This window comes from Heterodontus francisci, chromosome 14 (assembly GCF_036365525.1).
Source record: "Heterodontus francisci isolate sHetFra1 chromosome 14, sHetFra1.hap1, whole genome shotgun sequence".
NCBI classification, from domain to species: domain Eukaryota; kingdom Metazoa; phylum Chordata; class Chondrichthyes; order Heterodontiformes; family Heterodontidae; genus Heterodontus; species Heterodontus francisci.
The window spans coordinates 23,186,051-23,330,229 of NC_090384.1; the positions used below are offsets into that span (position 1 = coordinate 23,186,051).

Below are 144,179 nucleotides of genomic sequence, written 5' to 3' on the forward strand. Positions count from 1 at the left end.
CTAACGGTCTCTCTTTGTCTTTGCAGGTTCCTGTAAATGCTGTTAGCAACTCTGGTGGGATGCTTCCAGTGTCTTCATTTACATAGGAGGATGTGGGGTCTAACTTTTCACATTTTTCAGGGTTGGCTGACCGGAGAGTAGGGGTTTTATTCCGGGATTCCTCCCAGACTTCCTTTAACCTGCCTTCTTGGTCACTTCTTCCCCTTCTCTTTCCAAACTTTTGCCAGCTATGTACTTGCCTGTCACCTTTTGTTCTTTGCGGGGGTCCCTTACAGTTCACCAGCCCTCTGCTGGAGGGTCCTCCTAACACCGGTACAGGACTTAGGGGTGCGGTTTCACTGTAGGTTGGGGTTTCCCCTCAACCTGGCACAGGTGGCAACTTCTGCAGTACTCCATCATGTCTTTGTGGAGCTTTGGCCAGTCAAAATGCTGTCTTATGCGGGCTTTGGTCTTTCGTATACTGGCATCTACAGCCACTGTAGTCTTGTGGGTCCTCCTTAATATTTCTCCTGGGTACCTCTGTGGCACCACTAACTGGTGAACTACTGTTCACTCCTTGCTATCAGGTCTGTGAGGAGAACTCCATTTCCTCATCAGTACCTCATTCTTTAAATAGTAGCAATCAGGGACTCCCTCTGCTTCACTTTCAGACTGGGCAGCCTGTGCTTACACATGCAATACTGGGTCGGCTCGCTGAGCCTCAGCTAGGGAAAATCCATTTAATTCATTCCCTGGATCTCCTAACTTTCCAAAGAAAGTCTCAGAGAGGCAGAGCTCATGGTCATCTGCCTGCAGTGCCAATGCTGTCTCCTCTGGGGAAGCTGGTTTGATCATGGCCTAACCCACTACACATTCAGGGACACTGCAGGGAGCCGTCTCCTGCCACTGCCCTGTCTCTCTGACCTCCTGCGGTCTTTCTTTCACTGCTGGGGGGTCTACCACCTTCACCCCTGCCAGATCAATACCTCGGAGCAAGTCAACCCCATCCACAGGCAAACTAGGGACAATCCCTACGGTCACTGGTCCCGAAACTAGTTTGCACTCCAGGTGCACCAGGTGTACAGGTACAGGCATACACTACCCTCCAATACCATTCAGCACCCTTTAGGTGTTCACTGCACTCTCTGGGGGAAAGGTCAGGCCTTTTCCCCGTAAAAGGGATCTAGTGGCCCCTGTAGCCCTGAGAATCACTATGGGCTTGTTTGCCCTACTCGAGGGGTATGGGGATACTTTCCCTTCAGACACAAAACTCTGATAACTTTCAGGTATCCGATTAACTTTTCTGGCACTGGCCGTAGTAGCTTCCTGGGTTGCACTCTTACTGCAGTTAAAGCCACAGCTTGCTCTGTGCTGTCCATCAGGGTCCCGTCTTCACTGAGCGGGTGTGCCCTGATTAACCCTACCGGTTTTCCCCTTTGTTTCCAGCAGTCCACTTTTAAATGCCCCGCTTTATTACAACAAAGTAATTCATGACAACGCTACTTCATCGGACAACGTCATCAGGATGCGCCGCGGTGCGCACATGCGCAGACGGTCTCATGCCCCCTGCGCATGCGCTGCGGTCCGGCTTACCAGGACCGCTTTGCGCATGCGCAGACGACACGGTACGCGCATGCGCACACAGTCTCCGCATCTCTGCGCATGCGCTGCGGTCCGACCTGCCGGTATGGTTGTGCGCATGCGCAGATGACGTCATTGCGTTATTTCGTCTTCCTCGCCGACGCGCCAGTTTGGCCTCTGCGCATGCGTCAAAGCTTCGGCGCGACTTTTTGAAAGTGGAAGGAGGGGAGGTTTCGTCGGGCATTTTATCGCATTTTATCTGAATTATTTATTCGTTTTGGAGACTTGCTTCATTTTTATTTGACACAGGAGATTGTTCCAAGGTAAGTTGCTCTGCCTTTGTAAGTTGCTCTGAAAACATTTCCATTGTCTGGGCCACTGCATGTTCTCCAGTCCCTGTTGTGAGTTGCTCTGAAAACATTTCCATTGGCTGGGCCACCGCATGTTCTCCAGTCCCTGTTGTGAGTTGCTCTGAAAACATTTCCATTGTCTGGGCCACCGCATGTTCTCCAGTCCCTGTTGTGAGTTGCTCTGAAAACATTTCCATTGTCTGGGCCACCGCATGTTCTCCAGTCCCTGTTGTGAGTTGCTCTGAAAACATTTCCATTGTCTGGGCCACCGCATGTTCTCCAGTCCCTGTTGTGAGTTGCTCTGAAAACATTTCCATTGTCTGGGCCACCGCATGTTCTCCAGTCCCTGTTGTGAGTTGCTCTGAAAACATTTCCATTGGCTGGGCCACCGCATGTTCTCCAGTCCCTGTTGTGAGTTGCTCTGAAAACATTTCCATTGTCTGGGCCACCGCATGTAGCAGGATGAAGGCACAGTGACTGTGATTTCTGGCGCCAAACAGTACACACTGCAGATACATGATGGCCAGGCTACCTGCAGCTGCATCTTCTCCATTCAGACTTTGTTGCCCTGCAAACATGCTGTTGTTGTGCAGAGGCATCTGGGTCTGCCTTTGGACAGGCTCGCCCCCAATTGTCGCTGGCGTGCATCTCAGACACCAACGACGACAGGCATGGCTGCTGCCATTGTGATTACAGAGGAACAGCCAAGGCCCCTCAGCCACAATGAAAAATACCGCTTGCTTTCAGATCAATTGTACCAGCTACAACAGGCCGTTCTGCAGAGTGGAACGGCAGCATTCATGAGGAGACTGGACTGGCTGCGGCAACAGACTCTCCGCTGGCAGCAAGGACTGGCAGATGAGATGGAGCCATTTACTATACCCAACAATTGCCCGGAAGCACCTTCGGATGGAGGTGGCCGCGCGCTGGACATCAGTCACGTGTCACAAACCCTGGATCCTGAGCGTCTCACCCCCTGGCCTAATGATCTGATGGACCATACATATGCCTACCTGTTCAAATCTCCACTTCCCCTACCTGCGGTACCCTCTGCTTGCTGCTCAGTTACACAGTCACCTGCTCCTACATCCATCAGGGCAGTGCTCATGGACACACAGTTACCTGCTCCTACACCCATCAGGGCAGTGCACATGGACACACAGTTACCTGCTCCTACACCCATCAGGGCAGTGCTCATGGACACACAGCCACCTGTTACCCCATCCGACGTTGAAACAACCATGCAGAGCCTTGTGAGACTCCGCAATTGCCAGTTGCTGCCTGTCAAGCAGAGAGGGCGTCCAAAGGGGTCAAGCACTTGGGGAACATTCAGCAAGAAGAGACTGAGCACTAAAAGAAACAAGCATGCCGTGTCCAGTGGTAGCAGAAATGTGAATGCTCTTGCTGTGAACACAACTGGTGATTGTAGTAGGCAGGATTAAATGGGAATGGATGGAAAGACGCACGAGTAACATAACCACTGGCAGGGAACTGCTGGGCTAAATGGCCAGCTTTATGTTCATAGCCCAAAAGAAATGTGCTTCTTTTCCAGCACCCTCACATCATTCATGTTTTCCCTGAGAGCAGCATTGAACCATCACGAGATTGGGGCAGTAACATCATCCTGCCTCCTACAGCTGAGGTGGGTACTAAGTGATTCATTGGCGGTGTTATCAGTACATGCCTTTACCGCAGAACACAAAGCATTCTCAACAGTAATTTCATTGGAGGGAGGGAAGCTCTGACACTGATGTTCTTTCCTTATTTTCTTTCATGTAAAACGTGCCCTTGAGAAAACAATCCTTGAGACTTAAGGTCAGCATTCAAGCAACGAAGGCAACTAGATCATGCTGCGGAGCTCATCACGATGTGGAAAGGAACATTGCATTTATGGATGAATTGGGAATGCACATTGGGATGCGCTTGGGGAACATTCACCAAGAATAGACTGAGCTCAGACTCTTGTGACTTTGCCTTCTTCACATGGACAATACAGTAGTGGAATAGAGAGCCAAGATTTTATTCACCACAAGGCTCTCCAGGAACAATCTCTTTAGCTGTGCATAGCAGAGACTCGGCCTGTCTGTCTAACGGGAATGCTGGACACAACACTCATGTATCCATGCACAGCAGTTCCTCGGATACTTAATGAACTTAATAAAACTTTTCAATAATTAAACCCAGAATTGTTGAGGTTTTGTTTTGCATGCTATTTCCCCGACTTTGCAACTGCACTTCAGATATTCAACTATGGTGGGGGGGTAGAAGGAGGGGTGGGTGAAGAGGGGGAAGGGTGGGGAGTGCGGGGAGGGGTGGGGAGAGGGAGCATGCAAAATGCAGGGACCAAACAGTTGCAATGCCTGAAGTACGGAGGAGAAGTAGAGAAAGCAACTGGGTAGGGGAGAAAGCAACTGGATTGGGCATCCGCAGCTGGAGGGAACGGCTGAATGGAGAGGGCCGGAAGCGAGAGGCCGTAGAGAGCCGCGGGGAGCGAGCGTGCGAAGACCTTGGTGTCACCGGGTCCAGGGACTGGCCAGTAAGTCTTTTGCTGTTGTGTTTATGGCGCATGCACAGAAAAAGGCACTCCTCTTCCGTTCCGCTGCTCCCCCCCCACTCTCTCCCCTTCCTCCCTCTCCCCCCAGCTCTCCCCCTCCCCCCTTCCTTACCCCTCCCTCCCCCCTTCCTTACCCCTCCCTCTCCCTCTTTCACCCCCCCCTTTCTCTCCCTCTTTCTCCCCCTCTCCCTCTTTCTCCCCTCTCCCTCTTTCTCCCCCCCTCCCTCTCTCTCCCCCCTCCCTCTCCCTCTTTCTCCCCCCCTCCCTCTCCCTCTTTCTCCCCCCTCTCTCTCCCTCTTTCTCCCCCTCCCCCCTTCCTTACCTCTCCCTCTTTCTACCCCTCTCCCCTCCCTCTTTCTCCCCCTCTCCCCTCCCTCTTTCTCCCCTTCTCCCCTCCCTCTTTCTCTCCCTCTTTCTCCTCCCCTCCCTCTTTCTCCCCCCCATCCCCGGCACCGCTACCGCTGGTCTCCCCGCGCTGCTCTCCCCGGCCCCCGCGCTGCTGTCCCCGGCCCTCGCGCTGATCTCCCCAGCCCCCGCGCTGATCTCCCTGGCCCCCGCGCTGATCTCCACGGCCCCCCGCGCTGATCACCCCGGCCCCCGCGCTGCTCTCCCCGCCCCCCGCGCTGCTCTCCCCGGCCCGCTCCACTCTCTCACTCCGGCCATTGTATTCTGCCACATGTTTGTTAGGTTTCATCTCTGTGATTTTTTTGAGCAGTGCCATCTTTAGTCCTGGCAGCTGCAACAGTCGCAGGCTGTGACGTTTTCGTAGCACATGCTGTATCTGCGCATGTGCCAAAACAGCGCCACCTACCGATCGCGTTGTCAACAATTGCGGTCTTATTACAAAGGAAGCACACAGGTCTCCGGGTCTCACTCTTGCACACAGCACCTTCCTTTTTGGCTGGAAGAGGGCCCCTTGTGTTGTCTGCTTTCCTTTCTCTCCCAGGACTGCCTGAGCTCCTATCACCTTCCGACCCCTTGTCCTTTTCGGATTTATAGGGGTGATTAGGAAAGGTTTCACCCGGGAAACTGACTTATACATTAAAGTAAACTCACCAGTCAGAATGGCCGCTTGCTGGGCTCTTGGAACCCACTGCTCCTTTACATGGGTCTTTATTGAGAGTGGGAGAGAGCTTTTAAATTCCTCTAATAGGTCTACTTCTCTGAGAGTCTCATAGCTGAGCTGTATTTTAAGAGCCCTCAGCCACTGGTCAAAAGCCAGCTGATTACTCCTTTCAAGCTCCAGATAAGATTGATTAGCTTGCTTTTTGAGGATTCTAAACTTTTGGCGGTAGGCTTCGGGTACTAATTCATATGCCCCAAGGATAGCATTTTTGGTCAGTTCATAATTTGATGAACTCTCATCTGGCAACAAGGAATAAACCTCATGAACTTTTCCAGTTAGCTTGCTTGTATTAAAAGAGACCAGGTCTCAGCTGGCCATTTTAGCTGCTTTGCCAGTTTCTCAAAAGACACAAAAAATTCTTCCACGTCTTCTTCATTGAATTTTGGGACTAGTTGAGTGAGTTTCAGCAATCTTGTACCCAGCCCTGAGTTCTGCTCCTCCATATTGGCCATGCTTTCACTGGGGTCACTTGGTCACCACCTAGTTAATGCAAGCTGCTTCAGTTCTCTTTCTTCAGATTCTTTCTGGAATATTCTCTCTCTCTCCTGCCTCTCTCTTTCTTTCTCCTGTCTTTCTGTTTCTTCACGTTCCTTCTGGAAGGCTCTCTCTTTCTCCCTCTCCTACCGCTCTCTCTCTTTTTCCTCTAATTCAAGTTTTCTTTGTTCCAATTGTATTTTGGCTAGCAGTACCCTGTCTGGGTCTACTTTGAACACTGCTTCTGCATCTTCAGATTCAAAGGAAAAATAGTTGGCCAGTAGCCTTAGGAGTTCAGACTTCCTATCCTTGCCACGTACAGTGATCCCACACTGCTCAGCCATTTTTCTCAACTCCTCCAAAGACAGTGCTCTTACCTTATCCCAAGTTGCTTCACCCTGGCTTGGAGAGCTACTCACTTCAGTTGCAGACATGTGAGTATTCAATCACACACAACCACAAGAAAACCTGTATTAATCTTGCTCTTTTTTGATTGGGAACAATTTGGCTTCCCACTTCCAATTTCTCTCTTTTGTCTGTGGGTAAAATCCTGGGACGCTAACACCCAAATTTCTGTTACGACCAGGTGAGAAAGGTGTCTCGGGGTTCCTTTCAACCTTCATCTCGTCTTACTGTAAAAGGATTTAATTTTTAAACACACTGTGTTTTGACCTCCCCTTTGGTGAATCCTTGTTCATCGCTTTCCAATTATAAGGCAAAGAAATGAGCATAAACAGGCTTTCTTAGGTTTAAAAAAGAAAAGTGAAATTTATTAAAACTGAAATTTAAACTCTAATTTGGTTAATGCCTACGGATACACACCATGCCCCACTCTAGCATGCATACCCGATACGCATATGCAAATCGATACAGAAAAGAGCAGAAGAAAAATAAAGTAGAGATGTTTGAGGCAATCTCTGAAGAGGGGTTTTTGTTACTGTGCTTCAAGTTCGCTGTCGTCCTTGCTTTTCATTGGGGCCCTGTATTCTTCTAAACGTTGGTCACGGTAGGAGACTTTTCATGTCTTCAATGTCTGGTAATCAAAAGTCCATTGTGGATTAAATGGAGCAGGGAGTGGCCCCTTTGTCCTTTCCAAGTACTGTCTGTTACTATGCAAAAATATCTCTCCAGCAATAGATCCATTGTGGGTTTTTTCTTTAAACAAGTTCTTCCTTTACTCTAGTAACAGTTTACAAATTATTGTTCATGTGGCAAAATTAATATGCCTCATTCTTGGCAGGTAGGGGCCTGCATGACACTGTAATTCTGCCTTTGAAGCCAAAGCTAAACTTTTCTGGAAGATACACACATATTTTAAATTATGACAGTAAAAGTAGTCCGAGGGACCTTTACAGAACTTTATATACGATCCAGTTTCTTTCATTGCCATTCTATTACCAGATACATTGGGCTGAATTTTACTGGCCCCTTGACACTGCGAATGCCGGTAAAATTCTATGGGAGAGGCCCGCCTCGACCTGCGATGTCGAGAAGGGCCTGCCACATATTATCGGCGGCTGGGGGGCCTCGGTGTGGCCACCCCTCCGCCTGGTGGTGGGCCCTTCACCAACATATGCAAATTAACGTAAAGAGATTCAACCTACCTGCAGGCGGCAACCGTCCCACGCCAATTTTACCCCCGCCGTTCATACTCCGCGCGCCTTCAGAACTCTGTGTCGAGTACTGAGGCAAGAACCTGGTGGGAGGGGGGGGAGTAAAATTTGCAGGGCAGGAGGGGTGGCAGAGCGGGGAAAACAATTTTGATTGGACGTGGGGATGGTGGGAAGGGGTTGAAGGGCAAAATATTGAAGGTTGGGGGATGTTTGGGTACGGAAAAAAGCCAATTCCTGGTCATTTTAGGCAATGAAATGACCATTGGGGTGGTTGGAGAAGGGCCTGCACATCTTTATTATTTCTTATTAAAAAATTACACTTATGTACCTTTAAATATTGAAAATAATTGTAAGGACTTAAAGCCCTTTAAAAATGGCACCATGCCTGCACGGTGGCGCCGGACACTGTTGCTGGGGTTGTGGCGGCTGCCCCGCTACATCATCGTGGTGGACACAACACCCCCCTCTATTTAAATGAGCCCCAGCACGTAACATCGCGGGGGCTCCTCGGTGCCGAGTTAAGCTCATCATGCTACTTCTGTAAAGCATATCTATAATAATTCCAAATATTTGTACATCCTACATTCAAAAGAGTGACTCACTTGCATCTGTCCTTGTTCCAGATTCCAGGCAGCCTGGAGGCAAGTGGGAATTAGCTAGATTGAGGATATGCTGATTTAACTACTTTAAATAAAGATTTTTAATTTAAGCAAAAACTGTTGCATGGTGCACTCATTTTAAAACACTCTTAAAAAAATCTTCACAAAGATATGTAGTATCTGGTGCAGCAGTGGGAGTAAGGAGGCTGAAGTTTGCATTTTCAGATGGACCTGGCTGACTGCTTCCAGTCTAGGCTTTAAAATCTTTCATATTTTGAATGTCATTCCTCATATTTACACATGGATGTTTGCTGCTGTAATCCAGATAATACAGACTGCCTCCTAAGTTAGTGCATACCAGCAAAAGTCCATTATAACCATTTAAACAAACAGAAACATCTGAGAATGCAACCAGGCACTGTAACTCAACCACAAACAGGCCAACTGTTTGCATCACACATTACAATAATACTGTGTTAATAAAACTAAATACGAGATTTTTAAATTTAAATTTTAAATATCTAAATTTAAAATTACCTCACCATTCACCCTATTTCACTTTCAAACTCTGGAAATTCTGTAAATGTAGTAATAAGGACAAAGCCTTCACACCATTCACACCAAGCAATTTTCTCCTTATCACAAAATAGTAGCCAATTTTGAAGTAAGTCGCCTTCAAGCAACTTGCCTCCAATAGTGGGAGCATTTTAGCTCAAGTTCAAGCTGCAAGTTTAAAGCTATATCCTACAATGCTACTTGCGCTTTGTCTTCACTGAGCTCTTTTAAATGGCTCGAGCTCTGCTCAAATTTGACCTCCCAAATCATGAATTCGACTGCCATCAGGATGTCGCTATTCTTCTGGACAACACTGTAAAACTCAACTGCTGTAGCTACTTTGCTCTGCTACTCAGTTGCTTCAAGTTTCAAGGTAACTTTTCCGAACTACAGCCAATCTACATTAACTGCTGTTACCTGCTGAGCTTCTCACGGTTCTTTTATGCACTGTTAGTTTCTAAGCTTTAATTTGCTGCTGTTTAGGTCCTGGATGGAATTGGATTTTCCTGACTTGAAGTCCATTTCTCCACTGATGCTGGACCATACAGTGGCCTCCAATGTGACTGCCATTTTCCATGGAGATTGTATTCTCTGCTGGATCATCTCAATTGTATCTTTGGGCTTCCTACTGCGTTGTCAGTTTTCTGATCCTCTACCAGAGATTTTTCACTCGACAATGAGGTTGCTGTTTCTGCTTGTTCCCAACCTTCTCTGGAATCTTCTCCATTGTTGCTGAATTATCTTTGCTCTAATGTTTTCTGTCTGCTTCCCTTTGCCGCTGACTCCATTTATTCCTTCGATGGCTCATGTTCTGAATCAACCTAACAAACATGCAAAACATTGTTTTTATTTGTTCAGGGGATGTGGGCGTTGCTGGCTATGCCAGCATTTATTGCCCATCCCTAATTGCCCTTGAGAAGGTGGTGATGAGCTGCCTTCTTGAACCGCTGCAGTCCTTGGGGTGCAGGTACACCAACTATGCTGTTAGAAAGGGAGTTCCAGGGTTTTGACACAGCAACAGTGAAGGAACAGCGATTTAGTTCCAAGTCAGGATGGTTGTGGCTTGGAGGGGAACTTGCAGGTTGTGGTGTTCCCATGCATCTGCTGCCTTGCTATTCTAGGTGGTAGAGGTCGTGGCTTTGGAAGGCACTGTTAAAGGAGCCTTGGTGTGTTGCTGTTACACACTGCTGCCACTGTACTTCGGTGGTGCAAGGAGTGAAAGTTGAAGTTTGTGGATGGGGTGCCAATCAAGCGGGCTGCTTTGTCCTGGATTGTATCGAGCTTCTTGAGTATGGTTGGAGCTGCACCCAAATAGGCAAGTGGAGAGTATTCCATCACATTCCTGACTTGTGCCCTGTAGATGGTGGACAGGCATTGGGGAGACCGGAGGTGACTTCCTCACAGCAGAATACCCAGCCTCTGACCTGCTCTTGCAGCCACAACATACATGTGGCTGGTCCAGTTCAGTTTCTGATCAATGGTACCCCCCCAGGAGGTTGATAGTGGGGGTATTCAGCGATGGTAATGCCATTGAATGTCAAGGGGAGGTGGTTAGATTCTCTCTTGTTTGAGATGGTCATTGTCTGGCACTTGTGCGGCACAAATTTTACTTGCCATTCATCAGCCCACGCCTGGATGTTGTCCAGGCCTTGCTGCATATGGACATGGGCTGCTTCAGTATCTGAGAAGTCACAAATGTTTCTGAACATTATGCAATCATCAGCGAACATCCCCACTTTTGACCTTATGATGGAGAGAAGGTCATTGATGAAGCATCTGAAGATGGTTGGGCCTAGGACACTACCCTAAGGATTTCCTGCAGTGATGTCCTGGGACTGAGATGATTGACCTCCAACAACTACAACCATCTTCCTTTGTGGTAGATATGACTCCAACCAGCAGAGATTTTCCCCCCCTGATTTCCATTAACTTCAGTTTTGCTAGGGCTCCTTGATGCCATACTCGGTCAAATGCTGCCTTGACGTCAAGGTCAGTCACTCTCACCACATCTCTGCAGTTCAGCTCTTTTGTCCATGTTTGGACCAAGGCTGTAATGTGGTCAGGAGCTGACTGGCCCTGGCGAAACCCAAACTGAGTGTCACTGAGCAGGTTATTGCTAAGCAAGTGCCACTTGATAGTACTGTCAATGACACCTTCCATCACTTTACTGATGATCGAGAGTAGACTGATGGGGTGATAATTGGCCAGGTTGGATTTGTCCTGCTTTTTGTGTACAGGACATACTTGGGCAATTTTCCACATTGCCGTGTAGATGCTAGTGTTGTAGCCATAATGGAACAGCTTGGCTAGAGGTGTGGCAAGCTCTGGAGCACAGGCCTTCAGTACTATTGCTGGAATGTTGTCATGGCCCATAGCCTTCGCAGTATCCAGTGCCTTCAGTCGAAACTGTTCAAAATCTATGCCATTTAGCATGGTGGTAGAGCTACGCAACACAATGGTGGGTACCCTCAATGTGAAGACAGGACTTTGTCTCCACAAGGACTGTGCGGTGGTCACTCCTACCAATACTGTCATGGACAGATGCATCTGCAAAAGGTAGATTGGTGAGAATGAGATCAAGTAGGTTTTTCCCTCTTGTTGGTTCCCTCATCACCAGCTACAGACTCAGTGTAGCAGCTATGTCTTTTAGGACTCAGCCAGCTCGGCCAGTAATGGTGCTACCGAGCCACTCTTGGTGATGGACATTGAAATCCCCCACTGAGTACATTTTGTGCCCTTGTTGCCCTCAGTGCTTCTTCCAATTGGTGTTCAACATGGAGAAACACTGATGTATTAGCTGGAGGGGTGGGGGTGGTGGGCTGGTGGGGGGGTGCGGTAGGTGCTAATCAACCTTGCCCATGTCTGACCTGATGCCATGAGACCTCATGGGGTCTGGAGTCAATGCTGAGGACTCCCAGGGCAACTCCCTCCTGACTATATACCACTGTGCCACCACCTCTGGTGGTTTTGTCCTTCCAGTGGGAAAGAACATACCAAGGGATGGTGATAGTGGAGTCTGGGACATTGTCTGCAAGGTATGGTTCCGTAAGTAAGTCTATGTCAGGCTGTTGCTTAACTAGTATGTGGGACAGCTCTTCCAATTTTGACATAAGCCCCCAGATGTTAATAAGGAGGACTTTGCAGGGTCAACAGGGCTGTGTTTGCCATTGATGTTTCCAATGCCTAGGTCAGTGGTGGGTGGTCCGTCCAGTTTCATTCCTTTTCTTGGACTTTGTAGCAACTTGATATAACTGAGTGGCCTGCTAGGCCATTTCAGAAGGCATTTAAGAGTCAACCACATTGCTGTGGGTCTGGAGTCACATGTAGGCCAGACCAGGTAAGGATGGCAGATTTCCTTCCCTAAAGGACATTAGGATAATAGTCAATGCCCGTAGAACATGTTCAACCGAGGTTAGTGGTCAATGTGAGTGTGGACATGATAAGCGGAGTGTAGTAACAAATTTCAGTGTGGAACCTGCTAAGCCATGGATAGTATTCAATGTGAGTGTGAATCCTGCTAAATCGAGAGTAGCAGAAAAAGTTAGCCTAGAACCCGCTAAACCAAGAGGACACATCTTCCATGTGTTTCATTTTGTTGTTAAAAAGTTGCCATTTATATTCTGCATCAGTTTTGACCTCACCCAGTAGAATTGACCAATTGACTTGTTCCAAACCCTCCACCATTTTAGTAGAGTTAGCCCTTCTGAAATCAGGAAATGATTGTAGATTTTCAGTACCTTTGTTTCTACCAGCCAGTTGAAACAACATGCCTCATTCAACCTAATAATAGTGATCACTGCGACCCAGATGTTCTCCCATATGGAGGTATGATACCAAGTTAGGCTCATTATGAATCACTAGATTTAGTATATGATTACCATTGGTTTCCTCTTTGATAGGCTGTCAGGAAAAACAGTAGTATAATTTCAACAAATCTTCCACATTACACATTCCCACCGATAACGGAACACGTACAAATTCTGGGTACATCAATCACACAATGTGGTAGACTTTACAAATTAGCACCATTGGGGCAGATTTTCCCACACTGAGTGCAGATTCGGGGCTGGATTTCATAGAGGCCGTGAAGTGGGAACCGTGGTTGGGGGGGGGTGGGGGGCATGAAGATTGCTCCAGATGAGGCCTGCCACCGACTCTGACGCCAGCACGGACTGTCCCGATCTCAACGGAGGTGGAGAGGCCTCATGGCTGCCCCCCGCTGCTTGGTGATGGGACCACGATTTACATATTTAAATAAATTAACTTACCTGCATTAATTAAGTTCCTATCGCCTCCCGATTGCCCGCCACGATCTTCATCCTGACAGCTGGCACCGCCGCACCTTCGAATCCCCATCTGGGGAAACAAGGTGCGACCCCTGTGGCGGCGGCCACATAAAATCCAGCCCTAGGAATTCAAGCAGAGAGCTCAACGCCTCTTACAAAATTATCCATCATCTAAGCTCTGCAGGCACAAGTGTTAGTTTGTTAAATCTATCTCAGTGTCACCAAAGGGAAGCACCACAGCACTAAACACTAGCTCGTCTCCTGTAATAAAAATTTGTTATACTGAAGGTCTACTGTGACCAGAAAGATTTTTTCAAGCGAGAACCAGGCCAAATACAATAAATTGAGAGGGGATGTAAAGAGGCAAGTAAGACTGGCAAAGTGAGAATATGAGAATAGAATTGCAATTAGCATAAAAGAGAACCCAAAAATCTTCTACTGGCATTTAAATAGTAAATGGGCAGTGTTACGCCTGAGACAGGGAGAGTGCACTGTTTACTCTAGTCCCATTTCTCCACAGGTCACAACATATTATTTTAAATTTTCCTACTTATCGATATGGTCAATCATTTGCTCTATTTTTCCCAGAATAGAACACACTAACCAGGTTTCTTTAATGAACAACAACATTATCAGTTTACTATAAAACAAGTCTTAACTAGTAATGAAGTAAAACATAAACGCACAGATTTTAAATTTTAAAGTTCCCTTTTTACCTTAGCCCCTTCACACTCACACATATATACTGGTTAACTAAAAAAGGGATTTTTATAAATTCAGAGCTCTGTTACAGACAAAAATCCTGGGCCGATTACTTGCTAATTTTTGAAGAAAACAGCAGATGAGCTATGTCGTTCCAAAAAACTGGCATACAGTTTAACTTCTTAGTACACGTAGACATGCCACTGAGATCTTTTAGAACAGTTCTTTTTCAGGTGGCATTGAAAAATAATTTAGCAGGCTTTCTTCAGAGACAGGAAACGAGATGAATTGACACAGTGGACTTCTCAGGATCCTTCCTTGGGTGCTTCTGGAAAGCGAGCTGGGTTGTGGTCTTCTTTCCTTCCTTGACACTTCAGCAACAGACTTGACTTTACCTCACTCCAGAAGGTAAAACACACACTGACCCACAACCTGAGTTTTTCTGCCCATCCCAAGTGTTCTCTGCTGCTACTGGGCTTTTCCGCTTATCGTTTCTCTTGTTACCTGGGTTTCTGTTCTATCTTTAACTTGAGTCTGAGACAACCAGTAAGATTGTTGCCAAACCGGTTCCCTCAGTGTCCTCTTGATGGCTCTCTTTTAAAAAAAAACTGGTCCAACATTTATTCAGTTTAACTATAAATTCCTTTAAAAAATATTTTAACAAAAAACAGAATCACGTTCATAACAGTAGTAAGAGATGGGGTGGGACCTATTCAGGACAAGGAGGGTGATATATGCTTAGAGGTGAAGGGCAATTTTAGAATACTTAATGAGTACTTTGTATCGGTGTGTATTATGGAAGAGAATGCTGACAAAATATCAATAGAAGTAGAGATGGTAGAGGTAATGGATGAGGTGAAAACTGATAGGCAGGATGTACTGAATAGGCTGACTATGCTTAGTGTGGATAAGTTGCCTGGTGCAGATGGCTTGCATCCCACATTGCTAAAGAAAGTGTGAGTGGAGGTAGTGGAAGGGCTTGCCAAAAATCTTCCAATCTTCCTTAGATATAGGGAGGTGCCAGAGGATTGGAGAGTGGCAAATTTGACACCTTATTCAACAAAGGAGTGTAAGAACATTCCTAGTAACTATAGGCCATTCAGTTTAACATCAGTGGTGGGTAAGATTTCAGAAACAATAATCAGGGAAAAATAATCAACAGGCGCTTGGAGAGGTTTGAGTGAATTAGGGAGAGCCAGCATGGATTTGTAAAAGGCAGATCATGCTTGACTAATCAAACTGATTTTTTGATGAAGTAACAGAGACGGTGGAGGAAGGGAAAGCAATGGATGTTGTCCATATGAATTTTAAGGAAGTGTTTGACAAAGTACCACATAAAAAGAAAGTTGAGGTTTATGGAATAGGAGGGTCTGTGTCAGCTTGGATAAAAAAAATGGCTTAAGGACAGAGAATAGTGAGTCATGGTAAGTGGCTGTTTTTCAGACTGGAAGCTGGTAGACAGTGGTGTTCCTCAAAGTTCAGTGCTAGGGCCACTGCTTTTTTTGATATATATAAATGACTTGGATATTGAAATACAGAATAAAATTACAAAATTTGCTGGTGACACCAAACTTGGATGTGTGACAGTGAGGATAATACCAATCAATTATTTATGATCTATATTAATGACTTGGATGAAGGGGATGACTGTATTGTAACCAAATTTGCTGACGATACAAAGATAGGTAGGAAAGCAAGTTGTGAAGGGAATACAAAGAGTCTACAAAGAGATATAGATAGGTTAAGTGAGTGGGCAAATATTTGGTAGATGGAGTATAATGTGGGAAAATGTGACGTCCATTTTGGCAGGAAGAATAGAAAAGCAGATTATATAAATGCAGAGAGACTGCAGAATGCTGTGGTATAAAGGGATCTGGGTGTCCTTGCACATGAATCACAAAAAATCAGCCAGCAAGTACAGCAAGTAATTAGGAAGGCAAATGGAATGTTGGCATTTATTGCAGGGGGGTGGAGTATAAAAGTAGAGAAATCTTGCTAAAACTGTACAGGGCATTGGTGAGACTGCACCTAGAGTACGTGAGGAGTACATAGAATGTTTTTGGGATACTTTCTTGGAACAGTACGTTCTAGAGCCAACCAGACAGCAGGTTATACTAGACCTGGTATTGTGCAACGAGTTAGGATTAATTAATGACCTCATAGTTAAGGCGCCCCTAGGTAGCAGCAATCATAATATGATTGAATTTTACATTCAGTTTGAGGGAGAGAAGAGTGGGTCCAAGACCAGTACTTTAAACTTAAATAAGGGCAATATGAGAGCATGAAAGCAGAGCAAGCTAAGGTAAACGGACAAATTAGGCTAAGGGATAGGTCAACAGAGATGCAGTGGCAGACATTTAAGGGGATATTTCAGAATACACAGAATAGATACATTCAAATGAGAAAGAAAAATTCAAAGGGGGGGACACGCCATCTGTGGTAAACTAAAACAGTTAAAGATAGTATCAAACTTAAAGAAAAAGCATATAATTGCGCAAAGATGGGTTGCAGGTCAGAAGATTGGATAGAATATAAAAAACAGCAAAGATTGATAAGGAAGGTAAAATTAGAGTATGAGAGGAAGATAGCTCGAAATATAAAGACAGTTAGTAAGTTTCTATAGATATTTTAAAAAAGAAAAGAGTTAACAAAGTGAATGTTGGACCTATAGAAAGTGAGCCTGGAGAATTAATAATGGATAATAAGGGGATGGCAGATGAATTGAACAGATATTTTGCATCAGTCTTCACTAAAGACGATACTAGTAACATCCCAGAATTTGCTGTAAGTCAGGAAATAGAAGGGATGGAGGAACTCAAGAAAATTACAATAACTAGGGAAGTGGTCCTGAACAAATTGTTGGAGCTGTGGGCTAACAAGACCCCGGGTCCTGATGGACTTCATCCTAGGATCATAAAAGGAGTGGCTAGTGAAATAGTTGATGTGTTAGTTTTAATTTTCCAAAATTCCCTAGATTCAGGGTAGGTTCCGCTAGACTGAAAAATAGCGACTGTAACTCCTTTATTCAAAAAGAGAGGGAGACAGAAAGCAGGAAACTACAGGCCAGTTAGCTTAACATCTGTCTTAGGGAAAATGCTAGAAGCTATTATTAAAGATGTTATGGCAGGGCACTTAGAAAAATTGAAGGTAATCAGGCAGAGCCAACATGGTTTCGCTAAAGGGAAATCATGTTTAACAAGTTTTTTGGAGTTCTTTGAGGGAGTTACATGTGCTGTGGATGAAGGGGAACCGGTGGATGTATTGTACATCCAGAAGGCATTTGATAAGGTGCTACATCAAAGGTTATTGCAAAAAATAAAAGCTCATGGTATAGGGGGTAACATATTGGCATGGATAGAAGATTGGCTAGCTAACAGGAAACAGAAAGTAGGCATAAATGGGTTGTTTTCTGGTTGGCAAGATGTAACGAGTGATGTGCCACAGGGATCTGTGCCGGTCCTCAACTTTTTACAATTTATATAAATGACTTAGATGAAGGGACCAAAGTTTTGGTTGCTAAATTTGCTGATGACACAAAGATAGGTAAGAAAGTAGGTTATGAGGAGGACATAAGGAGGCTACAAAGGGATATAGATAGGTTAAGTCAGTTGGCAAAAATCTGGCAGATGGAGTATAATATGGGAAAATGCAAAGTTGTCCATTTTGGCAGGAAGAATAACAAAGAAGCATAATATCTAAATGGTGAGAGATTGCAGAGTTCTGAGATGCAGAGGGATCTGGGTGTCCTAGTGCATGAATCACAAAAGGTTAGTATGCAGGTACAACATGTAATTAGGAAAGCTAATAGAATGTTATCGTTTATCACGAGGGGAATTGAATGCTTCAACTATGCAGGGCATTGATGAGACCACATCTGGAGTACTGGTTACAGTATTGTTTCCTTATTTAAGAAAGGATGTAAATGTGTTGGAAGCAGTTCAAAGAAGGTTTACTAGACTATTACCTGGAATGGGTGGGCTACCTTATGAGGAAGGATTGGCAGGCTAGGCTTGTATCATTGGAATTTAGAAGAGTAGGAGGCGACTTGATTGAAACATAAGATCCTGAGGGGTCTTGACAGGGTGGATGTGGAAAGGATGCTTCCCTTTGTGGGAGTATCTGGAACCATAAACCCTGTTTAAAAATAAGGGGTCGCTCATTTAAGACAGAGATGAGGAGAAATTCATTCTCGCAGAGGGTTGTGAGTCTTTGGAACTCTCTTCCTCAAAAGATGGTGGAAGCAGAGTCTTTGAATATGTTTTAAGGCAGAGGTAAATAGATTCTTGATAAGCAAGAGGTGGAAGGTTATCGGGGTAGGTGGTAATGTGGAGAAATCAGTTCAGCCATGAACTTACTGAATGGTGGAGCAGGCTCGAGTGGCTGAGTGGCCTACTCCTAATTCATATGTTCGTAACAGTTTTGGTCACCTTACTTAAGGAGGGAAATACTTGCATTGGAAGCAGTTCAGAGAAGGTTCACTAAGCTGATTCCTGGGATCAGAGGTTTTATTTATTTATTTAGAGATACAGCACAGAAACAGGCCCTTCGGCCCACTGAGTCTGTGCCGACCAACAACCACCCATTTATACTAACCGTACAGTAATCCCATATTCCCTACCACCTACCTACACTAGGAGCAATTTACAATGGCCAATTTACCTATCACCTGCAAGTCTTTCGCTGTGGGAGGAAACCGGAGCACCCGGCGAAAACCCACGCGATCACGAGGAGAACTTGCAAACTCCACACAGGCAGTACCCAGAATCAAACCCGGGTCCTTGGAGCTGTGAGGCTGCGGTGCTAACCGCTGCGCCACTGTGCCGCCCCAAAATAAGGAACGCCCAACATGGGGCTCAAACCCACGACCCTGGGATTAAGAGTCCCATGCTCTACCGACTGAGCTAGCCGGGCTGATCAACTGAGCTTATGAGGAAAGGTTGAGCAGGGTAGGCCTATAGTCACTGGAGTTTAGAAGATTGAGATGTGATTTTATTGAAATGTGTAAGATTCTTACAGGGCTTGGCAGGGTAGATCCTTGTGGGGGAATCCAGAACTAGGGGGCACAGTTTCAAATTAAGGGGTCTCCCATTTAAGATGGAGATGCGAAGGAATTTCTTCTCACAGAAGGTTGTTAGTCTTTGGCATTCTCTTCCCCAGCAAGCAGTGGAGGCTGACTCATTGGACTTTATTCAAGGCTAAGGGAGTCAAAGGGTTTGGGGAAGGTGGTGAGGGCAGGCAGGAAAATGGAGTTAAGGCCACAATCAGATCAGCCATGATCTTATTGAATGGTGTAGCAGGCTCAAGGGGCCAAATGGCCTATTCCTGCTCCTATTTCTTATGTTAAACTGACTGCAACAGGACATAAATAGGCTTGCAGAATGGACAAACAAGTGTTAGATGGAACAAAAACAAGAAATGCTGGATTCACTCAGCAGGTCTGGCAGCATCTGTGGAAAGAGAAGCAGAGTTAACGTTTCGGGTCAGTGACCCTTCTTCGGAACTCTTCGGAAGTGTTAGATGGAGTTTAATTCAGAGAAGTGTGATTCATAGAGTCATTTATGGCATAGAAGGAGGCCATTCAGCCCATCACATCCATGCAGGCTCTCTGCGGAGCAATCCAGTTAGTCCCACTCCCTCACTCAATCCCCATAACCCTACAAGTTTATTTCCTTCAAGTGTCCATCTAATTTCATTTTGAAATTATTGATTGTCACTGCTTCTGCTACACTGCATCTCTTGCCCAAAACTCTCAATCTGTGTCCCCTAGTCCTTGTACCATTATTTAACGGGAACAGTTTTTCCTTGTCTAACTTATCGAAACCCGTCATAATCTTGCATACCTGTATCAAATCTTTCCTTAATCTCCTTTGCTCCAGGGAGAACAACCCAACTTTTCCAACCTAACCTTGCAATTAAAATCCCCCAACCCTGGAACCATTCTGGTAAATCTCCTCTGCACCCTCTCAAGGACCCTCACATTCTGAGATGATGGATTTTGGCAGAAGGGATAGTCAGAGGCAATATAGACTAATGGCATAGTTCTAAAGAGTATACCGGGACAGAGGAACCTGAGGGTTCATGTGCCCAGATCTTTGAAGGTGTTAGGATATATTGAGATAGTAGTTAGCAAAGCATATGAGATCTTGGGATTCATAAATAGAGGCATTGAGTACAAAAGCAGGGAAGTTATACTGAACCGTTATAAAGACCTGGTTCTGGTCACCACACTTTAGCAAGGATGTGAGGGTCCTTCAGTGGTGCAGAGGAGATTTACCAGAATGGTTCCAGGGATGAGGGATTTTAGCTATGAGGTTAGGTTGGTGAAGTTGGGGTTGTTTGCCTTGGAGCAAAGGAGATTGAGGTATAAAAGATTATGTCAGGTTTAGATCAGGTACAGAAAGGAAAGCTGTTCCCATTAGCTGATGGTCCAAGGACTAGGGGATACAGATTTAAGGTTTTAGGCAAGAGCTGCGAAGAAGAATCTTTTTAAGCAGCGAGTGGTAATGACCTGGCACTCGCTGCTGATGAGGGCAGTGGAAGTAGAGAGAAATAATGATTTCAAAATTAAATTGGATGGGCACTTGAGGGAAATAAACACAGGGCAATGGGGCTAGAACAGGGGAATGGGACTGATTGGATTGCTCTACAGAGAGTTTTCATGGGCTCAATGGGCAGAAAGGCCTCCTTCTGTGCCATTATGACTTTGTGAGCTGAATTTTATTAGGGACACACTGGTCCCACTGTCTGGACTGGAACTGGGCGCAAGTCTAATTGGGGGCCGGAGTGACTGGCCGCATGTGATTCAGCGGCAGCTGGCCAATTAAGCCAAATGAGCCGTGAAACCCGACCTATTGCATGGTAAGGGTCAGGCCCAGATGTGGGTAGAATGCCTCAGCAGATGCTGGCGCCATTTTTAAAGAACTGCCAGCTCTGCATTGAACTCTGCATTCTGAAGGCCTGGGAGAGAAGGAGGTGATTGATGATTGCAGAAACTAAGGAGATGGCTGAAAGGAGATGCTGGGTGGTCCCATGCTTCCCTGATGCCTCCTTCCGGGTGCTTTTACAGGCTGCAAGGGAGAGGAGCGACATCTTGTTCCCGAGGGACGGGAGGAGGAAACCTTGAAGCTAAACCAAGCAGACATGACTCCAGATTACAGAGGAGGCCAGCAGCCATGGGGTCATGCTGCGCACATGGATTCAGTGCCACAAGTGGCTCAATGACCTCATCTGGCTGCGAAAGTGAGTACTTTTTAATACCTTCATCCACTTGGGTCTTGCATCTGGCAAAGCAGGACTGTGCATTGGGAGGGCAGGGATCAAGCTCCAGATGTGGGCAAAGGGCGAGGGGATGCAAGTTGACTAACAGCAGCATGGTGAGGTGGCCCTGAAAGGTGGACCCCTATCATAACACGATATCATGTGGTCCCTGGAAAGGGCACATACGCAGGAGGCATCTGTGTCTCCTCATCAGTAGCAACTAGACTGCCAGTGGCCTATGTGTTGGGATTGATCTCACATGGGGACCAACATCTCCGTTCCCTCTGCCTGCCGGAGAAGATAGCATATAATCAGAGAAATTGGGCCAAGACTGGGGTTGGGCTGCCCATTCTGCACATTTTCGCACTAATGGAGGAAGAAGACATGGAGCTGGCTGGACCGCAAGACAGCTGGACTGTGGCAGATGAAGAGGCAGAGGCACCTTCCCAAGCCAGTAAATAAGGTTGCCATGAGGCACAAGGCTGCATCTGTAGCGATGGAGCCAAGCTGCTCATCAGGCATCCAGGGCCCACAGGGGTCTGCATTGTTGGGCTGTGTGCTATGGAGGGAGAGCAGGCCATTGGCCCTTACAAGTCTCTGTTTTCTCATGCAGGTCAAGCGGTGCCTTCGAGTCCAAGGGGGAGACTGCCAGCTCTGAGGAGGAGGAGGAAGGATCCTCAAAGGGTCCATCAGCACTTCATACTCCTGCATCCTCCACCAGTGCTGATACTTGAACCTCGGTGGATTTGCGATCCGGTTTAGATCTGGACACACAAGCTGGTGAGCACAGCACGCATGCAGCTGACGGAGGCTGTGACAGCTCAAGCTTCTGACAATCAGAGGACAGGCCCATGCTGAGCCCCAGGTTCATGACATGCCTCTGGTGTCACCAACATCACAGGAATTGCTGCAGCTGTAGCGAGAGGTGCAGACATGCCAGAAACTGTGCATGACCAAGCACGGACAATGCAGCAGTCCATCCAGGCCTTGAGCGCCACATTGTCTCTGACTGGTGCACAAGTGGAGTCCTCCATGGAGAGATTAGCGGCTCTGTTGGAGAGCCACATCCAGCAGAGCATTCAGTGTCTGCGGAACATTCGTGCAGACCTCCATGTTAGGTACTTGCCGGTTTGCTGGATTTTTTATATATATGATTTATCTCAGAGCAATGTAGAGATGGCACTAGTTCTAAGTCAACAACAGGTTTATCTACAGTATTTTTAAAATATCTTAACACTTACAAAGTTTCAGCACATTGTCTTGACTGAACTCAGGTCCCTTTATCCAGAACCTTCTCAATGGTTTCCATTCATTAACTCTCAAACTCCACCCATAGGCTTAAGCAATTAAGCATAGTGAACATTGATCAGTGAGCAGACTAACACAATCAAACACAGATCAATTAACCCATTATACGCAACATCTTTTCCAACTTCTGATTAAAGACATTACTTTTTGACAAAGTATGCTGAACAAAAAAACCTATATCCATCAAGTCATTTTTTAGTGTTCAACTTGTCTGTTTTCACTAAGTACAGAAATAGTCTTTGAGATAGGAAGATCTCTTAGGTCGGCGATTAGATTTACAAATTTGAGATTGTGATCCTGTGTGATCAACTTGATGAGACGGATGATCAACATTATTCATAGGAAAAGGAAATGTATCTTCATAAACGCTATCCTCAAAATATCCTGTTCTGCTTGCTAATAGACATCTTGCATTCCACTTGGTGTTGTCATCCAACAGATAAGCATTGGTACCCAGCAACTGCTTGATCTGCTTTGGACCTGATATTGATGAAGCAAATCTGTGGTTGCAATTTGGTCATTTGATTCGAACCCAATCTCCAACTTTAAGTTGTGGCTCCCTTGCACCTGTATGTTTTTCAAAGTATACTTTTGCTTTACCTTGTTGCTTTTCAACTTCATCTACTTTCGCTTTGACATTCTTGTTAACTGGTAGTGATGGCTTAAGAATGGACAGTGGCATGCAAAACTTATGACCTATCATAAGTTTGGCTGGTGTCTTTCTGGTCAGAGAGTGTGCGGTGGATCGATATGTGTGGAATAGGATGTGAATGGATTATTTGAATGTTTTCCCCTCCGACATTCTAGTTTTCAGACTTTCCTTTATCATCCTGTTGAATTGTTCAACGCCACCATTCGACTGCAGATTGTGGAGTGATGTCAGATGGTGATGAATTCTGTAACTTGCTAGGAACTCCATGAACTGACTGGAAACAAACTGCGGTCCATTGCCTGTAGCGATAGTCTCCGGCAAACGTCATTTTGTAAACAACTTGTCCAGAATGTCAATGACTGAAGTGGTTGTTGTGGAAATTGTTGTCACGATTTCTGGCCATTTGCTACGTAGATTGTGAACAACAAGCAAAAAAAGTTGATTCCTCGGGGCTGCTTGCACTTCTCCAAAAATATCAACTTGGAGTTGTTACCATGGTTTTGTTGGCTATGGGGTCAGTAAGAGGTGCAGGACACAGTTGAACAGATTTTTCACTGAGTGTACAAGCCACTCAGTTTTGAGGTACTGACTTACTTGCTGCAATATGCTATCTGCTGATGACTCTGCCTCCAACTCCTCTTGCGTAACAAGATTCGATGTCGCGCACAAAGTCACTGTGATCACATAGTCTTCAATGTCGCAAGTTGCTTTGCTATCGCTAATGCTGTCCATGATAATAGTACGGCTAAGCATAACAGCTACTTGGCTGCATGAACCTGCAACATACTCACCTAAAAGTTATACTGTTGAAGACGATCTGACAGCTGTAAATATGTAGAGGTTGATGACCTGATCCTGACATAGCTAACAATGTAGTCAATGCTTAGTGATCAGTGCGGAGAGTGAATTTTCTACCATAAAGATACATGTGCCAAAGTTTATATGCACAGATACAGGCTAGTGCTTCCCACTCTCCAGTAAAGTATTTGCATACACTTTCTGCATAAGTTATTGGTTGTTCACATCCATCAACGGACTGTGAGAGTACACCTCCAATTGCAGTTTCCGATGCATCTGTTGTGACAAACATTTCTGTACGTGGGTTGAAATGCGTGAGGACTGGCGAAGATGCTATCTTCACCTTTAATATTTCAAATGCTGATTGCTGTGCGATTGTCTATTCCCATTGAGCATCTTTACGCAGTAGGTTCCGAAGAGGCTCCGCAATTTCTGTGTACTTAGAAACAAATTTGTGATAAAAGTGGATAGTACCGAGAAACAATGCCAACTCTTTCACGTTAGACAGAATTGGAAGTGCATGAAGGGCTTTGACATTGTCATGTGTCGGCTTTACTTCAGCTGCTGTCACTCTGTACACTAGAAAGTCAAACTCGGGTACCACAAAAGTGCATTTGTCCTTGTTAAGCGTCAAATTGTGTTTTGCAAGTTGAGTGAGCACTGCTGATAATTGTTGATCTTGTTCTGCTTTGTCCCTTCAGTGGACAACAAAGTCATCAAGTAGGTTGAGCAACCCCTCAACATCCAACAAGACTGAAGAAACGATCTTCAGGAATGCAATAGGTGCTGAACTTAGTCCATAAGGCATTCTGCAGTACTGAAACACACCTTCATGAGTAACAAAAGCTGTCAGATATCGGCTTTGTTTTTCTGGAGGTATCTGAAGATAACTCCGTCACATATCAAGCTTTGTGAAGGCACTGGAGTCATGAAATGATGCTGACAGTTCTGGGATTGTAGGAAGTGGATACTTGTCTGGTATGATAGCTTTGTTGATTCCCTCAAGATCAACACATAGTCTAAGCTCTCCATTTTTTTGTCGTGCAATGACTAGATTTGATATCCACGGCGATGAGCCAATTCGCTCAATGATACCATCCACTTCTAGTTGTTTCAGCTCCTGTGACACTTTGGCACAGATTGAAAATGGCAACCATCTCAAATTTTATGAAACTGGTTGAATTGATGTGTCAACACGAGGAGCATGACAGTACCCTTTGAACTCCCCAAATCCAGTAAATAAGGAAGGATACAGGCTTGTATAATCTGCATCATCAATCACGTTAATGTATGCTCCAGTGGGGTCTTCAAGTTTGAATCCAAGCCTGTCATAAAGATTTACCCCCATAAGGCCTTGGCCTTTGGCTGCATAGAAAGTGAACCTGGCTAGGGTGACTTTTTATAACGTACGAGCACTGTGATCATCCCCAAAACTGGAATGGTAGAGTCGCCATAAGCTTGAAGAGTGTCTGTTGCAGGAGTGAGAAAGAATTGCGAAAAATAGTGATGGTAGAGTTTGTCACTCAAAACAGATATTTCTGGGCCAACATCAATAAGAAGTAACACTGAGATGCCTGCGATCCCAACAGAGCACTCTTTAAAATGACCTGGTGCTTTACTTTTTGTGATGGTATACACATGTTGTAGCCCACTCTCAGGAAGAGACTCCCCCATATGTCCCCCCACGTGTCGAACCGATGAAGTCTTTTTCTTCGACAACCTGCACATCTTTGCAAATTGGTTCCATTATAAGCATGAGTTACACTTATTCCCTCAAGCTGGACCTGGCGTTGTGACTTGATAAGCATTTCCACAATTTAGGCACAATTTTAAACTTTGATAGGGCAAGTTTTGATGAGGTTGCTGAGGTCTTCCTGTCTTTAACCCTTGCACTGAAGCTAGTTGGGCAAGCTGTGTCTACAACTCTGAGTCTAAAGCTGCATGTGTGTGTAACCTCTTTGAATCTAACATGGCAGATTCGATTTGGACTGCAAAGGTCATGGCTTTTTCTAAGGTTAAATCATCATCCTCCATGAGGAGATGTTCCCTAATTCATGGAATTGAAGTCTTTTCAATTAATTGGTCACAAATTAGTTCGTTGGTTAGTGTGCTAAATTTATGTGTAGAAGCCAATTGCCACAACGCTGTCATGTATTGTTTAATGGGTTCACCATGTCCCTGGGATCTCTGGCAGAATGTGTATCATTCGATCGTCACACTTTTTTTTGGCCCGAAATATTTTTTGAGAGCAATTACTGCTGTATCAAACATAGACGTATCTTCTGTGAGTTCAAATATTCTCTGGCCTTCTGCTCCGAGACAATGTACAAGTATCGCTTTCTTGTGAATTGCTCCTACATCCAGACTGTCCATCCCCGCTGCAAGCAAGTAGGTTTTGAACCCCAAAATCCAACGCTCCCAGGACATGGAAGGATCCCCTGGCGATGAAAGAAATTGTTCTGGAGCTGATAAAGGTAAACTTTGCTCAACCATTCTCGTTGCCAGTTATTGTTATGTATTCACCAGTTTGCTGGATATTTTATATATCTGATTTATCTTAGAGCAATGCAGAGGTGACACTAGTTCTAAGTTAACAACAGGTTTATTTACAGTGCTCAGCACTTACAAGATTTCAGCATATTGTCTTGACAGAACTCAGGTCTCTTCTCAATGGTTTCCATTCATTAACTCTCAAACTCCACCCACAGGCTTTATCAATTAAGCACAGCGAATATTGATCAGCGAACAGACTAACACAAGCAAACACAGATCAATTAACCCATTGAATCCTACACTCCATACCCTCATCCTGCCCATGGATTCAAGGCAGCAGTGGCAAGACAAAAGGGGGACAGGGGGCCATGAGTCAGGTCCTCTGCACTCAGGTCAGCAGTCTGTCTTGCTAGGGAGGAGGAGCAGCTGCCTCCTGCAGCTATGGGCTCCTCACAGGGTGTCCCTAGTGCGGGCAGCTGCTCCTCTGCCCCTCTGCTGTGTCACCAGTTCCTCCAACATCCTCACTGACAGAGAGTGGTCCTGGTTCTGTATAGGAGGTCCTCAAGGTCATTCCTAGCTATGGGCCAGAAAGGTCAGCAGCCAGCCTCCACCTCAGCTGATAGCACAGGGGGAGCACCGCATAGGAGTTCACAAAAGAGAATAAAGAAGTGCACATAGAATCATGGGGTTATCATGGGTATGTTTCAGATGCAAATGGCAAACTGTAGTCTGAAAGTAAATAAATCGTTTCTGTGAAGCATAGACCCCCTCTTTTTTCCCTGTGTCAAGGAATTGGCCCTCCTCTGCCTTCCAGCCTCTATGAAGATGCTGGATGTGAAAGAACATACTGTGAAGGGTCAACTCTGGAGCCTCACGAGATCTGCTCTGTGCGAATATTCAATAAGCCAATGCATCCTTAAGGAAGGAAAGAAACAACGTGGCTGCATAAAGTTAGGTCTTTATTGTTCAAGGTACAAGGGGCAGTAAGGATCAAAGAAAATGAGAATGTATCAGGGCATCGCAAGCCTTCCTTGCACATATCTCATGGCCACTCTCCTGTTGCCCCTCGGATTCTTCATCTGGCCTGGCTTGCTCATCTTCTCCTTCTGCATCCTCATCGTCCAAGGAGGTAGTCCACTCCACACTTTTCTCATTGCTCATCAGCGTCCCCCTCTGCAGTGCCAAGTTGTGCAGTGCACAGCAGACCACAATGATATGTGAGACGCTGGTCAGGGCATACTGAAGGGCTCAACGGACTGATCTAGACACCTGAATCTCATCTTCAGCAGACCAATGGCCTGCTCTATTGGCCTGTGGTAGGCATTGTTTCTCTTGTCTGCATCTGTGTGTGGGCTCCACACAGGCATCAGTAGCCATGTTCTCAGTGGGTATCCCTTGTCCCCAAGTATCCATTCCTGAAAGCTGGAGGGAGGCTGGAAGGCTGGAAAAGTTCACCTGGGACTGCCTCAAACTGTAAAATGCCTCATGGTAACTTCCTGGGAAGTGCGTACAATGCTGAAGGATCCATTTACGGTAGTTGCAGACCAGTTGTACATTGAGGGAGTGGAAATCCTTCCTTTGATGAAGGCCGCTAGCTGGCATTCAGGAGCCTTGATGGTCACATGCTTGCAGTTGATGTCCCTTTGCACCTGGGGGAATCCAGCGATGGCCCCGAATCAGATGGCCCTACCAGTTTGTGAGTTGGAATCCGTGCAGAAGTGCATGTAGTCTCTGGCCCTTCTGAACAGGGCATTGGTGACATCCTTGATGCATCGATGAGCCACTGACTGTGTGATCCCACACACATCCCCTGTGGATCCCTGAAATTATCTGGTGGTGTAGAAGTTCAGCGCCAAGGTGACCTTCAGGGCAACAGGCATTGGATTCCCGACAAGTCCCCTGGGCACAGCTCATCCTGCATCATGGCACATAGGTCTGTAACAGCCTCCCTGGAGAGACAGAGTTTTCATTGACACTACCCCTCCGACATCTGCAGGCAGTTGACCCTCAAACTGTAGACACTTTCTCTGCAGCGTACCTCCTTCTGCATGGAGCTGTCCCCTCTCTCTCTCCTCTGTGTTGTGTTTGAGGGCTCAGTGATTGATTGATCTGTACTGTGTTTGTAAGACTGTTCACTATGCTATCAGTCACCCATAAGGGAGCGTGGTTCCAAAAGATCCAGGCAGCCATCTTGAATAAAGACTACACATTTAGAAATCGTGAGTCTAGTTTCATCGTGGTTTGGGTCCGAGGCATAACACTGCGCCCTTTTCCAGCATCCGGAGGCCACTGCTGACCCTCCTGTGGCCCCACAGTCCGTTGCGGTGCTGCTGCAAGTGCCTGGCCTTCCCTCCGTCTCTGCTACATCTAGTCTTCGATGGCGTCCCTGAAGCCTGAATGAATGAGGCTCATGATAGGTGGCCTCTCCCTGAAAGGCAGTCCTGCCCTACCAGTGACCCCCTCTTGTTGCCTCCACTCGTGAGCCTTATCCATTGCCCTCCTTGTAATGGCACCCCCTACAGCTCAACCAACCTTCCACTATCTCCTGGCACAATGCACACAGCCCTTTCTTCATTACCCTGCCCTCCTGATGGCGTCCCCTTGCAGTCAGCCATATTCTGCTGCCTCCATTTTGCCTTTGTCGTGAAGACCCCCACCTGCCAAAAATGATGCATATTAATTTTGTCATATGAACATTAATTTTAAACTGTTGCTGGAGTGAAGAAATGATTTGCTTGAAGAGATCACCAGACATTTGGCTGGAGGACATTTGCATACTAAGAGACAGTGCTTGGAGAGACAAAGCAACTACTCCCTGGTCCAATTAACCTAAATGGATTTTGATCACCAGACATTGAAGGTGTAATAAAGCTCGCATTCCAGTGTCTGCTAAGATGGAGAATCCACAAACGCAGGACTGGTTGAACCAGTGGGCACGTGACTAACCTGTTGGCCCAGGCTTTTCCCCTTTATTCTTTCTACTTTTTCTGTCTCTATCTGTGTGTGTGTTTATCACGTATGCATGGTAGCGTGGTCGCGTTGCATATTCGTGAACTGGATTCGAGTTTAAGATTAATAAACTGCCAACTTTCTTGTTTAAATCTAAGAAAACCAGTCTGATTGATTTCTTTGCATTACAATTGGAAAACAGTGAACAAGGATTCACTGAGGGGAAGCTAAAAACACAGTGTTTTTTTTAATTAAACGTTGCTACGGTTAAATCAGGCAAAGGCTGAGAGGGTACCCCTAGACCCCTTTCTCACCAAGTCGTAACACCTTCTTGAAGGAGGCAAGCCTCTGAAGCCCCGTGAGACCCATGCGCTGTTTATAAAATTCAATCCGCTCCATAAATTTGCATTCAATTGTACTCTAAAGTATCTTAATTACATACCTGTCATGTCACCATCGGATCTCCGCTCTCCATGTTTGCTATCATGGAATAAATCAGGATGGGACATCAAGGTGCCGGACTTCCTGTCTGACATGTCCCATCCTGATTTTATGTCTCCCCATGCCTCCGTTCCCTTCCACTTCATTCTCTTAAAATTCAGCCCTGTGACTCTTTAGGCGGAATTTTATGGGCCTTCAGGTGACAGGATGGGAGGCTGGGGTGCCCGTTAAATATCTACAGAAGGCGGGGGTGGAGTGCCTGAAGATGGCCTTCCCACCCAGAGGCGATGTAGGCCCTTTAATGGCCAATTAATAGCCACTTAAGGGCCTCTTCCTGCCACTGCTGTAATTAAACCAGCAGTGGTCGGGGGGGAGGTGGGGTGGTGGGTGGGGTTCCTCTGCCATGTGGAGAGGTCACCCAGTAAAAGAAGGCAGCCTCTCTGTGGGCTTGGTGGGGGAGCATCATCTGTGGGTAATCTGTGGTCCATGGAGGGCTCATGGTGGCAAAGGGTGCCCTTCTGCTAACCACCCCCACCCTCAAAGACCGCCCTCCCCCTCGCCAGGGCCTAATGGAGTGGCCCCGGCGACCCTGGCTCACTTGGGTCCGGGGCTCCATGGCTCCTCCTGGTCCCAGGCCTAGTGTAGTACTGGCAGTGTCCACCACTTCCAGTGGCGCTGGCCGGAGAGCTGAGGTGGGGTTCCCTTTGCCTGTTTGGCCTGCTGTCAGGATCCCCACAGCTTGAATAAGTACAGCCCATAAGACTCTAATGTTAGACATTGCATCAAAACCTGACAGGAATGCAAGAGCCTATTTAGTGATCTCAGTGGAAAATATACTGGGACTGCTGCACTTATGTAAAGCTATGTGTTGTGTGCTGATAAAGTGGGCAGTTAAACTCACCAAATTCAGAAAATTTAAGCAGAAGTTAATTTATATATGCTATTAGTGCATTTTCATAAGCATCGTGAACACTAAACTATGGAATCCAGAGGGTAACAGTTCTTATAGGGCTGCTACTCCAAGTTGCAGCAAATTTATTTTGTAGCCTGCTCAAAATCTGGAAGGCAAGGAATGGGAGATAGGCATGTGCGGTTATTCCTAGAACTAAGCTGCTTCATAAAGATATTCTTCTGGAAGAATTCCAGTAGAAAGTAGCCATATTCATGATTGAGGAGAATCCTCTGAACTCCCTGTAAATTCAAATCTACAATGTGCAGCAAGCATGGTAGCAGATGATGCACCAGGTAAACACTGCGCATTGTGTTTAGTCCCAGAGGAACAAAATAAATTCTCTCACCTGAGGAAGAATGCCATAAAGAGGGCTGCTATAACTCTGAACTGAGTTATATTATACTGAAATGAACCGAGCTAATACTATTTTATAGTAATTCCAAAACCAAATTATTATTCTGTTTTTGCTGATAATCATGTTACCCTAACTATATAGAAGCAATGAAATAACATAGCTACTAGTAGCACATCAAATTGTGTTTTGTGCATAGTTTCTACTAGTGTTTAAGCTGTAGGGTCATAGAGAGATACAGCACTGAAACAGGCCCTTTGGCCTACCGAGTCTGTGCTGACCAACAACCACCCATTTATACTACTCCTACATTAATCCCATATCCCCTACCACATCCCCACCATTCTCCTACCACCTACCTACACTACGGGCAATTTACAATGGCCAATTTACTTAGCAACCTGCAAGTCTCTAGCTGTGGGAGGAAACCGGAGCACCTGGCAGAAACCCACATGGTCACAGGGAGAACTTGCAAACTCCACACAGGCAGTACCCAGAACTGAACCCAGGTCACTGCAGCCATGAGGCTATGGAGCTAACCACTGCACCACTGTGCCACCTGTAGTTGGCTAATGAATAATGGCTAATTCAATGGTAAATTGGGCAGCATAAATATAAACTGTAACATTAAAGCCTAAATTCCTGTTCTGTACTTCTACATGGCCTTGAATAAGATCAACAATTCACTGAGTGGGAAATTCTGGTAACAACTTATGTATTGTCATTCTATACCACAGTACGTTAATTTGCTATTTACGAGGATCAATTTATTTTATTTTATGATTAGGCACAAAATTCTGTCTGTGGTTCAACATGTTCATGAAATTCACTCAAATTGAGCACATATTTTACACTTACTGCAATTATACAACCGGTTAATCTTCAAAACATCTAGGGTAGACATCCCAAAACGTTGCCCAATATGTATGTTTGGATTTGGTTTGGGCACAATGGTAATGCTTGTGCCATCTTTAGAAAAAGCAAATCTGAAATGAGAAAAATAGATATTTAAACTCCTGCTCAGGATACAACTTTCAGATTTATCACTTAACTACTAAATTCTGTATTTGTTTGGGGAACAGACAATTAGATTTTCAACTTGGCAGAGCCTTGCAAAAAACAAATAAATTCCAATCTAATTAACCTCAACCAGCCTAATAGACATTGAAATAGAAACAAGAAATGCTGGAAATACTCAGCAGGTCTGGCAGCAACTGTGGAGAAAGAAGCAGAGTAAACGTTTCAGGTCAGCGACCCTTCTTCAGAACTGCGGATGTCGGAGAGAAGAGCAGAACTTCTTCAAGGTAGGCATTCCTGGAAGAGAAGTGGCAGTGAATTAAACACTAAAATAAAAGCAAAATACTGCGGATACTTCTTCAAGGTAGGCGGGAGTTCTGAAGAAGGGTCGCTGCCCTGAAACGTTAACTCTGCTTCTCTCTCCACAGAAGCTGCCAGACCTGCTGAGTATTTCCAGCATTTCTTGTTTTTATTTCAGATTTCCAGCATCCGCAGTATTTTGCTTTTATTCCAATAGACATTGATCCTGATTCTAGGCAAACTTAAGGAAATTTCTTTCTTACTTGTTGAATAGGTAGATTGGCACCTACAAAACAGGAACAATTTATGGAGAGGATCTCAAAAAAACTGAGCTATTTTCATTGGTCACAGTCAATTGGAAATGGATGGGTGGGGGTACAGAGTTTCTTTTTTACAGCAGTGTAATTAACTGAGGAATTATTTCAAGTTGAATAGAGGTAGAATAAGGGAACATAGGTGCAAAAGGCAATTTCTGGACTGATGTCAGGAATGATTTCTTCACACAGAATGATTATTATCACAATGGTCTTCAATGGTAGAATAGTGGAGGAAAAACTCTGGAACTGCTCTGGAACAGTTATATACTGTCATTGCCAGATGGTTGGATGATATTCATAATCTGTATATTGTGATCTCCCTAAATTCAATTCTACTACCATTGTACCAATGCTCTATTTCTCATTTTCAGTTTGGCAATAAATCTGGCAGCAGTAAATTTGAGTAATAAATCAAGTTGAAGATGAAAAAGAAGCTAGATAGTTAGCTTATTTTCAGGTTGGGGGTTTGATTTGATGCTCAAACTTACTGTTGGAAGTAAATTTTGCATCATTTCTAAATAATTTCACCAATGGAAACAGCTGGCAGGGGAAGGGTGCAGCAGAATAAAAGGCAAATTTCAGATGAACTAAAGTTGATTTGAAATAAAAACAAGAAATGCTGGAACCACTCAGCAGGTCTGGCAGCATCTGTGAAAAGAGAAGCAGTGTTAACGTTTCGGGTCAGTGACCCTTCTTCGGAATCCTTCAGAATGAACGGTCACTGACCTGAAACTTTAACTCTGCTTCTCTCTCCACAGATGCTGCCAGACCTGTTGAGTATTGACAGCATTTCTTGAACATATAAAGAATGTCTGATTCTTCTCATACATTGAATTTTCACTCAGAGTAGAATGTATCTCATCACCCCAAAAGAAGAAAATCATCTTCTGTTGCACTTAATAAATAAAGGTAGTGAAAATTGACTGCAGGAATCACTAACTAAATAAAACAAATTGACCTTTTGGCCTTAAATGACCAGTTAAACTCACCAAATAAATATATTGAAAATCACCTCGTAGATAGACTCACTGCAACAACAACAACTGGCATTCATTTAGTGCCTTTAATGTAGTAAAATGTCCCAAAGTGCTTTACATGAATGTTATCAAACAAAGTTTGACACCAAACCACATAAGGAGGTATTAGGACATGTGACCAAAAGCTTGGTCAAAGAAGCAAGTTTTCTTTTCTTTTTTTTCTTTCTTTTGGGCCCCCTTATCTCTAGAGACAATGGATACGCGCCTGGAGGTGGTCAGTGGTTTGTGAAGCAGCGCCTGGAGTGGCTAAAAAGGCCAATTCTAGAGTGACAGGCTTTTCCACAGGTGCTGCAGAGAAATTTGTTTGTCGGGGCTGTTGCACAGTTGGCTCTCCCCTTGCGCCTCTGTCTTTTTTCCTGCCAACTACTAAGTCTTTTCGACTCGCCACATTTTAGCCCCGTCTTTATGGCTGCCCACCAGCTCTGGCGAATGCTGGCAACTGACTCCCACGACTTGTGATCAATGTCACAGGATTTCATGTCGCGTTTGCAGACGTCTTTATAGCGGAGACATGGACGGCCGGTGGGTCTGATACCAGTGGCGAGCTCGCTGTACAATGTGTCTTTGGGGATCCTGCCATCTTCCATGCGGCTCACATGGCCAAGCCATCTCAAGCGCCGCTGACTCAGTAGTGTGTACAAGCTGGGGATGTTGGCCGCCTCGAGGACTTCTGTGTTGAAGATACGGTCCTGCCACCTGATGCCAAGTATTCTCCGGAGGCAGCGAAGATGGAATGAATTGAGACGTCGCTCTTGGCTGACATACGTTGTCCAGGCCTCGCTGCCATAGAGCAAGGTACTGAGGACACAGGCCTGATACACTCGGACCTTTGTGTTCCGTGTCAGTGTGCCATTTTCCCACACTCACTTGGCCAGTCTGGACATAGCAGTGGAAGCCTTTCCCATGCGCTTGTTGATTTCTGCATCTAGAGACAGGTTACTGGTGATAGTTGAGCCTAGGTAGGTGAACTCTTGAACCACTTCCAGAGCGTGGTCGCCAATATTGATGGATGGAGCATTTCTGACGTCCTGCCCCATGATGTTTGTTTTCTTGAGGCTGATGGTTAGGCCAAATTCATTGCAGGCAGCCGCAAACCTGTCGATGAGACTCTGCAGGCACTCTTCAGTGTGAGATGTTAAAGTAGCATCGTCAGCAAAGAGGAGTTCCCTGATGAGGACTTTCCGTACTTTGGACTTCGCTCTTCGACGGGCAAGGTTGAACAACCTGCCCCCTGATCTTGTGTGGAGGAAAATTCCTTCTTCAGAGGACTTGAACGCATGTGAAAGCAGCAGGGAGAAGAAAATCCCAAAAAGTGTGGGTGCGAGAACACAGCCCTGTTTCACGCCACTCAGGATAGGAAAGGGCTCTGAGGAGGAGCCACCATGTTGAATTGTGCCTTTCATATTGTCATGGAATGAGGTGATGATACTTAGTAGCTTTGGTGGGCATCCAATCTTTTCTAGTAGTCTGAAGAGACCACGTCTGCTGACGAGGTCAAAGGCTTTGGTGAGATCAATGAAAGCAATGTAGAGGGGCATCTGTTGTTCACGGCATTTCTTCTGTATCTGACGAAGGGAGAACAGCATGTCAACGGTCGATCTCTGCACGAAAGCCACACTGTGCCTCAGGGTAGACGCGCTCCGCCAGCTTCTGGAGCCTGTTCAGAGCGACTCGAGCAAGGGCTTTCCCCACTCTGCTGAGCAGGGAGATTCCACGGTAGTTGTTGCAGTCACCGCGGTCACCTTTGTTTTTATAGAGGGTGATGATATTGGCATCGCGCATGTCCTGGGGTGCTGCTCCCTCGTCCCAGCACAGGCATAGCAGTTCATGTAGTGCTGAGAGTATAGCAGGCTTGGCACTCTTGATTAGTTCAGGGGTAATGCTGTCCTTCCCAGGGGCTTTTCCACTGGCGAGAGAATCAATGGCATCACTGAGTTCTGATTTGGTTGGCTGTATGTCCAGCTCATCCATGACTGGTAGAGGCTGGGCTGCATTGAGGGCAGTCTCAGTGACAGCATTCTCCCTGGAGTACAGTTCTAGGTAGTGCTCAACCCAGCGGTCCATTTGTTTGTGTTGGTCAGTGATTATGTCCCCTGATTTAGATTTGAGGGGGGCGATCTTCTTGATGGTTGGCCCAAGAGCTCACTTCATGTCATCATACATTCCTCTGATGTTTCCAGTGTCTGAGGCCAGCTGAATATGGCTGCATAGGTGTTGCCAGTAGTCGTTTGCGCAGCGCCTGGCTGTTCTTTGTGCAGTGCTTCTGGCTGCTTTAAGTGCTGCGGATGTTAAATCGCTGGGGGCTTTCTTGTAGTTCAACAGTGCAATGCGCTTAGCGGCTATGACAGGTTCCAGCTCTTCATTATGAGATTGAAACCAGTCTGCATTTCTCTTCGCACTTTTGCCGTAGGTGGTCAAAGCTGACTCATAGATGGCGTCTCTGATGTGGTCCCACTTGGTCTCAGCATCCCCTGTGGGAGTGTTTTGAAGGGCTGTTACAAGTGAATTTAGAAATTTTTGTAACAGCTGTGGGTGAGAAATTCTGCTCGTGTTGATGCGCGGGTGGCCCTTCTGCTTGGAATGATGCAACTTCTTTGGTCTAAGTCTAACCTTGCTGCACACCAGGGAGTGGTCGGTGTCGCAGTCCGCACTGTGGAAGCTGCGTGTGATTTGAACACTGTTTAAGGCGGCTCGCCTTGTGACAATGAGGTCTAGCTGGTGCCAACAACGTGATCTTGGGTGCCTCCATGAAACCTGGTGACAGGGTTTAGTGTGAAAGAACGAGTTGGTGATGCAGAGGTTATGATAGGTACACAACTCAAGCAGTCTCTGCCCGTTCTCATTCATCCTTCCAACGCCATAGCGCCCAAGGCAGGAGGGCCATGAGTCATGGTCGGCCCCAACCCTGGCGCAACTCAATTTAAGGCGCATCTTAAAAGAGGAGAGAGAGAGAGAGAGAGGTAAAGAGGTAGAGAAGTTTAAGGTGGGAATTAGAGAGCTTAGAGTCTGGGCAGCTGAAGTCACAGCTGCCAATGGTGGAGTAATGAAAAGCAGGGGTGCAAAAGAGGCTAGAATTGAAAGAGCGCAAAGATTTCTGTGTTGCAGGGGTGGAGAATTCTGCAGAGAGAGGAAGGGGCAAGACCATGGAGGGATTTGGAAACAAGGATTACAATTTTTAAAACAAGGCGTTGCTAGGGTGGGAGCTAATGTCAGTCAGCGAGCACAGGGGTGATGGGTAACAGGACTTGATGAGAGTTAGCATACAGGTAGCAGACTTTAAAAGCTCATGTTTATAAAGGTTGGAAGATGTGAGGCCTTGGAATAGTTGAGCCTAGAGATAACAAGGCATGGATGAATGGTTCAGCTAACTAAACAGATATTAAAAACCATCTGTTGGCTTCACGAAGAACATGTGCAAACATAGGAACATGAGGAATTGGAGTAGGCCATTCAGCCCTTTGAGTCCTGCTCTGTCTTTTAATTGGATTACGGCTGATCTGTATCGCAACTCAATTTTCCCAGCTTCGCTCCACATCCCTTGGTATTTTTACCTAAGATAATTTTTTTTTCTTTATTCTTTCATGGGATCTGAGCGTCGCTGGCAAAGCCAGCATTTGTTGCCCATTCCTCATTGCTCTTGAGAAGGGGTGGTGAGTTGCCTTCTTGAACCGCTGCAGTCCATTTGGTCTAGGTACACCCACAGTGCTGTTAGGAAGGAAGTTCCAGGTTTTTGACTCAGCAATGATGAAGGAATAGCAATATAGGCTCAAGTCAGGATGATGTGTGACTTGGAGGGGAACTTGCAGGTGGTGATGTTTTCATGCGCTTGCTGCCCTTCTCCTTCTAGTTGTTAGAAGTCAGTGGTTGGAAGGTGTCAAAGGAGGCTTGGCGAGTTGCTGCAGTGCATCTTGTAGATGGTACACACTGCTGCCGCTTGCGTCGGTGGTGGAGGAAGTGAATGTTTAAGGTAATCAAGCGGGCTGCTTTGTCCTGGATGGTGTCCAGCTTCTTAAGTATTGGTGGAGCTGCACTCATCCAGGCAAGTGGACAGTATTCCATCACACTCCTGACTTATGCCTTGTAAATGGTGGACAAACTTTGGGGAGTCAGGAAGTGAGTCACTCGCTGCAGTGTTCCCATCCTTTGACCTGCTCTTGCAGCCATGGTATTGATATGGCTGGCCCAGTTAAGCTTTGGATCAATGGTAACCCCCAGGATGTTGATGGTGGGGGATTCAGCGATGGTAATGCTGTTGATGATTAGAGTCTCTCTTGTTGGTGATGGTCATTGCTTGGCACTTGTGTGGCGTGAATGTAACTTACCACTTATCAGCCCAAGCCTGAATGTTATCCACATCTTGCTGCATGTGGACATGGACTGCTTCAGTATCTGAGGAGTCGTGAATGGTACTGAACACTGCAATCATCAGCAAATATCCCCACTTCTGACCTTATGAGGGAGGGAAAGCCAGTGATGAAGCATCTGAAGATGGCTGGGCCGAGGACACTACCCTGTGGAACACCTACAGCCTTGTCCTGGGGCTTAGATGTTTGGCCTTCAATAACCACAACCATCTTCCTTTGTACTAGATATGACTCCAACCAGTGAGGAGTTTTCATCCCGATTCCCATTGACTTCAATTTTTCTCGGGCTCCTTGATGCCTGACGAAATGCTGCCTTGATGTCAAGGGCAGTCCCTCTCACCTCACCTCTTGAATTCAGCTCTTTTGTCCATGTTTGGAAAAAGGCTGTAATGTCTGGAGCTGAATGGCCCTAGCAGAACCCAAGTTGAGCATCAGTGAGCAGGTTATTGCTGTGTAAGTGCCGCTTGATAGCACTGTTGATGACACCTTCCATCACTTTGCTGATGATCGAAAGTTGACTGATGGGACTGTAATTTCCAGATTGGATTTTTCTTGTTTTTAATGGGCAGAACATGCTTGGACAATTTTACACATTGTCAGGTAGATGCCAGTGTAGTAGTTGTACTGGAACAGCTTGGCTAGGGGCACGGCTAGTTCTGGAGCACATGTCTTCAGTACTATAGCCGGGATGTTGTCAGGCCCCATAGCCTTTTCTGTATCCAGCACCTTCATCCGTTTCTTGATATCACATGGAGTGAATCGAATTGGCTGAAGACTGGCATCTGTGATGTTGGGGACCTCAGGAGGAGGTCAAGATGGTTCATCTACTCGGCACTTCTGGCTGAAGATAGTTGCAAATGCTTCAGCCTTGTATTGTGCACCGAAGTGCTGGGCTCCCCCATCATTGAGGATGAGGATATTTGTGGAGCACCCTCATCCAGTCAGTTGTTTAATTGTCCATCACCATTCATGACTGGATGTAACATGACTGCAGAGCTTAGATCTTATCCGTTGGTTGTGGGATCGCTTTGCTGTCTATCACATGCTGCTTCTGCTGTTCAAAGTGCATGTAGTCCTGTCTTGTAGGTTCACCAGGTTGGCACAACATCTGGTGCTGCTTCTGGTCCTGCATTCCTCATTGAACAGGGTTAATCTCCTGGCTTGAAGGCAATGGTAGAGTGAGGAAATGCCGGGCCATGAGGTTACAGATTGTGGTTAAATACAATCCTGATGCTTAGGACCCTTAGGACCAAGCTGATGGTTTATAAGGCCTGAGTTCTCAGCACCAGGTTGGAGTCATACCTAGCACAAAGGAAACTTTCTCACCATTCCTCCACCATCGCTGGGTCAAAATCCTTTCCTAACAGCACTGTGGGTGTACCTACACCACATGGACTGTAGCGGTTCAAGAAGGCGGCTCACCACCACCTTCTCAAGGGCAATTAGGGATGGGCAATAAATGCTGTCCTAGTCATCGATGCCTACATCCCATGAAATAATAAAAAAAACCTTGCTGTATGGCTGTGAAACCTGGGTAACTTACAGCTACCATGTGTCTGCCATGCAGTATGGGTATATCCTGACAGGACAAAATCACAAATGTGGCAGTCCTCTCAAAGGCAGAGCTCCCAAGTGTACTGGCACTAATCAAACAGAGGTGGCTTTGGTGGATCGGACACGTTCGCAGGATGGAAGACCGTCGCATACCCAAGGACCTGCTGTATCCTGAGGTGGCCGGGGCCAGATGACCAGTGGGCACCCAAAGGTCCGCTTCAAGGATGCTTGCAAGCGTGACATAAAGGTCATAAATGTTGACCTTTGCACCTGGGAGTCACTAGCTAGCAAAGGTGGGAAATGGCGACGCATCCTATGTACTCATGTGCACTACCACGACGACCAGTTGCTACAGCAGCTTGACAACAGGCACCAACATCAAAAACAACACTTCACAGTGTCACTTGGCAGCTTCACGTGCAGCACTTGTGGCAGAACCTGCCTCTCAAGGATTGACCTTCATAGTCATCAGCAAAGGTGAACCAAGGGAAGACACCCCACATAAATGGATTGTTTGCTGCATGTCCATCATCTTTTATACATGGAAGGATACCAACCAACAATTCTGCTGCTGCTAATGGTCCACAGTGCCTCATGGATCCCCAGTTTTGAGCTGCTAGATCTATTCTGAATCTATCCCATTTAGCAAGGTGCTGATGCCATACAACCTGATGGATGGTACCCTTCAGTTTGAAGTTTGGTCTTCATCTTCACAGGGACTGTAAGAGTCCTGAAAGTTCCAATCATCCTAGTGTCCACAGCCTTTTGACAGAGAGAATTCAAACTATCTACTTCCCTTTTTGTGAAATAGTGCTTTCACTCCCAAATGGCCTGCCTCTAATTTTAAGATCATACCTCCTTGTTCTTGATTCTACCACCAAACGAAATAGTTTATCTGCATCTATCCTATCAAATCATCTTAACATTTTAAACACCTCGATCAGATCACCCCTCAATCTTCCATGCCCAAGGGAATACAAGCCATTTTTTGCAACTTGTCCTTATAATTTAACCCTTAGAATTAAATGATTTTAATAATAAAACTAATAATAGTATTAAACTGGTTGAGCACATTGTTTTAGAAAGAACTAAGAATTTGAAAAAATATAAAGCAGCCAGACTAGATGATATCCATCTGAGGGGCCGCAGGGCGATGGGGAGGCATGCTGTGTGGACCCCTAGCCTGTAATTTTAATATCTCACTGCAGTCTGGAATAGTTCTTGTGGGCTGGAAAAGGGCTAATGCAGTTTCCATGGCAAGATGGACCGCCATAACTATTGGCCCATTAGTTTGACATCAGAAATAGAAAAGATACTTGAGGGAATCATTATAGATCCAATATTTGGGTGCTTGGGTAGAAAGGGACACCCAACATAGTTTCATAACAAGGTGTAACTGTATTTTTTGAAAAATTTATGAGGCTGGTGAATGAGGGAAACCTAAAAGACATAGGGGCGGCACAGTGGCGCAGTGGTTAGCACCGCAGCCTCACAGCTCCAGTGACCCGGGTTCAATTCTGGGTACTGCCTGTGTGGAGTTTGCAAGTTCTCCCTGTGTCTGCGTGGGTTTTCTCTGGGTGCTCCAGTTTCCTCCCACAAGCCAAAAGACTTGCAGGTTGGTAGGTAAATTGGCCATTATAAATTGCTCCTGGTATAGGTAGGTGGTAGGGAAATATAGGAACAGGTGGGGATGTGGTAGGAATATGGGATTAGTGTAGGATTAGTATAAATGGGTGGTTGATGGTCGGCACAGACTCGAAGGGCCTGTTTCAGTGCTGTATCTCTAAACTAAACATTGTCCACTTAGACTTTCAAAATGCTTTTGATAAGGTAACACACATGAGGTATAAGATATTGCCTCTGATATTAGTGGGAGCATATTGAGCTGGATTGAGAACTGGCTGGCAGTAGCTAGAGGTGAATTTGGATCTGTTTGAAGACCAGTGGTGTTTCTCAGGGATCGTGCTGGGACCATTGTACGTTTCTATTTTTATTAATGATTTAGATGTAGATGCTGGGGGCATGATCTGCAAATTTGCAGATGATACTAAAACCCAAGTGAATGTTAGTATTGTAGATAATGCTTGTCTGCTTTAGGCAGATTTTAATGTGTTGGTAAATTGGGCTTATTGGCAAATGATATATAAATTGGATAAGTGCAGTGTTATGCATATGGGTGGGGCAAATGCTCAACATTCATACACCCTTCAGGGAAAAGCATTAATGAAGGTGGAGAAAGAAAGATTTGAGTATTCTAAAGCACGGATCTCTAAAGGTACATGAGCAATGCCGTGAAGCGATGGCTAGAGCATATAGGGAGTTGAGGTGCATTTATACGACAATTGAGTATAAAACAAGGCATTCTATTTTGTCCTTGTGCAAGGCCTTGGTCAGTCAGAATTTGGAATACTGTGTCAAGTTTTGGTCTCCTCACATAGTGGGTGATATTGAGGCTTTGGAAAGGGTCAGAGGAGGGCCACTGGACAAATTCCCAGTATAAAGCATCTGAGTTATCAAGATAGGCTGGAAGAGTTGCGACTCTACACTTCAGACAAGCGCAGATTTAGGGGTGATCAGATTGAGATTTATATGATAATGAAGGGAATAGATTCTATTACAGTTGAGAGTTTGTTCCATTTTTAAATTGTATGTCCAGATATAGGCTAGATGTCAGGAGGTGGTCTTTTCCCAGAGAACAGTGGACCTCTGGAACAAGCTGCCTTCTTGTGCAGTGGATGCTGATTCGCAGAATTCCTTCAAGCAAGAACTGGACCTGTGTCAGGTTGGGGTGGACATCACCTCTTGCAAAAGGTAGATAATTCAGGGAATTCATGGCCAGAGTGATCTCCAGGACTAGACTGGATCCCCTATATTGGTTGGAGAGGAATTTCCCAGATTTTCTTTCCTCCAAATTGGCCTGGATTTTTTTCTGCTTACCCCCATTTCCAGGAGATCACATGGTCTCTGGTGGGGTAGAGAGTGTATATATTGTGATGCACAAAGTATTGCTTCTGTGTGTGACAGGCTGGATGGAATAAATGGTCTTTACCTCCGTGTCATTGTTCGTAAGTCCGGTACCATCATGGTAATCTGCGCTGCATGCTCTCCAGGGCCAATATATCCTTCTTGAGGTGCAGTGCCCAAAACGGATTGCAGTACTTCAGATGGAATCTGACCAAGACTGTACACACTTTTAGAATCATAGGCCAGGATTTTACCGGGCACAACCAAGTCCCAATGTCGGGACCAAAAGCAGTTGGCGTGACTGCTCGGGTGGGGGCCAGAGTTGCGAACGTTATATTCTCAGGGTCGGCCAATTAACGGCCATCAGGCAGGGGAGCCAGCCAGTTAGGTGATGCTGATGGGCTGTGGAAGTTCTGGCTCAGCTTGCCAGTACTTGTACAAGAAGCAGCCCCAGAGGGAACAGCAGGAAAGCCCTGCCAATTGCACAAATTGCTGAAATGTCTGAAATGATCAAGGGTCGCTCCACGATTCACTGATATCTCTCTGGAGGTGCTCCTCCAGGTTGCATGGGCTCAGAGGAAAGTCTTGTTCTCTGTAGTTCATCAAACAGGCCTGGAAGGAAATAACAGAAGAGGTGAGCAACTACAGGGTTGTTCCACGTAACTGGCTGCAGCGCCGAAAGAGGGTCAATGACCTGATGCACCCTGGCAAGCACAGTGCATAATATTAAGCTTGCAGCCTTAAATGTGACTGAAGATGAATATGAGATTGGAGAAGGGGTTGCCAACCCAGTTAGTGGAAATGCCCAGCCATCAGCATTGGCTGTCTGATGCATATTAGCCTCTCTGTTCTAGACACCAATCAGGCAGAGGTAAATCCTGCATAGCCAGCACTTATTGACCGCATGCAGGAGGCATGCTAGTGACACCATGATGGACAGTTAGGCTGCCATCAATATAGCCATTGTGTGTGTGTTTAATGGGCGAGTAACCATTGGAATATATGTACTTGCAGGAGAAGAGAGCTCACAAGTAAGGGAAGGATCAAGAACCGGAGACAGTGTGCCCTACATGGGAATCTTCATGCCTATGCAGGAAGAGGCTTTGGACCGGGGAGGCAACGAGACAGGGGAGGCAATCGCTGATGGTGAGATGGGTGTGGAGCCCCAGATGTGTGAGTGGCCTAATGGATGGGTGCATGAGACCCTCTGGCGAGCACAACGCATGGTCATGTGTACACTACTGGTCACATAGAGCTCCAGATGATGAGTAGTCAGAAGGATCTGTTGGAAAATGTTTGCCCTCTCATCATTCTTTTGCATGTCATGGACAAAAGCAGCCAGCTGCTGAGCATGCGCGACAGCCTTCCACTTCTAAGAAGGAGGAGACCTCAGAGGGTGCACAGTCACATCATTTTCCCGCACCCTCCACCAGTGCAGATACTCTCACATTGGTGGGCAGTTGCGCACAGATAGTAACAGGGTCACTATCTGGAGGGCACAGTACAGACCCAGCCGAGCAGCTGACCGAGGCAGTAATGGTTGAGGCCACTAACATTCGGAGGACTGTGGGAGGGCATGGTGATGCTGAGCATCAGGTTGATGACATGCCTCTGGAGTTAACGACAACGCGGCAGAAGTTGGAGCTGCAGTGTGAAGTGTGTGAACATCTGGCGGAGTTTCCAGAGGCTAGTCATATCCATGTGCAGACAATGGAGGAGTCCATCCAGGCCATGAGTGCAGCCATAACTCTGGTGTGTGCTGCATGGCAGCCTCTATTGAGAGGTTGCCAATGCTTATGAAGAGCCACATCCAGCATACCACCCAGTAGATGCCGGAGAAGCGTGCAACTCTGCATGCCATTGCTACCTCCGTAAGCTCTATGGAGCAATGGCTGGATGAGAGGAGGGCGAGATGCCTGGAGGCTTCCCCAGATCCTCGCACTCCTCAGATGAGCAGGGAGGGCCAAATGTGTGCACTGAAAAGGTAGAGGAGCGGCTGTCTGCAGCATCTGGAGGCTCCTTTTCGGGCGCTCCTGGTGTGGCTGGTGCTTCTTCCTTCCCTCTGATGGGACACCAGTGCCTCACAAAGCCGCAGATATAGATGCAGCTCCTGCACCTGTGCAGGAGGTCCTCAATATGCCGGGGCCACAAAGTCTCAGATAACAAGAGAACAACCACCACAAAAATATTATCAGACAACGAACCACAGTTTGCAAATGAATGTTTCACACAGTTTGCGACAAGAATGAGATTTCAACATCTCACAAGTTCACCATGGTATCCACAGTTGAAAGTTGAAGCAGAAAGGTGCAAGAACCATAAAGTCATTTCTGAAGAAGAATGAAGATCTTCCAACTTCACGGACGTATGAAAAGGAAATCACGTTTGACACGAGTTAAATACAGTTTTAAAAAAGGTTAAAAAATTTAAGATAGTGTTACGACCAGGTTAGCAATGTGTCTAAGGGTCTTGTGCTGTCTTTACCTGGTCTTATTGTAACAGGGTTTAATTTTAAACACACTGTGTTTTGAGCTCCCCTTTTTGTGAATCCTTGTTCACAGTTTCCAATTATAAGGCAAAGAAATGAGCACAAACAGGCTATCTTTGGTTTAAAGCAGAAGAGGAAATTTATTAAACCTTAAACTTAAACTCTAATACAGTTCACGCCTACGGATATGCGACGCGCTCACGCTAGCATGCACACATGATATAAACATGCAGATAGGAACAGAAAAGAGCAAAAGAAAAGATAAGTAGAACAGTTTGAGGCAATATCTTGTTACTGTTTCTCGAGCTTGCTGCAGTCTTTGATTGAAGATATGGTCTTGCATTTCGTTGGGGCCCAGTATTCGTCTTAAAAAAACCTTGTGCATGTAGGAAACTGTTTTCTCTTGAGTTTCACGTGTTTTCACAAGATTCAGTTCCGTGGGAAGAGATGAAGGCAGGCAATAGGAGAGGAGATGTTCTCAATCCCAGGAGAAGGTCTTTACTCCATGAGCACAGGGCTTTGTCTGATATAATCCTTTGTTGGAAGTTCAACTTCAAAACTCCAGCCAGCTAGTCATGTGACTAAAACTGATTTAACCACTTCTGTGTATTGGGGAAGCAACTGCTGGGAACCCATTGTTTCAACATTGTCTGGTATTATGCAAATATCCTTCCAGTAAGGGCTTGCAATTTTAAGTTTTATTGTTCATGTAGCGAAGTAATGTGTGCCTCAGCCTTGGCAGGTGGGTTTGCCTGACAGTAATATAAAACTTAAAGAAAAAGCACATAATTGCGCAAAGATGGGTGGCAGGTCAGAAGATTGGACAGAATATAAAAAGCAGTAAAGAATGACTAAAAGATTCATAAGGAGGGAAAAATTAAAGTATGTGAGAAAGCTGATGATAAATATAAAGACAGATAGTAACAATTTCTATAGATATTCAAAAAAGAAAAGAGTTAACAAATTGAACGTTGGTCCTATAGAAAGTAAGTCTGGGGATTTAATAAGGGAAAATAAGGATATGGCAGATGAATTGAACAGGTAGTTTGCATTGGTCTTGACCACAGAGGATACAAGTAATGTCCCAGAAATAGCTGTAAATCAGGAAATGGAAGGGAGGGAGGAACTCAAGAAAGTTACAAATACCAGGGAAGTGGTACTGAGCAAATTGTTGGAGCTGTGGGCTGACAAATCCCTGGGTCCTGATGGACTTCATCCTAGGGTTGCAAAAGAAGTGGCAAGTGAGCTAGTTGATGCGTTGGTTTTGATTTTCCAAAATTCCCTCAATTTGGGGAATGTTCCATCAGATTGGAAAATAGCCAATGTAGCTCCTTTATTCAAAAAAGGAGGGAGACAGAAAGCAGGAAACTGCAGAAAAGTAGGCCAGTTAGCTTAACATCTGTCATAGGGAAAATGTTAGAAGCTACTATTAAAGATGACACTTCAAAAAATTTAAGGTAATCAGGCAGAGTCAACATGGTTTTGTGGAAGGGAACTCATGTTTAACTAATTTATTGGAGTTATTTGAAGAAGTAACATGTTCTGTGGATAAAAGGGAACTGGTGGATGTATTGTATTATATTTCCAGAAGGCATTTGATAAGGTGTCACATCAAAAGGTTATTGCAGAAAATAAAAGTTCATGGTGTAGGGAGTAACATTTTGGCATGGATAGAAAATTGGCTAGCTAACAGGAAAAAGAAAGTAGGCATAAATGGGTCATTTTCTGGTTGGCAAGATGTAATGAGCAGTGTGTTGCAGGGATCAGTGCTGGGGCCTCAACTTTTTACAATTTATGCAAAAGACTTGGATGAAGGGACCAAAGGTATGTTTGCTAAATTTGCTGATGACACAAAGATAGATAAGAAAATAAGTTGTGAAGAGGACATAAGGAGGCTACAAAGGGATAGGTTAAGTGAAAGGGCAAAGATATGGCAAATGGAGTATAAGATGGAAAAATGTGAAGTTGTCCATTTTGGCAGGAAGAATATAAAAGAAGCATATAATCTAAATGGTGAGAGACTGTAGAGTTCTGAGATGCAGAGGGATCTGGGTGTCCTAGTGCATAAATTGCAAAAGGTTAGTATGTAGGTAGAGCAAGTAATAAGGAAAGCTAATAGAATAGAATAGGGCGGCACAGTGGCACAGTGGTTAGCACCGCAGCCTCACAGCTCCAGCGACCCGGGTTCAATTCTGGGTACTGCCTGTGTGGAGTTTGCAAGTTCTCCCTGTGTCTGCGTGGGTTTCCTCCGGTTGCTCCGGTTTCCTCCCACAGCCAAAAGACTTGCAGGTTGATAGGTAAATTGGCCATTATAAATTGCCCCTAGTATAGGTAGGTGGTAGGGAAATATAGGGACAGGTGGGGATGTGGTAGGAATATGGGATTAGTGTAGGATTAGTATAAATGGGTGGTTAATGGTCGGCACAGACTCGGTGGGCCGAAGGGCCTGTTTCAGTGCTGTATCTCTAAATCTAAAAATTTAAATGTTATTATTTATTGCGAGAGGAATTGAATACAAAAGTAGGGAGGTTATGCCTCAGTTATACAGGGCATTGGTGAGACCAAGTCTGAAGTACTGTGTACAGTATTGGTCCCCTTATTTACATTGGAAGCAGTACAGAGAAGGTTTACTAGACTAATACCTGGAATGGGCGGGCTGTCTTACGAAGAAAGGTTGGACAGGCTAAGCTTGTATCCGCTAGAGTTTAGAAGAGTAAAAGGCGACTTGATTGAAACATATAAGATTCTGAGGGGTCTTGACAGGGTGGATGTGGAAAGGATGTTTCCTCTTGTAGGAGAATCTAGAACTAGGGGGTCACTGTTTAAATATAAGGGGTCACCCATTTAAGACGGAGCTGAAGAGAATTTTTGTTCTCTCAGAGGATCATGAGTCTTTGGAACTCTCTTCCTCAAAAGGCAGTGGACACAGAGTCTTTGAATATTTTTTAGGCAGAGGTAGACAGATTCTTGATAAGCAAGGGGGTGAAAGGTTATCTGAGGTAGGCAGAAATGTGGAGTTGAGGTTACTATCAGATCAGCCATGAGCTTATTGAATGGTGGAGCACGCTCGAAGGGCCAAGTGGCCTATTCCTGCTCCTAATTTGTATGTTCGTATGACAAATCTGTTCGGGTTATTTAATGTTGTAACTAGCAAGGTAGATAAGGAGGAACCAGTGAATATAATGTCTTTGGATTTTCAAAAAGCATTTGATAAGGTGCCATACAAGAAATTATCACATGAAATTAGGGTTCAAATAATTTGGGGCAATATATTCGCATGGATTAAGGATCAGTTAACATACAGAACAGAAAGTATGAATAAACAGGTTATTTTCGGGTTGGCAGGCTGTAACCAGCGGGGTACTGCAAGGATCAGTGCTTGGGCCTCGGCTAATTACAATCTACCCCAATAACATAGATGATGGGGCTGAGTGTAATGTATCCAAGTTTTCTGATGATACAAAGTTAGGTAGGAAAATAAGCTGTAAGGAGGCCATAAAGAAGCTACAAAAGGAAATAGACAGGCTAAATGAGTGGGCAAGAACATAGCAGATGGAATATAATGTAGTAAAGCATGAAGTTATCCACTTTGGAAGGAAAAGTAAAAAAGCAGATTTTTTTAAATGATGAGAGACTGGAAAATGTTGATGTTCAGAGGGACTTGGATGTCCTTGTACATGAATCACAGGAAGTTAAACTGCAAGTATGGTAAGCAATTAGGAAAGCAAATGGTATGTTAACCTTTATTACAAAGGGTTTGGAATATAAGAGTGAAGAGTCTTACTACAATTTTATAGGGCCTTGGCAACCTCACACCTGGAGTACTGCATTTGGTTTAGGTCTCCTTACCTAAGGAAGGATATACTGGCCTGGAGGGATTGCAACAAAGGGTCATCAAACTGATTCTTAGGATGAGGAGATTTTCCTATGAGGATAAATTGAGTAGAATGGGCCTAGATTCCCGAGAATTTAGAAGAATGAGAGGTGATCGCATTCAAACATATAAAATTCTGAAGGGGCTTGACAGGGTAGATGAAGCTAGTTACAAGCTAGCTAAAGTGAACTGGCAAATCAGGTTAAGGGATAGGTCAATAGAAATGCAGTGGCAGACATTTAAGGGGATATTTCAGAATACACAGAATGATACATTACAATGAGAAAAGAAAAATTCCAAGGGTGCAACCCACCATCTGTGGTTAACTAAAACAGTTAAAGATAGAATCGATATTAAAGAAAAAGCCTATAATTGCGCTGGGAGCCAGGTCAGAAGATTGGTCAGAATATAAAAAACAGCAAAGAATGACTAAAAGATTGATAAGGAAGGTAAAATTATAGTTAGAGAGAGAGCTGGCTTGAAATATAAAGACAGATAGTAAGAGTTTCTATAGATATTTAAAAAAGAAAAGTTAGCAAAGTGAGCGTGGTCCTTTAGAAAGTGAGTCTGGGAATAATAATGGATAATAAGGAGATGGCAGATGAATTGAACAGATATTTTGCATCTGTCTTCACCACTGAGGACACAAGTAACATCCCAGAATTAGCTGTAAGTCAGGAAATGGAAGGGAATGGGGTGGCACAGTGGCGCAGTGGTTAGCACCGGAGCTCCAGGGACCCGGGTTCGATTCTGGGTACTGCCTGTGCTGAGTTTGCAAGTTCTCCCTGTGACCGTGTGGGTTTTCGCTGGGTGCTCCGGTTTTCTCCCGCCGCCAAAGACTTGCAGGTGATAGGTAAATTGGCTGTTGTAAATTTCCCCTAGTGTAGGTAGGTGGTAGGGAATATGAGAGTACTGCAGGGTTAGTATAAATGGGTGGTTGTTGATCAGCACAGACTCGGTGGGCCGAAGGGCCTGTTTCAGTGCTGTATCTCTAAATAAACTCAAGAAAATTACAATCATCAGGGAAGTGGTACTGGACAAATTGTTAGAGATGTGGGCTGACAAGTCCCTGGGTCCTGATGGACTTCATCCTAAAAGAAGTGTTAAAAGAAGTGGATAGTGAGATAGTTGATGCGTTAGTTTTAATTTTCCAAAATTCCATAGATTTGGGGAAGGTTCCGTTAGATTGGAAAATAGCAAATGTAACTCCTTTATTCAAAAAGGGAGGGAGACAGAAAACAGGAAACTACAGGCCTATTAGCTTAACATCTGCCTTAGGGAAAATGTTAGAAGCTATTATTAAAGATAATATAGCAAGGCATTTAGAAAAATTCAAGCTAATCAGGCAGAGTCAACATGGTTTTGTGAAAGGGAAATCGTGTTTAACCCATTTATTGGAGTTCTTTGAGGGAGTTACATGTGCTTTGGATAAAGGGGAACTGGTGGATGTATTGTACTTAGATTTCCAGAAGGCATTTGATAAGGTGCCACATCAAAGGTTATTGTGGAAAATAAAAGCTCATGGTGTAGGGAGTAACATATTGGCATGGATAGAAGATTGGCTAGCTTACAGGAAACAGAGAGTAGGCATAAATGGGTCATTTTCTGGTTGGCAAGATGTAATGAGTGGTGTGCCACAGGGATCTGTGCTGGGGCCTTCACTTTTTACAGTTTACATAAATGACTTAGATGAAGGGACTGAAGATATGGTTGCTAAATTTGCTGATGACACAAAGATATGTAGGAAACTAACTTGTGAAGAGAACATAAGGGGGTTACAAAGGGATATAGATAGGTTAAGTGAGGGGCAAAGACCTGGCAAATGGAATATAATGTGGGAAAGTGGGAAATTGTCCACCTTGGCAGGAAGTATAAAAAGGATGCATATTATCTTAATGGTGAGAGATTGCAGAAGGATCAGGGTGTCCTAGTGCATGAATCGCAAAAGGTTCATGTGCAGGTACAGCATGTAATTAGGAAAGCTAATAGAATGTTGTCGTTTATCGCGAGGGGAATTGAATACAAAAATAGGGAAGTTATGCTTCAGCTATACAGGGCGTTGGTGAGACCACATCTGAAGTACTGTGTATAGTACTGGTCTCCTTATTTAAGGAAGGATGTAGATGCGTTGGAGGCAATACAGAGAAGGGTTACTAGACTAATACCTGGAATGGGCAGGCTGTCTTACAAGGAAAAATCGTGCAGTCTAGGCTCGTATCTGCTGGAAATTTGAAGAGTAAGAGGCGACTTGATTGAAACATATAAGATCCTGAGGGGTCTTGACAGGGCGGATGTGGAAAGGATGTTTCCCCTTGTGGGAGAATATAGAACTAGGGGTCACTGTTTAAAAATAAGGGGTTGCCCATTTAAGACAGAGATGAAGAGAAATATTTTCTCTCAGAGGGTCACGAGTCTTTGGAATTCTCTTCCTCAAAAGGGGGTGGAAGCAGAGTCTTTGAATATTTTTAAGGCAGAGGTAGATAGGGGTTGATAATTTTTGACTGAGATAAGGAGACATATCTTCACTTAGAGGGTTGTGAATCTTTGGAATTGACTTGCCCAGAGGGTTGCGGATGTTCCATCAATGAGTACATTCAATGCTCAGATAGACAAATTTCGGGGCTGGATTTTCGTTACAGAGGCAGAAAATAGGAACCGGGTCTGATTCTGAGTCAGAAACCTGTCTCCAGTGGTACTATTACTGAGACTAGCTGTCAAATCCAGAGTATTTTTTATTAATTAATTGAACTTATAATTAATTGAATTTAAATTCCACCAGTTGCTATGGTGGGATTTGAACCTTTGTCCCTAGGACATTGGCCTGGGCCTCTGGATTACTAGTTCAGTGACATTACCAGTACGCCGCCATCTCTCCAACTGGTTGTGACAGGATTGCAGAGCTTAGATCTGATCCGTTGGTTGTGGGATCACTTAGCCTTGTCTATTACATGCTGCTTCCGCTTTTTGGCATGTAAGTAGTCTTGTGTTGCAGCTTCACCAGGCTGACACCTCATTTTTAGGTATGGCTGGTGCTGCTCCTGGCATGCCCTCCTGCACTCTTCATTGAACCAGGGTTGTTCTCCCGACTTGATCGTAATCATAGAGTGGGGGATATGCGATGCCATGAGTTTACAGATTGCGGTTGAATACAATTCTGCTGCTGCTGATGGCCCACAGCACCTCATGGGTGCCCAGTTTTGAGTTGCTGGATCTGTTCGAAATCTATCCCATTTAGCATGGTGGTAGTGCCACACAACATGATGGTGGGTATCCTCAATGTGAAGACAGGACTTCGTCTCCACAAGGACTATGCAGCGGTCACTCCTACCAATACTGTCATCGACAGTTGCATCTGCAACAGGTCAAGTATGTTTTTCCGTCTTGACCCAGTCCAGCAGCAATGTCCTTTAGGATCTGGCCAGCAGTGGTGCTATCAAGCCACTCTTGGTGACAGACATTGAAGTCCTGTACCCAGAGTACATTATGTGCCCTTGCTACCATTAGTGCTTTTTCCAATTGGTGTTCACCATGGAGAAGCATTGATTCATCAGCCGAGGAGTTTGGATGGTAATCAGCAGGAGGTTTCCTTGCCCATGTTTGATCTGATACCATGAGACATAATGGAGTCTGGAGTCAATGCTGAGAACTCCGAGGGAAGCTCCCACCCGACTGTATAGCACTGTGCCACCACCTCTGGTGGGTTGGGACATACCCAGGGATGGGGATACCCATACCCAGGGATATTGTCTGTAAGGTATGATTCTGTGAGTATGACTGTGTCAGGCTGTTGCTTGACTAGTCTGTGGGACAGCTCTCCCAATTTTGGCACAAGCCCCCAGATGTTAGAAAGAAGGACTTTGCAGGGTCAACAGATTTGCCGTTTCCACGGCCGAGGTCGATGCTGGGTGGTCCATCCGGTTTCATTCCCTTTCTTACACTTTGAAGTGGTTTAAAAGAAATCTGAGTGGCTTGCTTGCTAGGCCATTTAAGAGTGTGGGTCTGGAGTCACATGTAGGCCAGACCAGGTCAGAACATCAGTGAACCAGATGGGATTTTACAACAATCAACAACGGTTTCATGGTCACCATTATCATTTAATTTGAGATTTTTTATTATTGGAATTCAAATTTCACCTTTCACCACGGTGGCATTCTTTTCTTTTATTCATTCATGGGATGTGGGTGTCGCTGGCTGGGCCAGCATTTATTGCCCATCCCTAGTTGCCCTTGAGAAGGTGGAGGTGAGCTGCCTTCTTGAACCGCTGCAGTCCATGTGGTGTAGGTACACCCACAGTGCTGTTAGGAAGGGAGTTCCAGGATTTTGACCCAGCGACAGTGAAGGAACGGTGATATAGTTCCAAGTCAGGATGGTGTTTGACTTGGAGGGGAACTTGCAGGTGGTGGTGTTCCCATGCATCTGCTGCCCTTGTCCTTCTAGTTGGTAGAGGTCGCGGGTTTGGAAGGTGCTGTCTAAGGAGCCTTGGTGCGTTGCTGCAGTGCATCTTGTAGATGGTACACACTGTGCGTCGGTGGTGGAGGGAGTGAATGTTTGTGGATGCGGTGCCAATCAAGCGGGCGGCTTTGTCCTGGATGGTGTCGAGCTTCTTGATGGTCATGACGGATTGGGAAACGTTACTTAAAGGGATGACGGTGGATAGGCAATGGCAAACATTTAAAGAGCGCATGGATGAACTGCAACAATTGTTTATCCCTGTCTGGCACAAAAGTAAAACGGGAAAGGTAGCCAAACCATGGCTTACAAGGGAAATTAGAGATAGCATTAGATCCAAGGAAGAGGCGTATAAATTTGACAGGAAAAACAACAGACCTGAGGATTGGGAGCTGTTTAGAATTCAGCAAAGGAGGACCAAGGGATTGATTAAGAAGGGGAAAATAGAGTACGAGAGCAAGCTTGTCGGGAACATAAAAACTGACTGTAAAAGTTTCTATAGGTATGTGAAGAGAAAAAGATTGGTGAAGACAAATGTACGTCCCTTACAATCAGAAACGGGGAATTTATTATGGGGAATAAAGAGATGGCTGACCAACTAAATGCATACTTTGGTTCTGTCTTCACAAAGGAGGACACAAATATCATACCGGAAAAGTTGGGGAACACAGGGCTTAGTGAAAGAGAGGAACTGAAAGAAATCAGTATTAGGAGAGAAATATGTTGGGGAAATTGATGGGATTGAAGGCTGATAAATCCCCAGGGCCTGATGGTATGCATCCCAGAGTACTTAAGGAAGTGGCCCTAGAAATAGTGGATGCATGGTAGTCATCTTCCAAGATTCTCTAGACTCTGGAACAGTTCCTGCAGATTGGAGGGTAGCTAATGTAACCCCACTATTTAAAAAGGGAGGTAGAGAGAAAGCAGGGAATTATAGACCAGTCAGCCTAATGTTGGTCGTGGGGAAAATTCTAGAGTCCATTATCAAAGATTTTATAGCAGAGCACTTGGAGAACAGTGGTCGAATCGGACAGAGTCAGCATGGATTTACAAAAGCGAAATCATGCTTGACAAATCTACTAGAATTCTTCGAGGATGTAACCAGTAGAGTTGATGAAGTGGAGCCAGTGGATGTGGTTTATTTGGACTTTCAGAAGGCTTTCGACAAAGTCCCACATAAGAGATTAGCATGTAAAATTAAAGCACATGGGATTGGGGGTAGTGTATTGCGATGGACAGAAAATTGGTTAGCGGACAGAAATGGGTGTTTTTCCGAATGGCAGGCAGTGACTAGTGGGGTACCGCAGGGAGCGGTGCTAGGACCCCAGCTATTCAAAATATACATTAATGATTTAGATAAGGGAACTAAATGTAATATATCCAAATTTGCAGATGACACAAAACTGGGTGGGAGGATGTGTTGTGAGGAGGATGCAGAGAGGCTTCAGGGTGATTCAGACAAGTTGAGTGAGTGGACTAATGCATGGCAGATGCAATGCAATGTGGGTAAATGTGAGGTTATCCACTTTGGTAGCAAAAACAGGAAGGCAGATTATTATCTGAATGGCTATAAACTGAGAGAGGGGAATATGCAGCGAGACCTGGATGTTCACATACACCAGTCACTGAAGGTAAGCATGCAGGTGCAACAGGCGGTAAAAAAGGCAAATGGTATGTTGGCCTTCATAGCGAGAGGATTCGAGTACAGAAGCAGGGATGTCTTGCTGCAATTATACAGGGCCTTGGTGAGGCCACACCTGGAATATTGTGTGCAGTTTTGGTCTCCTTATCTGAGGAAGGATGTTCTTGCTATAGAGGGAGTGCAGCGAAGGTTTACCAGACTGATTCCTGGGATGGCATATGAGGAGAGATTGAGTCGGTTAGGATTATATTCGCTGGAGTTCAGAAGAGTGAAGGGGGATCTCATAGAAACCTATAAAATTCTAACAGGACTTGACAGGGTAGATGCAGGAAGGATGCTCCTGATGGTGGGGGAGTCCAGAACCAGGGCTCATAGTCTAAGGATATGGGGTGAACCTTTCAGAACTGAGATGAGGAGAAATATCTTCACCCAGAGAGTGGTGAGCCTGTGGAATTTGCTACCACAGGAGGCAGTTGAGGCCAAAACATTGAATGTTTTCAAAAAGGAGTTAGATATAGCTCTTGAGTCTAAAGGGATCAAAGGGTATGGGGCGAAAGCCAGAACAGGCTACTGAGTTGGATGATCAGCCATGATCATAATGAATGGCGGAGCAGGCTCAAAGGGCCAAATGGCCTACTCCTGCTTCTATTTTCTATGTTTCTTGAGTGTTGTTGGAGCTGCACACATCCAGACAAATGGAGAGTATTCCACCATACTCCTGACTTGTGCCTTGTAGATGGTGGACAGGTTTTGGGGAGTCAGGAGATGAGTTACTCGCAGCAGGATTTCTAGCCTCTGACCTGCTCTTATAGCCACGGTATTTATATGGCTACTCCAGTTCAGTTTCTGGTCAATGGTAGCTCCAGTGAAGTTGATAGTGGGGGATTCAGCGATGGTAATGCCATTGAATGTCAAGGGGAGATGGTTAGATTCTCTCTTGTTGGAAATGGTCATTGCCTGGCACTTGTGTGGCGTGAATATTGCTTGCCACTTATCAGCCCAAGCCTGGATATTGTTCGGGTCTTGCTGAACTTCTACATGGACTGCTTCAGTATCTGAGGAGTCGCGAATGGTCCTGAACATTGTGTAATCATTAGCGAACATCCCCACTTCTGACCTAATGATTGAAGGAAGGTCATTGATGAAGCAGCTGAAGATGGTTGGGCCTAGGACACTACCCTGAGCAACTGCTGCAGTGATGTGCTGGAGCTCAGATGATTGACCTCCAACAACCACAACCATCTTCCTTTGCATTAGGTATGACTCCAAACAGCAGAGAGTTTTTCCCTGATTCCCATTGACTTCAGTTTTGCTAGGGCTCCTTGATGCCATACTGGGCTTTGATGTCAAGGGCAGTCCTCTCACTTCAGCTCTTTTATCTATGTCTGAACCAAGGCTGTAATGAGGTCAGGAGCTGAGTGGCCCTGGCGGAAGCCAAACTGAGCATCACCGAGGAGGTTATTTCTAAACAAGTGCTGCTTGATGGCACTTTTGATGACACTTTCCATCACTTTACTGATGATTGAGAGTCGACTGATGGGGCGGTAATTGGCTGGGTTGGACTTGTCCTGCTTTTTGTGTACAGGACATACCTGGACAATTTTCCACATTGCCAGGTTGATACCAGTGTTGTAGTTGTACTGGAACAGCTTGGCTAGGGGTGCGGCAAGTTCTGGAGCACAGGTCTTTAGTACTATGCCTTCAAATCTATGTCTCCAGTGTCATGGTCCTGTATTTTTTCTTTCTGGGAATATGCAGTGTACCTTCAAGGCTTGCAAAGGATCTGTACTGCTTTAAGAACCAGCAGGCCTCCGGAGTTACAGAGAAGGTGCACTTTCGTTGCCTTGGATACAGCCATTCGGAGACTACGATTCAAAGAGTGCGTTCTTGTTACCATGGATACAGCTACTTGGATTGAGCATCATGCGACGCATTTATTACAATTTAATTTTGAACTGGTTTTTGGGAAGACAGTTTGTTCTAAGAGAGAACACAGACGGACAGCTGGTGTTAGCACCCGAAAAAAGAGCTCTCAGCTCTTTTTAAACTGAAGGAAGGGAATTTAGTTTGCTTAATTATTATTATCTCTCAAAATTCTCAAAAAGTCAAGCCAAAACAGAGATCTCTGATAATTTAAACTGAAGGATGGGAAGTTAGATTGTGACAATCTTTAATCTCTCAACATTTCTAAAGTCAGATTGATTCTATGGAAAGTGTTTGCAAGTTGTTAATTGTTGAAAAGGAGAAGGAAAGCATCACTTACTGCTGGAATTAGACTACGGATTGTTCTACTGTTGAAGAACCTTTTTTCCCTATCGAATGGCTGTGAGGATTTCAAGCAACATTGGACTGTAAATTTGCAAGGACTCTAATTTTTTCTATTTTAAATGTTGTTTATATCTTCATAGTGTTTAAGAATTTAGTTTTTCAAATTAGACAGTTAATTTGTTGATTTAAAGACACCTGGTTTGGTTAGCCTTATATGGGTGTGAAAAGGTGGTACAATTTGGCTATGTCTTTAATTTGCAAAGTTTAAAATGATATGTTAGGTGATCTGTGGAGGGACTGAATTGAATTAACTGTGTGTTTCTCCCACCACAATTAGAATGATATATTTTGATTGGGCCTTGACTGAAGTGGTTGGTTGTAACACAAGAGCATTTGCCTAGGAATTTGGATTACCAGTCTAGTGGAATTACCACTATGCCGCCACTTCCCCAATGGGTATGGAGATGGGTTTCCTGTCCACTTAGAGCCAGTGGGGCCAGGAATGGACGTGAGTCAGATCAAATGTGTGAGTCAAGTGGACTCCCACAGCAGCCATCACTGAGGCTGTTGGTTGTCCTGAGAGAGAGCTGAGGATCAAGATGACTGGCAACAGCAGCAGCATCAGTAGTAGTATGCTGGTCACAGTTCTGTACCAGCACAGGAGAGAGGGGTGCAGTGGAGAGGGGAGGGGAAGCAGCAGAGATGAGAGGGGGAGCAGCAGAGAGGACAGCAGCAGAAAGGTGCAGCTCGCAGGAGGCACTACACGTGACACAGTTTATCAGCACAGGATCAACTTCCTTGGCTTCTCAGAACGTGTCTCAGGAGGCTCAAGTTGTCACGTAAGGTGGTGGCAGACATCTGCAGCCACGTGGACCTAATACCATGCTTTACCAGTGGCTGTCAAAGTAACCACTGCCATCTTTTGTTTCTGGATCCAACCAGGGCTCTGTGGTAGACATTTTCAGGATTTCCCAGTCAGCAGCCCACAGTACTTAGGACAGGTCACTGATGGCTTGTTCACCAGGGATGCAAATTATGTCAACTTTGCCTGTGAGTATGCCACACAAAATGAGCTCAGGTTTGTATCTCTGGCTGACTTCCCACAGGTGCAGGAGATCATCAACTGCACACACGGCAATTAGATTACTCAGGAGTATGCATCAACCGCATTTCCATTCCATCAATGCACAGCTGGGGCAGGATTTAGTGGAGCTGGTGGTGCTCCCAGCGCTGAGCTGAAAAAGCAGTGGAAACCCTGCCTTGGCCATTCAGAGCATCACCACCCACTCACAGTCCAACCCCCACCTCCCATCCCCGGCTCTATTTAACAGTGCCAGGCCAATTAACAGCCCGGCACCGGGATCCCTGTTCCTTTAAAGACGGGGACCCTGCCTCCCAGAGCTGACGGCCAATCAGAGGGCTGATAGATAAGTGGTATCGGCAGTGCCACCGGCAGCGGTGGTCACTGCCCGTACTACATTATGCCTAGGAACCAGACCCAGCACTGGAGACCCAGATCAGAGGTAAATGAGGAAGTGTCGCTGGGGCTGGTCTGGCAGGCCCCAGTGACAGGGTAGGCGTTGAGTGCAGGGGAGGGGAGTTCAAGGAGGTGGATGGCTTTCTGCCAGGGCTCTCCGTGGGCAATCTGTAGCCCACAGAGGAAGCCCCTCCCAAGCGGCAGATAGGTCACCTCATTTTACTGGGCGACCACTCCGTGTGGCGAAATTCCAGCGGCAGAGGGAAAAGACCCTTAAGTGGCTGATAATAGGCCTCTTAGGGCCTCAATTGGCCTCTGCATGAGAAGGCCATCTTCAGCCTATCCCGCCCCAACTAAATTCCGGTGTGATGGGCCCTCTCCACTACCACCCCCGCCCCCATCTCCCGTCGCAATTCTATAGGCATCCTGTGCCTCCTCGCCCATCTTTGGGGGGGCCCATTAAATTCAGCCTGTAGTCGGCAACTGCAAAAAGATGATTATACAAGATTCCCAGAGGATTGCTTCTAACTACAAACTCCTGAAAATGTCATATTTGGATTGACCCTTTAAATACTGGAGTTGAGATTGAGTCATGTGTGTCCTTATTACGCCTTTTGCCACTTAGTGGACAGGAAGCTTAGAAGTAAAATGGTAATGAGGTGGTTGCATTAAAAAACCACAGACGAGATACACTGAACATACTTCCAGGTTTCCCATGAGATTCCGGACCAGCACCTACCCTCACCCCTGTCCTCCCACTACCATGCAGGCCCCACCCCTCAGTCAATATCAGGACCAGTAAATTAATATGGGAAAAATGGAATATTGGGCTCACTGAGTAAACAGAATGAAAATTACCCTTTGGATTCACTAACTAAATAATAACAAAAAAGCCTGTTAGACTCACTAAAAAATGACATCCAAAATTGCCTGTTGGATTCACTAACGAAATACAATGACTATGACCATTTGGAATCACCAAATAAATAAAAATATTATAAAAAATGTTGTAAATATCATCTCATAATTAAACCTATCAAGTTAAATATAGTGAAAATCATCCATTAGACGCACTAAAGAAATGTGTACAAATCAGCATTACAGATATCACTGGGGAAAACATTTGGCTGGGTCTGTTTTTGAGCACAGACTTGACACTGCACAGGCAGCATGCACCCTGACTGAGATGCCTACAGACAGCCTGAAACTGGACCTTGGGTATCATTAACATTTTATGTGCAGGCTGCTGGTGCCTGTCAAGACTCCACAGGCCGCTTGAGCATTTAGACAGGGCTGGGCGATTCCACAACCTACGCATCAGATATAAGCTCTGCAGTCCTGCCACATCCAGTCATGAATGGTGGCGGACAATTAAATAACTGACAGGAGGAGGAGGCTCCACAAATAACTCCATCCTCAATGATGTGGGAACGTAGCACATCAGTGCAAAAGACAAGGCTGAAGCATTTGCAACAAACTTTAGCCATAAGTGCCGAGTGGATGATCCATCTTGGTCTGCTCCTGAAGTCCCCAGCATCACAGCTGCCAGTCTTCAGCCAATCCAATTCACTCCACATGATATCAAGAAACGACTGAAGGCAGACTGAACGACTGGATACTGCAAAGGCTATGGGCCCTGACAACATTCTGGCAATAATACTGACGACTTGTGCTCCAGAACTAGCCGTGCCCCTAGCCAAGTTGTTCCAGTATAGCTACAACACTGGCATCTACCCATCAATGTGGAAAATTGGCCAGGTATGTTCTGTGCACAAAAAGCAGGACAAATCCAACCCGCCAATTACCGCCCTATCGGTCTACTCTCAATCTCAGCAAAGTGATGGAAGGGGTCGTCGACAGTGCTATCAAGTGCCAATTGCTCAGCAATAACCTGCACACTGACACTCAGTTTGGGTTCTGCCAGGGCCACTCAGTTCCTGACCTCATTACAACCTTTTTCCAAACATGGAGAAAAGAGCTGAACTCCAAAGGTGAGGCTTTGACATCAAGGCAGCATTTGACCGAGTATGGCATCAAGGAGCCTTAGCAAAACTGGAGTCATTAGGAATCAAGGGAAAACTCTCTGTTGGTTAAAATCATACCTAGCACAAAGGAAGATTGTTGTGGTTGCTGAAAACTTAAGATTGTCAGTATGGCTCGCAGTGTGGCGCATTTGCGCATACTGGAAACTACATATATTAATACACACGGCCCTGTTCTTTGCAGACAGAAAGAACACGTACAAACATTGCACCTGTTTCAGCTAAACAAAATATGAACAGCTATTCGTTGGTTCAATCCTCAGGGCAATGCCTTGACCAATCAAAGTCATCTCCCCTCTAATTTTTCTACCAATCACTTTAAATCTATGCCTCTTAGTCACTGACCTCTCTGCTAAAGTCAATAGTCCCTTCACCTCCACTCTGTCCAGGCCCTCAAAATTTTGTACATTTCAATCAGATCTCCTTTCAGCCTTCTCTATTTCAAGAAGAACAACCCCAGCCTATCCAATCTATCCTCATAGCTGTATTTTTCCAGTCCTGGCAACATCCTTGTAAATTTTCACTGTATGCTCTCTAGTGCAATAACATCCTTTCTGTAATGAGATGACCAGAACTGCAACAGTACTCAAATTGTGGCCGAACCAATGAGTTACACAGTTCCAGCATGACCTCCCTGCTCTTATATTCTATACCTCAGCTAATAAAGGAAAGGATTCCATATGCTTTCTTAACCATCTTATCAACCTGTCCTGCTACCTTCAGGGATCTGTGGACATTCACTCCAAGGTCCTTCACCTCCTCTACACTTCTCAGTATTTTCCCATTAATCATGCATTCCTTTGCCTTGTTTGACCTCCCCAAATGCATCACCTCACACTTCTCCGGGTTGAATTCCATTTGCAGTTTTTCTGCCCATCTGACCAGACCATTAATATCTTCCTGCAGCCTACAGCTATCTTCTTCGCTATCTACCACATGGCCAATCTTTGTGTCATCTGCAAACTTCTTGATCATGCCCCCTACATTTACATTCAAATTGTTAATGTATACCACAAAAAGTAGGGGACCCAGTACTGAGCCCTGCGGAACGCCACTGAAAACAGCCGTCCAGTCACAGGAACATCCGTCAACAATTACCCTTTGTTTCCTGCCACTGAGACAATTTTGTATCTATCTTGCGGCATTTCCCTGGATCCCGTAGGATTTTATTTTTTTAACCAGTCTGCCATATGGGACATTGTCAAAAGCCTTGTTAAAATTCATGTAGACCACATCAACTGCACTACCCTCATCTATCTTACTTGATACTTCTTCAAAAAATTCGATCAAGTTGGTCACAAAGATCTTCCCTTAACAAATCCATGCTGATTATCCTTGATTAACCTGTGCCTTTAATAAAATAATTAAATAGTTAATTAAAACACATTATGGATGCAGGACAGGTGATGTGTCACAGCTGCAGCATGTGGGAGCTCCTGGATGCCAGTGTGATCCAGGGCAAACATGTCTACAGTAAGTGTTTGTAGCTCAAAGAGCTTCGGTTCAGAGTCATTGAACTAGAGTCCGAGCTGCAGACACTGCAGGGAGGGGGAAAGTTACCTGGACATTTTGTACCAGGAGGCGGTCACACCTCTTAGGATAGAGTCTTCTGATTTGGCTGCAGTTGAGGCAGGTAAGGGGACCCAGAGGGCGGGAGTGCAGGTGCCTCAGACTTTGCAATTATCCAACAGGTTTGAGGTTCTTTCAGCTTGTTTGGATGAGAGTGGGGGCTGCAGGGTGGATGAGCAACCTGACCATGGCACCACAGTACAGGAAGCCATTCAAGTGGAGGGAGAAAAAAGGACTGTAGTGGTAGTAGGGGACAGTATAGTTAGGAGTATTGACACTGTTCTCTGCAGCAAAGAGCGAGAGCTCAGACGGCTGTGTTGCCTGCCCGGTGCCAAGGTTCAGGACATCTGCTCAGGGCTGGACAGGAACTTACAGTGGAAGGGGGAGGATCCAGTCGTGTTGGTCCATGTAGGTACCAATGACATAGGGAGGATAAGGAAAGAGTTTCTGCATAGTCAGTATGAGGAACTAGGCACAAAATTAACAAGCAGAACCTCAAAGGTAATAATCTCTGGATTATTACCTGAGCCATGTGCAAATTGGCATAGGACAAACAAGATTAGAGAAATTAATGCATGACTCAAAGACTGGTGTGGTAGAAGTGGGTTCTGATTCGTGGGGCACTGGCACCAGTACTGGGGAAAGTGGTGGCTGTACTGCTGGGGCTGGTGTTCTAGCGAGCTGCATACCTAGGGAAGTAGAGAGGGTTTTAAACTGAATAGTGCGGGCAAGGGGTCAAATTTGGGAAGACACGGTAAATCAAGGAGTAGAGAGACAAGACAAGAGAGAAAGGTATTAATATTGGAAATGATAAACAGACTGTGACAGGAAGGGACAGAGCATACAAATCTAAGAGTAAATCAACAGATAAGGCTAGAGGTTACAAAAATAATAAAAGGACAAAACTAAAGGCTCTGTATCTGAATGCACGTAACATTCAAAACAAAACAGATGAACTGAGAGCGCAAATAGAAATGAATAAGTACAATCTGATATCCATTACAGAGACATGGCTGAAGGATGACATAGATTGGGACCTGAATATTGAAGGGTACATGGAATTTAGGAAGGACAGGAAGCTTGGAAAAGGTGGAGGGGTAGGTCTGTTAATTAATGATGATATTAGCGCAATAGAGAGGGATGACCTAAGTTCAGGAGATCAAGATGTAGAAGCAGTTTGGGTAGAGATGAGAAATCATAAAGGCAAGAAGTCACTTGTGGGAGTGGTGTACAGGCCACCTAACATTAACCACACTGTAGGACAGGGTATAAAGGAAGAAATAATGGCAGTTTGTCAGAAAGGTAATTATGGGGGAATTTAACCTACATATAGACTGGAAAAATCAGATGGGCAGAAGTAGCCTAGAAGAGGAGTACATAGAATGTTTTTGGGATAATTTCTTGGAACAGTACATTCTGGAGCCAACCAGAGAGCAGGCTGTACCAGCCCTGGCATTGTGCAGTGAGATAGGATTAATTAATGACCTCATAGCGAAGGCACCCCGAGGTAGCAGCGATCATAATATGATTGAATTTTACATTCAGTTTGAGGGAGAGAAGAGTGGGTCCAAGACCAGTGTTTTAAACTTAAATAAGGGCAATTATGAGGGCATGAAAGCAGAACTAACTGAAGTGAACTGGCAAATCAGGTTAAGGGATAGGTTAATAGAGATGCAGTAGCAGACATTTAAGGGGATATTTCAGAATGCACAGAATAGATACATTTCAATGAGAAAGAAAAATTCCAAGGTTGGGACCCTCCATCCGTGGTTAACTAAAACAGTTAAAGATAGTATCAGACTTAAAGAAAAAGCCTATGATTGTGCAAAGATGGGAGGCATGTCAGAAGATTGGACAGAATATAAAAAACAGCAAAGAATGACTGAAAGATTGATAAGGAAGGTGAAATTAGAGTACGGGATAAAGCTAGCTAGAAATATAAAGACAGATAGTAAGCGTTTCTGTAGATATTTTAAAAAGAAGCGAGTTAACAAAGTGAGCGTTGGTACTGTAGAAAGTGAGTCTGGGGAATTAATAATGGATAATAAGGAGATGTCAGATGAATTGAACAGATATTTTGCATCGGTCTTCACTATTGAGGGTACAAGTAACATCCCAGTGTTAGCTATAAGTCAGGAAATGGAAGGGAGGGAGGAACTCAAGAAAATTACCATCATCAGGGAAGTGTCACTGAACAAATTGTTGGAGCTGTAGGCTGACATGTCCCCGGATCCTGATGGTCTTCATCGTAGGGTGTTAAAAGAAGTGGCTAGTAAGATACTTGATGTATTAGTTTTAATTTTCCAAACTTCCCTAGATTTGGGGAAGGTTCTGTTAGATTGAAAAATAGCAAATGTAACTCCTTTATTCAAAAAGGGAGACAGAAAACAGGAAACTACAGGCCAGTTAGCTTAACATCTGTCTTAGAGAAAATGTTAGAAGCTATTAATAAAGATGTTATAGCAGAGCATTTAGAAAAAATCAAGGTAGTCAGGCAGAGTCAACATGGTTTTGTGAAAGGGAAATCATGTTTAACCAATTTATTGGAGTACTTTGAGGGAGTTACATATGCTGTGGATAAAGGGGAACTGGTGGATGTATTGTACTTAGATTTCCAGAAGGCATTTGATAAGGTGCCACATCAAAGGTTATTGCAGAAAATAAAAGCTCATGGTGTAGGCGGCAACATATTGGCATGGATTGAAGATTGGCCAGCTAATAGGAAACAGAAAGTTGGCATAAACAGGTCATTTTCAGGTTGGCAAGATGTAATGAGTGGTGTGCCACAGGGATCTTTGCTGGGGCCTCAACCTTTTACAATTTATACAAATAACTTATCAAGAATCTGCAAGGTATGGTTGCTAAATTTTCTGATGACACAAAGATAGGTAGGAAAGTAACTTGTGAACAGGACGTAAGGGGTTCACAAAGGGATATAGATAGGTTAAGTGTGTGGGCAAAGACCTGGCAAATGAAGTATAATGTGGGAAAGTGGGAAATTGTCCACTTTGGCAGGAAGAATAAACATGAAGCATATTATCTTAATGGTGAGAGATTGCAGAGCTCTGAGATGCAGAGGGATCTGGGTGTCCCACTGCATGAATTGCAAAAGGTTAATGTGCAGGTACAGCACGTAATTAGGAAAGCTCATAGAATGTTATCGTTTATCGCGAGGGGAATTGAATATAAAAGGAGGTTATGCTTCAGCTATACAGGGCATTGGTGAGACCACATCTGAAGTACTGTGTACAGTACTGGTCTCCTTATTCAATGAAGGATGTAGATGTGTTGGAGGCAGTCCAGAAAAGGTTTACTAGACTAATACCTGGAAAGGGCAGGCTGTCTTACGAGGAAAGATTAGACAGGCTAGGCTTGTATCTGCTGGAATTTAGAAGAGTAAGAGGTGACTTGATTGAAACATATAAAATCCTGAGGGGTCCTGACAGGGTGGATGTGGAAAGGATGTTTTCCCTTGTGGAGAATCTAGAACTAGGGGTCACTGTTTAAAAATAAGGGGTCGCCCATTTAAGACAGAGATGAAGAGAATTTTTTTCTCTCAGAGGGTCATGAGTCTTTGGAATTCTCTTCTTCAAAAAGCGGTGGAAGCAGAGTCTTTGAATATGTTTGAAAGCAGATTCTTGATAAGCAAGGGGGTGGAAGGATATCGGGTGGAAGTGGAAATGTGGAGTCATCAGTCCAGCCATGAACTTATTAAATGGCGGAGCAGGCTTGAAAGGCCGGGTGGCCTACTCCTGCTCCTAATTTGTATGTTCGTATGCCTTTCTAAGTGACAGTTTATCCTGTCCCTCAGAATAGATTCCAATAATCTTCCCACTGCTGAGGTTAGACTGACTGGTAATCCCTTGCTTCCTTTTTAAACAGAGGTACAACGCTAGCAGTTCTCCAATCCTCTTGCACCACACCTGCATCCAGTGAGGACTGGAAAATGATGGTCAGACCTTCTGTTATTTCCTCTCTTGCTTCTTTTAACAGCCTTGGGTACAATTCATCTGGTCCTGGTGATTTATCAACTTTCAAGGATGCTAATCCCATTCACACTTCCTCTCTCCCTATGTTTATCACATCCAGTACTTCACACTCCTCCTCCTTAACTACAATATCTGCATCATTCCCCTCTTTTGTGAAGATAGACGCAAAGTATTCATTAAGAACCATACCAACGTCTTCTGCCCCTACAAATAGGATACCTTTTTGGTCTTTTATGGGCTCTACTTTCTCCTTAGTTATCCTCTTACTCTTACTGTATTGATAAAACATCTCTGGGTTTACCTTGATTTTACTTGCCAATATTCTTTCATGCTCTCTCTTTGCTTTCCTAATTTCATTTTTGATTTCAATCCTCCACATTTCTATACTCCTCTCGGCTTTCTGTAGTATTGAGTTCTCGGTGTCGGACATAAGCTTTCCTTTTCTGCCTTATCTTACCCTGTAAGCTCTCTTGACATCCATGGGCCTCTAGATTTGGCTGACTCACTCTTTTTCTTTGTGGGAACATATTTACTCTGAACCTCTTGAATCTCCCCTTTGAATACCTCCCACTACTGTGACACTGATTTACCTTCAAGTAGCTGTTTCCAGTCCAATTTCACTAAATCACTCCTCACTATACGAAAATTGGCCTTGCCCCAATTGAGAACTCTAACTCCTGTTCTATCTCTGTCCTTTTCCATAATTATGTTAAAACTGACTGAATTATGATCACAACAAACAAAATACTCTCCCATTGCCCCTCCTTCCACCTACCAATCTTCATTTCCTAAAACTGTCTAAAACTGCACCCTCTCTTGTTGGACTTGCTACATACTGGCCAAAAAACTTCTCCTGAATGCACCTCAAGAATTCTGCTCCCTCAATTCCTTTCACACTAAAACTATCCCAGTTAATATTGGGGTAGTTAAAATCCCCTACGGTTACTGCCCTATTGTTCTTGCACTTCTCAGAGATTTCCCTACATATCTGCTCTTCTATCTCCCTCTGACTGCAGGGGGGGGGGGGGGTCTACATTTCTAGCAGTGTGATTGCCCCTTTTTTGTTCCTTAGCTTGATCCATATGGTCTCATTTGATGAACCTTCCAACATATCATCCCTCCTCACAGCTGTAATAGTTTCCTTGATCAAGATTGCCACTTCCCCTCCTTTCTTATCTCCCTCTCTATCACGTGTGAAAACCCTGTAACCAGGAATGTTGAGCTGCCATTTCTGTCCCTCCTTAAGCCATGTTTCTGTAATAGCTATAATAACATACTGCCACATGTCTATTTGTGCCCTCAGCTCATCTGCCTTACTTATAATACTCCTTGCATTGAAATAGATCCCCTTGAGCACTGCCAAGCTCTTTTTTCAAATTTCTAACCTTTGTTTTCTCTGTCTTCCAGTCTCATCCATTAATTTTTTGCCTTCCATTTTCATTTCTGATTTTGTCCCAACTGAGTCTTCCCTCAGGTCCCCATCCCCCTGCCAAGCTAGTTTAAACCTTCCCCAACAGCACTGGCAAGGAACTCAGTCCCGGCTCTGTTCAGATGCAACCTGTCTGGCCTGTACAGGTCCCATCTCCCCCAGAGCCAGTTGCAATGTCCCAGGAATTTCAAGCCCTCCCTCCTGCACCATCTTTCCAACCATGCATTAATCTATCTTATCCTTCTATTTCCACACTCACTTCCGCATGACACTGGGTGTAATCTGGAGATTACTATTTTTGAGGTCCTGATTGCTAATTTCTTACCGAGCTCCCTAAATTCTGACTGCAGGACCACATCCCTCTTTCTACCTATGTCTTTGGTTCTGATGTAGACCACGACTGCTGGATGTTCACTCTCCCCCTTCAGGATGCTCTTCAGCCGCTCTGTGACATCCTTGATCCTGGCCCAGGGAGGCAACACACCATCCTGGATTCATGTCTGTGGCCACAGAAACGTCTGTCTGTTTCCCTGACTATTCAATCACCTATCACTGGACTTGGCTCTGGCTGCACTGTCCAGGTGAAGCATCACTTTCCTCAGTATTCAGAACTGAATACCTGTCGGAGTGTGACATGCATTCAGGGGTCTCCTGCACTACCTGCCTGATTCTTTTTGACTGCCTGTTGGTCACCCATTTCCTCTCTCCCTGCACACTCTTAAGCTGTAGGGCGACCACGTCTATAAACGTGCTAGCCACGTAGCTTCATCCTCATGAATGCACCACAGTGTCACCAGCTGCTGCTCAAGTTCCAAAACCCGGAGCTCAAGCTGCTGCAATTAACACTTCCTGCACATATGCTTGTCCAGGATATGGGAAGCATCCTGGAGCTCCCACATAGCATAGGAAGTGCACTCTCGAGGTTGAAGCACCCCTGCCATTCCTTTATTTATTTTATGACTCTTTGCTACTGCTAAAAAAGAAAGCTTACCAATACTACAACACCTTAGAAGTATTTATAAAACCTTACTAGTACTGATAAATCCACTAAAAATCAATATCGTTCACGAGTTAAAATAAACCTTACTCAAAAAAAGACTCACCAGCTACTCACTTGTTCCTTATTATTAATACTTAATTTTTTACTTGTTTTTAGTCTGACAATTGTCGAGACGCTATAACCCAGCTATTTACACAGGCACCCCAACAGTAGTGTACTAACCCAGCTATTTACAGATACTCCCTAACAGCAGTTACTCACCAACCAATCACCATGCATATTTCCCGTGATGTCACTGTTCACTTGTTTTTTCAAACTCAGGCATGCCTGGACTCCTCTCCGCTGCTCTTCCGGAAGATAAGTGCTGTAGGCCATGATCCTCGGCCTTTATTTAACTGCTCCCTGCTCCGTGTTCCTCCAGCTGGTCCATTCCTCTCCGCTGCTCTCCTGGAAGGTAAGTTAATATACAGATCCCCTAAGTCAGAATACATTTGGGTCTAGTAACTCTTACAGGCTAAGGAGAGACAGCAGGGATGCAGATGAAGCAGAAATGGACTTGAGAGAAAAGGAGAGTAGGGAAGGAAAACCAGATCAGTCTCCAACTTTTAAAAGAAGGAACCCAGGTGATAAACCAGTAGGGGCATGCCTGATGTGTTTCCAGTGTGGAATATCTGAGCATGTCAAGGCAGATTGTTGGTATTCCAAAAAACAACAGTGGGTGCTGCAGTCCATAGCTATGAAAGTAGTGAGCTTGTGCTCCAACACAACCCAAGAACAGAATACATACAAAAACTTTTTTCAAAAAGGAAAATTGACCCGTTTTGTTACCAGGCACCAGGCAAAGAGATAACCATCCTCAGGGATACTGGTTGTTTTCAAACACTACTTGCAGCAAAGTTTACAGAAATGCACCTGAAAGCAGAACAAATACCCAAATACCACAGCAGTGGTAAAAGGGCTTACTGGCAAATGCCTTAAGGTTGCCTTAGTTAAAGTTTACCTACAGAGTAAGTTGGTCACTGGAGTAGTGACAGTGGGGTCAGTCCAAACTTACCAATGTAGGGGGTTGATCCATTGCTGTGCAATGACATGGTAAGAAGCACAGAATTATATCCAGTGGGTCCAGAGCAGTCCATGGAAACTGGAGAAACTGAGGGGAACAAACAAAACTCTGCACAGCTGCAGTATGCTGTGTAAGTCCCAAAAACCCCACAGGGGAAGACAGGGCCAATAAAGATTAAAGAGGCTAAAGGAAAGCCAGTAAAGATTAAAGAGGCCATGATGGAGCCAGTAGAATTTAAAAAGGCCAAGATAGAGCAAGAGGAATTGAAAGGAGTTGAGAAAAAAAGCAGTAGAGGTTGAAGGAAAAGCACCGGAGATATAATTGTGCAATCAGCGAACATCCCCACTTCTGATCTTATGATTGAAGGAAGGACATTGATGAAGCAGCTGAAGATGGTTGGGCCTAGGACACTACCCTGAGGAACACCTGCAGTGATGTCCTGGAGCTCAGATGATTGACCTCCAACAACCACAACCATCTTTCTTTGCGCTAGGTTTGACTCCAACCAGCAGAGGGTTTTCCCCCTGATTCCCATTGATATCAGTTTTGCTTGGGCTCCTTGATGCCCTACTCGGTCAAATGCTGCCTTGATGTCAAGGGCAGTCATTCTCACCTCACCTCTTGAGTTCATTCTTTTGCCCATGTTTGAACCAAGGCTGTAATGAGGTCAGGAGCTGAGTGGCCCTGGCAGAACCTAAACTGAGCGTCACTGAGCAGGTTATTGCTAAGCAAGTGCCGCTTGATGGTACTGTTGATGACACCTTCCACTGTAGTTGGAGAATGGAGTGCTTTGCTACAGAGGATTTAAATAGAAACAATTGTATTTTTAAGACAAAATTGGATAAATATTTGAAGCGGAGGAAGATGCAAGGTCATAAGGAGAGAATGGAGCAGTAGGATTAGTTTTGGATTGATCTGGTGAAGAGTCAACACCGACCTAATGAGATAAAAAATTCTATGGCTTTATGTTCATGTCATACTATGTCCTCAAGGATTGTGCTTAAGAACTGTAAGAAGTAACTACAGTGGTTATATGTGTTCTGTTTCCTGAAAGTATGATATCAATAGTTGCAACACTTAAGTTCTTGATCTGCAGTTGAGACATCCATCAATATTTAATGTCATGCCCAGTAAAGGCATATCATATTCCTAAATTTTAACATATGAACTTTATTCATTGTGCACGCCTTAAAATTGACTTTTCCGTTCAAAAAGGGACAATGTGCTGCAAAGATGTCCACCAAAGGTCAGAAAATCTGGACTGTGTATTCAAAAACTGCCTCACTGTCTCTAAAGGACAAAAAGATACATTCCAGACTAAGCGGTGTTAACTACACCCATCTTGAAACCATCAAGAGACATTCCTGAATTGAATGGTTTTCTTCTGAGACACCAAAGGTGTTAAGTAGTCACATCATAACAGAATAATACCCATGATGCAGAAATGCAGCAAGACCTGGACAATATCCAGGCTTGGGCTGATAAGTGGCAAGTAACATTCGCGCCACACAAGTGCCAGGCAATGACCATCTCCAACAAGAGAGAATCTAACCATCTCCCCTTGAAATTCAACAGCATTACCATCGCTGAATCCCCCACTATCAACATCCTAGGGATTACCATTGACCAGAAACTGAACAGGAGTAGCCATATAAATACCGTGCCTACAAGAGCAGGTCAGAGGCTAGGAATCCTGCGGAGAGTAACTCACCTCCTGACTCCCCAAAGCCTGTCCACCATCTACAAGGCACAAGTCAGGAGTGTGATGCAATACTCTCCACTTGCCTGGATGGGTGCAGCTCCAACAACACTCAAGAAGCTCGACACCATCCAGGACAAAGCAGCCCACTTGATTGGCACCCCATCAACAAACATTCACTCCCTCCACCACCGATGCACAGTGGCAGCAGTGTGTACCATCTACAAGATGCACCGCAGCAATGCACCAAGGCTCCTTAGACAGCACCTTCCAAACCCGCGACCTCTACCAACTAGAAGGACAAGGGCAGCAAATACATGGGAACACCACCATCTGCAAGTTCCCCTCCAAGTCACACACCATCCTGACTTGGAACTATATCGCCGTTCCTTCACTGTCACGGGGTCAAAATCCTGGAACTCCCTTCCTAACAGCACTGTGGGTATACCTACCCCACATGGATGCAACGGTTCAAGAAGGCAGCTCACCTCCACCTTCTCTGGGGCAATTAGGGATGGGCAATAAATGCTGACCTGGCCAGCGTCGCCCACATCCCATGAATGAATTTAAAAAAATCCAGACATCCAAATATCAACATGGATTCCACATCCTGGTCCATAATGTGATCACACCAGGGGAGAAGACCATGTGCCAAATAACAGAATGTGATGATTTTTTACCTTAAAAGGCAATCCTCTGGAGAGAGAGGGAGCGAACACAACAACAGCACAAAAAAGCAGTTCAGCCAGTGGCTGTCGAAAGAAGTCCAGCCACGCAAAGAAGGAGCCCTGCTGCTCATTCTACACTTCAACTTGTTGCAGCAGAGAACTGAAAGTGATCACCACTCCAGTCTGAAGCCTTAGCCACCAGAAATCTACAACACCCCAAAAAGTTCAAGACTACAAACACACAGGCCTGCACATTTAAAAGAGACTGTCCTTCTGAGAAGATTCAACAGGTTTACTGCAAACCATGGACACTTACCTCACTACGTACCCATTTCCCTCTTTAGCTATCCATTCTTTTGTTTGCATGTGTGCATGAGTGAGGTTGCGAACATTTTGGGAATGTTGTTGAATAAATAGTTAATCTTTCTTAAACCTATGAGAAAACCTGTCATTGTTTTGGTTTATTTGACCTTAAAAACACTCAGGGGCTAAATCATCACTTAATCAAAATAGAATTGCAGTCAGTTGGGAGGTAAACAGTAGGTACCACCCGCACTCATAACATTAAAGACCCTAAAATGTCATGGCACTAATATTCTCAATAATTTCATTGACACGTCCTGTTCCATTCATTTTGCCTTGTTTACTGATTTTCTACACTGATTGTTTCCGGCATACTTAGAGAGCCTTCATATTCCTTGTATCCTTATTTTTTATCCTTATTTAAACAATAATGTTATTGTTAAATTTCTGAATTTAACAACAATTTGCTAAAGGTTCTTTTATGTTGTTATGTATGATGTGTTCCAGTGCATGCTTGAACTGAGAAACACGAGGCAAGCCTGAAATTGAGCTTTGGGTCACATATTAATAATTGACCTAAGCTGCTGGAGCCATTGTGTCTCCAGTGGCAGCTTGGCCCTCTGGCCTTATGCAATTTGGACTGCTTGCCTCACCAGCAACAACCTAGCTAAGTCCTGCAAGTTACAAGGTAAAAAAGAAAGGAGGGCTTGATCGCTTATTGGCAGTGGTGCTCAGGAGTTTACTGGAGCTGGGAGGAGCTTGGCTCTATAGGACGGTAAATAAAAAAATGTTTTATAATGGCGGTCACTCATTAGGCCACAGCAATCCCATCAAAATCTGAGTGGACCTGCTGATGGATTTTGCCAATGGGTTCTTCAACAGATGTTGGGCCCATCATTAAGATATGAAAGGTACGAGCTCCAGTGGCTGTCCATAATACATGAAAATCATCTGATGCCAATAAAGCATTGGAAATATTTTAGATATCTTGCACAGGGAACAACCCTTCAACACTCCCATTTTTTCTCCCATTTTCCATCGAGAAAATAGGCACAACAAAGACTAATTTCTACCCTAGCTAGTCCAGTGGACAACTTTAATACATTTGTGTTGTATAAATAGGCCTTTGGGCCTAAAGGGAGCACTACAAAGCCCGGCATTCTGTGCATTAAGGACACCTGAAGATCATTTGATTTGAAATTGAGTCCTACCATTTTTCAGGTGTCAGCCCTGCTCCACACAGGATTTATAAGCATCTGTGAACTGAAGATAAGGTTAAAAAATGTATTTATTGTGTTATGGCCGGGTGGTAAGGGGTTCAGGTGGTTCCCACTGTACAACTCCGAACTGACTGCAGCAAGTTTTTGTACTACTATGGTTTTAACCCTTTTTTCTTTTATTTGTCAAATAAACAGACAGCGACAGGTTTTCTTGTGGGTTTAAAACAGAACATTACTATATATTGAGCAATATTCATTCCTAAAATGGTCACCACCACACCCACACATGCATTTACTTGGGCGCATGCACACATGGACAGACACACACACACAGAGGAAGAGGTAGATAAAAAGGAAAGGGAGTAAGTGGTGGTGTAGTGGTATTGTCACTGGACTAATACCCAGAGACCCAGGGTATTGCTCTGGGGACATGGGTTCAAATCCCACCACAGCAGAAGGTGGAATTTGAATTCAATTAATAAATCTGGAATTTAAAGCTAGCCTAATGATGGCCATGAAACCATTGTCGATTGTCGTAAAAACCCATCTGGTTCACTAATGTCCTTCAGGGAAGGAAATCTGCTGTCATTACTTGGTCTGGCCTATATGTGACTCCAGACCCACAGCAAAGTGGTTCACTCTTACATGCCCTCTGAAATGGCCTAGAAAGCCACTCAGTTGTATCTAACCGCTACAAAGTCAATAAAAAGGAATGAAACCGGACGGACCACCCGACATCGACCGAGGCACTGGAAACGACAATGGCAAACCCAGCCCAATTGACACTGCAAAGTCCTCCTTACTAACATCTGGGGGCTTGTGCCAAAGTTGGGAGAGCTGTCCCACAGACTAGTCAAGCAACAGCCTGACATAGTCATACTCACGGAATCATACCTGACAGACGATGTCCCAGACACTACCATCACCATGTATGTCCTGTCCCATCGGCAGGACAGACCCAGCAGAGGTGGCAGCACAGTGGTATACAGTCAGGAGGGAGTTGCCCTGGGAGTCCTCAACAGCAACTCTGGATCCCATGAAGTCTCATGGTATCAGGTCAAACATGGACAAGGAAATCTCCTGCTGATTATCACCTACCGCCCTCCCGCAGCTGATGAGTCAGTACTCCTCCATGTTGAACAGCACTTGGAGGAAGCACTGAGGGTGGCAAGTGCACAAAATGTACTCTGGGTGGGGGACTTCAATGTCCATCACCAAGAGTGGCTCAGTAGCACCACTACTGACCGAGCTGGCCGAGTCCGAAAGGACATACCTGCTAGACTGGGTATGCAGCAGGTGGTGAGGGAACCAGTAGGAGGGGAAAACATACTTGACCTCGTCCTCATAAATCTGCCTGCCGCAGATGCATCTGTCCATGACAGTATTGGTAGGAGTGACCACCACACAGTCCTTGTGGAGATGAAGTCCCGCCTTCACATTGAGGATACCCTCCTCTGTGTTGTGTGGCACTACCACCGTGATAACTGGGATAGATTTCGAACAGATCTAGCAAGCAGAACTGGGCATCCATGAGGCGCTGTGGGCCATCAGCAGCAGCAAAATTGTCCTCAACCACAATCTGTAACCTCATGGCCCGGCATGTCCCCCACTCTACCATTACCATCAAGCCAGAGGACCAGCCCTGGTTCAATGAAGAGTGCAAGAGGACATGCCAGGAGCACACCAGGCATACCTCAAAATGAGGTGTCAACCTGGTGAAGCTACAACACAGGACTATCTGCGTGCCAAACTGCATAAGCAGCATGCAATAGACAGAGCTAAGAGATCCCTAACCAACGGATCAGATCTAAGCTCTGCAGTCCTACCACATCCAGCCTGAATGGTGGTGGACAATTAAACAAATAGCTGGAGGAGGTGGCTCCACGAATATCCCCATCCTCAATGATGGGGGAGCCCAGCACATCAGTGCGAAAGTTAAGGCTGAAGCATTTGCAACAATTTTCAGCCAGAAGAGCCGAGTTGATGATCCATCTCGGCCTCCTCTTGAAGTCCCCAGCATCACCGATGCCAGACCTCAGCCAATTTGATTCACTCCGCATGATATCAAGAAACGACTGAAGGCATTGGATACTGCAAAGGCTATGGGCCCTGACAATAGTCCGGCAATAATACTGAAGACCTGTGCCCCAGAGCTTGCCGCACCCCTAGCCAAGCTGTTCCAGTACAGCTACAACACTGGCATCTACCCTGCAATGTGGAAAGTTGCCCAGGTATGTCCTGTACACAAAAAGCAGGACAAGGCCAACCCGGCCAACTACTGCCCCATCAGCCTACTCTCAAACATCTGTAAAGTGAAGTAAATGAAGGTCAAACCTGTTAGAATAACACAAAGTTTGAATGTGGCATGAACCAAAGCAGACAATTAGACAATTTAAAACATGGGCATGTGCAGGAAACATTACACAACATATGAACCAGCAAAAGGAAAATTCAGATGACTGTTGGATGTGTGCCCTTTTTTGTATTGCAGGAAAACAAAAGTACATAGATGTTATTCTTCAAGTCATGACATCAAAATAGTTTATGGAAAATTATTCCTACATGATTTTCTTTAGGAAATTAGTTGGCCCAATCTAATAGTACGTGCAAGGGGTGTGAGAATGAAGGTGAATAAAAAGTTTTTGGCTGCTTTTAAAAAGGGTGAGGCACAAAAGTGATGTTATTTTCCATACACCACAGATATGTTTAATTCTTTACATTCTGAAAATAGGCTTTAATTTTGTGTTTCAACCCAATCTTCCTATACTACATATCTCTATTCTTGCAATACAATATGCTAATCTCACACTTACTTTCCATAATGCATGACTGAATTATAATCGTATGGTGTGTCCAGGTTATTGGTGTCCATTTTCATAAAATTGTATTCTGTTCCTGTAAAATAACATGTGGGAATAACTGAATAAACTCTTGCTTTGACCAGTTTAATGCACTTATTCACTCCCTTTATCTTCAGGCAAGTCATCAACAAGTTTTGTCTTTTACTTAAGCCACCGAGGGTAATTTTAACTTTTGCCAACGTTGTAAAACAGGTGACGATGGATTGGCCATCCATTATTCAACCCTCTTGTCTTTCCTTTCCATTAGATTGTGCGTATAACGGGCATCCAATTTGCTACCAACTATTTTGCACCTCCATCAACGTTGAATTTCACTGTCAACTATTTTAAACCAAAGGGATGATTTTCCTTAGTCTTTATGTAGTTTTTACAGTGTTGGAACAGAGTAGGATTGTCACTCAGTGATGCTGTTGATTTGACTATCTTATTTTAAAGCCCCTATTGCACTCCTGAGTAACCTACAGCCAGGTAAAAGAGGGCCAGCAGTTTCCCTGCCAAATGATCCAAGCAGAAATAAGAGCTTTAAAACTTTCCTTATTGATTATTTTCTTATTGGAAATGTTTTTTCTCCCTTTTAGTGTTTTCCCAAAAATATACTTTATTCATAAAAATCTATAAAAAATACATTACAAAACAGTACCTAGTTGACATTCCAGAAAGTGCAAAGGAAATCAGTTTTCTTCAATACAGGAGTGAGTTGCCTCACAAGCCTTCCATTCCATTTTATCTGCCATGTACATTTTACAGCAAATCCATATTTGATGTGTACGGCCTGAGGGGTTTCCCATGGGTCCAGCCCCTCAGTTCACTATGGCGGGAGGACCTTACACAGTGGTATTTCCCCATTGAGTCTTTGCGGTGGCTGCCCCAAGCTCTAGTGCGTCCCTCAGCACATAGACCTGAACCTTGGAATGTGCCACTCTGCAACACTCGGTCATGGACAACTCTTTGCACTGGAAGACCAGCAAGCTTCGGGCAGACCAAAGCGTGTCCTTCACCAAATTGATGGCCCTCCACCAGCAGTTGATGTTTATCTCGGTGTGCGTCCCTTGGAACAGCACGTAAAGCATAGACTCCTGTGTTACCGAGTTGCTTGGGATGAACCTCAACAAAAACCACTGCATCTCTTTCCACACCTGCTTTGCATAGGCACATTCCAGCAGGAGGTGGGCAACAGTCTCTTCCCCACCACAGCCACCTCGGGGGCAGCGTGCTAAGACGGTGAGATTCCGGGCATGCAGGAAGGATCTGACGGGGAGGGCCCTTCTCACCACCAGCCAAGCTACGTCTTGGTTTTTTTTTCCCCAAAATATATTTTATTCATAAAATTCTGTAAAAAATACATTACAAAGCAGTTCAAAACTGCACCAAGCTGACAATCCAAAAAGTGCAAAGGAAGTCAGTTTTCTTCAATGCAGGAGTGAGTTGCCTCACAACCCTTCCATTCCATTTTACATGCCATGTACATTTTACAGCAAACACATATTTGGTGTATACAGCCTGAGGGGTTTACCGTGGGTTCAGCCCCTCAGTTCACTATGGCAGGAGGACCTTACACAGTGGTATTTCCCCATTGAGCCTTTGGCTGCCCCAAGCTTTACTGCGTCCCTCAGCACATAGTCCTGAACCTTGGAACGTGCCAGTCTGCAACACTTGGTCGTGGACAACTCTTTGCGCTGGAAGACCAGCAAATTTCGGGCAGACCAAATAGCATCTTTCACCGAGTTGATGTTAATCTCGGTGTGCGTACCTGGGAACGGTCCATAGAGCACAAACTTTGTGTTACAGAGCTGCTTGGGATGAACCTCGACAAAAACCACTGCATCTCTTTCCACACCTGCTTTGCATAGGCACATTCCAGGAGCAGGTGGGCAACAGTCTCTTCCCCACCACAGCCCCTCGAGGGCAGCGTGTGGAGTGGGTGAGACTCTGGGCGTGCAGGAAGGATCTGACGGGGAGGGCCCTTCTCACCATCAGCCAAGCTATGTCTTGGTGCTTGTTTGAAAGTTCTAGTGATGAGGCATTCTGCCAAATGATCCACCATCTCCTTTTCCCATCAGGCCTTAAGGACATTCCGTGCAGACCACTGCCTGATGGATTGGTGATCAAAGGTGTTTTACCGCAGAAACTTTTCCACAAAGGATATTTGGTACGGCATGGTCCAACTGGATGGAGCGTTCCATGGCAATGTGACTGGACCCATCCTTCGCAACACTGGGGACAGACAGAACCTCAGCACGTAGTGCCACTTGGTGTTCGCGTACTGGGGCTCTACGCACAGCTTGATGCAGCAGCACACAAAGGTGGTCATCAGGATGAGAACGACATTGGGTACATTTTTCCCGCCCTTATCCAGAGGTTTGAACATCGTGTCCCTCTGGACCCGGTCCATTTTGCACCTCCAGATAAAGCGGAAAATGGCTTGGGTGACCGTCACGGTGCAGGAGTGGGGTATGGGCCAGACTGCGCCACATACAGCAACAACGTGATCGCCTCGCACCTGATGACCAGGTTCTTACCCACAATGGAGAGAGAACGCAGCTCCCACATGCTCAGTTTACGGTGTAGTATGGCTACTCGCTCCTTCCAGGTTTTAGCGCACGGCCCGGCCATTCCAAACCATTTCCCTAGCACCTTCAGGTAGTCTGACCTGATGGTGAAGGGGCCAAAGGATCGGTCTGCCCAGTTGCCAAAGAACATGGCCTCACTCTTGCGTGGTTAACTTTGGCTCCCGAGGCCAGTTCGAACTGGTCACAGATGCTCATCAGTCTGCGAACGGACAGCGGATCCGAGCAGAAGACAGCGACGTCGTTCATGTACACGGAGGCTTTGACCTGAGTGCTTCCGCTGCCAGGGATTGTCACTCCTCTTATGCCCGCATTCTTCCTAATGGACTCAGCAAAAGGTTCAATACAGCAAACAAGCAAGACAGGAGAGAGAACAGCCCTGTCTGACTCCAGATCGGATAGGGAAACCTTCCGATTCCCACCCATTGATTGAGACTGCGCTACTGATGTTTGTGTAGAACAGTTTGATCCAATTGCGTATTCCCTCCCCAAACCCCATTTTGGAGAGCACGTCCATCATGTTTTTGTGTTATATCCTGTCAAAAGCCTTCTCCTGGTCCAAGCTTATGAGGCAGGTGTCCACCCTCCTGTCCTGTACATAGGCGATCATATCCCTGAGTAGAGCGAGGCCATCAGAGATTTTCCTGCCGGGTACAGTACAGGTCTGGTCAGGGTAAATCATCGACTACAGAGCAGACTTGACCCGACTGGCGATGACTTTGGCCAGAACCTTGTAATCAACATTAAGCAGAGAGAAGGGCGCCAATTTCTGATTTCTGCCCTCTCCCCCTGCCGCTTGTAGATGAGGGTGATGATGCCTTTCCTCATGGATTCTGACATGATGCCGTACAGAAGCATACTCTCGTATAGTTCCAGCAGATCTGGGCCAATCCAGTCCCACAGAGCCGAATACAACTCAACCGGGTAAGCCATCACATCTGGGAGTTTTACTCGTCTCGAAGGACCTGACAGCGTTTGTCAGCTCATCCAAAGTTAGCGGTTTGTCCAGTCTGTCTCGCGTGCTGTCATCTAAGATCTCCGTGATAGATGACAGGAAGGACTGGGAGGCCGTGCTGTCCGTGGGCTTTATGTTGTACAGCCCAGCATAAAAGGATTTGTGGATCCTTAGTACGTCAGACTGCGGAGACGTTCCCCAAGCCATCCTCTTCCTTCAGGCTGCTGATCACAGAGCTCTCTGTGTGTACCTTTTGGAAGAAGAAACGCAAGCACATCTCATCCTGCTCAACGCAGCGGACTCTGGACCAGAAGATGATCTTGGAGGCCTCCGTGGCAAAGAGTGAGGCCTGCTGGCTCTTCACCTCTTGGAGATCCTCCTTGACTTCGACCCCCATCGACTGCAGCCAGAGCAGATTTTGCATTGTTTTCTGGAGTCGGGACATTTCTCTCTATCTGTCTCTCGCCTTCTGAACAGCTTTCAAGATAAAGAACCTCTTGATGTTCTCCTTGATCGCCTCCCGCCAATGCACTGGAGACTCAAAGAGGGGTTTCACGGTTCTTCAACCTTTGTAATCCCTTTTCAGTTCCTCAACGTTCTCTGGGGTTAGCAGTATAGCATGAGCTTCCATGTCCCCCTGCCAACCCGCTGGTCGTCCTGTAAGTGACAGTCCGCCAGTAAGACGCAGTGATCAGAGAAGAACACCGGCTTGACATCGGTGGATCTGACCGTGACAGCATGGGACACAAACAGGAAGTCAATCCTGGAATGGGCAGACTCGTCCAATCTTGACCAGGTGTATCTACACCGCACTCTGTCTGCAGGTTTGCTGAAGACGTTGTGCAGCTTGGCATATTTTACTGTTTCCATTAGGAATCTGGACGTAGTGTCCAGTTTGCTGTCTTCACTGCCGAATCGTCCAGCTGCATCAATGATGCAGTTGAAGTCACTGCCTAGAATGACTGGTCTGGACATTGCCAGCAGCAGTGGGAGCTGCTGGAAGACAGTCAGCCGCTCGCTGCATTGAACTGGGGCGTATGCATTGATCAACTGGAACGGAGCATTGTTGTACATTACATCTGCTACGAGTAGACGATCGCCCACCACCTCCTTAACTTCGGAGACGGTGAAGTTGCCTCCGCGCAGCAGAATACCCAGGCCGGAGGAATGGAAATCATTTTCCCTGACCAGATCGATGGCCCGTGGGACCACCGTTGCAACCATTGCCTGTAGGTGCTGAGGTGCGGAATTCCACACACCTGCAGCAACAGCAGGTCGGCTTTGACCTTGGCGAGGTAGCCCAAAGTAGAAACTCATCGCCTAGTGGATTTAACGTTACGCACGTTAATCAAAGTAATCTTTATACCCGTTTTAAAGTTGGGTTTTGCTTCCCACACCTGGAGTCCTTGCTAGTCCCAGTCCTTGAGTATGTTCCTGCATACCCAAAGTGTACACAAGCTGCTTCACATTTGTTGGGCTCAGAAACCCCTCTTGCTTACTCATGGGGGTTTTGTTCCGCTTGGGTGACATCGAGGGGGTGTCGTAGGCAGCAAAGCTTGGGCTGTCCTCTGATGTTGGTGTCTTTCCCCTCTGTTCCTCCTCACAGATATCACTGCTCCCGACTTCCCGGAGCTGGAGTGCGCCAGACGCTTCATTGCTCTCTGTGTCCCGAAGCTGGGGTGCACTGGGCATCTTGCTGGGTTTGGCGCTTTGGGGCGTGCTGGGCCCATCACAGCTTCCAGTGTTCTGGAGCTGGGGGGGCTTTATCTTCCAGCTCCTTTGAGTTCTGCCGCTTCTTTTGCAGGTGCCATCGTTCCGGCCCTTCCTCGTCCAATGAGGAAGAGCTGCCGTAGACTGTTCAGACGGTAGCCTCCTGTTGCCACTGGTTTGGGTGGTGGCCTGTTCCTTTCTTGGAGGTTTCTTCTTTGTGGTTTTCCTTTATACCACTTGCCACTGACCAGTTTGTCCGTCTGCTGCCTCCTCCTCCATAGATTCATGTACCGCTGCAATCTTCGGTCCGTGGCCGGCACTCATGCGCCTTGGGATACCCGTCCGGGTAAACAAAGAGCAACACTGGTTGGGGGGGCGGGGGTGGTAAGTTTATCAGTGCAACAGGGGAGGTGGAGAATGGGGCCAAATTAGCAGCATGGGTGTAGGGGATGGTGGGAAGGGTTGTAGTTGAAAGTTTGGAGGGGAAAGATCAGATGGTAAATTTATTTATTTAAACTCATGTTTAAATGATGGTTAGCTCATGTGTTTTGGGGGAAGAAGGGCAAATAATTAATTTAATTGTTATTGGGGATGGGAAAGAGGAAAAAGAGATGTATTTATTTATTTTAGTTCAATTTACCTCTAAATATTTAAATTAGCCAGTAGGGCTAACAGCCCTTTAAAAATGGCATCAGTGCCTGCGCACAGGCAGCTGACACCAATGTCGGGGATGGACAGCCTGCCCCCTCCACGTGATCAGGCGGGGAGTCGGTCTGCCCTGGCTATTTAGATGAGCCGCCACACAGAAGATTGTGGCGGCTCTATGGCATGCGGCCCGCATTTTCCATCTCGTTGTCGATCTTGGAGGCTAGATTATAAAATCAAACTCTATGAATGTGCAGATATTTGGTAAGCTATTCAACAGATCCTTCGTGTTAACACTCAACGGCTGAATTTTACCGGGCTTCTGACGTCGGGGGTCATGGTGGGGGGGGGCCCCGAAAATACCTCCGGGAGAGGCCGCCACGGGCCTCGACGCCAGGAAGGCCCTGCCCCATATTACCAATGGCGGATTCACAATTTACATATATGATAAGTAATGAATTAATCACTTACCTGCTGCCACTGGCCGACCCGCTGCGGTATTCCGGTCGGTAAAGCCTGGCTACCTGACCAAACCGACCCCACTGAACCCGACCAAACCCGATTACATGTGTCAGGTTTGGGTGGGGTCGTGTCTATATTCTGTGTCTAGCATTCGGGCCCGGGTCAGGTCAGACTGGACTACTGTTTTGCATTGTTTTCTTTTTAATCTACGTTTTGATGTGATTTTTTCTGTTTCAATAATGTTTGTTATTTTCGGGTCGAGTTGGGCGTGAAAAAAATTAAAGGACTCAGGCTCCAGTCTGGTTTGGGTTGGCTGTGGTCGGGTCGGGTTTTAATTTTATACCTGAGCCAGGCTTTACTGGTCGGTTGTCCGATTTCCCGCGCCTTTGGATCTCCGTTCGGAGATCCGACGCGGAATACTGGTCGGGAAGGGGGAGCAGGTAGGTTTTCAGCACGGGAGGGGGGAATTGGTGGAGGGGATGGTGGGAAAAGGTTGAAGGTAAAAGGTTTTAAACTTTGGGGGGGGGAAGGTCGGGATCTCATGGTAAGATTTTTTTGGGGAGAGGACAATTAATACATTGATTAGTCATTGTGGGGTGGGAGAGGGGATTGAAACATTTAGTACATTTTTCATTTTCATTTAATAGATCCTGTAATATTAAAACTTTAAATTAAACTGCAGGGCTGGAAACCCTTTAAAAATGGCGCTGGCGCCTGCGCGGTGTCGTTGGATGCCATTGCTGGAGATGGAGCGCCCACCCTCTCCCATTGGTGGGGGGACGGTTTTCCCCAGCCTTGTAAATGAGCCGTTGCACTAAATATTGGAGCAGCTCCGCAAAGTACATCTCGCGCGTTCACTGCGCCGTTTTTGAAGCTCAAGCTGGCAAAATTCAGCCCTCAGTGTACAGGAAGCTGCCATGACCCCTTCACCCTCCAGTATTCAGCATTCACTCCTCTCTTCATAGAGAAAAAACATATATTAAGGATGGCTACTGCGCGATAAGGCACATCCTCTGCTGCCATGTGTAGTAAAACTCTATATGATAAAGGAAGGTTATGTATAAAAAAATTGGCTCATCAATCTGAAACAAAACAAAAGGTTGTTCAGTAAGACTTTGTTAAAAACCACAGAGAGATGGAACAGATCACTATAGCGAGTTGCAGAACCTGACACTAGATTGGCTGAAGGGTTACTTAACTTGGCTACCTCAAAGACACTAAAAGAAAACAAATGGAGTGTCAATCAATGTTGGGGCCGTACTTGTTAGCAAGCAACCACCACAGGGGTGTGGTTCAAAACTTAAAGGTCTGAAAACCCAAACAAAGGTTGCTATGGTGATCTGTTCTTCTCTGTGTGGTTTTTAACAAGGTGTTTAACCTGAATGATTTCATAAGAAAGAAATACTAGCAGGATAAATGAAAATGTTCCATCAAAGAAAAAGGGCACTGAATGTTCTTGAAATCAATTCAGAGAGAGATAAAATCGAAATGGGCGAGTGGTCCTTAAATAATGAACATAAAGAATAATATGATCAGTTACCATTAGAGGCAAAAGAAACCATAGAGGCTATTTCCATGCCAATGAGAAATAAATTTGGTACATATGATAAAAACTTACAGCAATAAATACAGCTTATGCAATGTCATGCAAACCGAATAAACTCCCTAGGAATTATTTTAGTATTTTAGACCAAAATGTATTTTGCTCCTGTAAAATAATACTTGCAGAAATAACTGAAATAAACTCTTGCTTTGGCCAGTTTAATACACTTATTCATTCCCTTTATCTTCAAGCAAGTCATCAAAGGATTTTTTGTATTTTTACTTTAGCTATTGAGGGTAATTTTAACATTCGCCAATGGTTTAAAACAGGTAACAATGGATTAGCCATTCATTAAACACCCGTCTTGTCTTTCCTTTTCATTAGTTTGGGTGTATAATGGGCATCCAATCCACTAATGATTATTTTGTGCCTCAGATGAAGTTGAATTTCACCAACTACTTTAAACCAAAGGGGTGAATTTCCTCAGTGTTTATGTCATTCTTACTGTGCTCAGCCCCAATGTTGATGAAAGACAAATTAAGGGTCTATATTTTGACTGTCTTTAAGTTTATATAAAATTAAATCATGTGGAGAAAGAAAAGTCATTTTTCCAAATTAAACTATAGCAACACATTGCTCCTTTTATCCCTAAATGTGGCTGGTTTGACTACTCCAAGCACAAGTAGAAAAACAGTACAATGAGGCCCATGCAAGTATTAGGCTGGTGATTAAGAAGACCATTGCAGAATTGAAAACGTCATTTTGATGCCTGAATAGGTTCGGAGGAGTTCAACAGTATGCACCCGAAAGTATTTCCAGAATTATCAGTGACTGCTGTGCCCTTCACTACTTTGAGCCAACATGGCTAAAAAGATAGTGCCAACTCCAGAGATCTTGCAGGAACAAGAACATGTGGATGATAATTGTTCAGAAGAGCTTTCTTTGCCCCAACATAAAGGGCTGAGAGTGAATAACAAATCACTATAAGGGCATTTTCTACTTTCATACAATCCTAACTAATTAGTCCATTGTCTCCTCTTGAACCCTTTCAAACACACGAGAGCACACATTTGTGAAAACCAAGGAAAAGTGTTAATTTAATATTTTTGGCACTTATTGATTGTCCATAAGATTTTTTTTTATCTCCAACTGGCCTGACCCCCTTCTTTAACTTGACTTCAGTTACAAACATTAATACTTTAAGCATGCTTACCTTTAATAATATCCTTATATATGATGCTTACATAGTCATCACGGTCACTTCTACTTTGCTCATGATTAAAACCAAGTGAATGTAGTAACTCATGCTGTACAACGCCATGTTGTACACAACCATTTCTTTGCAATGAAATAATCTGTAGTTGTTTATTATATCCTATATTTGACCAGCAGCTAAAAAGAAATAATTAAAATTAAAAACTTAAATTAATATTTCTATATTTGAAATCAGCTTAGTTAAATTATTTTTGATACCAAAATTGCCAAACGAATAAACCACACCCATTCAGTGATGCAGGCAGCATAAACTTCATGCTGCCTGTTAATTATAATGATTACGGCATGCAGCCCAATGCTGAACACGTCTCAATAGAGGGCCCAAGTTTGAGTGAGGCCAGCACCGCTTAAAGCTAGCCTGCATTAATTAAAGCCAGACATAAAGGCGAGGTGCATTCTGGCTGTTGCCGAGGCTGAAACTGGTTACAGAAGAATTGAAGACCAGCAAGAACCTACAGAAATGGTGCAATAGGCCAGACAGCATGCCCTGACGTTCTTGGATGATGCCCTAGAGGACTTAGTACAGGAGGAGGAGGTCCTCTTTCCTCAGGGGACTCAGTGACCCTGCAGCCAAATACTGAGCAGCCATTGAATTCAATGTCAATAATCTAGCCCTGAGGACCTGGCTGCAGTGCCGAAAGAGTTTATGACCTCACACAAGTGATCAAGACCAATAAATGCATATTCACATACCATATCCTATGAACTTGGTACCTTTACTTTTTTTAATTCTTTCATAGGATATGAGCATTGCTGGCAAAGTCAAGATTTGTTGCCCATCCCTAATTGCCCTTGACAACTGAGTGGCTTGCTAGGCCATTTCAGAGAGCAGTTAAGAGTCAACCACATTGCTATGGGTCTGGAGTCGCATGTAAGCCGGACCAGGTAAGGACAGCAGATATCCTTCCTTAAAGCACATTAGTGAATCAGATGGGTTTTTACAACTATCTATGATAGTTTCACCATTACTGAGACTAGCTCGCAATTCCAGATTTTTTTAATTAATTATATTGATTAATTGAATTTAAATTCTACCAGCTGCTGTGGTGGGATTTGAACCCATGTCCCCAAGGCATTAGCCTGGGCCTCTGAATTATTAGCTCAGTGACATTACCACTATGTCACCATCTCTCTTGTTGTTAGATACATAATAACTGCTACCTGGCCAGCCTGTGGTGTGGGAGGCTGAAGGCCTAGAAGGACAAGAGACTGATAAGGAAGTAACAGCATCACTTTGTTTTAGCTCTAGTAGCCGCCAACTCAAATACTGGCACTGCACGTACTTTTTAGGCTAATACAGAGGTGGGATCTGCATGTGGTGACTCACCAGACATGGGTAGGCTGCATCCTGACCAGGGGGACCACATCATGTGGGTTCTAACACCCCAGAGGACAAGGTTGAATGCAGTTTCTGCTGCTGAGGGTTCAAATGAGGACTTTGATGGGGTAGCATAGAGAAAAAGGTTAATGGGCATGCACACAGAAATGCATGATGTATTGGCTGCATTGCCAGGAAACCTACTGTCACTATCAAGGAGCACAGAGGACTCAGGCTCCAACTTAGCGCAGAGCTTGGAGCCCATCCTTTTCAGCATGGAAGTGACGACCAACTCCATGAGAGCACTTGCTAAGCTAACCATGAAGTAGTGTCTGATGGCTGATGTCTCAGTTTCCTTTACAGCACAAGCAGAAGTCACCCAACGTCTGAGTGCTGCAGTGGCATCTCAGACTGAAGTCATGAAATCTCAGCTTGTTGCCATGCAAGCTCAGAATACTGCCATCATTGATGTGGATGCCAGTGCTCAAAGGAGACTTTGGGGTCTCACAGCATCTTTGCAATCTATCTGCCAACTCTCAGGATGACATTATTCATACTCTCACCACTGCTGCTCTGCCAGTGCCTTTGCTGTTGTCTCTTAGCCAGCCAGCCCAGATAGTATCTGCTCATGATGAGGTGTTGTAATTTGAAGCCAGGCCTTCTAGGCTCAGAGCTGCTCGAGAGCATCCTGCAAGGTCATCTGCAGTCTCCCTCATTGTAAGTCAGTAGCCTTCCACCAGCCCTGCTGCAGTAACTGGGCTAGCTCAGCATAGAAACACTAGGCCAGGCAAAGGCACCCACAAGACAATCATAATATCATAAGGTTTAGATCAGTTTTGGAAAGGACAAGAAGCAATCTGGAGTAAAAATACTTAATTGGAGGAGGGCCAATTTCAATAGATTAAGAACAGATCTGTCCTGGGTAAACTGGAATAAAAGATTGACAGGCAAAACTGCAATGGAACAATGAACTGCCTTCAAAGAGGAAATGGTTCAGGTACAGTCAAGATATATTCATATGAGGGGGAAAGTTAGGGCAACCAACCAAAGCCAGGATTCCCCAGATGACAAAAGAGACAGAGTAAGATGCAGTAGAAAAAGGGGCATATGATTGACGTCAGGTTGATAATATAAATGAGAACCAAGCTGAATATAGAAAGTTCAGAGGGGAGCTGAAAAAGGAAATAAGAGAGGCAAAGCAAGAATATGAGAAGAGATTGGCAGCTAACATAAAAGGGAATCCAAAAGTCTTCTAAAGGCATGTACATAGGAAAAGGGTAGTAAAAGGAAGAGGAGGGATGATTAGGGGCCATAAAATGTATCTACGGATGGAGGCAGAGGGCATGGCCAAGGTACTAAAATGAATAATTTGCAGAAATCATAGTGAAAGAGGAGGCAGTTGAGATACTGGATGGGCGAAAAATCAATAAAGAGAAAGGCTGACTGTACTTAAAGTCGATAAGTCACCAGGACCAGAGGGGATCCATCTGAGGCAGGCAAGGTAGAAATTGTGGAGGTACTGGCCATAATCTCCCAATCTTCTTTAGATCAGAGGTGGTGCCAGAGGACTGGTGAATTGCAAATACTAAACCTTTGTTCAAAAAAGGGCGTAAAGATAAATCCAGCAACTACAGGCCAGTCAGTTTAAACTTGGTGATGGGAAAACATTTAGAAATGATAATCTAGGACAAAATAAACAGTCACTTGGACAAGTGTGAATTTATTAAGGACAGCCAGCACAGATCTGTTAAAGGCAAAGCACGTTTGTCTAATTTGATTGAGATTTTTTCTGAGGTAACAGGGAGGGTTGATCAGGGGAATGCGTTTGATGTGTATATGGACTTCCAAAAGGCGTTTGATGAAGTGCCACATAACAGGCTTGTCAGCAAAGGTGAAGCCTATAGAATTAAAGGGACAGTAGCAGCGTGGATATGAATTTGGCAGAGTGAGAGGAAATAGAGTAGTTGTGAAGAGTTGTTTTTTGGACTGGAGGAAGGTATAGAGTTGGGTTCTTCCTTCCCCCCCCCCCTTTCAACGACATAAAACCCATCACATTTCTACCTTCCATTGGTTCTGAAGAAGAGTCATATCCGACTTGAAACGTCAACTCTGTTTCTCTCTCCACAGATGCTACCAGAAATGCTGAGTATTTCCAGCATCCTGTTTTTATTTCAGATTTCCAGCACCCACAGTATTTTGCTTTTATCATAGAGTTGGATTCCCCAGGAATTGGTACTAGGACCACTGGTTTTCTTGATATATATTAATATATTAATGACTTAGACTTGGGTGCACAGGACACAATTTCAAAGTACTGGAAGTATTGTGAACTGTGAAGAGGATAATGATAGATTTCATGAGGATTTAGACAGGCTGGTGGAATGGGCAGACATGTGGCAGATGAAACTGAATGTAGAGAAGTGTGAAGTAATACATTTTGCTAGGAAGAATGAGGAGAGGCAATATAAACTAAAGGGTACAATCCAAAAGGGGCTTATTCGTTTGTGGGATGTGGGCGTGGCTGGGTAGGCCAGCATTTTATTGCCCATCCCTAATTGCCCTTGAGTGGCTTGTTAGGCCATTTCAGTGGGCATTTAAGAACCAACTACATTGCTGTAGGTCCAGAGTCACACATAGACCAGACCAGGTAAGGACAGCAGATTTTCTTCCGTAAAGGACATCAGTGAACCAGATAGATTTTTACAACAATCGACAATGGTTTCATGGTCAGCATTAGACTCGCTTTTTAATTCCAGATTTATTAATTCAATTCCAATTTTACTATCTGCTGTAGTGGAATTTAAACACATCTCCCCAGAGCATTAACCTGGGTTTCTGGATTACTACTCCAGTGAAATTACCACCACGCCACCACCTCCCCCTGCAGGAACTGAAAGACCAGCGGTATATTTGGACAAATCATTGAAAGTAGCAGAGTAGATTAAGAAAATGGTAAAAAAGTCATATGGGATCTTCCATTTTATAAATAGGGGCATAAAGTGAAAAGGAAGTAATTTAGGATGAACCTTTATAAAGGACTGGCTTGGTCTCAACTGGAGTATTGGGCTGAATCTTATGCAGCAGGCTGGCTCCCAGCACCAGGTCAAAAAGGCGGGGGGATCCCTGCCTCTGCAACTTTGCTGACCTTTGGAGCAGTCCTCCGGTCTTTTGGGGTCAAACTTTAAGAAGGCGGGATCCCCATCCTTTTAAACACTTAACAGCCCCAAAAGAGCTGCTGGCCAATCACAGGGCCTTAGAGAGCACCTCCCAAACCCACGTCCTCTACCATCTAGAAGGACAAGGGCAGCAGATGCATGGGAACACCACCACCTGCAAGTTCCCCTCCAAGCCACACACCGTCCTGACTTGGAACTTTATTGCCGTTCCTTCACTGTCGCTGGGTCAAAATCCTGGAACTCCCTTCCTAATAGCACTGTTGATGTACCTACCCTACATGGACTGCAGTGGTTCAAGAAGGCAGTTCACCACCACCTTCTCAAGGGCAATTAGGGATGGGCAATAAATGCTGGCCTAGCCAGCAACGCCCACAACCCATGAATGAATAAAAAAAAGCTCAACAGTATCGGCAGAGTCACCGGGAGTGGTGGCTCACATGCCGGTATTGCAGAGGCCTAGGACCCAGGCCCAGCGCTCAACCCCTGGCCCTGAGGTCGATGAGGTGGGGTCACCGGAGCCAGTGTGTAAGGCCCCGGCGAGGGGGGCTGGGGGTGGTGGGCATTCAGCCCAGGGGGAGAGGGCTCCTAGGGGTACAGTGGATCTCAGGGGTGGTCCTCCGTCGGCCACAAATTGCCCACAAAGGAGGGAACCCCCCCACCCCACCAAACCCGCAGGCAGGGCACTTAATTTTCCAAGGCATCCTCCCCGCGCACTCCCACTGCTGGTAAGATCCCAGCGGTGGTGGGAAGAGGCCCTTAATTGGCTGCCAATAGGCCACTTAAGGGCCTCAATTGGCCTCAGGGCAGGAAGGCCAACGTCGGCCTATCCCGTCCACGGGAAAATTGGACCGGCAATCCCAACATCGGGTTCCATGGAGGCCGCTGCTGCTCCGATTCTCTGCCTCCCCCACCCCCACCTAGGAACCTGATGTCGGGCTGGGAACAAAATCCAGCACATTATGTCAATTTTTGGGGCACACATTTTAGGAAGGATGCAAAGGCTTTAGAGAGTTTACAGACAAGGTTTACGAGAATGTTTTCAGGGATTCAGTTACATGGATGGATTGGAGAAGCGGGGGCAGTTCTCCTTAAAGAAGGGGAGGTTGATAGGAGATTTTATACAGGTGTTCAAAATCATGAGGGGTCTGCACAGAGCAGATAGAGAGAAGCAGTTCCCAATAGCGGACGGGTCAAAAACTAGAGAGCATAGATTTAAGGTGATTGGCAGAAGAACCAAAGGTGACATGAGGAAAATCTTTTTTAAACGAGTGGTTAGGATCCTGAATGCACTGCCTGAGAGGGTGGCAGAGGCAGATTCAATCATGACTTTCAAAAGGGAATTTGATAAGCTCCTGAAGGGAAAAGAAATTGCAGGGCTACAGGGGAAGGGCGGAGGAGTGGTACTGGATGATTTTCTCTTGCAAAGAGCAGCTCGGACTTGGCAGGTCAATTGGCCTCCTTATGTGCTGTAACCATTCTTTGTTTCTATTATATGACAAGCCAGGCACCAAGGAAATGCGAGGTGTGATTAGTTCAGTTTGTATGGATTATTGTGTTATTTTGTTGCATAAAATTGCTATGGAATAGTTGCTTTCTGGTGGGTTTTATTTCAGTACTTTGGCTGCAACTGTGAAATGGTAAGGTTCAACAATGTTCAACATTGTTGTTGACTGTTCAACAATGCAGATCTGGGGTTGTATTCTGCGTTACAGGAATCGATGCATCTCAGACAACAACAGGAAATGGTAATAACATCTCGCTGTTTGCAGTGCACTATGTCAAGAGAAATATCTGCAACTTAGAAAAGGAACATGATACAGCACACAACTGGTGTCCTCAAACAATGCTTACATTGCCTGGACCATTCAGGGGGAACCCTGCGTTACACTGCTGAGTGGAATATCCAGAATTGTGGTTGTCTACAGTATGTTGTACAATCTTTACATTACTCCTCATCTCCCATCTAGAACTTTTCACAGTGATTGTGAACCTTTGTCAACTATACATTAACCTACTAGCCAGAGGGAATTATTTCTCGATCTACTCTATCAAAACCTCCTATCAGCTTGAAAACTTAAATAGGTTACCTCTTAACCTTCTCTGTTTCAAGGAGAACAGTCCTAACTTTTCCAACCTCTCTTCATAGCTGAAGTCTCTAATTTCTGGTAATATTCTGGTAAACATCCTCTGTATCCTTTCTAAAGCCTTTACATCTTTCCCGAAGTACAGTGCCGAAAATTGTCGACAGTATAGGAAGGACATCAGAACCATGGATCCCAAGGGTCGGGTCAGGAGTAGGGAGGAGATCAGGAGCATGGATTGCAGGGGTGAGTCAGTAGCAAAGCTGAGAGCGGGGCAAGGGAACCCCAGGGTTGGGAATTGGAGCAGGGAGGAGATTGGGGCTGCAGATCGTCAGGTCGGGTTGGGAGCAGAAAGAAGATCTGGGACTGGATGGATCGAGGGGGTCAGATCGGAGCCACAGATAGTGGATTTCGGGAGCAAGGAGAGGATTGAGGCCATGGATCGGCGGGATTGGGTCAGTAGCAGGGAGGAGATCCAGGTGACAGAGTAGGGGCATTGGGAGCAGGGAGGTGATCAGGGCCATGAATCATCAAGAGCAGGGAAGAGATCAGGGCCATGGATCCCCAGGGCCAGGTCAGTAGCAGCGAGGAGATCAGTGCCACAGATCGCGGGTCGGGTCGGGAGCAGAAAGGAGGTCAGGGCCTGGATCAAAGTGGTCAGATGGGGAGCTGTAGATCGTGGATGTTGGGAGCCAGGAGAGGTTTGAGGCTATGGATTGCCAGGGGATGAGATTAGGGTGACGGACTGGGGGTGTCGGGAACCAGGAGGAGATCAGGTTCATAGATTGCTAGAGCCAGTGTAGAACAGTGAAGAAATCAGGGCTGTGGGTCATGGGGATCAATGCGGGAGCAGGGAGGAGATCGGGCTCACAGATCACCAGTGTCAGATCAGGAGAAGAGAGGAGATCGGGGTGATGGATCAGGGGAGTCGGAAGCAGGAAGGAGACTGGGGCATGGATTGCGAGGATGGGATTGGGAGCAGGGAAGAGACTTAGGCCACGTATCGTGGGGGTCAGTGCGGGAGAAGGGAGGAAATCAGAGTTGTGGTTAGGGTGGTTCGGATTGGGAGAAGGGAGGAGATCAGGAGCATGGATCGCAACTGTCTGATTGGCAGCATGGAGAAGATCAGGGGCATGGATCAAGGGAGATGGGTCAGGGCTAGGCAGGGGACTTGGGGAACGGATCGTGGGGGTCAGGCCAGAAGCAGTGAGGAAATTGAGGCTACGGATTGTGGGGGTTGGGTCAGAACCGGGCAGGAGATTGAGGCACGGATCAGGGGGTCAGGCAGGAGCAGGGAGGAGCTCAGGGCCACTGATCGTGGGAAGTTGGTCGAGATCGGGCAGGAGACTGGGGCCACACATTGTGGGGATTGGAAGCAGGGAGGACATCAGGGACAGGGAAACCTGGGGGCTGGGTCAGGAGCAGGGTGGAGATCAGGGCATGGATCAGGGTGTCAGATCAGGGCACAGGAGACACAGAATTTGGATCAAGGAAACATTCTTTAATTGGTGGGATGTGACAAGTAGTGTTCCCCAGGGATCTGTAATGCGGCTCCAGCTTTTCACCATTTTTATAAAGGCTGTGTTTGCTGACAACACAACCACTAGGTGGCACAGTACTAGCACATGTGCAAATGCAGCCTCTTACACTGAAAAGTCTCTGTCTGCGACGTCTCAGGCAGCTGCCAAGGATTAAAGATGGTGCTGCTCAATTTATCACAAAAAACAAATTCAACCTGAAAATCCCCTCAATGACTGCCATCGCCGCCTCCATTCCACCCCCAACAGTCCACTGCTCCCTCCTGCCATTGCTTTTTTCTTTGCCGCTCCCTCCTGCGCCCATCTTCTTGCCACCCGCTCTCCGCTGCCTTCCCTTAGCCATTCACTCTGGCCTCTCTACTCTCTCCCGCCTCCGGCCGCACACTTCCCACTTCCCACCTGCTATCCGGCCACTTGCTTGCTCCCTGCTTCCCCCGCCCCCGTCAGCTGATAGCTCCAGACCGTGCTGCTTCCCTCCTCTTGGCCACTTGTTCCCATGTTCGATCGTTCCCCGCCATGCCACCTGAAGAAACAAGGCGGGCCATGAGGGGTTACGGGGCGACGTAGGAGCGAGTGGCCAAGAAGAGAGAAGCGGCGCCGCCTGGAGATGGTGGTGGGCGGGGGGTGGGGGGGAAGCGGGGAGTGAGCGACCGGAGAGCATGGTGGGTGGGTGGGAGGGAGCGAGAAATGGCGAACAATCAGCCGAGGGGAGTGGGGGGGGAACAGTGGTGAGGTCTGGAGTGAGCAGCTGCAGGGGGAAGTGACCGGTGGGGAGGAGGGGAGGAGAAAGCGTCAAGGGCAGAAGCGAATGGCTGAGGTTGGGGGGGGGCGAAACTGGGAGACCTGGAGTGAGTGGCGGAGAGGTAAAGTGGTCAGTGGGGCGGGAGCGAGTAGCTGAGGGGGGAAGCGGGCATAGGGAGCGAGTGGCTGAGCGAAGGCACCAGCGATCAGGGATCAAGTGGGGTGAAGCGGCGATTGAAGCAGGGACGGTGGAAGGGAATGGGGTACTGTTCGGGTGAATGGAGACGACTATTGAGGGGTGAGGATGTCATTGCGTGGTGATGTCATGTGCGCGGTGATGTCATGTGCGCGCATGCTGGCAAGCTGACAAATGTTCGCACGCATTTATGACATCCGTGATTGCTCTGCGCATGCTCTGCATTGTCAGGAGTCACTTTGTTTTACTAATGACTTGGATAAAGGAAGCAGCAGCAGTGGAGGAGAATAAAAGAGAGATGGAGAGAGAGCCAGGAACAGCACAGACCTGACTGGTACATTTCCATAAAAAAAGAGCGACATTATAGGACAGCATGTAGGTGATTGGTTGCTGAGTCTTTTTTTCTCTCTAAACTAGAGCAATGGTTTAAATTAGGACCAGGAAATGATAGCTTTACAGCTTAACTAGTTATCTTCTTCTTCTTCTTCTTCTTTGGCCTCCTTGTCTCGGGAGACAATGGGTAAGCGCCTGGAGTGGATATACTAGTTATACTAATTAATAAAATTTCAATTGGCTTAAGTAAGTGGAAAAGTATTAAAAGTATTAGCACAGAGCAGGTCTAGAGGCATTATTACTTGATACAAGGTACTAACTAGATTACAAATGAGGGAATAGAGATTTTTTCTTCGATCATGGATGGACCGCTGAGACCTGTTGCTTGCAATTCCTGCGCCATGTGGGAACTTCAGGACACTTCATGTGTCTTGGGGGACCATGTGTGTAGGAGGTGTCTCCAGCTGCTTAAGCTCGAGCGCAGGATTTCCAAGCTTGAGGGACAGCTGGAGTCACTGTGGAGCGTCAAGAAGAACAAGAGTTTCCTGGATCGTATGTTCCAGGCGGTGAGGGCTCAGGGTAGTAGATGGGATGCCATCCAGTAAAGTAGGAAGAGGCAGGAGGTGCAGGAATCTTTGGGGTGTGTGCCACTTCTCAAACTGGTACTCAGCTTTGGGGACTGCTGGGAGTGACAACGCCTCGAAGGAGTACAGACCAGACCATGGCAGCAATGGGCAAGGGCCTGCATAGGAGGGAAGAGCATGGAAAAGAAATACCATTGTTATAGCAGGTTCCATAATTAGCGGGGAAGACAGACAGTTCTGTAACCATTATCATTGATGTTTTTCTTCCCTGGTATCAGGATGTTATGGAGAGGGTTCTGCATACTCCTGCATGGGGATGGGAGTGAGCCAGAAATTATGGTAGACGTCGGTACAAACATCAAAGAGAGAGAAGGTATTGAGGTCCTACATTCAGATTTTCAGCAGCTAGGGAGGAAGTTAAAAAGTAGGACCTTGAAGGTAGTAATCTTTGGATTATTCCCAGTGCCATGCATTAGTGAGAGTAGAAATAGGAAAATAGGGAGAATCAAAGTGTGGCTTGAGGCATGGTGCAGGAGGGAGGGATTCACATTCTTGGGGCATTGGGACCAGTTCTGGGGCAAGAGGCACCAATTCAAAAGGAACAGGTTGCACCTCAACAGGACTGGGACCAATATCCTCAAGGGGAAGTTCACTAGTGTGAGTGAGGAGGGTTCAAACTAAATTGGCAGGGGGGTGGGCACGAACATATAGAAGTAGAAAAGAAGAATAAAGTGCATAAAGGAGTGAGAGTGTTGGATAATACTAGAGAAGAAAGTAGCACCTTATTAGATAGGAGCAGACTAAGAAGGACTATGAGGCATGCAAAGACAGGTTTACAATGCATGCATGTAAACAGATAAAGTATGGTGAATAAGTCTGGTGAGCTACAAGCACAAATAGCCATGTGGGTATGCAATGTAGCGGCAATAACAGAAATATGGCTTAAAAATGGTGAGGAGCGGGCACTTAATATTCAAGGATACAAAGGGAAGGATTCTATAGAGGCCTTGACGCCAGGATTTGTGGCAGGGGGTAGGCATGAAGATGGCCCTGGATGAGGCCCGCCACTGACCTCGCACTGGCAGGGCCTGGCCTGACATTGCCAGCGGCAGCGAGGCGTCGTGGCAGCCCCCGGCCGCTCTGCTACGGGACCGCCATTTGAATATTTAAATAAGTTAAATTACCTGAATTAATGAGTGTCCCGTCGCCTCCTGAAATCCTGGCGCTATCCTTACCCCGGAGGCCAGTACTGCCATGCCTTTGGGTCCCCATCTGGGGAAATGAGGTGCAACAGTGGTGGGGTGGGGGTGGGGGGGAGGAGGTACATTTCTCAGTGCGGGGGGGTGGGTGTGGTGGAAATGGGGTCAAATGAATGTAATGGGTTGTAAGGGATGGTGGGAAGGTTTATAGCTTAAAATTTTGCAGCTTTGTAGGGGGGGGCGCGAAGGTAAGACTGTGAAGGTCAGACTATGAAGGTAAGTGTTTTGGGGGGAAAGGGCAAATAATCAATTTAATTGATACTGGGGTGTGGGAGAGGGGCAAAATAAATGCATTTATTTATTTTATTTCAATTTGACTTTAAATATTTAAATGTTCCAGTAGGGCTGACACACAGGCAGCTGACCCATTGCCAGGGACGGACAGCCCACCCCCTCTATGTGATTTGGGGGGAGGAGGGAACGGCTCACCCCGGCTATTTGAATGAGCCGCACGTTTGAAATCGCATCGGCTATTTGGCGTGCGGCCCAGGCGGCCGCCATTTTTTCATCTGTCACCTATTTCGGTGGCGGGCTTATGAAATTCAAGTGTTGAAGTGTTCAGAAAAGACTGGGGAGCAGAAAAGGGAGGTGGGGTGGGAATAAGGGAAGATATTGTTGAGCTGGAAAGGGAGGATGTCCTTGAGGGGGCAAAGGCAGAATACATTTGGTTAGAGTTGAGAAGCAAGAAAGCATATGATCATGCTACTGGGGGCGTTCTATAGGCCTCCAAATAGTGAGCGAGAGATAGAGGTGCAAATCTGCAGCGAAATGAGAGACACAAGAACCATAGAGTGGTTATATTGGGGGACTTTAATTACCTAAATATTGATTGGGAGAACGTTCAAGTAAAGGGTAAGGAGGAGGCGGAATTTCCAAAATGTGTTCAGGAGAACTTCCTTGACCAATATGTCCTTTGTCCAACTAGGAAGGAGACATTGCAAGTGTCTGTGGGGCAACACATGGGTAAGAGTGATCATTGTAACATAAACGTTACATTAGCAATGGAGAAGAGCAAGGGACAATAGAAAGTAGAAGGACTGTTCCGAAGAAGGGTCACTGACCCGAAACGTTAACTCTGCTTCTCTTTCCACAGATGCTGCCAGACCTGCTGAGTGGTTCCAGCATTTCTTGTTTTTATTTCAGATTTCCAGCATCCGCAGTATTTTGCTTTTAATATAAAGTAGAACTTCTAAATTGGAAGAGGTCTAACTTTTAAAAAAGGGGATATAGCCAGGGTAAAATGGAACCAAATGTTGACAGGAGAAATGGCAATGGAGCAACAGGTGATCTTTAAGGAGGAAAATTTCAGGTACTGGTGAGGTACATTCCAACAAGGCTGAAAGGTAAGGGAACCAAGGCCAGAGCTCCTTGGATCATAAGGGAGATAAAGAATATGATGAAACAAAAAAAGAGGGTGTCAGATGTATGTCAGGTGAATTCTTCAAACGAGAAGCAGGCCAAAGACAATAAGTTGAGAGGAGAAGTGAAGAGAAAAATAAGACTGGCAAAGAGAGAGTACGAAAATAGTATGGCAGTTAACGTACAAGGAAATCCAAAAACCTTCTACTGGCATATAAACAGTAAGCAGGTAGTGTCAGTTATGAACTAAAGTAAACTGGAGCATTTATGAACTGTAAAAATGAACTGATGAACTAAATTCCAAAAAATGGATAAACGTTTGCACAGACAAGGTGGAGTAAGAGGTCAGGTGACCTCTCCGGTACTGTAAATATTCATAGGGATTGTTGGAGACTGAACCCATCATCATGTCTGGACTAGTCCTGCGGCAGGCACATGAAAATGCTAAACAGCCCATTCAGTGTTAAATGTTTCCTATCTCCAACAATCGGTTTGACAAAGGCCATCACAGACAGGAAGACTCTGGATTCAAAGACAAGGTAATAATTGGGACATAGCACCAATTTATCAAGTTAAGCCACATGCAAACCCCATTGCGTAACAATGGCCCCACAGTCAAAGACATTGGGCTGGATTTTATATTGCCACCACTGAAATCAGCGGCAGATGTAAACAATGGCGGCCCGCACGTGCATATTAAACGTGGCGGCTCAATTAAATGGCCGGGGTGGAACCTTCCCCCCGATGACGTGGAGGATGCGTGGTCCATCCCCGGCAATGGCATCAACAGCAGGTTGCTAATGCCATTTTTAAAGGGCTTCAAACCCTAACGTTATTTTTAAATTCATTGCCCTTTCCCCGCAAGATAGTTACCTTGTGCACCTGACCTTCCGCCTCCTCAAAATTTATAAGCTTTAATCTTTACCCCTTCCCACCATCCCCTACACCAATAAAATCACTCTGATGCCGCTCCCTGCCACCCCTCACTGGAAAACTTACCTACTCCTCCCTCCCCCCCACAGTTCCACCTCAGATCCCTGGGTGGGTATCCGAAGGCGTGGGAGTGCTGGCCACTGGCATCAATATTGCCCCCGAACAGACGGCGGGAGCGGGTAAGTAATCAATTCATTTATTTAAATAAATTTAAATATTTAAATAGGGCTCCCATTGGCAAGCGGCAGGGGATTGCCACAAGGCCTTGCCGCCGCCGGCAATATTAGGCCGGTCTTTCACGGCAGTGAGGCATGTGGTGGTCTTCTGCCGAAGGCATTTTCTGGACCCTGCCATGACCCCTGATGTCGGGTGGGGGGCTGTAAAATTCAGCCCATTGGATTAATACACTGGAGGAGAGCATCTATGGTCACCTGACTGAAACCAAACCTGATAATTTTTTTTCTTAAAAAAGAGACTTCTCTGACGGACGAAAAAGAAAACCAGCCAGCCAGGAAACAGAAGATCCATTTCAGTCAAGAAGAAGACCCTGCCTGAACATCTTGAAACCACAGAGGCAGAGACACTGCAAGGTGACCTTGAAAACTCCCCACCTGAGAAATTGCAACAGGAATCTCGCCACCAACTTTGAGTAAATCTTAATGAGAGGAGTCTGCAATACGTCAGGGAAGCAAGAAAAGGAACACCAGGCCTGCACCGCTGTTAAAAATATTCCTCCCAGAAAACCAAGAAGGTTTCAAAGTGAAATCTTTTTACAATAATTGGACTTAAATGCATGCTGTCCTCTAATCTCTATGTCTTCATGTGTGTGTGCATGTGTGAGTGGATGAGGTTGTGAATATTATCAGGTTGTGTTTAATTAATGATTTATCTTTCTCTTAATCCATGACAAAACCTGTTGTCAGTCTGTTTATATGACCTCTAAAACAGTCAGGGACTAAATAGCTTTAAAAACATTGTCTATGGTCAGTTGAGAGGTGAAAAATTGAAGTCATCTACACCATCTCTCCCCCCGTCTGTAACAGATTGGGGCTCGTGAGCCAGGATTTTTGAAACATTAAGATTGAACAAGTGATTTAGAAACGGGAGGAAAATTGATCCCTAAAATTGAAACATTAAATAAGCAGGTTTTCTTATGGAAAACCCCTAAAGACATGGCCACCTTCGACGCCAAAGCATTTGTAGAGCAGGAAGAATTATTAATGAGAAGCATTAAATTCATTAAATATTGAAGACTTAAAAGCTGTGGCTACCCAGATGTGAGTAACTTTCAGGCAGAAAGCAAGGAAACCTGAGATCATTCAGAATCTAGCCAGTCATTTTAAAATTGCCCCAGAAATAGAGGAAATTGGAAAGATGGATATGACAAAATAACCCTTGCTAAAATCCAAGCGGACACAGATTTTGCCCTGTGAAAATTGGAATTAGAAATACAAATGCAGAGGGAAAGAGAGAACAAAGAAAAACAAATGCAAAGAGAAAGAGAGGCAGCAGAAAGAGTGAGACAAGTTGAAGCAGCAAGGTGGGGATGCCACCAGCAATTCAAATATTAACCTCAATTCGGAACAAAGCTTTGATGTTTTGAGACACACAATTAGTGCCGAAATTTAATGAAGAAGAGGTCAAATCGTATTTTATCTCTTTTGAGAAAATTGATGTCAGGTTAAAATGGCCAAAAGAATATTGGACCCTCCTTTTACAAGGCGAATTAGTGAGGAGAGCTCATGAAGCCTATTCCATGTTGTCGGAGGAAAGTTCTTTCGATTAAGAACAGACTAAAACTGCTATTTTAAATGCCTACTAGTTAGTCCCTGAGGCATATTGACAAAAATTTAGAAATGCTGTGAAAAGACACGCCCAAACCTTTATTGAACTGGAAAAAGTTAAGCAAATGGCTTTCAACCGCCAGATTAAATCGCCCAAGGTAGACCTCTCATATGAGAATTTGCAAGAGATTATTCTACGAGAAGAATTTAAAAATAGCATTTACATTAACATAAAGACCCATATTGAGGAACAAAAGGTTACAAAGGCAAGAGGAGCTGCTGCAATAGCAGGCAATTGAGCTCACACATAAATCCTTTCATCAAGGAATATCCTTCCATAATAATCCCCATACATCCGAGAAGGACAGAAAGTGGGATAGTGACAAAAAATACAGTGCTAGTGAAGGAGAAAATAAGAGTGAGAATGCAGGGAGCCCTCCACAAGTCAAGAAAGAAAGTACAGAGTGTAGGAATGTTTTCCACAAACCCCTGTGGACCCAAGGTGGTAGAGCAGGGCATTTGAAAGCCAACTGCTGGAAATTGAAGGGTAAGCCAGTGGATTTTGTCAGGATTCACAATGCCAGCCCAGGAAAGGATGCCTTAGCAGGTAGCACAGCAGATAAGCCTGTGGCCCTAACCACTGTGATGGACCCCTCAAAGAATACCACCATAGGTGTGGCAGAAACAGGAAAAATTCCTGAGGGTTACCAGGATTTTGTTTTAAATGGAAAGGTGTCCCATACCCCATAATAAGGCGAGCAAGCCAATTGTCCTGCTCAGGGATACAGGGGCCACTCAATCGTTAATGCTGGATAAAGGCATGACCTTTCCAGCAGAGAACACGCTAAAGGCAAAGGTTCTGGTGTATTGCAGATTGACCTAGTCTCTGGACCAGTTGCAATAGTAATTGCTCCTCATCTGCCTGTGGCCAGAATAGATTTGCTGCTAGGCAATAATTTGACTGGGGGTAGGGTGGTAGCAGCCCCGATGGTCTTAGACTAGCCAAATAAGGCCAAGGAGTTGAAACAAATACAGGAGGAAGTCCTGGAATAGTCCGTGACTGCGCATTACCAGGTCCATGGCTAAGCAAGCTCTGCCAGAGAGAGCAGAACAAGTACTTCAACCAGATGATTCAGAGATCTGGCTAGCTGAATTTTTTTTTTGGATACTTAGGAGGTGAGAAGGAGGTGTACAGTAGGTCTTCCCTGACTGAAGCCCAGCAGGCAGACCCTCATTTAAAAAGAATAGTGCAGACTGCCTGTTCTGATGCAGAAGTAGAAAAAGCGCCTGAATGCTATTATTTTAAAAAAATGGGGTTCGAATGAGGAAATGGAGACCTCCCCAGCAACCTTCATAAAAAGAGTGGACAGTCCTCCACCAACTTGTAGTCCCCCCAAATATCATAGGGAAATCTTGAGGATTGCCCACGAAATCCCAATGGCTGGTCATGTGGGTATCTGAAAGACCCAGGCCCAGATCAGCCGGCAATTTTATTGACCTCAGCTCCACCAAAATGTGACTAAATTTTGTAGGACCTGACATATCTGCCAGGTTGTTGGGAAACCACAACCTGCAATCAAGCCTGCTTTCGAAGAACCCTTTCTGATAGATTGCATGGGACCTTTATCCAAAACTGGGACAGGTTTCCAGTACCTCCTAACAATCATGGATATGGTCGCACGATTCCCAGAGCCATACTGTTGAGAAAAATTACAGCAAAAGTCGTGGTCAAAGGGCTGACCCAGTTTTTCACCCGATATGGATTGCCCAAAGCAATCCAAATAGTTCAAGGATCTAATTTCATTTCCTGGGTATTCCAAGAAGTCAGACAGAGCCTCAGCATTGAACAGCTAAAATCTTCAGCATATCAACCACAAACACAGTGGCTCTGGAAAAATACCACCAAACCCTGAAAACCATGATCAGAGCCTATTGCTGTGAATGCCCCCACAATTGGGATAAAGTGTTAGCTTTTCTAATGTTGGCCACCAGAGATTCACCAAATGAAACAACAGGCTTCAGTCCCTTTGAATTGATCTATGAGCACGAGGTAAGAGGGCCCCTTAAATTGATCAAGATTAAATACCTAGATCAAAGGGAGGACACCTCATTGCTAAATTACGTTTCACCTTTTCATGAGCAACTTTTGAAAGCCTGTGCTGTAGCGAAAGAGCACCTTAAAGTCACTCTGAAAGACACGAAAAGACTGGCGAACAAGGTTGAAGCAGGATCATTTAAACTAGGGAACCAGGTTCTGGCAATATTACCACTGCAGGGCAAACTCTAAAAGTGAGATTCATTGGTCTGGACTGTATGGGAAAAAAGGTCAGTGAAGTAAATTACTTGAATAAAACCCAGACAGGAGAAAGAATAAATATAAATATGTTGAAAAGATACCACAATCGGGAACTAGACAAACCACAGTCTATGTCAGGCAGTGAGAAAAGTGGAAGATGGCAACCATAGTGAAAATGACCTAGCAGAAGAAGGGAACCCAGAAAATTCTTAAATTGCGCCCCTACTGAGAAATTGGACACCACAGAAATCTTACAGAGATTAGATACAAAATTTAACTATTTGCCTGACAAAGGACCGAGATCACTGCTAAGGGAATCTGAGGATGTTTGTAGGAACAAACTGGGTCATACCTCTAACATGATAGAATTCTTCATTAAAATGGAGAGTGAAGTAGTTGAATCCGAAACTAGGGTCCTGAATCTAAATAAAGGAAACTACGAAGGTATGAGGCACGAGTTGGCTATGGCAGATTGGGGAACTTTACTAAAAGGGTTGATGGTGGATAGGCAATGAATAATATTTAAAGACCGTGTGCATGAACTACAACAATTATTCATTCCTGTCTGGCTCAAAAATAAAACTGGAGAGGCGGCTCAACCGTGGCTTACAAAGAAATTAGGGATAGTATTAGATCCAAAGAGGAGGCATATAAAATTACCAGAAAAAGCAGCAAATCTGAGGATTGGGAGCAATTTAGAATTCAGCAAAGGAGGATAAAAAGGTTGATTAAGCAGGAGAAAATAGAGTATGAGAGTAAACTTGCAGGGAACATAAAAACTGACTGTAAAAGCTTCTATAAATATGTGAAGAGAAAAAGATTAGTGAAGACAAATGTAGGTTCCTTACAGTCAGAAACAGGGTAAATTATAATGGGGAACAAAGAAATGGCAGAACAATTAAACACAGACTTTGGTTCTGTCTTCACAAAGGAGGACACAAATAACCTCCCAGAAATGTTAGGGAACCGAGGGTCCAATAGAACATTGCAGCGCAGTACAGGCCCTTCGGCCCTCGATGTTGCGCCGACCTGTGAAACCATCTGACCTAAACTATTCCATTTTCATCCATATGTCTATCCAACGACCACTTAAATGCCCTTAAAGTTGGCGAGTCTACTACTGTTGCAGGCAGGGCGTTCCACGCCCCTACTACTCTCTGAGTAAAGAAACTACCTCTGACATCTGTCCTATATCTATCACCCCTCAACTTAAAGCTATGTCTCCTCGTGTTTGCCATCACCATCCGAGGAAAAAGACTCTCACTATCCACCCTATCTAACCCTCTGATTATCTTATATGTCTCTATTAAGTCACCTCTCCTCCTCCTTCTCTCTGACGAAAACAACCTCAAGTCCCTCAGCCTTTCCTCGTAAGACCTTCCCTCCATACCAGGCAACATCCTAGTAAATCTCCTCTGCACCCTTTCCAAAGCTTCCACACGCTTCCTATAATGCGGTGACCAGAACTGCACGCAATACTCCAGGTGCGGCCGCACCAGAGTTTTGTACAGCTGCAGCATGACCTCGTGGCTCCGAAACTCGATCCCCCTACTAATAAAAGCTAACACACCATATGCCTTCTTAACAGCCCTATTAACCTGGGTGGCAACTTTCAGGGATTTATGTACCTGGACACCAAGATCTCTCTGCTCATCTACACGACCAAGAATCTTCCCATTAGCCCAGTACTCTGCACTCCTGTTACTCCTTCCAAAGTGAATCACCTCACACTTTTCCGCATTAAACTCCATTTGCCGTCTCTCAGCCCAGCTCTGCAGCCTATCTATGTCCCTCTGTAACCTACAACATCCTTCGGCACTATCCACAACTCCACCGACCTTCGTGTCATCCGCAAATTTACTAACCCACCCTTCTACACCCTCTTCCAGGTCATTTATAAAAATGACAAACAGCAGTGGCCCCAAAACAGATCCTTGCGGTACACCACTAGTAACTAAACTCCAGGATGAACATTTGCCATCAACCACCACCCTCTGTCTTCTTTCAGCTAGCCAATTTCTGATCCAAAGCACTAAATCACCTTCAATCCCATACTTCCGTATTTTCTGCAATAGCCTACCGTGGGGAACCTTATCAAACGCCTTACTGAAATCCATTTCCACCACATCCACAGCTTTACCCTCATCCACCTGTTTGGTCACCTTCTCAAAAAACTCAATAAGGTTTGTGAGGCACGACCTACCCGTCACAAAACCGTGCTGACTATCGCAAATGAACTTATTCTTTTCAAGATGATTATAAATCCTATCTCTTATAACCTTTTCCAACATTTTACCCACAACCGAAGTAAGGCTCACAGGTCTATAATTACCAGGGCTGTCTCTACTCCCCTTCTTGAACAAGGGGACAACATTTGCTATCCTCCAGTCTTCCGGCACTATTCCTGTCGACAATGACGACATAAAGATCAAGGACAAAGGCTCTGCAATCTCCTCCCTGGCTTCCCAGAGAATCCTAGGATAAATCCCATCTGGCCCAGGGGACTTATCTATTTTCACACTATGAGAGGGAAGTATTAGTAAAAATAAAGTGCTAGGGAAATTAATGGGGTTAAAGGCTGACAAATCCCCAGGGCCTGACAATCTACATGCCAGAGTACTAAAGGAAGTGGCCCTGGAAATAGTGGATGCATTGGTGGTCATCTTCCAAAATTCTATAAATTCTAGAGCAGTTCCTTTAGATTGGGAAGTGGCAAATGTAACCCCACAATTTAAAAAGGAGGGAGAGAAAAAACAGGGAATTACAGACCAGTTAGCCTTACATCAGTAGTGGGGAAAATGCTAAAGTCAATTATAAAGGATGTGATAGAAAAACACCTGGAAAGCAGAAACGGGATTGGGCAAAGTCAGCATGGGTTTACGAAAGGGAAATCATGCTTAACAAATCTACTGGAGTTTTTTGAGGATGTAACAGTGGAATAGATAAGGGAGAACCAGTGGATGAGGTGTATTTGGATTTTCAGAAGGCTTTTGATAAGGTCCCACATAAGAGGTTAGTGTGCAAAATCAAAGCACATGGGATTGGGGGTAATATACTGGCATGGATTGAGAATTGGTTGACAGACAGGAAACAGAGAGTAGGAATAAATGAGTCTTTTTCTGGGTGGCAGGCAGTGACTAGTGGGGTGCTGCAGGGATCAGTGCTTGGGCCCCAGCTATTCACAATATAGATTAATGACTTGGGTGAGCGAACTAAATGTAACATTTCCAAGTTTGCAGACGACATAAAGCTGGGGGGGACTGTGAGCTGGGAGGAGGATGCAAAGAGGCTCCAATGTGATTTGGACAAGTTGGGTGAGTAGGAAAATGCATGGCAGATGCAGTATAACATGGATAAATGTGAGGTTATCCACTTTGGTTGTAAAAACAGAAAGGCAGATTATTATCTGAATGGTGATAGATTGGGAAAGGGGGAGGTGCAATGAGACCTGGGTGTCCTTATACACAAGTGGCTGAAAGCAAACATTCAGGTGCAGCAAGCAGTTAGGAAGGCGAATGGTATGTTGGCCTTCATTGCAAGAGGATTTGAGTACAGGAGCAAGGATGTCTTACTGCAGTTATACAGGGCCTTGGTGAGACCACATCTGGAGTATTGTGTGCAGTTTTGGTCTCCTTACCTGAGGAAGGATGTTCTTGCCATGGAGGGAGTGCAAAGAAGATTTACTAGGCTGATTCCTGGGATCTCAGGATTGACGTAAGAGGAGAGATTGGGTCGAATAGGCCTATATTCACAAGAGTTTGGAAGAATGAGAGGGGATCTCATAGAAACCTATAAAATTCTAACAGGACTAGACAGCCTAGATGCAGGGAGGATGTTCCCGATGGCTGGGGAGTCCAGAACCAGGGGTCACAGTCTCAGGATACGGGGTATGCCATTTAGAACCGAGATAAGGAGAAACCTCTTCACTCAGAGGGTGGTGAACCTGTGGAATTCTCTACCGCAGAAGGCAGTGGAGGCCAAGTCATTAAATATATTCAAGAAGGAGATAGATATATTTTTTTAATGCCAAAGGGATCAAGGGATATGGGGAGAAAGCGGGAACAGGGTACTGAATTAGACGATCAGCCATGATCTTTTTTCGGCCCCAAAGGGCCGAATGGACTCCTCCTGCTCCTATTTTCTATGTTTCTACGTTTTTATGTTAACCATTCACAATGCAGATGTAGAAAAGACCCCACCTATAAAGCAACACACACATAGACTGAGCCCCAATAAATTGGCTCAAATCTGTGAAGAAATCCAATACATGCTGGACAACGATCTAATTGAACCCAGTCAGAGCAGCTGGAGTTCACCCATCGTATTAGTCCCCAAATTTGAAGTGTTAAAAAGACTCTATATTGACTACCGCAAAGTTAATGCAGTAACATGAACAGACTTGTACCCAATTCCCCACATTGAAGACTGCATTGACTGAGTAGGCAACTCTGCCTCCATTAGCAAAATTGATTTATTTAGAGGATACTGGAAAGTCCCCATGACCACCCAAGTCACAAGAAATCTCAGATTTTGTAACACTTGATGGCTTAGACCAGTTTCAAGTCATGCAATTCGGTTTAAAGAACGTATTTCATTTTTTTCCTTTTTTGCAGGGAGGCGTCTCGCTCACGAAAGGAACAGTTATGAACTAAACTGAACTGGAACAATTATGAACTGTAAAAATGAACTGATGAACTAAGCTCCAAAAAATGGACACATTATTGCTGCAGACAAGATGGGGAGCAAGAGGTCAGGTGACCTCTCCTGTACTGAAAATATACATAGGCTTTGTTGGAGACTAAACCCATCATCACATCTGGACTAGTCCTGAGGAAGATACATTAAAATGCTAAACAGCTCATTCCATGGTAAATGGTTCCTTTCTCCAACAATTGGGTTGACAAAGGCCATCACAGACAGGGAAACTCTGGATCCAAAGCCAAAATAATAGTTGTGTTATAATACCACTTTATCAAATTAAGCCACATTCAAACCCCATTGTGTAACAAGGGCCCCACATTCAAAGATGTTGGGCTGAATTTTATAAGCCTGTTGTTGAAATTGGTGGCGGGCAAAAAAGGCTGCATGTCAAAGAGCCATCACAATTCCAAGCCCCCGCCCCCCCCCCCCCACGATTACATGGATTGGGAGGGCTGTCCGTCCCCGGCAATAGTGTCAGCTGCCTGTGTGCAGGCTCGGAGACCATTTTTAAAGAGCTGTCAGCCCTACTGTTTAAATATTTAAATATTTAAAGGTAAATGGTATTTTGCCCCTCTCCGACACTCCCAATAACAGTTAAATTAATTATTTGCCCTTCCCCCCAAAACCTTTACCATCTGATCTTCCTCCCGCAATCTGCACAAACACTCACCTGCGACCCTTCCCACCATCCCCTAAACCCCTGATGCTAATTTGACTCCACCCACCCACACCCCCCCGCACTCATTAGCTTACCTCTCCCCATCCCCATTTCCCTAGGTGGGGATCCAAAAGTGTGGCAGTGCTGGCCACCAGGGTGATGATCGCGGCAGGACATCAGGAGGCGACGTGAAATTAATTAATTCAGGTATTTTAATTTATTTAAATGTTTAATTTGCGGTCCCGCCGCTAGGCGGCCGGGGGGGGTGGGGGGGCGGCGAGGTCTGTGGCGGGATTCATCTGGGCCATTTTCAGGCACCCTCCACCACAGATCCCAACATTGAGGACTCCTTAAAATCCAACCCATTGTATAAACACACCATGGGAGAGCATCCATGGTCTGCTGACTGAAACCAAACACGATAATTTTTTTCTTCAAAAAGAGACTTCCCTGAAGGAGAAAAAGGAAAGCCTGCCAGGAAACAGAAGATCCATTCCAACCAAGAAGAAGACTCTGCCTGAACGTCTTAAAACTACAGGGGCAGAGACACTGCAAGGTGGCCTTGAAAACTCCCCACCTGAGAAATCGTAACAGGCTTCTTGACATTGACTTTTGACTGAATCTTAACCAGACGAGTTTGCAGTACTTCAGTGAACCAAGAAAAGGAACACCAGGCCTGCACTGCTGTTAAAAATATTCCTCCCAGAAAACCAAGAAGGTTTCAAAGTGAAATCTTTTTACAATAATTGGACTTAAATGCATGCTATCCTCTAATCTCTATCTTTCCTTGTGTGTGTGCATGTGCGAGTGGATGAGGTTGCGAATATTTGTGGGTATTGTTTAATAAATGATTTAGCTATCTTTTAATCCCACTAGAAAACCTGTCGTCTGGCTATTTATTTTACCTTTAAAGCAGCGACTAAAACAATAGCTTTAAAAACAGTCAACGGTCAGTTGAAAGGTAAAAAGTGGACGTCAGCCATACCATCTCCCACCTGTCCGTAACAGGTAGTAAGAGCTGTGGTGGGTCATATTTCGGACAAAGTGTGTGACATATGCTTGGAGGTGCAGGGCAAGTTAGAATATTTAATAAGTACTTTGTGTCAGTGTGTACTAAGGAAGAGGATGCTGACAAAATATCAGTCGAAGCAGATATAGTAGAGGTACTGGATGGGGTAATGATTTATCTGCAGAATGTACTGGAAAGGCTGGCTTTCTTAGAGTGGCCAAGTCACCTGGTCCAGATAGCCTGCATCCTAGGTTGCTAAAGAAAGTGGAAGTGGAGATATTGGAGGGCTTGCCATAATCTTCCAATCTTCCCTAGATATGGGGGAGCTGCCAGAGGATTGAAGAGTGGAAAATGTGGCACACTTATTCAAGAAAGTGTGTAAGGACATTTGTGGTAAACATAGAGCAGTCGGTTTAACATCAGTGGTTAGTACAGTTTTAGAAAAAATAATCAGGAAAAATAATCAACATGCATTTGGAGAGGTTTGAGTAATTTTTTTTTTATTCGTTCATGTGATGTGGGCATCGCTGGCTAGGATAGCATTTATTGCCCATCCATAATTGCCCTTGAGAAGGTGGTGGTGAGCTGCCTTCTTGAACCGTTGCAGTCCATGTGAGGTAGGTATACCCACAGTGCTGTTAGGAAGGATGTTCCAGGATTTTGACCCAGTGACAATGAAAGAACGGCAATATAGTTCCAAGTCAGGTTGGTGCGTGGTTTGAACGGGAACTTGCAGGTGGTGGTGTTCCCATGCGTCTGCTGCCCTTGTCCTTCTAGTTGGTAGAGGTCGTAGGTTTGGAAGGTGCTGTCTAAAGAGCCTTGGTGCATTGCTGCAGTGCATCTTGTAGATGGTACACACTGCTGCCAATGTGCATTAGTGCTGGAGGGAGTGAATGTGTGTAGATGGGATGCTTTGTCCTGGATAGTGTCAAGCTTCTTGAGTGTTGTTGGAGCTGCACCCATCCAGGCAAGTAGAGAGTATTCCATCACACTCCTAACTTGTGCCTTCTAGATGGTGGACAGGCACTGGGGAGTCAGGAGGTCAGTTACTCGACGCAGGATTCCTTGCCTCTGGCCTGCCCTTGTAGCCATGGTGTTTATATGGTTACTCCAGTTCAGTTTCTTGTCAGTGGTAACCTCCAGGATGTTGATAGTGGGGGATTCAGCAATCGTAATGCCATTGAATTTCAAGGGGAGATGGTTAGATTCTCTCTTGTTGGAGATAGTCATTGCCTGGCACTTGTGTGGCTCAAATGTTACTTGCCACTTATCGGTCCACGCCTGAATATCGTCCAGGTCATGCTGCATTTTTACACGGACTGCTTCAGTATCTGAGGAATCACGAAATGTGCTGAACATTGTGCAATAGTCAGTGAGCATCCCCACTTCTGACCTTAGGATTGAAGGAAGGTCACTGATGAAGCAGCTGAAGACGGTTGGGCCTAGGACACTACCCTGAAGAACTCCTGCAGTGATGTCCTGGAGCTGAGATGATTGACCTCCAACCACAACCATCTTCCTTTGCGCTAGTTATGACTCCAACCAGCGGAGACATTTCCCCCTGATTCCCGTTGACATCAGTTTTGCTAGGGCTCCTTGATGCCATACTCAGTCAAATGCAGCCTTGATGTCAAGGGCAGTTATTCTCACCTCACCTCATGAGTTCAGCTCTTTTTTCCATGTTTGAACCAAGGCTGTAATGAGGTCAGGAACTCAATGGCCCCGGTGGAACCCAAACTGAGCGTCACTGAGCAGGTTATTGCTAAGCAAGTGCTGCTTGGTAGCACTGTTGATGCACCTTCCATCACTTTACTGATGTAGACTGATGGGGCAATAATTTCCCTGGTTGGATTTGTCCTGCTTATTGTGTACAAGTCATACCCGGGCAATTTTCCACATTGCTGAGTAGATGCCAGTGTTGTAGTTGTCCTGGAACAGCTTGGCTAGGGGTGCGGCAAGTTCTGGAGCACAAGTCTTCAGTACCATTGCTGGAAGGTAATTCAAGGTAATCAGGAAGAGTCAACATGGTTTTGTGAAAGGGAAATCATGTTTAACCAATTTATTGGAGTTCTTTGAAGGAGTTACATGTGCTGTGGATAAAGAGGAACTGGTGAATGTGTACTTAGATTTCCAGAAGGCATTTGATAAGGTGCCACATCAAAGGTTATTGCAGAAAATAAAAGCTCATGGTATAGGGGGTAACATATTGGCACGGATAGAAGATTGGCTAGCTAACAAGAATCAGAGAGTAGGCATAAATGGATCATTTTCTGGTTGGCAAGATGTAACAAGTGATGTACCACAGGGATGTGTGCTGGGGACTCAACATTTTACAATTTATATAAATGACTTAGATGAAGGGACTGAAGGTATTGCTGCTAAATTTGCTGATGATGCAAAGATATGTCGAAAAGTAACTTGTGAAGAGAACATAAGGGGGCCGCAAAGGGATATAGATAGGTTAAGTGAGTGGGCAAAGACCTGGCAAATGGAGTATAATATGGGAAAGTGTAAAATTGTCCACTTTGGCAGGAAGAATAAAAAAGAAGCATATTATTTAAATTGTGAGAGATTGCAGAATTATGAGATGCAGAGGGATCTGGGTATCCTTGTGCATGAATCGCAAAAGGTTAGTATGCAGCTACAGCATGTAATTAGGAAAGCTAATAGAATGTTATTGTTTATCGCAAGGGGAATTGAATACAAAAGTAGGGAGGTTATGCCTCAGCAATACAAGGCATTGGTGAGACCACATCTGGAGTACTGTGTACAGTACTGGTCTCCTTATTTAAGGATATATGTAAATGCATTGGAGGCAGTACTGAAAAGGTTTACTAGACTAATACCTGGAATGGGCGGGCTGTCTTACGAGGAAAGATTGGGCAGACCAGGCTTGTATCCGCTGGAATTTAGAAGAGTAAGAGGTGACTTGATTGAAACATATAAGATCCTGAGGGGTCTTGAGGGTGGATGTGGAAAGGATGTTTCCCCTTGTGGGAGAATCTAGAACTAGGGGTCACTGTTTAAAAATAAGTGGTCACCCATTTAAGACAGAAGTGAGGAGAATTTTTTTCTCTCAGAGGGTCGTGAGTCTTTGGAATTCTCTTTCTCAAAAGGCGGTGCAAGCAGACTCTTTTAATATTTTTAAGGCAGAGGTAGATAGATTCTTGATAAGCAAGGGGGTGGAAGGTTATCGGGGGTAGGTGGAAATGTGGAGTAATCAGGTCAGCCATGTATGTATTGAATGGCGGAGCAGGCTCGAAGGGCCGATTGGCCTACTCTTGCTCCTAATTCATATGTTCGTATGGAATGTTGTCAGGGCCCATAGCCTTTGCTGCATTCAGTGCCTTCAGTTGTTTCTTGACATCACATGTAGTGAATTGAATTGTCTGAAGACTGGCATCTGTGATGCTGGGGACTTCAGGAGGAGGCTGAGATGGATCATCCACTCGGCACCTGGCTGAAGATTGTTGCAAATGATTCAGCCTTATCTTTTTTACTGGTGTGCTGTATTGAGGATGGGGATATTTGTGGAGCCATCTCCTCCAGTTAGTTGTTTAATTGTCCACCACAATTCACGACTGGATATGGCAGGCCTGATCATTGGTTGTGGAATTATATTGCTCTGTCTATCGCATGCTGCTTCGCACACAAGTAGTCCTGGGTTGTAGTGCAACAGGTTGACACCTCATTTTAAGGTATGCCTGGAGCTGTTCCTGGCATGCAATCCTGCACTCTTCTTTGAACCAGGGTTGATCCCCTGGTTTGATGGTAATGGTAGAATGGGGGTTATGTGGACCATGAGGTTACAGATTGTGGTTGAGTGCAATTCTGCTGCTGCTGATGGCCCACACCGCCTCATGGATGCCCAGTTTTGCGTTGCTATATCTGTTCAAAATCTATCCCATTTCGCATGGTGGTAGTGCCACGCAACACGATGGAGGGTATCCTCAACGTGAGGACAGGACTTCGTCTCCACAAGGACTGTGTGGTAATCACTACCAGTATTGGCATGGATGCATCTCCCACAGGCAGACTGGTGAGGAAGAGGTCAAGTACGCTTTTCCCTCAGCACCTGCTCCAGACCCAGTCTCACAGCTATGGTGCTACCGAGTGTCTCTTGGTGATGGACATTGAAGTCCCCTACCCAGGGTACATTGTGCACCCTTGCTACCCTCAGTGCTTTCTTCAAGTGGTGTTCAACATGCAGAAGCACTCATTCATCAGCTGAGGGGGGCAGTAGGTGGTAATATCAGTAGGAGGTTTCCTTGCCCATGTTTGATCTGATGCCATGAGACTTCATGGGGTCCAGGGTCCATGCTGAGGACTCCCAGGGCAGCTCCCTCCCGACTGTATATCACTGTGCCACCATCTCTGCTGGGTCTGTCCTGCTGGTGGGACTGGACATACCCAGGGATGGTGGTGGTGGTGTCTGGGACATTGTCTGTAAGGTGTGATTCTGTGAGTATGACTATGTCAGGCTGCTGCTTGACTAGCATCATTGACTGGCTTTTAATTCCAGATTTATTAATTGAATTCAAATTCCACCTTCTGCTGTGGTGAGAGCCCGCATGGGTTTGTAAAAGGAAATCATGCTTGACTAATCTACTTGAACTCTTTGATGAAGTAACAGAGAAGGTTGATAAAGGGAATGCAATGGATGTTTCTAGGTAGATTTTAAGAAAGCATTTGACAAAATACCACATAAAGGCTGGTTAACAAAATTGAGGCTCATGGAGTAGGAGGGTCAGTGACAGCTTGGCTTAAGACAGACAACAGCGAGTCGTGGTAACTGGTTATTTATCAGACTGGATCGTGGTGTTTGCCAAGGGTCAGTGCTAAGACAATTGCCTTTTTGTGATTCATATAAATGACTTGGAGATTGGAATACAGAGCAAAATTTCAAAATTTGCCAATGATACCAAAGTTGGAGGTGTGGCAGACAGTGAGGATAATACTGTTGTGTTTTCTTTTCCTTGTGCTTACAAAGACATCAAGGCACGAACCATGCGTCGGGGTCAATTAACACTTAAATAGTGGGTTTCTTTATTGAGGGTAGTTAGCATGGCTTTAGATTTCAAGAGAACATCTGGTTTGTTTGGTGATCAGCAGCAGACTGAGGATGAGACTCAGTCACATGGTATGTTACATCATTTTCTCTCCAGCAAGGTGTACTGAAAACATAACCACATTTACTTAAAGGTGTACTACAACACATACCAATTGAGTGTAACAGGACAGATAGGCCATCAGAATGAGCAGACAAGTGACAGATGGAATTCAATACAGAGAAATGTGATGTGTTATATTTTGCATTAATGGATAAGAAAAAGCATTATAGACTAAATGGCACTATTCTAAAGAGTGTACAGTGACAGAGGGACCTAAAGTTTCATGTGCATAGATCTTTGAAGGACATATAGAGAGAGTAATTAGCAAAGCATATAGGAAATTGGGTTTCATAAATAGAGGTATTGAGTACAAAAGCAGGGAAATTATGCTGAACCATCCGAGATTAGGCCACTGGCACCAACATGACCTGATAATCACCAGAAGATGCAATCTATCCGGCATTCTTCACACCCGCACCTATCACAGTGCAGATTGCGATACTGATCACTTGCTTGTCATTAGCAGGGTGAAGTTGCAACCATGGAAAATACACAAGTCCAAACACAATAGCAGGTCGCACATCGACATTTCATGCATGAGAGATGACAACAAATGTCAGAAGCTCTCAGAAGCTCCTGGGCAGTTTCTTCCATCTGAGGGCTCACTAGATAATGCTGATGAAGCATGGACATCTCTGCAGTCGATCATCTATGAAGCTGAGGTAACCACATTTGGCAAAGGAAGAAACAAAAACAAAGACTGGTTCGAGACCCACCTTGCAGAAATAACTTTTATCATTGAAGTGAAGAGCGCAGCTCACCTGGCTTACAACCCATCTTCCAACCCTAAAGCACGTGACAATCTCACGCTAGCTAAGGAAGTTGTGCAGAAGACAGCAAGGTACAGTGCCAATAAGTATTAGATCAATCTATGCGAAGAAATACAAACTGCTAGTGACAATGGTAACCTTTGTGCTTATGTATTATTAATTGTGTATCAAGTGTTTAATTATATGCAGGCGGAGGGTGTTAATTAGGGTCTTACTTGAACATGTATAAGGAGACACTTACTGAGACTGATGGCAGTTTTGAGTAAGGAGCTACATGTTTGTAATCCTTTTACTCTGTACAATAAATGGAACACTGAGTAGAGATTGGCTCCAGCATCATTCTTCAACAACAAGCTTTCTGGAAATTAAAATGTATGATGGTATCAGAAGAGCACTCGGCCCCTTCATCGCCAAAGTTGCTCCTTTGAAATCCGTAGATGGGGAAGTACTCATTGACAGGAACAAGCAAAGGGCCTGTTGGATGGAGCACTATTCGATCTATACTCACATGAGATGGATATCTCTTTGCCAAGCTTGATGATCTTCTGCAGCGACCTGTCATGTATGAGCTTGTTGCAGAATCCTCATTACTTGAACTTGAAAAGGCCATTGACTCCCGAGCAGCAAGAAAGCAACTGGAAAGAACGGAATACCAGCTGAGTTACTCAAGTATGAAAAGCCCCACCTGTTGCCAAACCTCCATGACCTCCTCCTCTACTGGAAGGAAGGTTTTGTCCCACAGGATATGCATGACGCAAACATCATCACGTTGTACAAGAACAAAGGCGATCGAGGGGATTGCAACAACTACCAGGGCATTTCACTCCTCAGTGTCACTGGGAAAGTCTTTGCCAGAGTTATTCTAATGAGGGTCCATCAACTAGTCAACAGAATATACCTGGAGGTACAATGTAGCTTCAGAGCAGGCAGATCCACAGCAAACATGATTTTCTCCCTACATCAGCTTCAAGAGAAATGCAGAGCAGCAAACACCATTCTGCCTTGCTTCTGTGGATCTCACAAAAGCATTTGACACAGTGAGCCAGACAGGCCTCTACCGGATACTAGAGATAATTGGCTCTCCTCCCAAGCTTCGCAGTCTCATACGGTCTTTCCATGATGGCATACGTGGCACAATTCAGCTCGATAGCTCCATCTCTGTCAGTTTTGAGAAAAAGAATGGGGTGAAACAGGGCTGTGTCTTAGGCCCCACTCTGTTTTGTATCTTTTTTTCTGTCCTCCTGACCGTACCTCCACACATAATCAGACGGGAAACACCTCAACCTATCAAGACTAAAAGCCAAGACAAAAGTCTGGCATGTCCTGATCAGAGAACTTCTGTATGCTGATGTTGCTGCATTAGTTGCCCTGACAGAAGACCAGCTCCAAAGACTCATGAATTGTCTGTCCCATGTCTCTATCATGCTCTTCCTCACCATCATTGTCAAGAAAACTGTAGTTATGGGACAGGATGTTGTGTCTCCGCTCGTGACGAAACTCAACAACACTCCACTGGAAGCAGTCAGCAAATTTTGGTATCTTGGATCTACAGTGACAGACAACTTGTCTCTTGATGAAGAGCTCAGCACATACATTGGAAAGGCAGCCACCAACTTTAGTCAACTAACAAAACAGGCATGGAAAAAAAAACTGATACTGAGGACCATGATGCTTATCTACAAGGCCTGTATCCTCAGCACATTGCTGCTTGGCAGAAAATCCTGAACAACTTACACCTACCAAGAAAAAAGGGTCACTAACCTGCACCTCCAATGTCGACGACACATCCTCGGCATCACATTGAAAGACAAAGTCACCAATGAAGTAGTTCTTCCTACGGCAAATATGCAAAGCATGCTAGTGGTAATCAAGAAAAGTAGGCTTCGCTGGCTTAGGCATGTGCACAGACTGGAAGATGGTCACATCCCCAAAGATGTGATATACAAGGAGGTAGCTCCTGCCAAGAAACCAGCAGTGTGCCCAAAAGTCCAATTCAAGTAGGCTGTCAAAAGAGACATGAAAGCCCTCAAAATCAATCATGACAAGTGGGAAACTCTAGCTGACGATCGATGTAAATGGTGACAAAAGCTGTGGGCACGAATTTGCACCATGATGACATGTGGTTTCAGAAGCTCCAAAGCAGACACCAGCTCTGCAAAAAAGGTGGTAGCAGAGATCATCCCGCATCACCAGCAAGTGGCAACTTCATTTGTGGCACTTATAGCAGACATTGCCTTTGGAGCATCGGCTTGTTTAGCCAACAAAAAAAGTGCAACAGATGATCACATCTGACCTCACCAAAGTTTTGAGGCTGCATTCTCATCATCCCTCACAGATGGAAGGATGCCAATTACAATCAGTTTTCTGAACATGTATAAAGCTCTGGTGGGCCACAACTGGAGTATTGCATCCAGTTCTGGTCACCACACTTTAGGAAGGATGTGAGGGTCCTTGAGAGGATGCAGAGAGGTTTTACCAGAATGCTTCCAGGGATGTGAGATTTTAGCTACAAGATTAGGTTGGAAAAGCTGGGGTTATTCTCCTTGGAGCAAAGGAGTTTGAGGGAAGATTTGATAGAGGTGTACAAGATTATGACAGACAGATAAGGTAGACAAAGAAAAGCTGTTCCCATTAGCTGATGGTACTAGGACGAGGGAACACAGATTTAAGGATTTGGTCAAGAGATGCAGGGGAATGTGAGGAAGACCTTTTTATGTGGCAAGTGGTATTGACTGGGAACTCGCTGCTTACAAGGGTGGTGGAAATGGAAATTGGATGGGCACTTGAGGGAAATAAACATGCAGGGCTACTGGGAAAGAGTGGGGGAATGGGACTGATTGGATTGCTCAAAATGAGCTGGCATGGATTTGTTGGCTTAATGGCCTTCTTCTGTGACAAAATGACTCTATAAAGAATTGTATATCAAATTTTAGAAAGTTATATGCAGACACAAGCAGTAAGTTACCAAGGAACATTGGAGGCCTGTGACAGAACAAAACCATGGCAGGTGGGATTCAATTTGAGGAAGCGTACAATTGTCCTCTTTTGATCCGAGAATCAGAAATCTAAATATGTTTTTAATTACGAGAGACTAGGAGCTGTGGAGGAAAATAGGGATTTAAGTACCCATCCATTATGTAATTCATTAAAAGCTACTGCAGAGGTACTAAAGATATTAAACATGTTCATAGAATGATACAGCACTGAAACAGGCCCTTTAGTCCACTGAGTCTGTGCTGACCAACAACCACCCACCTATACTAATCCTACATTACTCCCAGACTCTCTACCACATCCCCACAATTCTCCTACCACCTACCTACACTAGGGGAAATTTACCTATCAACCTGCAAGCCTTTGGCTGTGGGAGGAAACCAAAGCACCTGGCAGAAACCCACACAATCACAGGAAGAGCTTGCAAACTCTGCATAGGCAGTACCCAGAACGGAACCCAGGTCACTGGAGCTGTGAGGCTGCAGTGCTAACTGCTGTGCCACTGTGCCGCCCATGGAATGTTGACCTTTACCTCATGGAAGTTGTAATACAAAAGTGAGGAAGTGATGCTTCAATTGTACAGAGCTTTTGGCAGACTGCATCTGGGGTTTTTGACACCAAATCTCAGGAACCATATATTGACCTTGAAGATGGCACACTGCAGATTTATGAGAATGATGCCAAGTTTGAAGGATTACAATATGAGGACATGCCGAATAAGCTAGGTTTATATTCTCTAGAGTTTAGAAGGTTGGGAAGTGATCTAAACAATATCTTATCAATGATAAAGCGATTCTATAGGGTAAATACAGAAAACTGGCCCTGATATTAATGTGAAGGTGGCTTCCAAGCAGCGGTGGAATTGTATGGGCAAAATTTGGAAGTCAGCTCAGTGCATTGGAATCTACAATCATTACTGAATTGAAACAATTAATTTTGACTTCTGGATTTGGTGTTTATAAGCTGTGCATCGGGTATGATGAGCACCCACAAAATGCATTCTCAATTCTATTGAAAGAGACAGGCCACAAATGGAAATTGGAGGTGTTCACAATGGTTGCTGCACAAAAAGCAAGGGCAGGACCCATATTCAATGAAGCATCACTCAAATTACTGCTGATTGCAGTCAGGAGCGGGAGGGACATTGTTTTTCCTGGCAATTGGAGAAAGAAAACTGTGACTGTCACCAAGAAGTTATGGTTGGAGATAGCTGATGAGGTGAGATCCCAGTCTCAGATGCAGTGTAGGAAGCGGTTTAATGACCCAATCAGGCCAGAAAAAGTGAGTACATTTGCTGATTAACGTACATCCTGTGGTTTAAGTGACCCCCCCCCCCTAAAACTTCGCTATTTGCCAAGCATACTCCATCACATCACTCTACATGCCTGCTCAACCTCCAGCAGCACCCAGACTTCACACTTTATGTACTTCATCACTCCCTTAGTTAACAATCCATCATTGCCGCTCACCCCATTCCTGAGGCAATGTGGTGCATCTGTCTCATAGTCACCTTTACTGAATGCACTACATCCATTTGGGTGTATATATGATCCTCATTCATTCACAGCTCTGTTTTTTCAACTCCTTATAGGAGATCAGAGGCAAAATACAAGGCAGAGGTCTGGTGGTGGACCGTCACAAACAGTTCAACAAACAAATGCAGAGAAGGAGGCCTTGGAGTTAAGTGGCTCCTCTGCCTCACTTTCAATCGGAGGTGGAGAGATAGGGAACTCGCAGATAGCTGGTGACAGGATTACAAATGTCTCTGGCACATATGCTGAGTTCATTTTATCAATGACTGAACTATGAGAAGACTAAGTATGGTGATTGCCAAGATTATGACAAATCGTATCTCTTTCTTTTGTCATCTTTTGGGCTGGATATTGTGCTCGGCCCAACATTGGGTTCCATGTCGGTAGGTGGGGGTGGGTGGGGCCAGAGAATTGGAGCGACAGCAGTCGCCATGGAACCCAACACCAAGATTGCTGGGCCCAATCTTCCCGGGGCAGAAGTTCCCTGGTGGCACCTGCATCGCTCTGTGACGTGACCCGAGTTTAAATATTTAAAATACCTCTCTGCATACAATTCAATGTCATCCATCACGATCTTCCCATCCGTTCCTGATCTTGAGTTCGATGTGCGGCACTCACACTCCTTCACTTTCCTGTCCATGAGAAGCTTGCACCACCGAGGACGGGGAGGGGTGACCTCTGCATTGTGTGTATAGTAAGGATATGTGGGGGGGGGTAGGCAGGGGTCAACTCTACATTGTATGGAAGCATCAGGTGGGGAAGAGTTCAACTCTGGCACATATGCTGACTTCATTTTATCAATGACTGAACTATGAGAAGACTAAGTTGGATTACTGTGTACAGGTCTGGGCACCACACTATAGAAAGGATGTGATTGCACTGGAGAGGGTGCAGAGCAGATTCACCAGGATGTTACCTGGGCTGGAGCATTTCAGCTATGAAGAAAGACTGATAAGGCTAGGGTTGTTTTCCTTAGAGCAGGGAAGGCTGAGGGGGGACATGATTGAGGTATACAAAATTATGAGGGGCATTGATAGATTAAATAGGAAGAAACTTTTTCCCTTAGCAGAGGGGTCAATAACCAGGGAGCATAGATTTAAGGTAAGGGGCAGGAGGTTTAGAGAGGATTTGAGGAAAAAAATTTTCACCCAGAGGGTTGGAATCTGGAACGGACTGCCTGAAGAGGTGGTAGAGGCAGGAACCCTCACAACATTTAAGAAGTATTTAGATGGGCACTTGAAACACCATAGCATACAAGGCTATGGGCCAAGTGCTGGAAAATGGGATTAGAATAGATAGGTGCTTGATGGCCGGCACAGACACGATGGGCCAAAGGGCCTGTTTCTGTGCTGTATGACTCTATGTTAATATAAATAATTATATTATAAAATATTGTAAATATATGGATAGATAAACGTCAAAATGACTTTAACAATTTTTGTAATATAAGATAATTTGGTGGTTTTTAAAAATATTGTTATGGACAGATCGGGGGGCAGTGTGGGTGACTTCCATTTTTCACCTCTCAACTGACCGCAGATAGCGTTTTAAAAATAGTGTTTTAATCGCTAAGTGTTTTAAGGGTCAAATAAATAGAAAAAATGGTAAAAATGGTACAGCAATTATCATGGGGGATTTTAATCCACATGTAGATTGGTCGAACCAGCTCAGTCAGGGTAGCCTTGAGGAGGAATTCGTTGAGTGCATCTGTGATAGTTTTCTTGAACAGTATGTAATGGAACCGACGAGGGAGCAAGCTATCCTAGATCTAGTACTGTGTAATGAGACAGGAATAATTAATGACCTAATGGTTAGGGATCCTCTTGGAAGGAGTGATCACAGTATGGTTGAATTTAGAATACAGATGGAGAGTGTGAAGATAAAATCCAATACCAGGGTCTTGTGCTTGAACAAGGGGGACTACAATAGAATGAGGGAGGACTTGGCTAAAGTGGACTGGAAACAAAGACTTTACGGTGGGACAGTTGACGAGCAGTGGAGGACTTTCAAAGCAATTTTTCAAAGTGCTCAGCAAAAGTATATTCCAGTGAAAAGGAAGGACTGGAAGAAAAGGGGTAATCTGCCATGGGTGTCGAAGGAAATAAGGGAGGCTATCAAATTGAAAAAGAAGGCATACAAAGTGGCCAAAAGCAGCATGAAACTAGAAGATTGGGAAAACTTTAAAGGTCAACAGAAAGCTACAAAAAGAGCTATAAAGAAAAGTAAGATGGAACATGAGAAAAAACTAGCACAGAATATAAAGACAGATAGCAAAAGTTTCCATAAATATATAAAACGAAAAAGAGTGGCTAAAGTAAACGTTGGTCCTTGAGAGGATGAGAAGGGGAATTTAGTTATGGGATATGATGAAATGGCCGAGGCATTGAACAGATATTTTGTATCGGTCTTCTCAGTGGAGGACATTAATAACATGCCAGTAATTGACAAAGAGACGAACGTAGGTGAGGACCTGGGAACAATCATTATTACGGAAGAGGTAGTGTTAGGCAAGCTAATGGAGCTAAGGATTGATAAGTCTCCTGGCCCTGATGGAATGCATCCCAGGGTACTAAAAGAGATGGCGGGAGAAATAGCAGGTGCACTGACGGTAATTTTCCAAAATTCGCTGGACTCTGGGGTAGTCCCAGTTGATTGGAAAACAGCAGATGTGACGCCACTGTTTAAAAAGGGAGGTAGACAAAAGATGGGGAATTATAGACCGATTAGCTTAACCTCTGTAGTGGGGAAGATGCTTGAGTTTATTATCAAGGAAGAAATAGCAGGGTATCTCGATAGAAATTGTCCCGTTGGGCAGACGCAGCATAGGTTCATGAAGGGCAGGTCATGCTTGACAAATCTTTTGGAATTCTATGATGACATTACGAGCAAGGTGGACAATGGGGACCCAGTGGATGTGGTGTACCTAGATTTCCAAAAGGCCTTCGACAAGGTGCCGCACAAGAGGCTGCTGCATAAGATAAGGATGCATGGCGTCAGGGGTAATGTATTAGCATGGATAGAGGATTGGTTGACTAACAGGAAGCAGAAAGTGGGGATAAATGAGTGCTATTCTGGTTGGCAATCAGTCACTAGTGGTGTGCCTCAGGGATCGGTGTTGGGACTGCAATTATTTACAATTTATATAGATGATTTGAAGTTGGGGACCACGTGTAGGGTGTCAAAGTTTGCAGATGACACTAAGATGAGTGGCAGAGCAAAGTGTGCAGATGACTGTGAAACTTTGCAGAGGAACATAGAGTGGGCAAAGGTCTGGCAGATGGAATACAATGTTAATAAATGTGAAGTCATTCGTTTCGGTAGGAGTAGCAGTCAAAAGGATTATTACTTGAATGGTAAAAAGTTGCAGCATGCTGCTATGCAGAGGGACCTAGGTGTCCTTGTGCATGAATTGCAGAAGGTTGGTCTGCAGGTACAGCAAGTAATTAGGAAGGCAAATGGAATTTTGTCCTTCATTGCTAAAGGGATTGAGTTTAAAAGCAGAGAGGTTATGTTGCAGCTGTATAAGGTACTGGTGAGGCCGCACCTGGAGTACTGTGTGCAGTTTTGGTCTCCTTACTTGAGAAAGGATATACTGGCACTGGAGAGGGTGCAGAGGAGGTTCACTAGGTTGATTCTGGAGTTGAGGGGGTTGGCTTATGAGGAGAGACTGAGTAGATTGGGATTATATTCATTGGAGTTCAGAAGAATGAGGGGGGATCTTATAGAAACATAAAATCATGAAGGGAATAGATAAGATACAAGTAGAGAGGATGTTTCCACTGGCAGGTGAAGCTAGGACAAGAGGGCATAGCCTCAAGATTAGAGGGAGCAGGTTTAGGACTGAATTAAGAAGGAACTTCTTCACCCAGAGGGTTGTTAATCTATGGAATTCCTTGCCCAGTAAAGTAGTTGACGCTTCTTCAGTAAACGTCTTTAAAGCTAAGGTAGATATCTTTTTGAACAATAAAGGAATTAAGGGATACGGTGGGAGCACGGGTAAGTGGATCTGAGTCCACGAAAAGATCAGCCATGATCTTATTGAATGGCAGAGCAGGCTCGAGGGGCCGGACGGCCTACTCCTGCTCCTAGTTCATGATCTTCTGATCTTATGAAAAAGACAGGTTTTCTCATAAATTAAAAAAGGTAAATATTTATTTTTACACAATAACCGAAAAATATTTGTAACTGCATCCACTCATGCATTCACACCCACACACAAGAAATGATAGAGAGTAAAGTGTAGCATGCAATTAGAATTCAATTGCTGTAAAAGAGTTTGGTGTTTTAAAAAACCTTTAGAAGCTTTTTGGGAGGAAATCTTTCAGCCGTGCAAGCCTAAATGTTCTTTGTCAGCAGGTCCTTATGGTTAAGCCTCAATCTGAACTCAATGGTGGAAATCCTGGTTCACTTTTGCAGATGAGGAGTTCCAAAGTCACCTTGCAATTTCTCTGCTACAGTAGTTAAAAGATGTTATCAACAGGGCTCCTACTTAGCTGGAATTGTCTCACAGCTGCTATGGCTAGAAAAGACCTTCTCTGCCTGTTCTCTCTCTCTCTTTTTTTCTCTCTCTCTCCAGAGAGATACCTTTTAAGGTAGAGACTTGTCAGGTTGGGTTATCGGTCAGGTGACCAAGGGCTCTCTCACCTGGGGTGATTCATACAATGTTTCAGGATATAGGAACTAGTGTTACATGATGGCGTCTGAATGTGCTCCATTTTGATAAATAAGTGTTACTTCACACCTATTATTTTGGCCTTAGCTTTGGAGTCAGTCTGTCTGCAGATAGGAGTTGTTAGCATGGAATGGGCTGTTTTTCCATTCCAATGTATTTTCCTCAAAGTTAATTCAGATGTGGATAATGGGTTGTGTCTTTGACAGTGAACCATGTTTATTGACAGTACAGGAGGGGTCACCTGACCTTTACTCCAATTTGTCTGTGGCACAAATTGTCCATTTTCTGTAGTTCAGTTCAACAGTTGACTTCCAGTTCATAATTTCTCCAGTTCATTTCATATTCCATCACTATTCCCTTTGTGAGGGTGACAATCTTCTTGACTTTTACTTTTTATTAATGGCTAAAATACTTCACATTCTATCAATCTCCTTACATAACAATTAACTATAATGGACATATAACAACACAAACTCATTAGATATGGATCTTTGCATTCTTCAACTCACCCTCTTCCTGAAGTAATTTTAATGTAATGGTTTTCATGTCGTCTATATACAAACTTGATGCATGTTAGAAGATCAAACTCCATCATAGCGTACTGTATTACTGTTTGCTGTGATCTACCTATGGTTACAAAAACACAATAGGGTGTATCTAATTTATCATTTATTTTATAACTCTGACTTGGCAAATGTATTATTTACTCGCTATATAGCAATATATTGCAATGATACAAAAATCTAACAAAAGAAACCTGAATACAACTGTCAGAAGCAATAATACAAAAGCAAAATGTTGCAGGTGATGAAACAAAAACAGAAAATGCTGCAAATAATCAGCAGGTCAGGCAGCATCTGTGGAAAGAAAGACACAATTAACATTTCAGGTCTGTGACCTTTCATCAGAACTGAAATGTTAATGATCTGTCCTCAGCAAAGGCCTCTGCTTCATCCCCTTATGACCCCCACCTCAATGAATATCGAGCTCAGCATGATGCTGAGCTCTTCTTCTGTTGCCTCTGCCTCCGGCCTCCGCATCCACTTCTTTGGCCAGGAGTCTTCACCCAGCTCAGTAGACCCTTTTACTCATCTCCAGTAATCTACCTCCACCTGGATCACTCCCTCTGGCCTCTTAGCTTCCCTTAATTTTTTCTTTGAGAGAACTGCTGACGTGACGTTGACCGTCTCAATTTCTCAGATCCCCTCACTCACTCTAACCTAGCTCTCTCTGAACATGCAGCACTCCATTCTCTCAGGTCCAACCCTAAATTCATCAAATCTGCTGACAAGAGTGCTGTTGTTGTTGTCTGGAGCACAACCTCTCCTAGCAGAAGTCGAACATCGACTCTCTGACACTTCCTCCTAACTCCCCCTGGACTATGACCCCACTAAACGAACCTGAAGCCATTGTATCCAGAAGTGTCACTGACCTCATCTCCTCTGGAGATCATCCCTCCACGGCCTCCAACTGCATAGTTCCCCAACCACGTACAACCTGCTTCTTCCGCCTTTCCAAAATCCAGAAACAGGACTGTGCTGGTAGACCTATTGTTTCAGCCTGTTCCTGCCCCACTGAACTGATTTCTTCCTATCTTGACTGTATTTTTTCTCTCCTTGTCTCTTCCTGTCTACATCCGTGACTCTTCCAATGCCCTCCGTCACTTCAACAGTTTCCAGTTTCCTGGCCCAAACTGTTGCCTTTTAACCATGGACAAGCAATACCTCTACACCTCCATCCCCCACCAGGACAGTACATACGAACATACAAACACACGAATTCGGAGCAGAAGCCCCTTGAGCCTGCTTCGCCATTTAATAAGATCAGGGCTGATCTGTTTGTGTCTCGAAATCCACACTCCCATATACCCCCGATAACTTTTGATTCCCTTGCCTAACAAGAATGTATATACCTCCGCCTTAAAAATATTCAATGACCCCACCTCCACCACCTTCTGAGGCAGAGAGTTCCAAAGTCGCACAACCCTCTGAGAGAAAAAAATTCTCCTCATCTCTGTCCTAAAAGGGTGACCCCTAATTTTAAATCAGTGCCCCTTAGTTCTGGACTCACCCACATCCACCTTGTCAAGACCGTTCAGAATCCTATAAACTTCAATCAAATCTCCCCTCACTCTTCTAAACTCCAGTGAAAACAAGCCCAGTCTGTCCAACCTTTCCTCATAAGACAACCAGTCTGAGAGCTCTCCACTCCTTTCTTGAGTAGAGACCCAACCAGATCCCATCCACTACCACCTGTCTCTGCCTGGCTGAACTTGTTCTCACAATGAATAAATTCTTCTTTAACTCAACTCATTTCCTACAAATAAAAGGTGTTGCCATCGGTAACTGCATGGGTCCTAGATATTCATGCCTTTTTTTGGGTGTCATGCTAGGCCCCCACCTTCCAAGAATGAGGCACATCAATTTTGTCATGAACATTGATTTTTAACTGTTGTTGGAGCGAGGAAATGACTTGCTAAACAGATCAGCCGTGGCTGGAAAAAAAACATTTACATACTAACAAACATCAAAGGTGGGGAAGTGCAATCCTGGGCCTGCTAAGGAGGATACAATTTACAAGGACCAGGACTGGTTAGACCAGCTGGTCACATGACTAACTGGCTGTTCCAGGGTTTTCTTTTGAACTGGCCACAGGGAGTTTGAAGGCAGAAAGTCTGTTTGCTCCTGGACTGAGAAGATCTCTCTCCTGTCTGCTCCCATCTCTTTCTCACAAGCTTCTGAACGTTGAAGACACATGAACCCCAAGAGAGAAAAGCCTCCATCAGCGAACAAGGTTTAAGAAGAATACTGGGCCCCAACAAAAAGCAAGATCTGCTACAATCAAGGACTCTACAGTGAGCTTGAAGAACTTTAACAACAACTGTTCACATATTGCCTCTAACCTTTCCATTTTATTTTTCTTCTGCTCCTTTCTGTCTCTATTTATTTGTGTGTATTGCGTATGCATGTTAGCCTGGAGCGCGTCATGTATCCATAGGCATTAACCGAATTAGAGTATAAGTTTAATAGATTTCAACTTTTCTTCTTTAAACCTAAGAAAGTCTGTTTGTGCTGGTTTCTTTGCCTTATAATTGGAAAGCAGTGAACAAGGATTCACCAAGGCGGAGCTCAAAACACGGTGTGTTTAAAATTAAACCCTGTTACGGTAAGACCAGGTGAAGGCTGAGAGGGACCCCTAGACACCTTTCTCACCTGGTCATAACAGTGGGATATGTGGACCATTCCTTGATTCAGTCCTACTCGAGTCCACTCCCTCACCGCTTTTTCTAATTCTGATGAAAGGTCACAGACCTGAAACGTTAATTCTGCTTTTTTCTTTGCAGGTACTGCCTGACCTGCTGAGTATTTCCAGCATTTTCTGTTTTTATCAGAAGACAATGTGCTTTTATTGCCTGCTCTTTCAGTTAAAATTGAATTTTATGTAGCCTGTTTTAAAGTCACTCTACTGGTGGGAACGAGGCAATGGCAGCCCGAAAATCACCCTGCTTACTGCCCGATCACCCTCCATTCTGCCTGCTGCTACTTCCCTGGAGGCCTTTATGTGGACGCATTTTGATATGCTCGTCAGGGTCCTATGACATAAATTGGACCCTAATGCAATATGTGGGTAAAATTGGGTGGAGCTTGTTCGCTTTAAGTTAAAGACGAAGATAAGATTTGAGGTTTGTGATAGTCTGCCTTTTCTCAAAGACTTAAGGAAGAACCCTTGGAGACAAAGGATAAATCCAGCACTTTAAACAAAATGTAAGGAATGATTCTATTATCTCGGACACTGTCAAAACTTACTTTGATATTCGTGAAAATACTCTCAAAGCTGTAGAGAGCAAAGATTCACTATGAGGGCAGACTCAAATACAGGAGCTCGATTTTACCGAGCCCTCGATGTCAGGCACCGTGGCAGGAGGGGGCCTGAAGATGGGTCCGGAAGAGGCCCGCCAGGGACCTCGACACCAGGAGGGACCAGCCCGATCTTTCACGTGGCGGTGAGGCTCCATGGCAGCACCCCCCATCACTGGGCAACAAGACCTCAATTTAAATATTTAAATTAATAAAATGAATACATTTAAATTCACTTATCTTGGAGCTTACAGGCCGCTCCGATCTTCAGAGTGGCGGCTGCCGCTCTTGCACCTTCAATTCCCCATCTGGGGAAAGCCGGCATGGCGCTCATTTGGAGGGGGGAGGTGGTAAGATTTTCAGTGTTGGGGGTGGGGGGGACGAGGTCAAATAAAGGTAATGGGTGTAGGGAATGCTGGGAAGGGTTGAACATCAAATTTTGTGCAGTCTGTGTGGGGGGAAGGTCAGATGTAAAAGATAAGTGTTTTGGTGGGGGGGGGGGAAGGGCAAATTGTTAATGTAATTGTGATTGGGGGTGGGAAAGGAGTGCTAGAGATTTATTTAATTAATTTTGGGGATATGTCTTTAAAAATTTAAATTAGGCAGCAGGGCTGGCTGCCTTTAAAAATGGCGCAGCACCTGTGTACAGGCAGATGACGCCATTGCCATGGACGGACAGCCCATCCCTCCACGAGACTGGGGGTCGAGCGGGCCACCCCAGCTATTTAAATGAGCCATCGTGTGTGAGATCGCAGCAGTTCTATGGCGTGCGGCCCACCATTTTTTGAGCTCGCCATCGAAATTGGTAGCAGGCTCTTAAAATCCAGCCGCAGAAGACAAAACTATCTAGAGTATGAAGGATAGGAAAGATCCAAAAAAGTAGCAAGTCAGATTGTGTTTGGAGTTGATAAAGGCAATTAAGTATTTGGCCACAGCATGTCACAGCACTATGATTTTAACATGATGTAGCATCAGAAAAAGAGCATGGGAAGTACTGATGCACCTTTCAAAGCTAGTACATTTGCATGTCCATTCTGCTCCAGCTTGAACTTTGTGACGGATAATTGAAAATGATTCTAATGTCATACATTTTATATATTGTGACAGTGGATCAAACTGAAACTACATACATGCTGCTATATCATGTACTCACACCAGGAGAGAAATAATATGGGCACTGGGTGGCACTTTCTGCTCTTGCAAATGCAAAAAATTATATGTTTTGTCTAGCTTTACAGGCAAAGCTAGTGACAATCATAGGGAGTCAAATGGGACTCAATGGGCAATCTAAAAAGTTTCAATTGTCATAAGGAGACAAAGTTGATTCAGGCCAGGAAGAGCTTGATGGCTTTGTGTCAACCTATAATAGTAAGTGTCCTCTTTTAGAAAGAAAGTGTTTATGCAGGACTTTATCGTGTTCTCAGGATATCCCAAAGCACTTTACAGGCAAGTAAAGTGAAACTTGAAGTAAACTTGAAAACTCTGGTGTTGGTTTTTCTGGTTTTTGCACAAAAGGTCAGTAAAATGTCGGAAATGGTTATCAATCAATCTTACTTGACCTTGTAGTTGCGTAGGCTAGACTTGGGATCTGCCTGAGTTTTCTGTAAAAGTTGCATTTTAGAATCCTCTTGTAATTTTAGGATTGGCTGGTATGTTGTGGATGAGTTTTGTAAATGCCTTGGTGCAGTTGCACCACATGGGTGTATGCCAGCTTCTTGAAGCTAATTTTTAGATAGAGTTGAGAACCAGGCAAGGTATTAAACTACTAGGGAAACTCGATAGGCCTCCAAATAGTGTGAGAGAGAGAGATGTAAATCTTCAGGGAAATCACAGATGTGCAAGAACTATAGAGTGGTGATATTGGGAGACTTTAATTCCCCAAATATTTATTGGGATAAAGTGAAAGGATGGGGACGAATTTCTGAAATGTGGTCAGGAGAACCTCCTTGACCAGAATATTTTCAGTCCAACTAGGAAGAAAGCTTTGCTGGTTCTGGTGCTGGGGATTGAGCTGAGCCAAGTGGACCAAGTGTCTGTGGGGCGCACTTGGGTAAGAGTGATCATTGTATCATAAAAAGTAGTTTAGTAATGGAGAAGAGCAAGGAACAATCTAAAGTAGAACTTCTAGTCAAGGGTTCTGGGGGCTGCAAATTTAGCTACCATGCATCACTCCCCTCATCTAAGTCATTGATATAAATTGTAAAAAAGTTGAGGCCCCAGCACAGACCCCTGCGGCACTCTACTCGTCACATCCTGCCAATCAGAAAAGGACCCATTTATGCATACTGTCTGTTTTCTGCCAGCCAGCCAATCTCCTATCTATGCTAATATGTTATCCCCTACACCATGAGATTCTACTTTGCGCAATAACCTTTTATGTGGCACCTTGTCAAATGCCTTCTGGAAATCTAAGTACAGTACATCAATGGGCTCCCCTTTATCCACAGTGCATGTTACTCCTTCAAAGAACTCCAGTAAATTGGTTAAACATGATGTTCCTTTCACAAAACCTTGCTGACTATTCCCGATTACCTTGAGTTTTTCTAAGTGCCCAAAAGCACATTTATATATTTATTTATTAATCCTCTGTACGATTCCCATAATTATAGCAATGACATTACAGATTATAATAAACAATAATTAAAAATACCTCTGAACATGCTAATTGTTATTTAATTAAATCCCAGACTAAAACTTAAGTCTATGCATGACTATTATTTTATCATCATAATTATTGCAAGGTTATACATTTATTCTTCATCAGGAGCAAATATTAAGAAAGGTAGCCCAGCTTACTGTAGCTTTGATCCAGTGTATATGGTATATAAACAGTCCCATCCCTTGAATGAGGCCACAAGCAGGATCTGGGGCCAAGTAAACATTTTATGGCATTTTTGGAACTTCCAGTTGCAATATCTCCAAACTCAATGTCTTTTTTGTTGTTTTCCCCTAAGATAAGAAAAAAGTTCTAAATATGCAATTTAGTAGATTCACCCAAGTTTTGAAGTCTCAACAAGATGTTCTCCAGAATGCATACAAATATGAAAGGAGTTTATCCACCATCCAAAACAATGACAATCTGAGGCACAATTTGGCCTATGCCTCCAAAATAGAAAGTATAATATGTTCCATTTCAAGTCAATTTGGCAGAGGTCAAACAGTAAGATGTTGTTTTCTTTTGAAATGCAAAATTAAGATTTAATAGAGAAAATCTTTTTGCAGGAAAATATTACAAGTGACCTCATTCAAAACTGAAAATAATAAACAGGAAAACTAACTTGCTTCCATCTACCATGGACTCCACCATGGCACATGCAAAGCAATGCATGACCTTAGGCATCTCTGACATATTTTCCACATGGCTTAGCAGCACATCCAGCAGACTTCTCATAGCTACAAACAAAGGATCATCATGAGCGTGGGGCTGAGCAGGGGCCTGGTCCCCAGCAGTCCTTAGATTATCAGGGCACTTGGTTGGCACATTCTCCCTCAGCTGCTGGGACATGTCTGTGTCGTGACCACCAGCTTGTGACCCAGATTCTAATCTTAAAACCCCCACCCCTGCAGTGGAATGTGTGAAAGTATCTACACTGGCAGAGGTGGAAGGTGATGGAGCACCCTCTGGGGCATTGCAGAGCAGGATTCTTGGGCCACGTAGCATTCTAGGACATGAGTGCGGGCACCTGCAGTGGAGACACAAACAGGCAGTTTAAGCATGTGCTTCACATAAGTTCATAATTTCCTTCAGTTTCCACATATGGCACTTCATCCTTATGCCTTGTGGCTCCTGCCTTGCCATCTCTGCTTGCCCTGCCTCCCTCCTTTCTCGCAATCTCCGATGCCTCCTCCTCAGACATGGTCAGCAGCCTTTTGTCAGGGACCCCTCCTCTCATTCTAGCATGTTCACACTGGTTGTGGCTTTGTTTATCCTTCAGCAAACAGTGCAGATTTAATGGCATGGCAAATGATGCATCACAACCAATGCACACATGTATCAACATCATTCATTCTGCAGTGGCTTTCACACAACACATCCAATCATATAAACAATACCAATCTTCATCTTGGCGCGAAATCATTTAGCGAATGGCACCAAGGTTGCTCATGCAGTCCACTGTTTTCCTTGTGCTCTCTCTGCCTTTAAGACACAGAGGCATGGAAGAAAACAATGGAGCTGCTTCACCAAGACCACTTACCCTTGTTGATCTGAGCGAGTCATTAATGCACTTGTGGCACTGCACCCATGTTCTATGAGTGATCCCCACAGTTCGAGACCTCCTCTGTTACCTCCATCCAGGCCGCCTTGGTGAGGTCGGAGGATATTCACACTCCATCTGCATGGAAAAGGACCTCCCGCCTTTTCCTGAAGGCCTGGAGGACAGCCTGCAGGGAAGCATCACTGAACCGTGGGGCGGGACGCTGCCTACTGGCTGCCATGTGATTTACTTTGGTTGCAGGAAAAGTAAATGATGTGAAGTTGGTGGTGACTTTCTCAAAACAAGGGAGGCCAACAAATTTTAAGTAAAAGCTTCAATTTAAGTTTGTCTGAAGATACTTACATGAAAGGAAGGCTGCTGATCCTTTAGGCTACAGGCACATTATGCTTTATATCTGTGGCGACCAGGGTGCTTGGGGCAATGATGACGGGTTCCAACAATGAAATGCCACCTCCCGCCACATGATCCCATGTGTCCCCTGTGCCCGTTGCCACATGGCTCATTTACATACAAAATTGCATGGAATATGGGAATAGCACCGAAAGAGGAAGTTGTGACTATTTCTGGTCCCATCGTCGGGAATGCCACGGCACTCATAAATTTTCACAAACTCATAAAGCTGTTCTCTCTAGCCTTTTGCAGATGAACTGTTCTAGATGAAAGCCATTGCTGCAAGTTACTGAATGAATTGAAACAATTCAGATTGTCAAGAACAATTAGGAATTACCATCTGTCAACTGTCACACTTCTCTTTTATCAAATTAAGATTTTTTTATTTGTTTATGGATGTGGGCGTCGCTGGCTAAGCCAGCATTTATTGCCCATCCCTAATTGGCCTTGAGAAGATGATGGTGAGCTGCCTTCTTGAACTGCTGCAGTCCTTGGAGTGTAGGTACACCAACAGTGCTGTTAGGGTGTTTCAGGATTTCGACTCAGCGACAGTGAAGGAACGGCAATATAGTTCCAAGTCAGGATGGTGTGAGGGGAACTTGCAGGTGGTTGTGTTCCCATGCATCTGTTGCCCTTGTTCTTCTAGGTGGTAGTGGTCATGGGTTTGGAAGGTGCTGTCAAAGGAGCCTCGGTGAGTTGCTGCAGTGCATCTTATAGATGGCACACACTGCTGCCACAGTGCACTGGTGGTGAAGGGAGTGAATGTTGATGGTGATGTATGGGGTGCCAATCAAGCAGGCTGCTTTGTCTTGGATGGTGTTGAACTTCTTGAGTGTTGTTGGAGCTGCACCCATCCAGGCAAATTCCATCACATTCCTGAATTGTGCCATGTAGATGGTGGACAGGCACTGCGAAGACAGGAGATGAGTTACTTGCTGCAAAACTCTCAGCCTTTTATCTGCTCTTATAGCCACAGTATTTATGTGGCTGGTCCAGTTCAGTTTCTGATCAATGGTAACCCCCAGGATGTTGATAGTGGGGGATTCAATGATGCCAACGTCATTGAATGTCAAGGGAAGATGGTTAGAATCTCTTTTGTTTGAGACGGACATTGCCTGGCACTTGTATGGCACATATGTTATTTGCCATTTATCAGCCCAAGCCTGGATGTTGTCCAGGTCTTGCTGCATCTGGACACAGGCTGCTTCAGTATCTGAGGAGTTGCGAATGGTGCTGAACATTGTGCAATCATCAGCGAACATCCCCACTTCTGACCTTACGATGGAGGGAAGGTCATTGATGAAGCAGCTGAAGATAGTTGGGCCTAGGACACTACCCTGAGAAACTCCTGCAGTGATGTCCTGGGACTGAGATGATTGACCTCCAACTACTACATCCATCTTCCTTTGTGCTCGGTATGACACCAACCAGCAGAGAGTTTTCCCCTGATTCCCATTGACTCCAGTTTTGCTAGGACTATTTGATGCTATTCTCATTCAAATGCTGCCTTGATGTCAAAGGCAGTCACTCTCACCTCACCTTGTCCAAGAAGCTTTGGTGAGCTGCTGCAGTGTAGATGGTACACACTACTGCTGGAGGTGGAGGAAGTGAATGTTTAAGGTGGTGGATGGGGTGCCAATCATGCAGGCTGCTTTGTCCTGGATGACCTAACCAAGTCAGGAAAGGTGAATACAGTGAATATAATCACCTGCATCCCATTGTGTGCATCACCCAACATCGTCACTTTACCTTCTCACGCTGTTCCAGCACATCATTCCTCATACGCAGTTATCTTGCACATGCACCTATTGGGCTGAAAAGCTGGGGGAGCCCTGCCTTGGCCATTTGAGGGACCCCCGCTACATTTTCTAGCACTCAGGCAATTAACTACCTCCAAGAGCTGCCAGCCAATTCTATGGCTGGCAGCTCTTCAGTCCCAGCAGCACCATGGGTGGGGGGCGGGGGGGCGGCGGTGGCCACTCCTGGGACTGTACCCAGCTGGGAGACTCCAGCAAAAAATACAGCCCAATAAGTGGGGTCGAGGGTCACTGGGGCCAATCAGACAGGCACTGGCGAGGGGTTTGGGGGGAGTAGTTGATGTGGGCAGGGAGTGCCCAATTAGGAGGGCCCCAGCCCACAGGGTGGCCGACTGAATTAACTGGGTGGTTTCCCCATGCGGTGGGTGACCCACCAAATTCTGGTAAAATGCCAGCGATGGCTGCAAGAGGTCCTTGTTTGGCCACTTAAGAGACTCAGTTGGCCTCTGGATGGGAAAGCCGTCCTTCACTTCCACACCACAGATAAAATTCCATGGCATTGGGAAGGTGACTGGCACTTCACCCCAGTCTTGTCTCCCACCTCCTAGCCCATCCCTAAAGGGCTGATTGTCTCTGTCTATGAACTTCGTCACATCCTCATCTATAATCCACCACTCTGACCAACTAAACTCACTTTCTGGCCTAAAGTGTAAGGCAAGGGAATCAAGGGATATGGAGCAAAAGCAAGTGAATAAAGTTTAGGTAAAGATCAACCATGACAAAATTGAACACTAGAAAACCTCATACTTATGCAGTTTCATGTCTCTCCCTGATATTCATGCTCAACAAATGCTCTCCATCCATCGGATGAACACATAACATTACACTCACTCATAGGTCTGTTCTTTCCCTCCTTGCAGGAGAAGACAGCACAGAATACCAAGGAGAGGCAGAGAACCGGTGGTGGCCCATCCAACCATCTCAGAACTCACAAATGCAGAGGAGAAGGCGCTGGAGACCAGTGGAGTCTTGGTGTTTATGGTCATCGGAGATGGGAAGATGAAGACCTTCCAGTTATCTGGTGACACAAATAAATATCAGACAGCCACGTGTCATATGACACTTAGTCACAGTGAGCTAAATATAATCACATTCATAATCATAACTGGCAACATTCTGAGCTTGCCAGTCTTTTATCTCCCACACTTGCAGCAGAAATTGGTGGAAGTCTTGGATAACCATTCCTCCTCAGAGGAGCTCAACCCTTCTGAATCTGTACGGTCAGAGGACTCGTGCAGACATGCACCAGTTCACATACTCGCACTTTGGTGGGAGTAATAAGAGAGATAATTAGGATTTCACTTGCTGACTCACACTTCACAAGTGAACAAAAGAAGTTGGTGGAGACAGGGACAGCAGTGAAGAGTCTGTATCAGAGGCGCAGCCCTCTCCCAGCTCTGCTCAGTTGAACATAGATGCTGTATCCTGGGGTCTGTCAAAGAAGAGGATAATTATTGAGCAGCAACAGAAAATGTGCAATGTACTGGCAGATCTTCCAAGTGCACTGTCCATGGTTACAAAGAGAATGAAGAAATCCACCTCAAACATGAGTGGGTTGATATTGCAGGGCACTGCAATGATGTCTTCTTGTATGGTTAGAGTAGCCAACACAATGGACATGACAATCACATCATGAGTCTATGTAGGCCTTGAACAAAGGCTTGCTGATATTGGATGCCACCTTAAATAGGAATACAGATATCCTGGCCTTGGCTTTGCAGCATTCTACTGATCTGCTACAAGGTGATAGCAGTGAAGTGTGATTGGGTCATGGGAGGGATGATGGCAAAAGGGGACATGGAAGTTGGAACTCCAGTTAAAGCATTTACACCTCACCCGTTGCCTCCACCCTCAGTCAGTACTCGATATGCTGCCTCCTGCCCTGATGGCCGAGTCTGCCCCTGTACCAATGCAGGTGGAGCAGTGTTTGGCAGGGTCCCCATGAGCTCCCAAACACAGAGGATGTCAGCCAAGAGCTTCTCAGCAGTCTGGGCAGGGATATGAGCAGCCTGCCTCTACCTCTGCTCAAGTTCATCCTATTGAGCTTTTTCTATTTTGTGTTCAATTTTATCATGGTTGATCTTTACCTAAATTCTATTTATTTGCCTTTGCACCATATCCCTTGATAACCATGCCTTATACTCTGGGCCATAAAGTGAGCTTAGTTGGTCAGAGATTGTTTGATCGGTGTTCACTTGGCATTTTGCCCAATTGCCCCAAGGAGGACTTGCCAGTTTGCCAGCAGAAATTTGGAAATAAGACCACAATAACTTTACAGGATCATTTCTAGGCCATTTATTATATTTATTTTTGTTTATCTTCCTGGCTATCTTCATAGGTGATCAGAAGCCTCCATGTCAATTGTGACAGTACCATTTTTATTTACCCATATTGACAATGGAATTTCCTCAAGGAAATCTTTAACATCTTGTTACAAAAACATGCTACATCGAAGGATTATTTTTTTAATCCATTGACTGGAAACCTGAATATTAAACTGGTGGAGATGAACCACTCAAACTTTGCAAGCTTCGAACTCTGCCTGCTGATCCTGACCACTGAGGCATATCTGCTGCTGCGATTGTAGTGCTCAGTGATTTAATTGATCTGTGTTTGATTGTGTTAGTCTGTTCATCGATATTTGTTGACTGTGCTTAATCACTTAAGCCTGATGGTGGAGCTAGAGAGTTTTGAGAAGGTTCCAGAAAGAACAGAGATTCCCTTGAAGGAAATCAGCCGCATTGCTGCCTCCCACTGAATCAGCCATCCACACCTTCAAATAGGAAGCCGAAGGACCACTGAATCAGCCATCTACATCTTCAAACTGGAAACCTCAGGACCGCAAAAGGAAAGTCGTGTGAGCACCGAGTTCAGCCTGAAGCCAGCTGAGTCACCAACCTCTATGGACTGTTTACCTGTATTTCTCTGAACTCTATTTTGGTCAATCTATCCTTCCCCACTTTTTAACTATTTGTGTGTGTGTGGGGGTGTAAAAGTTGGAGCGTATTTTATTTTACTTAGATCATTTTAAGTACAATAAAGCTAACCTTTCTTTGTTAGACTCGAGAAAACCTGTCTGATTGGCTCTTTTATGATCACAGCAATTAAACAGTTAAACACTCAGTGAATTGGCAAGTATATGCACTTAAAAAAGAAATAAACCTGAAAATAAAAACAAAAAGTGATGGAAATACTCATCAGGTCTGGCAGCATCAGTGGAGAGAGAAGCAAAGTTCACTTTTCAGATGTGACCTTTCATCAGAACTGGCAAACATTAGAAAAGAGTTAGGTTTTAAGCAAGTGAAGGGGAGGGTGTGGGGGAGAACAAAGGGGAAGGTGTTTGATAGGGCAGGAGAGATTAAATAACAAAGCTGCCCTGGGACAAAGGCAAAGAGTGTGTTAATGCTTGTGTAAAACAAAGCATTAGTCCAGAGAGAATGTTAATAGCATAATAATGAGCAGCTCTGACTACAGGAAAAGCAGGCGCATGGTTAAAAAATAAATTGTTAAAAAAAAGGCCAGTCATGGGGCAGCACAGTGGCGCAGTGGTTAGGTTCACAGCCTCGCAGCTCCAGCGACCTGGGTTCGGTTTTGGGTACTGCCTGTGTGGAATTTGCAAGTTCTCCCTGTGACCGCATGGGTTTCCGCCGGGTGCTCCGGTTTCCTCCCACAGCCAAAGACTTGCAGGTTGATAGGTAAATTGGCCATTGTAAATTGCCCCTAGTGTAGGTAGGTGGTAGGGATGTGGTGGGGAATATGGGATTAATGTAGGATTAGTATAAATGGGTGGTTGTTGGTCGGCACAGACTCGATGGGCCAAAGGACCTGTTTCAGTGCTGTATCTCTCTATGACTCTATGCTCTGAAGTTATTGAACGCAAGGTTCAGTCCGCAAGGTTGTAGAGTGCTTAATCGAAAGATCAGGTGCTGCTCCTCGAGTTTGGATTGATGGTCACTGGAACACTGCAGCAGGCCAAAGACAGAAATGTTAGCATGAGCGCAGGGAGGAGTGTTGAATTGGCAAGCAATCGGAAGTTCGGGGTCATGCTTTTGGACTGAGCAGAGGCGTTCCCCAAAGCAGTCACCCAATCTGCGTTTGGTGTCTCCAATGTAGAGGAGACTGCATTGTGAGCAGCGAATACAGTATATTAAATTGAAAGAAGTACAAGTAAATCGCTGCTTCACCTGAAAGGAGTGTTTGTGCCCCTGGATAGCGAGGTGTGAGAAGGTAAATGGACATATATTACACCTCCTGCGATTGCATGGGAAGGCGCTGTGGGAAGGGAATGAGGTGTCGGGGCTAATGGAGGGAGTAGACCAGGGTGTTGTGGAGGGAAAGATCCCTTCAGAATGCTGACAGGGGAGGGGAGGGGAAGATGTGTTTGGTGGTGGCATCCTGCTGGAGGTGGCAGAAATGGCAGAGGATGATCCTCAGGATGTGGAGGCTGGTGGGGTGGAAAGAGAGGACAAGGGTAACCCTGTCGCAATTCGTGGAGGGAGGGAAGGGGTGAGGATGGAAGGGCAGGAAATGGGCCGGCCATGGTAGAGGGCCCTTGAACCACAGTGTGGGGGGAGTGGGGGGAATCCTCAGTTGAGGAAAAAGGAAGATATATCAGAAGCGCTTTTGTGGAATGTTGCATCATCAGAGCAGATGCGTCGGAGATGGAGAAACTGGGAGAACGGAATGGAGTCCTTACAGGAGGAAGGGTGTGAAGAAGTGTAGTTAGGTAGCTGTGGGAGTCGGTGGGCTTATAATGACTACTAGTTGACAGCCTATCCTCAGCGATGGAGATAGAGAAGTCGAGGAAGGGAAGGGAAGTGTTGGAGATGGACCATGTAAAGGTAAGAGAAAGGTGGAAATTGGAAGCAAAGTTGATAAAGTTTTCCAGTTTGGGGTGGGAGCAAGAAACGGCATCAATACAGTCATCAATGTACTGGAAAAAAAGTTGGGGGAGGGGGCCTGAGTAGAACTAGAACAAGGAATGTTCGACATATCCACAAAAAGACAGGCATTACTAAGACCCATAGCAATACCTTTTACTTGAAGGAAGTGAGTGGAGTTGAAGAAGTTCAATGTGAGAACAAGTTCAGCCAAGTGGAGGAGGGTGGTGGTGAATGGGGACTGGTTGGGCCTCTGTTCAAGGAAGAAGCGGAGAGCCTCAAATTGTCCTGGTGGGGGATGGATGTCCATAGTGAAGAGGAGGCAGTTAGGGCCAGGAAACTGGCAATTGTCAAAATGAAGTTGGGCATCAGAAGAGTCACCGGTGTTGGTGGGAAGAGACTGGACCAACGTAGAAAAGCTAGAGTCAAGATAGGAAGAAATAAGTTCAGTGAGGCAGGAATAAACTGAAACGAGGGGTCTGCCAGGACAGTTCTGTTTGTGGATTTTAGGAAGGAGGTAAAAGCGGGCTGTCTGGGGTTGTGGGACTATGAGGTTGGAAGCTGTAGAGGGAAGATCTTTGGAGGAGATGAGGTCAGTGACAGTCCTGTGGACAGAAGTTTGATGTTCGATGGTGGGGTCATTGCCCAAGGGGAGGTAGGAAGAAGTGTCTGAGAGTTGGCGCTCAGCCTCTGCAAGGTAGAGGTTGGTATGCCAGAGAACAAAAGCACCAGCCTTGTCTGCAGGTTTGATCACAATGTCGAGGTTAGACCTGAGAGAACGGAGTGCAGCAAGTTCAGAGGGAGGCATATTAGAATGAGTGAGGGGAGCAGAGAAATTGAGATGGCCGATGTTTTGCCGAAAGTTTTCAATGAAAAGATCAAGAGTGGGTAAGAGGCCAGAGGGAGGGGACCCAGTGGAGGGAGAATGCTGGAGGGGGTGAAAGGATCTGCTGTTCAGGGGGAGGACTCCTGGTCAAAGAAGTGAACACAGAGGCGAAGGTGACGGAAGAAGAGCTCAACGTCATGCCGCGCGCGAAATTCATTCAGGTGGGAGCGTAAGGGGATAAAACTGAGTCCTTTGCCGAGTACAAATCATTCAGCATCAGAGAGAGGAAAGTCAGAAGGTATAGTGAATACACGGCTAGGGGTCAGATCAGAAGGTATGGGGTCAGAGGGAAGTGATGGGCAAGAAGGATCGGGAGGGGCATTTGTCCCCATCAGCTGCTGGAGCTTGCATTCCTTAACACCTGAAAGGAAGAAAAAAAGTTTTTTTTTAATACATGGATAAGAGGAAGGATGAAATGAAACTGTGGATTAGAACAGCTTTGAGATAAGGTGAGGCGGTGCTTCTGGAGAGAGAGGTCCAGTGTGTACATGTGTCGGCGCATGGCAGGATCTCAGGATGTGGCGAGAGCAGCAGTTCAAGGAACATTGTATTTCTCTGACATATCTGTACTCCTGGGTGGATTCAGAACATGAAGGATGAAACTTCAGTTGGAATCCACATGGAATAAGTCGGAGCCGGAGACTGTCACTGGGAAAGGATATGTGGCTGTGAAAACGAGTTTTGGTAGATACTTTATCAAATACCAGGAGGGAAATACAAAGCAATGAAGGTGAACTTCAGAGCATGACTGACCTTTTTTTAATATTTTAATTTTTTAACCATGTGCCTGCTTTTCATGTAGTCAGAGCTGTTCATTATTCAGCTATTAACACTCTCTCTGGACTAATGCCTTGCTATTCACCACAAGCATTAACACACTCTTTGCCTTTGTCCCAGGACAGCTTTGTTATTTAATCTCTCCTGCCCTATCAAACACCTTCCCCTTTGTTCTCCCCCACACCCTCCCCTTCACTTGCTTAAAACCTAATTCTTTTCTAGCGTTTGCCAGTTCTGATGAAAGGTCATAGACCTGAAAAGTTAACTTTGCTTCTCTCTCCACTGATGCTGCCAGACCTGATGAGTATTTCCAGCACTTTTTGTTTTAATTTCAGATTTCCAGAATCTGCAGTATTTTGCTTTTATTAGAGAAATAAACCTGTTGTGGTCAAACCAGGAGAGGGAAAAGAGGGGAGCCTTTTGGCCCCTCCTCACCAGATCATAACAATCTGCTTTTTGCAGGAAGAAGAACAGTAGCAACAGACAGATGCCAGGCAGATCAGGCTACATTAGAGGTGCTCTTTGCCTATTTGCTGGTATCCTCTACAGACAGAAGCACGCATATCTCAGTTTGTCAGAACAGCACTGCCTGCAGCGCTCCAATTCACATGAATTGAATTGAGACATGTACTCCAAGGTGACCTGTAGCCAACCTGCTCCTCAGTCATATCATTGTCATTGAAAGTTAAGGTTATAAGAGTCCTTACTTTCATACTTTGGGATCCCTCCAAGCTGTCACTAGTCAATTTAGCAATGCCAGCGAAATCAGCTGTCCAAAGATTTGTAAACCAAGCTATTGATGCTATGGCAAGAAACTTAACCTGCCCTATGGACAACTGACAAGAGCACGAGGGGCTGTTCAAGTGTTCCAGGGTTCTTCAACGTCCAGGGGTTGGACATTGCACCATGTGGCCCCTGTATAATACCTTGCACAATGCCATTGCCAGCAAGAACTGAAAGGGGTTCCACTCTATGAATGGTCAAACTGTTTGCAGCCATCAGCACTGGATTATGCAGGCCAGTGCTTACTTTACAGGCAGCAGTCAAAATGCTATCATTTTAAGGCAATTCATCATGCTACCAATATGTGACCCACAAAATAAAGTGGCAGGATGTGCTCTGGATTCTTAAGCTCATACCACCTCTGGGGTACCAGCTGAAAGCAGATACAATCTGGTACATGCTTCTACCAGAGTAATCATGGGGAACACCATTAGTGTACAAACAGCAGTTCAAGTATCTGGACAAGTCTATATGTACCCTGCAATTTAGCCACTCTTGCAAATTCCACAACTTCACCCAGCAAAGGGTTTTCAATTTGGAGGACTGGAGAAAGAAAGAAGCCCCACAGTTGTTGGAAGAGTCTGACAAGACTGTGAAAGGCAACTGATTTCTTGCTGCATGTTCTCAGAGAGGAGGCATTCTCCTAACTTGCAAATTTTCCACAATGCCTGCCCTTCTAAGTTGCAGTTTACCTTTAAAACCTGCTGGAGCACCAAATTTAACAAGACCACCCATATCAAACCACAACTATAAGATCAGTTCAGAACCTGGCTAAGACTGAAATGAGTGGCTCACCTTCTGACTCCTGAGGGCCTCCCCATCAACTAGGCTGAGGTAATGAATATAAATAAATATTTGTCTCTTGTCTGGATGGCTGCAGTCATAACATTCAAGCAGCTAAGCACCATCCAGGGCAGAACAGTCCTCTTTATTGATGACCCTGCTACTGGAGGTAACTCATCCATCTCATTGTCATTTTATTTCCAGGCTTGCTGTTCAATCAGTGGCAGTGGGCGTGATGTGAACTCTCATGATGTAATATCATTCAAAGGGTCAATACAAGAATTCAATTTGAAGGAGTTAGAGTTGGCAAGAAAAGGAAGTTAAAGAATGGAGTGTATACCATCCTTCATATGGTGCTAGGGGCTGTGAGGAACAGGAGGGCATACTATTTCACAGCAACAAGTGGAACAAGTGGAGGCTGCCCAGGAGATGAGCAGCAGGAGCATCCTGTTATGCTCCTGGATACAGTGCAGGAAGTGCTAACCAGGTCAGGAAAGGTGAGTACAATTGCACCATTACTTCCAGCCTGCAGCAAGCATCATCCCAACCCCTCACTCTGTCTTCAAAAGTATACACCATCACACCATTCTTCATGCACCCATCCTTCTCTTTCTAGACTGTAGGCCTTAGGCCTCAGCCACTACTTTTTGTCAGTTTTTTGCATTTTATTTTTGCCTTGCTTTTGCTTTGCTTTTGATTTTAAAAAAAACTGTATTAAACCTGGAGTAAATTTTTAAAGGTTATTTTGCAGACATTGATTTAAAACTAGTTTTAATTGTGATCTGAGTCAAGTAATTAATCAATTATGTAATAAATTATTTATTATTAATTGTGAACTGGTATTTTCCTGAGAACTTCTTCCTTTTGTTTTCATGCTGGTCAGGCCAGGCCATTCACAGCTGTTGTTTTGTC

At 45.0% G+C, this 144,179-nt stretch overlaps 1 protein-coding gene and 1 non-coding gene across 2 annotated transcripts; both read right to left on the reverse strand.

The window, feature by feature from the left end:
- Positions 1 to 18,657: 18,657 nt before the first annotated feature.
- Positions 18,658 to 18,730, reverse strand: trnak-cuu (transfer RNA lysine (anticodon CUU)). Its single transcript has one exon. It is a non-coding gene; the product is annotated as a tRNA-Lys (tRNA).
- Positions 18,731 to 30,720: 11,990 nt separating this feature from the next.
- Positions 30,721 to 87,412, reverse strand: LOC137376891 (high choriolytic enzyme 1-like). Its single transcript, XM_068045849.1, has 5 exons — positions 87,126 to 87,412; positions 85,711 to 85,889; positions 76,568 to 76,649; positions 31,880 to 32,007; positions 30,721 to 30,767 (listed from the first exon to the last, which is right to left on the reverse strand). The coding sequence occupies exons 1-5, from the start codon at positions 87,410 to 87,412 to the stop codon at positions 30,721 to 30,723; spliced, it is 723 nt and encodes a 240-aa protein (XP_067901950.1).
- Between the last annotated feature and the right edge of the window lie 56,767 nt (positions 87,413 to 144,179).

Coding starts and splice junctions, on each gene's coding strand:
- LOC137376891 (XM_068045849.1), bottom strand. CDS start 87,412: ATGGTTAGCTTAGCAAGTGCTCTCATGGAGTTGGTCGTCACTTCCATG. Junction 76,650..85,710: donor ATATAAGGATATTATTAAAG/GTAAGCATGCTT, acceptor GTTATTTTACAG/GAACAGAATACAATTTTATG. Junction 32,008..76,567: donor TCAGTCATGCATTATGGAAA/GTAAGTGTGAGA, acceptor TTCTCATTTCAG/ATTTGCTTTTTCTAAAGATG.